The sequence below is a fragment of the Gymnodraco acuticeps genome, unplaced genomic scaffold (assembly GCF_902827175.1).
Source record: "Gymnodraco acuticeps unplaced genomic scaffold, fGymAcu1.1, whole genome shotgun sequence".
Taxonomy (NCBI): domain Eukaryota; kingdom Metazoa; phylum Chordata; class Actinopteri; order Perciformes; family Bathydraconidae; genus Gymnodraco; species Gymnodraco acuticeps.
The window spans coordinates 105,580-228,364 of NW_022992096.1; the positions used below are offsets into that span (position 1 = coordinate 105,580).

The 122,785-nt window shown below is 41.5% G+C and overlaps 6 protein-coding genes across 10 annotated transcripts; 5 read left to right on the forward strand and 1 right to left on the reverse strand.

The window, feature by feature from the left end:
- Window positions 1–1,234: 1,234 nt before the first annotated feature.
- Window positions 1,235–40,756, forward strand: sik3 (SIK family kinase 3). The gene is given in 28 exon segments (XM_034202794.1): window positions 1,235–1,525; window positions 13,231–13,347; window positions 13,889–13,952; window positions 14,500–14,661; window positions 14,861–14,985; window positions 16,953–17,076; window positions 17,290–17,408; window positions 17,995–18,105; window positions 18,384–18,518; window positions 18,997–19,074; window positions 19,642–19,751; window positions 20,089–20,245; window positions 21,175–21,324; window positions 21,407–21,480; window positions 22,574–22,708; window positions 24,871–25,012; window positions 27,749–27,868; window positions 28,694–28,752; window positions 28,970–29,079; window positions 29,846–30,015; window positions 30,133–30,257; window positions 31,055–31,280; window positions 31,282–31,740; window positions 31,742–31,805; window positions 32,562–32,716; window positions 36,568–36,697; window positions 36,782–36,908; window positions 37,557–40,756. Coding segments are annotated over 27 exon segments (3,834 nt in total). The 3' UTR covers window positions 36,904–36,908; window positions 37,557–40,756.
- Window positions 40,757–43,290: 2,534 nt separating this feature from the next.
- Window positions 43,291–54,210, forward strand: LOC117537561 (transmembrane protein 25). The gene is made up of 9 exons (XM_034202812.1): window positions 43,291–43,529; window positions 44,255–44,366; window positions 44,930–45,274; window positions 45,357–45,647; window positions 50,882–51,013; window positions 51,109–51,142; window positions 51,750–51,859; window positions 53,232–53,333; window positions 53,474–54,210. Exons 2-9 carry the CDS (start codon window positions 44,294–44,296, stop codon window positions 53,545–53,547), a joined length of 1,161 nt encoding a protein of 386 aa, XP_034058703.1. The 5' UTR covers window positions 43,291–43,529; window positions 44,255–44,293; the 3' UTR covers window positions 53,548–54,210.
- A 1,434-nt stretch (window positions 54,211–55,644) lies between these two features.
- Window positions 55,645–57,794, forward strand: LOC117537564 (T-cell surface glycoprotein CD3 gamma chain-like). Of its 2 annotated transcripts, none has more exons than XM_034202814.1 (6): window positions 55,645–55,754; window positions 56,089–56,161; window positions 56,365–56,532; window positions 56,679–56,822; window positions 57,227–57,291; window positions 57,401–57,794. In XM_034202814.1, exons 2-6 carry the CDS (start codon window positions 56,107–56,109, stop codon window positions 57,452–57,454), a joined length of 486 nt encoding a protein of 161 aa, XP_034058705.1. In that variant the 5' UTR covers window positions 55,645–55,754; window positions 56,089–56,106; the 3' UTR covers window positions 57,455–57,794. The 2 variants fall into 2 exon arrangements, with proteins under 2 accessions (XP_034058705.1, XP_034058704.1); XM_034202813.1 differs by having other exon boundaries at window positions 55,674–55,754; window positions 56,086–56,161; window positions 57,401–57,623.
- A 4,793-nt stretch (window positions 57,795–62,587) lies between these two features.
- LOC117537558 (T-cell surface glycoprotein CD3 epsilon chain-like) lies at window positions 62,588–66,272 on the reverse strand. Its single transcript, XM_034202805.1, has 5 exons — window positions 66,001–66,272; window positions 65,316–65,504; window positions 65,087–65,230; window positions 64,694–64,746; window positions 62,588–64,038 (listed from the first exon to the last, which is right to left on the reverse strand). Exons 1-5 carry the CDS (start codon window positions 66,062–66,064, stop codon window positions 63,979–63,981), a joined length of 510 nt encoding a protein of 169 aa, XP_034058696.1. The 5' UTR covers window positions 66,065–66,272; the 3' UTR covers window positions 62,588–63,978.
- Window positions 66,273–67,651: 1,379 nt separating this feature from the next.
- Window positions 67,652–90,930, forward strand: LOC117537553 (myelin protein zero-like protein 2). Of its 4 annotated transcripts, XR_004567738.1 has the most exons (6): window positions 67,652–68,005; window positions 79,397–79,566; window positions 79,814–80,024; window positions 84,799–84,925; window positions 87,905–87,990; window positions 89,511–90,930. XR_004567738.1 is itself a non-coding variant. In XM_034202801.1 (5 exons), exons 1-5 carry the CDS (start codon window positions 67,951–67,953, stop codon window positions 89,520–89,522), a joined length of 534 nt encoding a protein of 177 aa, XP_034058692.1. In that variant the 5' UTR covers window positions 67,652–67,950; the 3' UTR covers window positions 89,523–90,930. The 4 variants fall into 4 exon arrangements, 1 of the variants encoding a protein (XP_034058692.1); XR_004567737.1 differs by lacking the exon at window positions 89,511–90,930 and having other exon boundaries at window positions 87,813–87,949; XM_034202801.1 differs by lacking the exon at window positions 84,799–84,925.
- A 4,659-nt stretch (window positions 90,931–95,589) lies between these two features.
- mpzl3 (myelin protein zero-like 3) lies at window positions 95,590–109,748 on the forward strand. Its single transcript, XM_034202817.1, is given in 7 exon segments — window positions 95,590–95,786; window positions 95,789–95,834; window positions 98,729–98,895; window positions 104,717–104,930; window positions 106,821–106,977; window positions 108,797–108,863; window positions 109,087–109,748. Coding segments are annotated over 7 exon segments (783 nt in total). The 5' UTR covers window positions 95,590–95,735; the 3' UTR covers window positions 109,168–109,748.
- The last annotated feature ends 13,037 nt before the right edge of the window (window positions 109,749–122,785 follow it).

Consider the following 122,785-nt stretch of genomic DNA (forward strand, 5'->3'; position numbering starts at 1 on the left):
GCTCTTATATTGTCTTATCCAGTTTAGGGTAACATGATGCAGGAACTCTTTTCTACCATGCAGTGGTGCTGTCTACAACCATGTCAGGAGGCTGTAGAATGGAATAAAATACAAACAATCTCCCCTCATATTTAAACTGCAGAAATCCCAAAAGATGTTTGTTCAATGCGTCTCTTTAATTGTGTGTCACTGGTTGGCACATTGTATAGAAGCTATCAAAAACGATATGTATATACAAATATGTCTGTAGAATAAATTACACACAAACAAAAATAATGATGCTACATGAGACGACTTTAATAATAGGCTATAGTTTACACTCATATGGACAATTCAACCTGAAAGCATGGACAAAATAATGAATAGGCCTATACTAAAACAGTTAGGCCTATGTGATGGTCCCCAAGAAGTGTTTAAGCGAGAGTGTATGAATCAAAAAGAATATGTATTAAACTAAGAATTGTTGCCTTTAATTGTGAGCAAAGAAAAAGCCTTTCATATCTGCAGGTTCAACAGAGTCTGCTATATTGCACTGCCCAGGATAAATAAAAATACATTCTGGTCTATTCACGTTTTTAAGTGACCATAAATGCTCCTGACACACTTGGCTGTAGGCATACCCATATTCATATTAGTGATATCATTTATTTTTAACTATGAAATCGGCAAATATAGGCTACTAGTAAAATGTATGTTTGGTGTCAAAGGGTTAATAACACTATACTGATGTGAACTGTTCATACGAGTGTTAGATGTCAAAAGCATTTGATCAAATAGGAATACGTAGATTTGACTCATAATAGCAGGTTGTTCACGAACACCGAATGGCCATAATTTGTCTGTCAAACTGCTTGAACGTGTGAAGAACTATTAATTTCTAGAAATATTCATGATGTCTGTTTTCCTGAACCTTATTATGTGTATCTGTCATTTCAACGTTAGAGTGCTGTAGGCTACTCCTTTAAAGCCTTACTGATCATCATACACAGTGCAGCAGTTTGTAAAGAATCACTGAATCATGGGAACCAGAGTGATAATGCGCACTTCTTTGTCGCCAAGGCAACCACAATACGTTGCTGTGGATGAAGTCATTTGTTACGCTGATCGTTGCCACGGTTACAACCTAGAGAGGGCGCTGCGGAGGAGCGTTCCACGTAAAATGACGCAGGGCGGGGGCGTGCCCGTGGTGCGCGCTGCGCAAGGCTGCTTGTTGTTCCCGCAGAGAGGCGAGAAGATGGCGGCCGTGTCAAGCGGAGGTGCTGCTGGGTCCGCTGCGGCCGGGATTACGCACTCTGCCCGACCGACCCACGCAGGCATGGGCTCCCAGAACCGAGCCCAGCCACCCTCCGGTATCAGCCACTCCGGTCGCACCAGCACGGCCCCCGGGTGCATCACCAATCCCGGCCACACTTCGGCCACCAGGCCCCCCCCAGCCCGAGTGGGCCACTACGAAATCGAGCGGACCATCGGCAAGGGAAATTTCGCGGTTGTTAAACTAGCCACACACATAATTACCAAAGCAAAGGTAAGAACATTGATGTCCGAGCTTTATCTAGGAACATATACGCGTTGTCATTATTTCATTTTCGGTCTTTTCGACCATGTAGTCGGGATGACGCTGGGGCCTTCAGGCTCTGGAGACACAGCTTTGGTGACACCGCTGCTTGTTGGGGGGGTCCATCCGACACGGGGCATCACTTCTAACTACTGGATACAAGCGCAATTAGCATAGGATACATCTCGTTTTACATATATTAGGTAGTAGTGTGTTTTACGTAAAGCTCAAAAGGCCTGGGGTTAATGTATGTGTAGAGGACGGAGAGAAGGGTATTGACGAAGATGAGAAGAGGAGACAGAAATGTTCCGACTCTACGTTAGGAGCTAGCTTAGCTTACTAGCTAATTAGCTGTTTGGCTAGATGCAGATATATTTAAGGCTTGCCAACACACACGTTTAAAAGTTAGCTTGATCCTGCTAGATAACTAAAGTAAAGAGCTGCTAAAGTTGAAAGACGTAGTTTCTCAAGTATTATGACTTCACGAAATTCAACGTAAAAGTACCACTCAACTGTTTCAAGCATATAGCAGATGCAGACACTGTAGCTGTTTTAAGTTTTACAATTCGCTTTGATCATTTCGCTTTTCTTACAACTTAATAATACAACCGTTATTTCACGGTGTAATTAAACCAGTTTGTGCACCACTTTATGTGTTGTTAAGATATCCCAATAACTAACTGGATGCCATTTTATGAGGCCTTTCGGACAAGAAAACATTGACATGGCAAAATTAGTGGTTTGAAAACTGCCACCACACACTTTGAGTGTACGTAGATGCTTTTGCATAAAGTGGGCGACTGTTAGCAGTATACTGGATGATTGACGAATTCAATTGCAGACTCTATTATCAACAAGTTATATTCACGCAAAGCACTATCATTAATGAGTAGGTGGGTTACATTGAGGTTTTCCCCAAGTCGGTCTAGTGCTACAATTGTATAAGCCTGATCATTAAACTTACAATTGTACCCATGCTTTTAAAAGGGACTGTTAACATTATATTTGGACTTTTATTCTAGATAGGGGAAATGTGGGACCTTACAAGTGGAAGAAGTTGCTTAACTAAGTAGTGTTTATCTTTTCTGTTGACCTTTTGGATTAAGTCCCTCAATGTTTAAAGGCTCTATTTGCCTGTATGCCGTCTCTTAACACTTTAGATACCATCTATGTCTTCTTGGCCTGCATGATGGTGTAATAAAGTGCATTTGACAACCGCAGAATCAGACACATCTGTTCTACTTATGCCCATATGTTTAGTGTAGTGACATGAGAAGATGATATGAAGATTGTAATCAAAATGCAATTCCCCTGTAATGGATACTTGGTTAAACACAAAACAAACGAGGGGTAGCTGAGCCTAAGCTTACAAAGTACTCCTGCAACATTATTTGTACGTGTGTCACAAGCCCACAAGTGTGCAGCTTTACCTCTATGCCCTTGTTGACATACACACACACAGACAGGCAGACAGTCATTTGTGTGTTTTGCTCCACATCTCAGATAACCTTCCAGTTAGTTTCATGAAGCCAAAATACCCTTGGGTCAGGGTAGTGTTTTTTTTCAATGCTGCAGGATATGTATCTGAAGGACTGTAGCTGTGTTGATATGACTGTAATGTAATTTACAGACTTGTAGGTGTGAGCAGTGTTTTCTGTTTGTCATTAAAGCTATACAAAGACAGTAGCTGTGTTATAGGGTGAAAGATTGATGAGCTGTTTATGACGCTTTTCTTATGTGTAAGCCTGTTTATGCTTGCCTGGATGTGTGTGTGTGTCTGTCTGTGTCTGACTGAGTGTGAGAGATGGGCAGAGGACAAAATGACAGTGGAACATGTACAGAAAGAATGAAAGAGAGTCCTTGTTTGTAGACTATTAATGGGGATCACAGTCAGATTATGGTTTTTCACCAACCAGCACGCCAGTTGCTCATGAATATTGGAGGATTGTGTAATTTTAGATGCCTGTGGATACCATGAAGAATATCGATATGATGATCAGTCATCAGATATTTGTATGGCCTAGGTTTTATAATGATCCAATGAGAAATGCTGACAAGTCAAAGGTAGCCTAACAACTCTCTCCATCGTTAGATAGGGCTGATGATATCCTGCAGTGTCACACAGCAGTGGACATGATTATTTATATTATTTGCTAATTTATGTATATGTTTGTTAACACACAACACACACTTTCGATGGTGGTTGGCGAGTAAGCTGCATGTGGATGCTGTAATAGTGAAAGTTAATCTCTTCCAGACAAAGGCCAGAGAGTGAGATAGAAGTCAAAACATTTTGATTGATACACTCATACAAAGACAAACACTTGAAGTTTTCTTGGTTACACTATGAACTAAATAAACTGTAAAACATGTGTTTCAAATGTGGCTTGCATAGTACACATCAACACTATTTGTATTCAAGTCTGTGCCCATTCTTTGATGCAAATTGATCAAAGCCAGTGTTGTTCATGTCCACCACTCGAAGTCATGATAAAATGTCCTTGAAAGCATGTTTAAGAATGTTCATTGTGTACACATGTTGTGTATTAGGTATCACATAAAGCTTGTTGAAAGCATATGTTTAGAAGCATTATTTTCCAGTTGACTAAAGATATAGAACTGTTCGCCCTTCACCACAATTTGTTAGGCTATTTATCAGGTCTGTAGTGGCCTTTTGTTTCAATGCACTTTACTTGAAATGATATTTCACATCCTGGCCACATTCCATTACAGATGGCTCGTTTGCATCCATTCTATGCCACCATTGGCTATTGAATGGATTCTGTTTCTCTCTGCACACTTTATTGGTTTCTCAATTAAATGTTTGATCAATACTCTGGATGTGATATAACAGAAATGGTTATTAGTCATGTGTGATAAAACTTTGCTCAGTGCTAATATTCAGTGTGCGACACAAGCACAGGTCTATTGTTGCAGATTTTTGTAGCAATACTCGGCTGCAGGGCAGAAATAAACATATTTTACTACTGACTAATCATTTGAGATTCATTTGTTGAATGTCTAAGCATAACATTTGATATCGCCAGAACCTGAAGTTTTATTTAAAGATTCCTGAATTAATCTGATTGCGTGCTAAAACTGAGGATTTATTTCCACATAGTATGAAATAAAATACCCTGTGATCTTGTCTCGTCTAGTCTACATTAAGCAGTCACCAGTACATTTCGTAGCCTTATTCTGTCATAATAGGCTCCATCAATACGATGAATATTTGCATGTGATGTATTGTTCGTCACGTAGTTGACTCATTGTCACTCAGCCCTGCTTTCTGTCTTCAGTGCTGTACCTGTTTACCAACAATGTATCATACTTGCATTGTTATTTTATTAACAATCTTTTCCTGTGGGCAATAGTCACAGTTGAATTCCCCTCCGAAAGTGCAATGTTTGCGTATGTGCAAACTTGGGTGAAATAGATTGAGGTATTGAGGTTTGGTCAGTGCCCTTGTATGACCTGACTGAGGATCAAAGACACTTAGGAAAAGCCCTCTGTTTTGTTGTGCCCTCAGCAAGGCGAGTGGTATTGGCAAAAGATGGCACTATGCGACACCTGTCTGTCTGTGGGGAAGCCGCTTTTTCCCTTTCCTCTTTTTCCTGTCTTCTCCCCTTTGCTATCTAGTGTTTCAAATGCAAGGGAAGGATGAGCAGGAGGAAGAGGCCATGTAGGAAGGTAACGTTAGGTAACATGCCTAATGTACTGTGTAACTATTCCACTCACTCCCTTAGTCACTCGCGCACAGCTCTCTAAAATGAGGCATCCCCTCTCTGTTTCTCAAAGACACACATTCAAATGTGACAAAGCCTGTTTTTTTTTTTCTTCTTGACTTATCTCCTTGCCCTCTGGTCATATCCTGCTGCATTCTAAGTAGTGTTTATCTGCAGCCAGTCGGCTTCAAAAGAACACAGCTCAGACTGTGTGTGTGTCCTCCGGTACATGACATGAGGGAGGACAGTGTATGCTTCATCAGTACCATCCTATCCCGTTCCTGCCCCAGACTGATGCCAGCAGTGTGTGTGTGTGTGTGTGTTTCTGCATGCCACATACTAACAAGTACATGGCAGCACACACTGTGGCACTTTAAAATCACAACTTTGTGTCATCATCATCCACAGAGCTGCTTGTTGTCAGAGACGACTGTGAGTTGCCAAGGCTCCTAGTTGGAGAAAGGTCGCTCCATTGAAGTCCTACTGGTTTCCATAGAGATGATGGTGGTTCCAGCCCTCAACCACCACTTCTGAATGGAAATGGCTGGCAATTGGTTGAGCTCATTGTATGTCATGAAAAAAGCGTGTTTTAATTACATTATTATGCTGTGTTTTATGTCACTGTAAGCTGGATGGAACCAAATTAGTCAGGTGTGCTTTGGGTTTGACATTGAGTTGATTGATTAGTGAAGAAGGTTGTAGCTCTGCCGGTTCCTATTCCTCCAACTAGAAACCACAGCTGTGATGGACAAGAGCTAAGGTCTTCGCTCGATGCTGCTACTTCCACCATGGTGTTCATTACTGGCCTGTGTACTGAGAGTTGGTAATATCGATACAATCCTCTATTAAGGTATATGCAACATTATACATTGTGATATATGGTACATTTTCCGGAGAATCAATTGAAACTGCTAGGGGATTAAATACCCAGACTGGTTTGTTATTGACTCATGCAGCAAAAATAAATCACTAACATTTATGGATATTAAGAGGCATAGCTATGTTCTATTTATGTGTTATGTTTGTGAACCCTAAAATATCTGGCAGGAAGATTTTTTAACATTTCTATACTAAAAAAAACGAGATGTCCGTGCACTTCCCTAGTATCTTCGATTGAAACATACTGTACCACTGGGCAGCACAACAATGAAAAAGGATTAATATTTTACATTTGTTGTCTACTTATCTCAAATGACTTACAAGATAACAAAATAAAAAGCAGCACCCAGGATGTTACAGTAAAAACATCCTGGGTGCCATGGCATGCATCATTTACAGCAGTCCATCTCCTATCCCGTGATCCAATCTCGGTTGAACAGAGGGCAGCAGCTAGAGATGTCCCGATCCGATCATGTGATCCGGGATCGGAGCTGATCACGTGATTTTCAAAAGATCGGAATCGGGAGAAAAAAATCGGGGATCGGAATTCTTTTTTTTTTTTTATACATTTTTTTTTTTTTAATTTAATGTTACAAAACAAAAATGACCATGTTCACGTCTTAAAGTCATCCTGAGGACTTAGTTTTGGTTTAAAGTTACACAACATCATGTATGTGTTGCTTCTTTTGGGCTTGTTTTCAGACCTGGTTGCTTATTTCTCTCAAATCTGGCAACAGAGTGGGCGCAGTGTCTAATAGTAGCAGTAAGCTAACGAGAGGCTACGTTCAGCTGGTGACTCGGGAGTCGGGACAGAGAAAATGTCAGGAGTTTGGAAGTATTATAAAATTGAAAGCGAAGGCAGTGTAACAGCCAGATGCAATGTTTGCAAGAAGGAGGTTCCGCGTGATGGAAAGAACAGAGCTACGTTCAACACGACCAATCTAATACGCCACCTGAGAAACAAACACCAACAACAACACGACGAGTACACAGCGGCCACTCGGGTAACGGCACTGAAACAAGTGAACAACCGATACTTTCAGAGACTTTTAAAAGGAAAGAGAAACTGCCCCAGAACAGTGAAAAGGCCAACAAAATAACAGCCAAGATAGCTGAATTCATCGCGTTGGATGACCAGCCGTTATCTGTTACCTTTTTTCTCTCTAAATGCATTGCATAAAGATCGGATCGGGAAAAATCGGTATCGGCAGATTGTCAAAATCAAATGATCGGAATCGGATCGGGAGCAAAAAAAGGTGATCGGGACATCCCTAGCAGCAGCGTGTCGAGAGGTCCCACCCCCCCCGTCGTCCCGTTAGTCGTCCCACCAATAGTTATTTGAACATGGATGGTATGGTTTTATCAGACCAATAAGAAAAGTTTGTGTGGGAAACACTGACCCGTATACGGATATGTTTATACTGCAAAACTGGAGTTGGGCTGGGTTCCTCTTTGTAAACACCAATCAACCATCACTGTCAAGAGGGGAATGTGGACCGTGCAGTCAACCGGTAGTGTTTTCTTTTGAAGTGCTCTTGCGCTATAATACTTAATTGAATATGTCAGTTTCTTCAGGGAAATTAAGTATGTTGAAATAATTTATTTGCCGTACAGTGAATGATTTTGCATTGCTGTTAAAAATGAAGTATTCATTGATACCTAAATAAACAATATCAATTATGATGATTTGTTTGATTTCATGATGTATATTATATAATGTGTTTTTTATTATCAGCATTGACTTGACGTTATATTGGTTCAATAAAAAAAAAAAAATGCTTTGCAGTTACACTTCTTTTGTCATTTTGCTGTAGCTTAGCTCGCTACATTACTCTGGGGGAAGCTTCATTGTAGCTTAGCTTTAGCTCTGGTAGCTTAAGCAGCTTGCCCCAACACACATCTCCATGATGAGGCAGTTTAAGCCTGGGCATTACAGGTGTTGTAATCTGTGTCACTTGTTGATGAAGGTTAACCTCAGACGTAATAGGTGAGTGAACACACATGATCATGCAAAATGCACAGCTTCCCACTGTAGACGTTACAGCATAGACCCAGTTATTTGTTTTCCTTCATTATAGCTGAGTCATGGACCTCTAAATACTTTATTTGTCAAATGCTTTGTGAACATCATGTATAAAATCTTTAACTTTAATGCTGTATAGTTTTAGACATTATAGCTTTCATTTAAACTCTTTAAATAACCTTCTTTATCAGTGCAGGGTGCTCTAAATAAGATGTTAATTTGAAATAGACTTCATTATCCTCTACTAATTGCCAGTTCGACCGGAGTCAGTCAGAAATGTATCAAAGAATTCCAATCTTGTGAATTTGGCCACTAGAGTGATAGTTATTTTAGTAGATGTAAACATTTATTTTTCAGAGAGAAAGATTGCTAACAAGAATCATGGGAATGTTATGTGCTCGAGCAAATGGCTTAGGTTCAGTCGTAAATTGAAAAAGCCAGATGTTTGCTATGTAAACAGTTGGAAATTAGCATCATGTTTTTTTACACTATTTAACTCTTTGGTGACAATAAGATTTCCCGGTACCACTTTACAATAAGACTACTCTTATAAAGGGTTTACGAATAGTTTGTTTTTCATTTATTAATTATGTTGTGAACACTTTATAAATTAAGAATAATGAATCAGGGGGTAGCAAGTTCGAGTCCCACTGCAGTCAGCATGTCGTTGCGTCCCTGGGCAAGACACTTCACCCCAAAGTGTTCCTGTGGATAAAAGCGTCTAACAAATGACATGTAATGTAATAAGCTTTTAAGACATGAGATAAACAGGGCAACTGTGAGTGGTTGCTTGCCAAATCGTAAGCCCACATTTATCTGTACTGCTAAGCCTTATATTGGCTACTTGGCTTACTTCGTCTTCTTCATCAGCCAGCATCCTTGGCAGGGTCGGCGTCATGGGGGGTCATTCGCGGGCCATGCCCCCCCAAATGAGTCACTGTGCCCCCCCAACGCAGGGTGGGCAAGCCTTGCCACTTTGCCGTTTTTCTTTTTTTAATCATATCAGTGAAAACGTTTCCACTAAAGGTTTTTTGTGTGAAATACGTCAGAAATAAAGAATACAAATATAAAACACAGCCTGAGGTGTGCTCACTGCTGCTCTCTGATTGGTGTGTTGCTTGACCAATGACCCCCGACCTTTGTTTTGTTATCATTACGTGGCTGTGTGTTTAGATGAAAGCCCAGTGGCGATCTGTTACACTGATTATACAGTAAAGCCATCGAAAATAATATGATGTACAGTAGAGTACAAGTAGCCTACTTCTGGGTCTCTGTGTTTCATTCAAGCTCGGCTCTGTGTGTGTGTGGCACGATCGCATTTTGTGAGTGCGCGAGCGGTAACGTGGAATGTTGTTGTTAGCATCTGGTTAGCTAGCTATGCTAACGGATATAAAGAGCTGTTTCTACACCAAGGTGGAGGAGAGTCCTCTCCTGTCAGACTGAGAGGATCGTATAACCTCAGCTCAGTGAGGTAAGGACTCTCTCAGTGTTTAGATAGTTCACTTTAGTGTAGGTTATCTCAGTGGGTCTCAAACGGATTGGTCACCATTTATGTAAACAAGTATTTGCGAGGAATACCTTTATATGATCATTATAGTTATTAAAGAATAAGAGAATAAATGAAAAACGGGTATGAAATACTATAGGACAGTAACACAAGAATACAGTTTTAAAAGGGGAATGATTAGTAAAATATCCATAAAGAAAAAGTAAATCTGTGTACAGTTCTGTTTCATATGGATGCTGAGAGATGTATCCATAGATCTCTTCATTTTGCTCTCAAAGTGCACCAGATTGATGCATTTAACTTCAATATTTTAAAAATAATCTTCCCGGGGGAGCATGCCCCCAGACCCTCCTAGAGGAGGTTAGGTCCACCCCCCACCTAAAACATGTTCACATGGATAGGATACAAATACATTTGCACACTTTTCATATGGTGGCCTATGTCCATATATTTCTGTTTTGGTGGTCGTGCCACAACCGTGCATGTATGCACAAGTCATAGGTGCGCTATACAATAGCACTACACCCTGCAATGTGTGTGAAAGACACTTTACAGCATGTTTTTTTAAATTGAAGTTGCGTTGGTGTTGGTTGTTGACGGCAGTGTGTGCCCCCCCTTGGTAAATGATTGCCCCCCCCATTTGATTTGTTCTGGAGCCGACCCTGATCCTTGGTATCTGTTGTTCACTGAGTTGATTCTCGTAAGTAGCCAATATAAGGCTTAGTCATCTTGCCAAATAGTGAGCCTGTGTTGACGTATGTTAGAACTGGTTTATAAATGGTTCTTAAGGATTAATAGTGTTTACAACCTAATTCCTTTTATAAGGGTAGTCTTATTGTAAAGTGGTACCGACTTCCCTATCACACACGTCCTTATAGGGGGCACGTGTGTAGCGCAATTACATTTTCTCACAAATACATTGTTGCTCTGGTCAGTACATGTGTTGTGGCAGCACTGTGTATCTTGGCCAGCCAGTGCTTTCTTATATTTGGTTCAACAGGAGGACATGTTTGTATAAACTCCTAACAACAAGCTGTTGTTTTTCATGTGTTAAAGTTCTCAAAACAGGTGATCTGATCAGTACACATCAGGCGGGGCGTGAGAATTATTTTGCCACTTGACTACCTTAAGTGAGGTTTAAAGCTTTATAGGTTTCTTTGTAAAAATACAGTCAATTAAAATAAAAAAGCCCCTTCTCTGCCAGCTGCAACATTAATGTAATGGAACACATTATATTTATGTAATATATTTCTTTGATATATTTGTGTAATACAATACCAACATAAATTGTTTTAGTCTGAAATGGATCTGAAATTGAGCAGAATTAATACTTTTACGGCACTATAGTACTTGGTATCCTATGTTTGTTTTTTAAATATTTTGTAATCTTACAAAAGTAAATTTAGAATGAAGCACTACTAGTAAAAGAGTATTTCTATACTGAAATAGTGTGAATGTATATTGACTTTTTACTTTAAATATCGAGTAGTTCGTATGAAGTAGATATTTTATTGGAAATGATCCTTTTGTTGCCAACAGCGGCTGCGGGTTTTTCTCTGTGCTGTGAAGCAAGAACTGAGTGGGAGTTGTGTAAGGTACAGTAAAGTGTGCAGACTCCTCCGCTGCCCACCAGCTGCTCTGAGATGGTGCTGTGTTGAGGTCACTGTCTTGTGATCTTTGGGGCTATGTGACACTTCATCTGATTGCTGCCGGCCTCTCAGGAGTGTGTGTGTGTGTGTGTACCCAGATCTTTTTGATGGAAAATTCCAGAGTCATGGAAGCAGACTGAACACCCTGAGGCGCTAAAGTACAAGCTCTCAGTCACAACATATTTACTGTACCTTGGCTGGAGCTAAAGCTGGAAACCCAACCTTTGAGATGTACACTGGTCACATGGTTGTTTGTGGAAAACAGCTTACCACTTAGCATCTGCATTCCTCTAGCTTGGTGACAACATTTGTAGTTCTTTAGAGGGTTACACATCTCACGTTGCAAGTTTTCAGTGTACGACATGGCAGTGTACTAAGGAAAGTATTTGAATCAAGACATTGCATTAGCTTCTGTACAATTGTCCTTTCCAAGTTTCAGAAGGACTAATTGTCCTTAAAATGAGCAGTGTGTGCAGATGGCTACATTTGGGTGTCAAAGTGTGTGATCCAGATGTCCTGTTGTACCTTCCAGAAGATACAGAGGGGCGTGATTACATCAACAAAACTGGATGACTGCCAAAGCCAAGATTAGATTCCTAGAGCTTAAAATACCACATAAACACACATTCCAATCAGATACATGCTTAAACACACATGGCAAGAGTTGTTTAAAAAAACTGTATTTGTTGTGATGCTCAGGGACTTCATGTATGACTTGTTTGACCAATTCGTCAAATAATTTTTTTTAAAAGCGTTGGTGGGTTAATCACTTCATAAGGCTGGCCAATAGTCCATTAAAATGATATGGAAACCTGCATGATGGAGTACTATATTTTTTTAATGAATACTACCATGAAACTACCATAAGACATGTGTTCTCCAATTGTACAATGCCCTTGAAGGGAAGCTAGACACGTTCTGATCTGGATCAATGCCACTGTAAGATGTGGTGTTGTCCTATCCCAGGAGGCCCCTCTTTGCTCTCCTTCACATCCCTTTCCTGCCTGCAACAGGAAGTCACCCCTTGTCGGGCTTCAGTTGACCTTCTTCATGCCTGTTATCAGGAAAGGGAGAGCTCAGGATGGCACTCGACATAATTGGAAAGATGAGGTGCTTTTTGTGTCTGTGTGTGTGTGTCAACACAGGACGCATAGTTTTCATTTTTTCACACGGCCTCGCACTGTACCCGCTCGTCTATTTTTGGACAAAGATGTGTTTTGGGGCCGTCCCATTAGCTTTGCTTGATTGAGTCATTAAAGTAATCTACCCATTCCTAAGTGGCAGCGCAAAGCTCCTGTCACACAGCATCACTGTCCACCCTGCCGGAGCCATTGTGCAGGGATCGGCTGTTATGCAACAGACGTGCTCGCAGTTGAAGGTCAGGGTTCAGGTCGGGTTACCCAAACAAGCACATTGGTTAACAACACAGTTTCATCATCTTAAGAATTGCCATTATCTGCTCGTAACATCTTGCTCTTGTTTTTAACTCTGTTTCTATGTTTTTACATGTTAGTTACTGGCATAAGCGTTGTCATGTTAAATTGAGTCTGTCTGATTCCCCCTTCAGCTCTTTAGTGGTTATTTTCTTGGCACATTGCCCTTCTATGATTTTGTCATCATAGCAATATTGCAAGGGCACTGCGACCCATCCCCCATAATCGCTGTCTGACGTGAATGGATTAAGTTGTATTGCCTCTATTTTGAAAACACAAGAGCTGATCAACATCTTTCTTGTTTTGTCTCCCACCTCTCTTCCACTCTCTTTTTGCTTCCATACTACCTCTTCCCCTCACTGTTTCCTCCTGTATCTCACCATCTCTCTTCACCACTTCCCCCTCTGTCCTTCTCCCCTATCTCTCCCTGCATCCCTTTTCTTGTCTCTCTGTCTCCAGGTGGCTATAAAAATAGTGGATAAGACCCAGCTGGACGATGAGAACCTGAAAAAGATTTTCAGAGAGGTGCAAATCATGAAGTTGCTGAAGCACCCCCACATCATCCGCCTCTACCAGGTACACAGCCACACTCACCCACAGAGGCGATAATGCACTCAGCTCACATGTTCCACCTGAGAACCATGGTCCAATAGGAAAAGGACACAAATACATTGTGTTGATTTAGCACGATGTGAAGTAACCAACCATTTTGTATGGGTTAACTTTATCAAGTTGTTGGCAATTCCAGCGATTTATTTGTATATATATATATAATATAAACCTAGAAGAAAAAAATACTGTTTCTATGTTTAAGCTGTGAACATGATTTTTCACATTTACACCGAATAAACTTGTTACAAGCCTGTCCTTTATGGCATCTTGTCTGAAACGGCCCCTGGCAGTTAAAACATAATCGAGTCACTCAAAATGTAATGTTAAAATCCTCACAGATACACAGACTGAAAACTGCACTGAGTTAAAGGCAGCTTTTTTCTATTTAAATCTTCCCCAGTGTATGGCAAACTGTGCTTACTCATTGTGTTGTGTAATGGGTGAAACCGCCCATCCCTGTCAGGGTCTGTGGGTCCTGGTTGTTATCATTTGTTTATATCTCTAGGTGATGGAGACGGAGAGGATGATCTATCTGGTAACGGAGTACGCTAGCGGTGGAGAGATTTTCGGTAAGGGAGTTCCCCATAGTTACCTTGATCTATTGTCCTCATCCTCCCCTTTCCCTCTGCTTTGTTGGTTTCTTATATCATTTTTACCATGTCATAACACAGATTATGTATATTTTAAAAACGGACTTTTCAAAAATGTCTTACAGGACTTCAAGGTCTTTAAATTGTCTTGCAAGTTTACCCAGTGAAAATCTAAATCCAGTTAAACATTTTCGTTATAAGAGGGTTTACTTTTTACATTTGTACGTTAGCAATGCTTCTCCATTCTTGTATTGCTGTTTTGTTTGTTTCACTAAACGCTTGTTTTTATGTTTTGCCAATATTACCTTCCTTAATTTGTAGTCGTATGCCTTTCTGTAACACTTATGCTATGTCCTATTTCTCAGCTTTCTTAAGTAATACAAATGAAATCCCTTCTACATTTCTCCTTGATGATCCAATGTTGTAATTTATTTGGCCAAATCGGAACAGAATCACATTCTTTACTTCCTGTATATTCAAAGATAAGTACCAAAGTCTCTAAACTGTACACTGTTTGCGTGTACAGACCATCTTGTGGCTCATGGGCGTATGGCTGAAAAAGACGCCAGGAAAAAGTTCAAACAGATTGTGGCAGCTGTCCATTTCTGCCACTGCCGCAGCATCGTCCACAGAGACCTGAAGGCAGAGAATCTCCTGCTGGACCACAACCTCAACATCAAAATCGCAGGTGTGTGTGTGTGTGTGTGTTTGCACTTCAAAATGTATGAGTGAGAAAATTAATTCAGGTGTCTTAAGCTGTCTTGTTTGTTTGGGCATTGGCAAGTATCAACATGTGCTTCTGGAGACATTTCTCGACTTGATTACATTAACTCGGTCGGGCAAAGCGGTCTGATTGAATGAGCCTACCTCTCCTCTCCCCCTCTCAGATTTTGGCTTCAGTAACCTGTTTTCTCGAGGACAGCTGTTGAAGACGTGGTGCGGCAGCCCTCCCTACGCTGCACCAGAACTCTTTGAGGGCAAGGAGTATGACGGACCCAAAGTAGATATATGGGTGAGTAGGCTTTTAGGTATGTCGGAGGCCCTGTTGAGCTGCATGGTGTAGTTAATGGGCTTAAAGGTGGGGTAGGTAAGTTTGAGAAACCGGCTCGAGATACACTTTTTGTTATATTCCATGGAATGCTCTTAACATCCCGATAGCAATGAATATCTTAAGTGCTTTGACAAAACATCCATAAAAAAATGTCATCTGTGGAAGCCGTAGCTCTGTAAAAAGCACGACCAATAATTTTAGCCGGTCAGCCTTCCATCTGTGCACAAACTTATCTCGTGCCCTCATTGGTCATGTGCACGTGTGTGTTGGAGGAGGGGCTCTGTGAGGAAGTGGCAGATTTTTTCCGGCTGTGTATTTTCAAATTCTAGCGCACTCGAGCTGCTTTCTCCAAAATTACCTACCCCACCTTTAAAGACAACAACAAATAGTCTCAATGAATGTGACGTCTTGAAAGTATTCTGTCTTAAAGGTCCCATGTCATGCTTTTCTGGTTAGTACCCGTCCCCTTGTGTGTTATGAAGGTTTTTATGCATGTAAACGGTGTGCAGAGTCAAAACCCTCAAAGTACACCCTGTAGCGAGTAAAACTCTAACACAGAAAATACCTCCCCAAAACGCCTCGTTGGAGATACGTCACTGTCCATTTGATTCTTCCGGGTACGCATGATGTCATCCGTACCCGCAACGAAATGGACCAATCCGTGGAGCCGTTACGTTACGTCCGCGGAGCCGTTACGTTAAACCCCCGCTGATTGGTCCAAATTGACCAATCCACGGACTTCCTCACACACTCAGTGCAAGCAGCTCTGCTGATTTCTCCTCCCTGGCTGCAGGCTGATAACAGACAGTTGGGATCGCGGCGAAATTCTCTCTGCAGACCCGTTCTCTCTGCAGACCCGTTCTCTCTGCAGACCCATTCTCTCTGCAGACCCATTCTCTCTGCAGACCCATTCTCTCTGCAGACCCGTTCTCTCTGCAGACCCGTTCTCTCTGCAGACCCGTTCTCTCTGCAGACCCGTTCTCTCTGCAGACCCGTTCTCTCTGCAGACCCGTTCTCTCTGCAGACCCGTTCTCTCTGCAGACCGTTCTCTCTGCAGACCCGTTCTCTCTGCAGACCCGTCTCTCTGCAGACCCGTTCTCTCTGCAGACCCGTTCTCTCCGCAGACCCGTTCTCTCCGCAGACCCGTTCTCTCCGCAGACCCGTTCTCTCCGCAGACCCGTTCTCTCCGCAGACCAACGCCCCTTCTCTCCGCAGACCCGTTCTCTCCGCAGACCCGTTCTCTTCCGCAGACCCGTTCTCTCCGCAGACCCGTTCTCTCCGCAGACCCGTTCTCTCCGCAGACCCGTTCTCTCCGCAGACCCATTCTCTCCGCAGACCCATTCTCACTGCAGACCCATTCTCTCTGCAGACCCATTCTCTCTGCAGACCCATTCTCTCTGCAGACCCATTCTCACAGCGTTTATCAACCTTTTTCTTACTCAATATCAAGCCACACTTATTGTTTTTACTTCGGCTGTGACTTTGTGTGCTCAGGATGAGTTTGGCTGTGTTTCGCTGCGTATCGCTAAACAAGGAAATCACACCTCCACGGAGCTCAGCGCGATTCACAACGTCCCGACTGGTCCCGACCAATCGGAGCACACTGGGCTCACAGGGAGGGGGAGGGGGGGCAAGAGCTGCAACGAGCCGTTTAGTGGAGAAAGTGAATACTGCTGAATACACATACTTTAAAGAGATGCTGTATGCGACACCAATGTGAGTTTGGAAAATTGCACAGTATCTATTCTAGTAGACCTCAACAATGGAATTATGATCAGTGGAAATGGCCATGACATGGGACCTTTAAGATAAAGTATACAATTTCAGCTATCTTGTCTATTTATTTATTATAGCAGTAATTGTTTGTCTAAGTCTATTAAAAAATGATGAACTCATGGTTTGTTTCCCGCTGTCTTTTCTATCTATAGAGCTTAGGGGTGGTGTTATATGTGTTGGTGTGCGGCGCCCTGCCTTTTGACGGCAGCACTCTACAAAATTTGCGGGCACGTGTTCTCAGTGGCAAATTCCGCATCCCCTTCTTCATGTCTACAGGTAGGATTTCATTCCACATACATCAACTTCTTGAACATAAAACAAAAATACCAAAAACAAGAAAAGTTAGATTTTTCCCCCTCTTTTCTTTATAAACCACATAAATTACAAACTGGTAATCTTCGGTGTCATTTTGCATGTTTTCAAACAGTCAAGTTGCTTTAATTTATTTTAAGTTTCAAATGGTTCATGTATGGTTGTGTTTTATTGCAGACTGTGAGTACTTGATCAGACACATGTTAGTGCTGGAGCCCAGCAGGCGGTTGACCATGGAGCAGATCTGTAAGAACAAGTGGATGAGACTAGGAGACCCAGACCCAGACTTCGACAGGGTGAGCCCCCGCGACAAGTGTTCAGCAGTGGATATCTATAGGGACATTATATGATCATGTCTCATGAAGCAAATCAAATCGGACTCATTTTTCACCTTGCTCTGAGGTCGTGGGTTTCTCTTTGACTGCACATGGTATTTTTTGCAAATCGTGTAAAATTGGATTATTTAGTGTGTTTGTGTCATTCTTGCAAAGATGACTCATCTCCGATCTGCATTTTCTACTGAATGTGTTAAAAAAAAAAAAAATGTCTTGCCAAATAATTTGATATTAGAGATGGTAAGGTTGAATTAGTTACTGATACGTTTATATGTTGAAAATCAGATAATTTCAAATGTATAACTAACTCAATGCATACATTTGGGACCAGCTCCTTTTAATAAAACGGGTTAAGGTTAATTTCGATTATGCTTAATGAATTTGCTTGTATGCCAAAAAAACGCCATACTATTTCTTCCCGACTTTCTCATAGTTCTTCACAGTAACCACCTGAAATCTGTCGCAATCTCAAACTACTTCTTTAAGTACATTTTTATGGATTAGGTGCCTTGAACTGTGGAAAAAATGTGTCTTCTCTTTTTTCCAGTTGATAGCAGAGTGTGAGCAGGTGAAGACGGAGAGAGACACGGAGCTCATCAATGAGCAGGTGCTGATAGCCATGTGTGAGATGGGCCTGGACCGAGAGCGCACACTTCAGGTTGGGAACAAATACGAAGCTGATCCGCACAAATCAATTAAAACTACTTGCTGTGTAAAGGACGGCTGTAACGGTACACATAAGCCACAGTAAACGCTGCGTAGGAGTCACAGTTCTTTGTGAGCTCGCTACAAAGGGAAAGCAAACTAAGTGCATGAGGAAGTGTTTCTTATCATCTGGCTACATGCACCAGACCATCACAATTTAGCATAAAAGCATTAGAGCCCTATTTAAAAATCATCTTACCGCTTGTATTTATCCTGCCTCTTCCTCTCTAGTCCCTACAAACGGATGCATACGATCACTACAGTGCCATCTACAGTTTGCTGGCGGACCGCCTCAAGAAACACAAGACCCTGCGCGTGGCCCCGCCTACACCACGCTCCATTAGCTATCCTCTAAACGCCGTACAGGTAATTAATTGTTTACTTTGTTAGCATGACGTGATGATATATTTTCAACATTCCTAGGTCAGTAATTGGTTCGCTTTGATCATATTTGAGGGTTTTGGGGTTATTAAGGTGGCTAGTAAGTATACATTTGTAGAAAAAGGTTTTTAGAAGCAGTGGGACAGTTGATCTTAAGACACTGTTTAATTATCTGATTAATAGTATGCTTTTTCTGTCGTCACAATGAAATGTAATAATATGTATGAACTGATTTGCGGATATAATGCAATTTTATCAAGATCTCCTTCAGTGTCATACAATCAACAGTTGATTGTGACAGCTTGAAGAAGAGTAGTTTTGTTTAAGGGTTCTTCAGACTGTGCTCTGAGTGGAGGTGATTGCTTTAACCCACATCTGCCAATCCCTTTGCACAAGTGGGATCGCTTTGCCAGAAAATTAGTCTAATCGTAACCCTTCTTGCGTCTGTGTTCGTGGCTAACAGACGGATCCACAGGGTAATCCCGTTAGCATGACCGTTCCCCACGTCCAGCTCATCAACCCAGAGAACCAGATTGTTGAGGTGAGTGACGTTTACATGACCTTGGCAGCGACGGTCATCAAGACTGTTAAACAAGCTACGACCATGTTGTAAACTAACTCTGTTTATGTAATCACTGGCTGTCCGGTATTCTCGCTTTACTACTACAGTTTACTACTGTCAGTGTAGCTTTGGATCCATCTGCGATACACATAATTACACATGCACACACACTCAAACAGAACACACACCAAGCTGACTCACAAATGCTGTGAAACACGAGAATGTGTCAGATTACTGCATTGCAGCAGGGATTTGAATAGAAGAAATTAACTTTTAAGCACGTATTTTCTGAATGGCAGTGTTTCCCACATAATTACATTTGAGCAGATTCAAGCAGTTGAACAAATAACATTTCTTTGAAACGATCACTGTTAAAAAATGCTAAAATGTGCCACTAAATAATACACTTTGGTGTCTGATAATATCCAACATCCCGTGAATTTGAAAAACATACAAAATGTATATGATCCACAAATGTTCCCAAGCATGCAACACACAAATTAAAGGGCATTAATAATAATAAATATGTGTCTATTTATTGTTTAGCCGGATGGCAACATGGCACTGGACAGCGATGAAGGGGAGGAGCCGTCTCCTGAGGCCATGGCGCGCTACCTTTCGATGAGGCGGCACACTGTGGGAGTACCAGACCAAAGGTTAAACACAACTCTCTGATCTACCATCAGTGATGTATAACCTAGTGCTACAATATCACAAAATGTATTTTATATTCTACAGCTCTGCTATTTCCTTACATTTTTTTTCCATAACAACTTTTTGGTGAAAGTTAGTCTATATCTTTCAGGACTTCCATGTATGCACTGTATTGTCATATTATCTTAGTTTATTTATTTAACGCTCTTGTCAAAAGATGGTGTATGCTGGGTTTTTTAGTCAGGTTAGTCTAGTTTTTTTTTAGTTTATTCAATATTCTGTGGGCAGTTATAGTGGAGTGTGGGTTCCTTCCTGACATCCTCCCTTCTCCACCCACAGGACAGAGATGCAGGAGGACCTCCAGCAACTGCCACCAGGGTTCCCCCGTGGGGCAGTGCCTCAGCCCCCCTTCCCCCCACTGGCCCCTCAAATGAGCCAAATGCACACTCTCATGCCCACACAGAGCCTGCAGCCCACCCAGCAGCTGGAGTACAAGGTACAGTCGTAGTAGAATGTTGTACATTTGTGGCAGTAGTAACTTGTCGATGAGCCTAGTTACTTGATACAGTTTTTGTTTTTGTTTTGTTAAAGCAGATGTTAAACAAGGCTGTAGACTTCACATTGTTATCATTGTCCCGGAACCATCCTGACAAATAGTTTAAACTTCCCAAAGTCATTGTTAACCTTTTACTTTGTTTCGTTATCTGCAGTTATTGTTTTTAGGATAACACACTATTCAAAGGATCCTCATTTTTTTAATATTGTATTGTAATTGATTATTTTATATATTTAATAGTTGCTTTAAAAATATATTGGACTAGTATTGCAATTATGTTCAATAAACTTGTGTTAGGAAATACATATTACACAGGAACACATGTATACATTCCCACTCTAACTCATATTTTACATTGGTGTGAAAACATGTTTTCAAACTGTATTTATTGAATTGCCTTATCAAAAATAAAATGTTATATTATTTGAACACAACATGATATAATTAAATTTCGTCCACAGGTAATTTATCCTACTGTAATGCAATACAACCCAAAGGTTAACCGTTAGCTCCCTAAATTAGGAACATGCCACCAACCGACTGTTAGTAGTACGCCTTAGCAACCACATGTGTAGATCCTGCATGACAATGTGAACTGGGAGGCGGGACTACAAACATAAACATGTTTATTGCTCTCAGCTGCAGGTACGAGTGTTAACCTACAGGTGTGCAGTACTAGTTTGTCCCCATTCCTGCCTCAACTGGCAACTACAAAGCAATAACGCCAATCTCCTGATCGATTATTTTTTTGGTTTATCGAAGCATCCATTATTAGAAGACTTCTCAGAATAATAAATTACTTTTCAGAAATGCATGTGGATGGTCTAAATATTAGCCTATCTGACTCCCTGTTTCTGCCGATCCTCCAGGAGCAGTCTCTGCTGCAGCCCCCCACCCTGCAGCTGCTCAACGGCATGGGGCCTCTGGGTCGAAGAGCTTCCGACGGCGGGGCCAACATTCAACTTCATGCTCAGCTCCTCAAGAGGCCCCGGGGGCCCTCACCGCTTGTCGCCAGTCCGGTGAGGATCTGGATGTCTTTTATAATATCCCCTCATATAAAACTGTCGGAAGTTTTGACTGTAAACTCTTTGCCTCTTCCAGCACCCTATCCCTGCTGTAGCTCCGGTGGATGAGGAGGGTTCGGATGGAGAGCCAGACCAAGAGGCCGTGCAGAGGTAACCCGCGGCTTTTGGTGGTGGGGAATTCTGTACAGGGGTGCTGTCTAAACTGGATAATCTGAGGCTATTATTATTTAGGTGAACATTTATTCTTTTGAGACTTTATCTCACAACATTTATTATAATCTATTGATTTTAAATACAGGAATAAATCACTGCATTCTTAGTTTTTTGATCAGCCTTAAATATTGACTAGTCGCACGCAGGATGGTATTCCTTTTTTTGTACGACAATCACAGGAAATATTAGAAGTGGGATACATTTATTTGTTGATTTTGAGAATTACTTTTTGAACATGGAAATGCAAAAACACTGGGTTTATCCAAAACATAACAGAACCACACAGTGGGGGTTTATAGTTGTTTTATGTCAGAGGTCAGAAAAGTCATCCCAATTCAGAGCATTGACGTAGTTTGAGTTGAAATCAGGACAGGGTAAAACACAGGCTTGGTGTATGGAGTTGTGATCTTGATTAAGAAGTCCAGTTTCCAGCTGCTCCTCTTCAGACAGCACCTTCTGTAGACTGTGCTGGTGTCCTGGGTTGCTGGGAGTGAGTGCCTCCAGGCTGCTCTGCTTTTTCCCACGGGAGGTGGCCACTCTGCTGTGGTGCTTACCCCCCATCTCTCCTCCTTTCTCCATCGCGCAAGTGCCTTCTGCCACAGTTTCAAACTGACTCTGCCACCAAATCCAGCCCTACTATCTTTCAAACCTTTTGGCCAAAAGCTTCTTTATCTCTTTCATTTCAACAAGTGCCAAATTATTCTCCAACCTTTCTCACTCTTTCGCACACAGCTTTGCTAACCCTGAAGCTTGCAAAATGAATGATAACAAAAAGAAGACATCCAGTCCAATCCTAAATTGGAAGCTGGGGGGTGTGGGTGTGGGATACCCATAAGCTATAACATCCATCTATGATGTAATTTCATTAAATGTTTTTTTCTGATTGGCTAAGATGATATGAATGATGGCAGAGATGGGAAGGGGCAGGCCTATCCCCCCGTCTCCATTAGCCAATGAGGACAGAGAGCTGACCAGCACTGCTTCCTGTCTCCCACCCTCACCCCCGTCCTCCCCCCTCCCTGCGGCCCAGGTACCTGGCGAACCGCTCCAAGCGGCACACGACGCACGCGCTCATGAGCACATCGCATGGCGAGCCCTCGGCAGAGTCACAGCGGCCCCAGGGCCCCCGCCAGAGGGGGGGCTGGGCCCTCGACACACACACCCGGTGAGGGGACACACCCGCTCCGAGCCGTATATGCACAAAAACTCACACACAAACACACATTTAATGAGGGGCATAGTAAGCCTGACTCTATCTTTTTCTCTCTCTCTCTCTCACACTCACACACACACACACACACACACACACACACACACACACACACACACACACACACTCTTGCACTTACAGTTGATCTCACACACACACATTGGTGAGAATATTCTCTCACCATGTGAGAAGGTTTCACACCTTCTAAGGAGGAAAAATATGTTTTTGTCAAAAGTGGTGTATGAGATTGGAGGGTGTGGCACATGACAGACATATCTCTACATCACCAGTGCATTTAGAATAACCCTTATTTCCTCATAAACGTGGAAAAATCAGGTATGTGACCAGATCAGATTTAGCAGATTGTTCTTGTACGAACAACCTCCCAAAAGCTAAATCTTGACTTCTATTTATTCTCCCTCCTGTAGCAGCCACATTTAGTGTTCTCTGTGTTGTCCAATTCTAGCTGTTGACCCCCATAAGTATCATCCTTCTCCAACTCCGTTTAAAAAAAGTGTTTTGAGATAGGTGTCCTTTAGTATTTGGATGCAGTGAGAAGCAGAACCTGTTGGACAATGTGTGCTGAATTGTTGAAGGAAATCACACGCTCTGTAGAGCTACAATACCGGTGTAAAGCTAGAAGTGGTATCTTTTTTCATGGAAAACGTTTTAGCAAACAGATGCTGTGATCTGCTCAACATCTGCATGCCAACTCATTGTAGTTGTTTATGTGCTCTATGCTATGCAATGAAAAGTAGATTATGTCCTCATCTTGCCACTGGTGACAGATGTTCCTCTGTGTAGTGCTTAGTAAAGAGCTCTTAAGTAGAAACATAACTCTCAAGAAGCTTTCCTTTAACGTCCTAAATTCTCAGTGTTGTAGACAGAGTTTCCGTTAGAATATCTTTTTGCCGGTCAAAATGTCCGTTAAAGTTTAAATCTTCGCACAAAATGAGAAAAGTGCCGTTCAAAGGTCTTCTTTGTTATTTATTGAGCTTTCAAACAAATTGATATGATTCGATATTAAACAAACTAATTATAGTAGATTAACTATTCAAAAGTGTTCAGTAACTTACAATAACACGGGAATAATAAACTGAGCGCTCTCTCCCTCTCCTGACAGCCCGTGAGTATCATGCAGCTCACGGATCCAGTAATGAGTGACACGACAGTAAAACTAAACATATCTAACTAGTTACGGTAATTTGAGAGGTAATTAAAATAGCTACGTGTGATATTCTAACCTGAAGTGTGTGTTTTGTCCGCTCACCGCTGCAGGTGATCATGCAGAGCTGCGTGTCGACTCGTCAGCAGCAGCTGATCTCTCTCTCCCGTCAGATTAGACTTCACTCGCGTTTATGTCCATATCGATCAGATCCATCTAGTTCTAGCTAATGATAGGACTACCTGCTTATTAAAAGACACCTAAACAATAACCGTCGCTATGCAACCGGGTCAGGCCGCAAAGTGTAGCGCAGCATTATGCATTTGTTTACATGCCCACCGGAACCCCGAGGCATTACCAACAGATCAACGCACAATCAACCCATACAGGACATCTCTTTCTCCACATTAAGTGTTAGACATTAGAATTGACTATTCTTGTCTGTCACATAAGTGGCGCAACTGATGCGGTATTGCACTAAGGGGAAATTATTTTGAGCGGACATTTTGACTTGAGAGATTTAGATTTGCCGGTCTTCAACATATTTTACCGGTCATAGTCCGGTAATTACCGGCTAACGGGAACTCTGGTTGTAGATGAACTTCAGTAAACAACGTGTCAGCTCAAAGGTGTTAATATGAGACATTTTGAAGTTACAACTTTGCTCCATAACCTGGAGTCTTCTTCCCTGTCATGATCCTGGCAGGATGGATGAAATAATTGAAAGGATGTAGCTGGATTTGTTTGACATATCAATTTTTCTACACTCAATAAATCACAGGCTGACACATGAACTTGTAATATTTTGTGCTGACATGAAGAGCTCAAGTTTCTTATCTGTGTGTTTCTGTGTCTGTACGCTTGAATGTGTGTGTCAATGTGTCATCTGTCATGTGGGTGTTTGTTTTTGTGTGGACGTGTTTGTGTCTTCCCCATGTGGATTCCTCCTCAGATCGAGCTATAAGGACTGTAACACCCTTCATCTCCCCATGGAGCGCTTCTCCCCTGTCAGGCGCTTTTCTGACGGCGCAGCCACCATCCAAGCCTTCAAGGCTCATCTAGAGAACAGCAGCATCATTAAGCAACTCAAACAGGTACATCACCTTACTCCAAGAGAACATATTATGCTCATAATTGTATTTTATGCCTCTACGATATGTGATATGTTTACATGCTTTAATGTTCATAAAGGCATTTATTTTCTCATACCGCCTGTTCTGCAGCTAATAGAAGTGCGAGTGTTACATATGGATGTCACTATGTTACGGAAGTAAACAAAGGAAAGGGAATACCCCAAACCGCATAATAGGGACACTTTAATATCCAAGAGTATGTGTAGGGGAAAATAGGAAAACATTTCTGCGTAAAGGTCCATAGTTAATGATCAATACTGTAAAAAAATGATTTCACATGGTGCCGAAGTTTCAAAAGTTCCCCTCTGGTTTGTTGTCTGTTGTAACCCCCCTGCCATTTCAGAGACTCACAAAGGGAGGGGTAATACATGCTTGCAAACAATGGCGAAAACAAATGTGGCCTTAAAGACAAAAAAGTGCCGAAATAGTGATACCAGGCAACTATTCTGATGCAATGGGTTTCTTGGGGATACAAACCGAAGGTCCCTGGTATTGCAGATCTGCTTTTTGAGCCGAGTTCAGTGAATCAGCAGTTGGTGCAAGAACAGTAATAAACTAGATGCGGGCCCCCCCCCCCTATATGCTGACTGTTGCTACCTAATGATCCTTTTCTGGGCTCAGCTACCATTTCAGTGTAAAGAAGAAAGCTACAGTAAGGAGATCATGATTTTGAAATAGTCTTTTACGTTTGAACTTGTTTTCCTTTTTTAAGTTTTGAATACCTAATTTCTACTAAACAAAGGACATAAAGTATTATCCCAAGTAAGCTCAGTGCCATCAGTCATATCTGACTCAATGGAAGCTTTTCATTCTCTCTTGACTCACAAACTCCTCCTCGTGTCCTCGCTCCTCCCAGCCAGGATCTGAGAGAGATGCGAGGTCGGAGGCGGCTAAAGGAGAAATCCTTGGTTGTTGACGTCACTTACTTATTACTTGCCGCTTAGCTGATTGTGGTACGAATGCTCACATTAGCGGTTTTAATTAGGCCAAGGCAGCTTTTAAGTCTCCACTAATCTACCTAGGTCAGCAGGCCAGTTTACCATGACCTTGTTAAGAGCATCAACAGTACTTTTAAACACAATTTGATATCCCCTTATCATCATCTTTCAATTGACCAAAAAAACTTTATTGTAAATTAAAACAAACAGATACCAAACTGCTGTTTTGTGGGATGCCATAACACATCGCAATTCATGTATCTGACCTATTCTTCATTATAGTTGAGTGGGAATGAGTTCCAGGTCAAAGGAGGAAAGAGGACGCAGGGAAGCTTCTGTTAGCTTAATGAGAAGGATCCAATGTGATTTTCCTGGAGGGCAGATCAAGTCTTTAGGATTTTCTAATGTTTAAGCAAGAGGGATAAAGTATTTCTTATCCTTTTGAGTGGCATGATAAGGGTACATTAAGATTAGACCAGGGGTTAACAAAAGTGCAAGGTGAATAGGATAACTGTCCAGGCGACAAATGAGTCGCTCAGTGAAACTGGCAGAGCATGGAGCTAGCTCTGGGTAGTTTTGACAAGCTAACAGGGTAGGGTAGCAACTAAAGATTATTCACATCATAAATAAACTAATTTCAGAAAAACAATAAACAAAATGTCCAAGCCAGTTCCTCAAAGATCAATAATGTTTTTAAATGTTCAGTTTCTTCATTCCCAAACCCAAAAATATTCAGTTTAATGGGATTGTTAGGAACCACTGAAATAAACTGGTGGTTCATCTCATGGGTTTTATCCTGATGGATAAACAAGAAATAATATATAAAACAGTACAAACTCAGACAACAACCTACATTTGAGAGACTAACATTTCGTTCGGCCATTTTTATATGGAAATGTATATTTATTTATTTTAATTGATCAGTTGACTAATCAGTTCTACAACAAGGTCACAAATGGCATATTTCTACTCTTTCACTTGGCAAATGTCACACATTTCAATACACTAACTGTACAGTAACGGGTGCCATTCAATAAATAAATAAAAATACATTTAATCAGCACTTTAAATGCTTTGTAAAAAGATGGTGTTGAAACACTACCACTTAAATGTTACTTTCACAAGGGTCAAATGTCTGGAGTTCCAGAAAAGGCAAAAGTGTTGACAGATGATAATGACAGGGATACAACTTTGACACAATTAGACTTGCTGTAATCCAGTACATACAGCATTACCTAGGTAATGCTAACCTCAAGCTACCTCTCGAGACATCACATCATCCGCAGTACACTTCAATGGGATTACCTCACCCGGTAAGAGGTTGGGGCGGGAGGATAATCATCATGGGCGCTTAATTGTAGGCGTGCTCTCGCATGTTGGGATTATGTGATTTCTTTTACGTGTTAAAAGGGTTAATACGGAGAGGTTAACTCACACATGACCTACTATAGACCCGGTTAAAGGGATTTGTTGACTGGACATCAACAAGTGCAGGGCCAGGGTTAAGAATTTGTGAACGAAGGTTACATAGATATTACACATTTTGTATTTCTGCCAGACAAGTTAAATATGAATACAATTGTTTTTGTCAAACAACTATCTCTGGTGATCTGACAAATAGTTAATTGCAGCCATTGATGGATCATTTTCTTAAAGTGTCGGCGTCTGTTCTACATCCAACACTTTACCCTCTGTTAGAGCTACTTCCCCTTTGGCACATGAATGTACTATTTGGGAATCCTGTCTTTGTTTCCAATAGGAGTGTGAACAGCTGCAGAAAATGTATGCTGCTCAGCAGGATGAGCGACTCCTGGAGCACACCCAGCAACAGCATATCCTCTACCAGCACGAGCAACAAATCCTCCACCAGCAAATCCAGGTGTGAGACGCTGACGAGTCATAAAGACGTCACTACAGGCCGAAACCAAACTCTGTGCATGGTGCTTTTCAGAAGCATTCTGATGTTTGCAATCGGTTATAATCTGTCACGCAGGAGTATTGGACTCTTCGGAGGGTACCTTAAGAGGGGCATAACGTGAGGAAAGGATACTCGTTATTTTCAAGCAATGCTACAATAGACAACAGGTTGGATTTAAATCGGCAAAATTGGTCGTGATCTGCTCTTGTGACGGAACATTTAGATATTAGTTGTTTGTGTACTGACAGTGCAGAACTTGCTTGGGTTAAAATGAACAGGCCAACAGGGCTGCAACTTAAAACCATTTTTATTAGAACTAAATCTGCAATTTATTTTCTTGATTAATTGTTTATAAAATGTCAAAACATCTCATATTGAAGATTTCAGTCAAACTTAATAGGACGGTACTGAGTTTAAAAGCCTTTAAGCTTGGTTCATAATGTTGACGTTCAAATTCAGTAGCAGGTAATAGATGAGGCTACACTAACATTGTTAATATAAAACTACCTGTAGAAGAAGTGTGTTCAGACTTACAAACATTCACAATAACAAACAACAGTTTCACTGCAGCTAAAAAACAGTTTGCTCTCCCGCTTGCTGCCTTACGAAGGGAGGTACAACCGCAATCTAACGGCACCAAAGCATTTATATAACCGCCATAACAAAACAAAACTCTCTTTGGGGTAATGAGTTCATCTCATATTTTGATGAAACTTTAATAGGTTCTTGAAATGTCAAATAATTACATTTATTTCAGCGCCAAATTAACATTTTTCTCTACTGCAGGGTCTGTCTTTAGGCCATGGAGAGAGCCAGCCCAGTCATTTAACCCACCAGCTCCAGAGGTACACACACACACACACACACACACACACACACACACACACACACACACACACACACACACACACACACACACACACACACACACACATTACTCATCAGCTATTGAGTGGTGAACAATGAACTTGATGCCGTGGTGCAGTGCTATCGACTGAAGTGTTACATCATTGTGGTATCTCTCTCTCTCCTCTCCTCCTGCTCTGTGCTCTCCTCCCTCAGGTTGCGTATCCAGCCCTCCAGCCCTCCGCCAACACATCCCAGCAACCACCTCTTCAGACAGCCCGACCAGAGCCCTCCGCCCGGCTCTGCAGGCATGATGCAAGGGCATGGTTAGTAATACCATTGCAGGAGTGTGATGGAAATGCTTCTAAACAACTGATGTTGTGAGAGATGTATAGATCCATCTTCCTTTGGTCTCAATCTTCTGAAAGATTATAGAAATAGAAGACTGGTTATCAAACTCCCCTTTTGACTGTTTGTTCAGTACTATTTTAGTCTTACAGATTATCTGATTTAATACATTATTTTTTTTATTTTGAAATGGATACACTGGGGGTGTAATTCAGACTCTTCATTTCTCACTGGCCTTGTCATCTGTTAACAAACACTGACAAATGACATGCGTTCATTCCCGACACTGTGTAAAGAATAATGTACTGGAAGTCCTAGTTTATGCTGACGCAATGAATATGTTGTGACCAAGGGCACCAGGTGAGTAAACACATCAATCAACAAGTGCACAATAAACTGTGATTAATATGTTGATATAACAACTGATTTGATTAACGTAGTCTATCGGAACAATTACTGAGATAGCCTATCGGTATCAAGCCTAAAAACTAATTAAAAAGCGGTAATATAAATGCAGGTAGCACTCTTCCAAGCAGCGTTTCTTGCTGGAAAAATACCAAATGATGGGATCTAAATGAAGAAAAATAGGCAAAGGTTCATGAATGAATGTATGTTAGACTTTGAACTTCCTCAGGGTCCATTTTCTGAACTTAATTTTAAACGTTTTATTTAATTTCAAGAAATCAAAGAGTATTTGTATGATGATGCAGATCATGACCCCTCTCCCCTCTCCTCCTCTCCTAGTATGTCCGTCACAAGTGCAGTACCAGCACGGTTCCCCAGCGATGTACCAGGCCCAGAGTGGCAGCCCGCCCCCCACAGGCATGTCTCGAGTCTCTATACCAACCAATCAACAAGCAGCCTCTGCCCGCCCCACCGTCCCATTGGCACAGGGTGTACCTCTACAACAGCAGGTGACTGCAAAAAGCCCATCGCATTTCCTCTTTGCTCATATTAAAAAAAAATGTAAAGCAAAAAGTGAGGGTCTACATGTATCTTTGCTCAATAATGAATATTGACTGTTTCTACAGGTGACCATTCAGGTTCAGGAGGTGGAGCTGGGTGGTGTAGCACAGAGACAGGGCGGCTTTCTGACCACGCCTGGGCACAGAGTCCTCGGGAAGCAGCTTAGCGCAGACAACGCCGAGATGCACAGGTGACCCCGCCCATCCTGTCAGCACGTCCCCCGATGGCGGGCCAAAGCCTCTCAACATTACCAATGGACTGTTTCTGTGTCGTCTTCTTCCGTTTTTGGTTTTGTTTTATCTTTTGTTTCATTTCTCTCTATGACTTCACCACTCTTAGGACACCTCCATGCTATTTGTTGTCTTTTATGTTCATCATTATGTGTTTCTCACTGTTTCTGTTTTATATTTTTCCTTTATCCTCTCTCTTTCTACAAATTGTATTTGGACATTTCAGCCAATAATACTGTTGCCCATACCAGATGTTCTATGTGAGAGATTTCAGACTTTATTTGTTACCAGTATTCAAATCATGTATGTAAATCCCCCAATCCTCTTTGCTGAGATGACATCCTCAACAAATTCTCCACCTAAGTGTAGCTAGGTGAGTTTTCAGGTGTCAGTCTTTTTTAAGTATATGTAGCAGTCTCAACAGTAGGTATGAGATTAGTCATCCTGTAACCCCTGGCTTTTCAAAAGTCCCCTTAAACCAGGACTGTCTTCACTGAGAGAAAGTGACACAAACTTTAATACCTTGATGAATCTAAATGTGCCCTTTTCGTGAAAAAGTTTTTAGAACTTTCAGCGAATACTTTCACCTGAAATTGAGCTCAAGTGTTTGCTAGGCTGTCAGTGTGCCATGCTTTAATGAAGGCTTCCTGTTGATTAGTGAAAGCTAAAAGTCAATAAATAAATTCCTACTTGCACTTTATAAAGAGGGTTGTTGATGTTTCAGCTAGCTAATTGTCCTCTGCCTTTTCCTCTACAGTCGCAGCCTTGGCCGCTTCACATCGGCCTATGACCAGGCGCAGTTTAACCCTCACCTCTTCTCTGGCGACGCCATGTCCCGGGGGGCCGCCTACGGCCACTACCTGCAGGGCACCTCCCTCACAGTCCCCGGCCTGGAGGATTATGGGGGAGTTGGGGCCGGCGGTTACGGCCCCCCCTCGACACTCCAGCAGGCCCTGCTCTCCCCGACTCCTTTGGACTACCGCCCCCCCCCAACAGCACATCACTCCCACCCTGCAGGGCCTTCTGTCCCCCCGCCACTCTCTAACAGGCCACTGCGATCCCAGGCTGCCCCCCCAGGACCTGGCTGCCCTGCTGAAGAGGCACAGCCCCCGGCCGTGCCAAGCGGCCCCCAGCCCACCCAGCGGGTCACCTCAAGAGTACGGCGAGATGCTGCTTCTCCGCCAGCTAAGCCAGGGTGAGACCTTGGAGCCGCAGGCACCGCAGGGGGCCCCCGGGGGCCAACACTACCACCACCTGCTCCAGATTCGACCCCCAGAGGTGCAGCCGCAGCAGCACCCGGCCCAGGCACCCTGCCCCAGCTTACCCCACTCCGAGAGCATGGAGGAGGACGAGGTGCCGGCGAGCTACCACCACCCACACGAGGGCCTGCTGGTCAAGGCAGGAGACGGTCATGAGCTCCTGGGGCCGCCCCAAGGAGGCACCCCCCCCCTACACCTCCCCTACACACAGCCAGGGTGGATACATAAGGAACGCTCCAGCAACTAGAGGTAAGACATTTTTTTTGGTATTTTGAATTTGTCAAATGTGGAAAAATAACCATTCAAGTGTCTTTATCATATTTAATTTTTTGCAAGAAAGTTCAGTCAGTAATACAGAGAGCATACTGTCTGCCGAGTAGAAGACAGAATAGAGTTCACGTTGGATATTTAAACACAGGGAGGAGAAAAGGGGGAGTCAAGCTTGGCGATAAGGAACGGAGCATTCTGGAACTTAGGGAGACAGTATCAGGAAGTTCTCAGTTCAACAGAAGATGAAGGTCCGACTGGTGGTGCACATAGATTGTAACTAACAACATTGCATAAAATCTTCTTAATAAGGACTTTTAACGAGTCTAGCAAAGACGTGAAAGCCAGTTAATAGATATAAACATTAGAAAGTAAGAATCACACAATGGTATTATCAGAGCAAGTAGGTGAGCAAAAATACTTTTCTGTTATAAACACAATAGTCCAGTGTTTGTCCTTTAAAGCGGCAGCAATGACTTTTCATTCGTTACGTGGACCAACAGAAAAAACTGATAATTAATGAATCCTCAGTTGTTTTTCATGCCAAAATGGTCAGCCTCTCAAATATAGAGATGTTCTATTTTATATTATATAAAACTAAATATATTTGGGCTCTGCAGTGATAAATCAAGAAACTAGGTGTCAAAACAACCACTTGGAGTCTACACTGAATAACCTTTTTTTCGCCTAAATGAAAAATCATTACATCGTATAATCAGTGTCTTTCTCTTTTCTCAGAATCTGAACATGTGGAGTGCAGGCCCCAGGGGCAGGCCATGGAGGTGCCTGACCATAATGGTGTTGGTTATTCGCGGGCTCCCCAGCCTGACACCTACAGGTCCCGTGGACAGCTGCAGCGCCACCACACCATCCAGACCTGTGACGATGCCTATGTGAGTGAAACAGCTGCAATAAAATGTCTAAAATTGTCTAGACCTACGTTATATTTGTTATATGTTATACTTTTAATATTTTTAGTAGTAGTAATAGTTGTGTTCTTACATTATCACAAAGGTTTCATACAGTTTTACATCAAACAGAAATGTTTATTTTTCATCAAGGTAGCTTTCTGTGTGTGGTCGCCTGTAATGTTGTGGAATCACCTTCCAGAAACATCATACGTCATAAATCGCTTTTTTATCTCGTCTCAAGCCACAATTTTATAATATACTTTTTGAATCTTCTTTATTTTTAACCATAGAAGAAAAGGATGATGGCAACAGTGGTGAGGAAAGCAAATTCTACGATCCCGTGCTACTTCAAAATTGTCTTTTGTACTTGTTTTGATTGACAGATTACTTGTGGTCGGAAAATGACATATTGTGCATGTAAGCCCAGTTGACAAAAGAAACTGGTTATGTCAATGTCTACATGTGATAATATGCTAGATTTTTTTTTTAAACGTTGAAGTTAAAAACATCAATCTGGTGCACTTTGAGAGCAACATTAGGAGATCTATGGATACATCTCTCAACACCCAGAAACAGAACTGTAAGCAGATTTTATTTTTCTTTATGGATATTTTACAAATCACTCTCCTTTTAAACTGTATTCTTGTTTATTAATAACAACTTTTTTTTACTGTCATATAGTATTTTATACCTGTTTACTTTATTCTCTTATTTTTTTACAACTATAATGATGATATAAAGATGTGCCTCTACCTCACTGGTTGTAGAAAAAGCTTCTTATATTCGTTAGCATAGCTAGCTAACCAGATGCTAATAACAACAAAGTTATTGACTGTATGATTACATTACATTACATTGCATTTAGCTGACGCTTTTGTCCAAAGCGACTTACAATAAGTACATTCGACCAGGAAGACACAACCTTGAAGAAAACAGAATCATATAAGTACTAGGGCTGGGCGATTTGGCCTAAAAATAAAACCTCGATTTTTTTCTAACTAATGGACGATTTTCGATTTAAACCTCGATTTTTTTCTGAAATGATATGGATCCTCCTGGATGTGGTGAGTTAAGTATGGCGAGTAAAAAGAAGAATAAAACAGATGGTTGGAGTAAAGATGCGAGGACTTGACATTTTATTTTGGGATCATCCACATTTCCAACAAAGGTTCACGGATGAAAAAAATGCCAATACTGAATCTGATGTTAGAAATGTTGACTGCATCTGGTTTCATTTCAATTTCAACATTTCTATTATTTCCAAATGCACCTGCATGGAAAGAAAACCTATTAAATATCACTGTCCAGAATAATTTGGGTTGCATATTTAGTTATGTGAGAAAAATATACATTATACACTTTTGTCAATCATTTCAACAAATCATATCTCAAAGAAAATTAAAATAAAGTATAAAGCCTCATATATCTTTGAAAATGTAAAACTGTTTTATGAAATATGTTTTTGTTATGTTCCAATACAAAATATAAAGGCTATAGGTCATCAGTTAAACATTTTAAAAAATAAAATATATATTGTTATATGTTTTTAATATAATAGTGAAATAGAAAAACATGTCCAAAATAAATCAGGTTACAGGATGTTGATTTCAGGAAAGGTAATATTGGGGTTTGTTATAGCTTGCAGGAAGTTAACCATTAGAATAATTGCAACGCATGAATTCCAGGTTAGTCTTGCTGTTGGCATTAAACAAAAAAATCACTTCAGACTGGTTTCATCATTTAAAAATATCATCATGTTGAATGATACAAATACAACAAATAATGATAATAAAAAAATACCCTCAAACAAAATAACATCCCTTTAACTTTCTAGGAAGTTTTCTACAGGTTTTTCGCGAGGAAGACAAGCCTGTCTACTGCCTCTGGCTTGAGGCATGCTCTTTGGCATGTTACAATATTACCCCCCGTACTGAAAACCCTCTCCGAAGGGGCACTTGTGGCAGGAATGGAGAGATATTTCTTGGCCAGATAACTCAGTCTTGGGAAGTTAGCTTCATGTAGCTTCCACCACTGCATGTCTCTGTCGCAGGTGCTGGAATAAGTTGGTTGTGTTTCATGTTTTGCAGCGATCGTCTTTCTACAGACCTTACACAGAACAGTTGTTTGTTCTATGTCTGACTGCTTGTACCCGAACCACTTCCATACAACTGAACTTACTGAAGTGGTACCTTTTTTAGGAATGAGTTCTTCTTCATCTGTGTTCGTGGACATTTGTATGCTACGTCTGTCGTAGTGATGTGTCGGTCGCGAACTATTTAAGTGAACGACGGGAGCCGGCTCTCGCCCGCGAACGAGCCGTTTTTTTTGCGGAGGGATCGGCATGAAGGCACATTATGCAATGTGCAATGTGCACATTATCCCGCTTATTACATGGCCAAATTCTCAGCAAAGTAACGACATGACTCCCAATATTAATTGAAATGCTTTTATGGATTTAGAAAATGATTTTATTGATTTAAAAAATAGTTTTGTATTGATTTAAATTGACATGCATCCGCTAAGAAAAATAGTGCGTTGTTACTGTTTGAACTAACTAGCAACGGCAGGAACTGCTTCGATAGTGTTTTTGAGGAGCTTTTTGATTACAGATCCAAAAAAAAATCGCGGTTTTTCGGTTTAGCCATTTCACAAACCGTAGGAAAGTAAAAATGCGATTAATCGTGAAAACCGAAAAAATCGCCCAGCCCTAATAAGTACATCAGGTTTCATAGAGCCAAACATTTCAAGTGCTACTCAACTGGCTTTAGGTAAGCCAGTCCTTTATTAGTATATAAGTGCTTTGTTAATAATTCTATCGCTCGAAGTGGAGTCGAAAGAGATGAGTTTTCAGTTTGCGCCGGAAGATGTGCAGGCTTTCTGCCGTCCTGATGTCAATGGGGAGCTCATTCCACCATCCTGGAGCCAGGACAGCAAACCCACGTGTTTTTGCCGATGGGAACTTGGGTCCCCCTCGCAGCGAGGGCGCAGCGAGTCGTTTGGCTGATGCAGAGCGTAGTGCACGCGCTGGGGTGTACGGTTTAACCATGTCCTGGATGTAGGAAGGGCCAGATCCATTCGCAGCATGGTAAGCAAGTACCAGTGTCTTGAAGTGGATTCTAGGAGTTACCGGAAGCCAGTGAAGGGAGCGGAGGAGCGGAGTGGTGTGGGAAAATGTAGGAAGGTTGAAGACCAGACGAGCCGCTGCATTCTGGATGAGCTGCAGAGGTCGGATGGCACATGCAGGTAGACCAGCCAGGAGGGAGTTGCAGTAGTCTAGGCGTGAGATGACGAGAGCCTGGACCAGAACCTGCGTCGCTTTCTGTGTCAGCTGGGGACGTATCTTCCTGATGTTGTATGATCAGTATGACAGATGAACAGATCGCCACTGGGCTTTCAACTAAAGACACAGCCACGCAGAAACTGCTGTATGTGTACGGCTCCTTATGGATACTGCAATTTCTGAAGTGCCGGAGCCTCGTTCCGGTGCTCTCCGTCAGAACTACACCCGTCAGACGAGACATATACCACGTGATGACACGTTAGGCTCGTGTTGTGTTCAAAGACCCTGACCTTGGCCAGGAAAAACAGGCACTCGCTTGTTTAATTATTTTGCGGTCTAGATTTCTTTAATTTTTGCGTGTGTTTATAAATTACCTCGAGGGCCGTAACAAATGGTCTCGCGGTCCGTATACGGCCCGGGGGCCGGAGGTTCCCCACCCCTGCTATAAACATACCTAATCCTTCAACAAAGGTTCCATGTCATCCTAGCTGCCAGAAGCTGCTTGTTAAGTATTGGTAACATTTAATTTACTTGTTTTTCACTTTCTGTCCAGGATCAGGTGGAGCCTATGTCAGGGATGAGCCTGTTGGCCGGTAAGGCGCTAAGCTCCGCTCGCATGTCGGACATCCTTAGCCAGACGTCTCTGACAGGAAGCCAGCAACTGCGCCAGCGGGAAGAGTCGGGTCAGTAGGAGACATGCTTTCCTCCACCTCAAAATACAGCCTGTACACTCCTTATTTGTAAAATATGTGTTTCTTCTCATGCAGAGTGTAATGTGGAAGAGGAGCTCCTTGCGGCAGCCTGCTACCCCTCCTCCTGCACCAGTGACATGCTCCTCAGCTACAAGCCCCCCGACCTGCAGTACAGCATGGAGCAGGCTGGGGTCTAGCACAGGTACACACACGCATACACACACACACACATACACATGCACACACACACACACACACCCCCACGCGCGCACACACACACGCACACGCACACGCACACGCACACACACACATACAGGCTACAAGCAGTCCCATATAAATAGCTTTTTCTTTGTGGCTGTTTCACTGCATTCATACTTAGTGAGCAGAATAACAGCCAAAGTGTTTCGTACAAGTTCCTTTCCTTTACTACTTGACACTATCAATTATTTGTAACCACACAGTTAATGGTTTTGACGTTTCCTTTTTTTTTATCTGTGAAAAGTATTAATTATAGTAGTTTTAATGTTATATTTTAAAACACTGAATCCCAGCAAAAACAGAAACTCGTCATTTTCATTTGTGAAGACATTTACTAGCCAGTTTTGGAAATGCAGATACAGGTCATAATACTAAGTTCAAAGTCCTTAGTGGCCTTTAGTGTTTCACCCTGCTCTCACGTATCAAACCTTTTAAATTCATACCACTACTGATACAATGTGAAAATCAGATATGATGTGGTCATTAGTAAACTGTGAGTAGATATATTATTTGCCACACAGGGGCTGAAAATGACCTTCATTTGACTTTGGAAAAGCTGATGATCTGTTCTTATGTCCCTCTCTTTCTCTAGGAAGGGGTGCATCCTGTTTGCAGCGGTCCATATCAGCCATCCTGAGTTGTGTTGACTTGAGTTGAGCAGCATCACGCCAAACCACCGTTCTCTGCCCAAACAGGGGCGCTCTACGTCCATCTGTCTGTCTCCATCAGTCCTCGGGAGGGCAGTCCGCGCAAGACAGGGGGAGTGTGGGTGGGTGTAGACATTAGTGGGGGTGAGGGTCACAGGTGGGGCCAGGGATTAGTCGGTCAAAGTGCCAGCATTTTCTGCACAGACATCCAGCATCCATTGTCGCAGGTTGTCTCCTCTTTTCACATCCCATCATGGGCAGATCGGGGTTCCACTCCTCCCTATTTCAACTCATCCCCCTCCCCTCACCTCCTCCCCCTTACAGACCTTCACCACCACCACCACCCTCATCCACCTGCCGCCAGGACCTAATCCTCCCCTTTCACCCTTTATCTTCTATTTACTGTTGGCATACTTCATTATGTGCCTCATTGGCCAACGCATTGATACAGTTATAGTTTAAAGAGTCAAACAACACAAAGAACCATACACACTGCTGCCACAAACCCAAAGTATTCACATAGTGTGAGTGTATGTATGTATGTGTGTGTGTGAGTGTGTGCATGACTGAGAAGAAGATGTAAGTGGAGGGGAAAGGTCAGGTTCAGTCTGCTCCTCCCCCCCCCCCCCCCACCTCCTGCTGTCCCGCAGCAGATCATTCCTGAGCAGGCTGAAGTCTCAGCGCCGGTGGCGGGGATGACGACCCCCCCCCCTTTTCGGCTTTAGGTCGGGCTCTCTCCAAAGACTGAGCTCGGTGACATCGCACAGGACAAACCAGCGCTCTCATTGTTTTTTTCCTTTATTGTTCTGGCATTCATTTTTTTCTTATTTTCCTTTAAACTTCATTTCTATGGCTAATGTCCACGTAGGCATAATGGTCACTATTGTTACTCTTATTGTTATTACTGTTTTCTGTAAAAGAGGTTTTTATCATAATGAATATTATTATTATTAAAGGAAAACAGTTCTGTGTTGCAAGGAAGACAGCATTGTTCTTTGATTACTTAAGTAATTCTGCACTTTCGGTTCAAGCTATCCTCTCTCTGTCTGCCCCCCCCCCCCCTCTTCACTCTGTCATGCTGTTTCCCCGCTTTTCAAATCCTCCTGCCTTCCCCCACCTTTGGTTGCCCTTTGCTCCATCCTCCTTTCCCATGTCAGTGACAGTGTATTGCATTGTGGGTAGTTTTACCAGACATTTGCTCCTTTCCTTGTACAGTGACGCCATGTATAGAAAGCTATTGCAACTTCTGTATCAAATAATTTTCTTTTTGTTTTTAGATGTCGGGGAGGCTTTTTTTATATTGGTATTGTTTATCATTTGTATTTTTGGATGTCTTCAAAATGTTTTCTTTTTTGTTTTAATGAATTTTGAGATTTTTAGCCAAAAGAGGACAGAGAGAAGAGACCTTGTGATCTTTCTGTGTCGTAAAAAAGATTGTTCTTATTTGTTTTAATATTATTATATCGAGACACTTGAATAAGAGGAGAGTAATTATTTTGTGTTGCTTTTAAAGTATCATTTCAATCGATGTTGTTGTGACTGTCATTCTTGTTGATGTTGGGCCTGTTTTCTGTTAACGGGGTAGTTGTGACAGGCTATACAGGGTCAGGCTTTGGTTTTGGTCTGGGTTGGTTCGGGTGCTACAGAGACTTGACACTCAAAAAAACGAAAAGACACAAAAACATCAAGGGAATAACTTGTAATATAGCTGACATATCATCCTAAACATCCCGAGAGGAGATGGACAACCCCACTTCTCTTTCTCGCTGCCCTACCCATCTGCTGTGATCCTCCGGCCATCTTTTACTACATTGGCTTCTGATTGGACGACGCCTTACGGACACGGCTCACCTCGTTACTTCGGCGGAGGAAACTACAACTACTATCACTCGACCTTCGCTCCCTCCTTTTTTTTTGGTTATTTGTCGGCCCTGGAGATGGGAGGAATTGATGACTGCGTTTCATGAACAGTTTATGGATCTCGCCGTAGATGGATACATCTTGACACACCTTTCAAACATTACACGGGAAACATTTCCGGAGATGACCATAGGAAGGAATAGCTTGACTTGGACACAGCAGAGGAACACAGATAGAGGCTACAGCACACTGGGGACCACAGCAGAAGATTGAACCTCTCCCTTTTTTTAAATTTATTTTTATTGTTTGACTTCTATTTATCCTCCTATATACTGAGTCTATATTGGGCCAGCAAGAGACTGTGGGGCAAAGAATAAAGCTCCACTTGTACGTATTCATACTGGCCAGGTTTCACAATAGCTGGCTGCACGGTTGACTTTTCATAATGCTATACATCTGAGAGCTGTAGATGGAGTCATGCAGCGCCTGTGCTCTTCATTTGCACTTCCTGTTTACCAACAAGCGCTCCCCTTCAGAGCAGACTGAATTAGCTATAGCGGTAAACCAGAACCTCTATTAAGTGAGTGCATACAGAAGTTAACAGTGACATAAACTCTTTTTCTAACGTGGCTCATTGGACAGAAGAAGGCCGTTTCCTTTCCATCTGGGTTTTCCCTAGTTTCTCTTTAAGATCCATCCTCCTGTTTTCATTGTTTGAGCCAGAAGTGAGATCTGGAAGAGAGGGCTGGAGAGGAAATATCTGAAATGGAAGACTTCGCGTCTCTTGTCCCACGGCAGGATAGAAACTCTACATGTAAGACCAGAGGCTCTGCGATGTCTATTGTGAGCAGAGCTGTTGTTTCAGATCTGAGTAGGGAAGGGAAAGAGCAGAGGCACACAGGAAGGGACGGCGTGAATGGAAAGTACTGCAGACGACAGAGGGGTAATAATGCTCCACACACATCTATCTTCTGCCTGATGACTCTGACCCAACTCCCCCACTTTTCTTCTGTCTTAACTCTTCCTCCCCTTCCCCTGCGTCTTTTCTCTCCACCCCAGCCTCAGCAAGCCAGCTCTGCTCTACTCCTGTTTCTTAGGTTCATTTTTTTTCTTTTCTATCGGTTCATTTTGTCCCTTTTTCTTTTTGTCGTTTTATTTTTTTATGTTAATTTCTGTTGAGTACAAAAATACTAAAGTGCAACAACAATGATTAAAAAGAATATCAACCAAACTGAGATGGATGGATAAATAAATATATATAAATAAAGAAATAATTTAAAAATGTCATGACTTGTGTGTCTTTGTGTAACCGGCGACAGGCAAGGAGTCGGCACAGATTGTAATTTGTAAAAACGCTTATAGGGCGGTTTCAAAACTTAATACGACTGTATTAGGCCTGCCATGTTTTTTTATCGATTTTAACGCTTTGCTTCTGTTTATACACCTTTGAAACAGCCATTGATTTGTGTGCTAGACTCGCAACTAACATAATCTGATATTTTCTTTTCAGGTTTATCGATTTATTGTTCGCTCTTTTAAATGTTGTAAAACTTTTGGCAACTCCTAGTGTTGTCCTACTATTTTCCATCACCGCAACATTTGTATTATATACCGAACCAAATGGAAATTGCTAAAATATCGGTTCCCCTCAAGGATGAGTTTTTCCCCCTCTGCTCTTCTCCCTGTACACCAACAGCTGCACCTCCAGTCACCAGTCTGTCAAGCTCCTGAAGTTCGCAGACGCCACCACCCTCATCGAACTCATCTCTGGTGGGGACGAGTCTGCCTACAGGTGGGAGATGGACCATCTGGTGACCTTGTGTGGGGACAACCACCTGGAGCTCAACGCTCTCAAGGCAGTGGAGATGGTTGTGGACTTCAGGAAGAACGCAGCCCCACCCGCTCCCATCACTCGGTGTGACTCCCCAGTAACTGCTGTGGAGTCTTTCCGCTTCCTGGGCACCATCATCGCCCAGGACCTCAAACGGGAGCAGAACATCTGCGGGTCATCCGCTCTGCAGAGAAGGTGATTGGCTGCAATCTGCCATCCCTCCAGGACCCTGAGGCGGGCAGGGAAGATAGTGGCCGCCCCCTCCCACCCTGGACACAAACTGTTCACCCCACTCCCCTCTGGCCGGAGGCTGTGCTCCATCAGGACCAAAACCTCTCGCCACCGCCAACAGTTTCTTCCGCTACCGGAACAAGGCCCGGCCCCCCCCACTGACACTTTACCTCCGCCACAACGTAGTCTCTATATGCATTACATTAATGCACACAATGTTCGTACTGCTTGCTGCACATATTTCTTGTTTCATATTTCATATCCTATAATTCATTCATAGCATTCTATTTCCATGTAAATTACTACTTTATGTTCTTGCTATTTATGTTTTATTACGGTCCTTAAAGATTTTTTGTTTTATATTTGATGTCTGCACCATGACATCAAGTCAAATTCCTCATATGTGTGAACCTACCTGGCAATAATCCTGATTCTGATAATAATGTAAAAATAACCCTTTAAACATAAATGTAGATCATGTGTTTCTTTTTGCTGTGACTGCTCCTCTGAAGTGCGAGTACATTCTTCGTAGCAAATGTTTTGAGTTGTATCCTAGTTATCACTAAAAGGTGAAGCGAACATGATACATGCAGCAGGAGTTACCTGTTTGTCAGGCACCAACCAGTCCTGTCAGCAGTGTATCTGTTTACAATGTGCATTAACTCTCAAATATGTTGCTGCTTCATCAATTAATGATTGAAATCATAACAATTACACATACTACTTGCTAGATGCAAAACCTTCTTGTCGAAACCTGATTTCAAACCACTTAAAGCAATGATTTACTCATCAAATCAATGTAAATCAATGACCCTGTGTGTTGTTGAATTCTTGAGGAAAATCCTGTTTTTTGTTGCATGCCTCCAAGGTAGAACACCTGGCTGCAGCACAAGTGTGAGTCTCTTTATGCAAATCATGCAAAAGTTGTATTGAAAATGCCTGCGTTTGAAAGTAATGAATATACGACTGGAAACAAGACTTTAATGAATCTGCAGAGTATTGTGAGAGTTTACAAACTGATCTTTTCATATCGTTTTGCTGTTCATCAAGACTTTTTAGGCTTCTCTAGAATTCAAGGTCACAAGGGGTGAGTAATTTAAAACAAATGGTTATATTGTGGTAAGTGCTTCTTTAAGAACAGAGTTTCTTCAGGGGAGTCTAGCAGTTTTTTGTTGACGGCATTGGATAAAACTAAAATGAGTATTTTCTGAAGAGAAACGTATACCTGAATTTTGCTGTGGCACAGGACAAGCTACAGTAAATAAGCTTGTTTCTTTTGTCTGGCTTTTGGCTGCAGTGCTCTGCATGCTGCTGCTCATGTCTGTGCAGCTGCACTGCAGAGGGCTTTCAGTCTGAAGTAATGGATCTCAGACACTGTGAGCTGTAAGTGTCTGCGTTTGGATATCAGGGGTTACTTTACCATGCCTGATGACAGGGACTAATGTTTATCCCTTTAAACTGACACTTAACTGTCCTCAATCCACCATAATGTTGTGTTGTAAATCATTACAGATTGATGTTTTGGACAGAGCTTCTCCTCTTGTCTTCTAGCTTGTACATCCTCTCCTCTCCCACATCGTCTCTTTTTCCCTCCCAACTCAGTGCCCACTCTCCTCTGTCCCTTTCTCTCTTCATCCTCTGCTTCTTTCCCTTTCTCCCTGCCTTCATTCCCTCCCTCCTTCTTTCCATCTCCTAAGTTCCTTGCTCCTTCTCTCTCCTCCCCTCCTCCCTTCCCACTTTCTCTTCCTGACTGCCTACGTCAGACAGCCTCTGCCAGCTAGTGAACGCTGCAACTGGAGCTGTTGTGCCCTGCATAGAGCTGTGTGTGTGTGTGTGTGTGTAAGAGTGTACGCAAATGGGAAAGCTACTGAGTCAGGAAAGACTGCCTCTCATCTCTTCGCTGTTATCACCATCCGTCTCTCTCCCTCCTCTCCTCCTCCGCTGACATGGAGCTCCAGCAGGCTGAATCACAACAGCGTCTGCACAAAGGGCTGAGGTAATACTGTGTTTGTTTTGTAAAGGGCATTCTTTCTGCATTGAAGTGTGCACATCTGCATGAAATGCCTGCATGCAGCCTTACAAGTGCAGTATGTAGAGATCTACTATAATGTTTAGCCCCATGCATTGATTATCATTGCAATCTCAGCTCCCTTAACCTGAGGTTAAAGACCTCTAACACCTTTAATAATGAAAAAGGGTATTCTTGGTTGTCTCCATACATGAAGGATTATTTATGTTTTTATTAATGGCTCAGTTCCTGCTATCGTCTGAGGTGCACATATCACATGACCCAGATTGCAAGCAAGCACATTACTCATTCCCTGCACTCACTGCAATCAATGTCGATCCAAGCAGGGCTGTGGATGTTTTGTTTTGTAGTGATGATGAGGCCAGCGTGCAAAACAGAGCTAACCAGGCAGTGAATTATTGAAAAGTGAGAGGAATATCACAGGTCTTTTTGTGAAAGGTCTTGTGTAATGTTTTTGTGTCTTTATTGCATTGCATTAAAAGACATATAACCAACTTACTTGTCTTTAGGTATACACACAAATCACAAACCAGCACCTTTGTCCTCATGCACCCTCAGTGGAACTACGGGACAGGGAACTACGCCTAGTTTTTATGTTTTGAGATATTCGTCTCTGAGTGGTCATTCAGGATAATCGATGGAGCCCCATTATGGACAAGTAATGGCCCTCATGTTCTTTCTCCTCCTTGCAGGTAGTTGTGTGTGTGTGTGTGCTGCTCCGTTGGGCCAGAATGAAGTGTGTGAGAAGGTGGGCATCAGGCTCTGCTGTTGTGTTCCTTCACACACTGGCCTTATCATGGACAGGTAAGGCTTTTACTGACATGATGGCATGTTTACTTTATTGGAGTTCAACCAAAAATTACTCAAGGATACTTATTTGAGTGGTGATTGTGTTTGGTCATTGAGATAAAAACAGTTTGGCTCTGTTCTGGATAACCCCCCTGTAAACGTGTTTCTCTTTCACTTTTTGTGTAGATGAAAAGTGAAATGGTATGTAATCTAGATGCAATATTCCATGCAGGCAAACCCATGTCAGCTGTTTACCCATACTTCAAGACTTTGAGCTAAGCCAAGCTAACACTGGTTGTAGCTTAATATTTAACCTTCAGATCTGGGTGTGGTATCAATATGTCCATGTAACACTTTTCCAGTAATAACTATATTTTACCAACATTTCAACCTATTCCTTTAACTTGTCCTATTTGTCAGAGCAATCTTTTGCTATAAGTACAGTATGAAGTCATACATGCCTTTTTACACCCTTTTCAGTCAGGCCAGATAAAAGTTAAAATGTGTCATGTTTTTCCAACACCTTTCTATTTTATCCACATAATCCAAAATATCCAACACTTATCTGGTTCTCGCAGGTAAAATTGAGCCTGCCCTCAAAATTGACGGGCAGCACCAGGCGGCTGTTACCCTGCATGAAAACATGACTCACTGGTTCAACTGCCAATCAGACGGCTGGGATCCCCGAGCCCCTCCTCTGCTCACCTGGTACCTGAACGGGGAGCAGCAGAAGGAGCGACCCCCCACCCGTAGGCGCCTGGTGATGAAGCTGCAGGAGGATTCTGAAGTCATGAGACGGAGGACCCATCTCAACAGCACCTTCTCTCTGCGGGCCAAGAAGTGGGACCGAGAGCTGGTGTGTGTCGCATCGAACCCCAGGACAGGAGAGAGCTACAACGCCACGGTCACACTCAATGTCCAGTGTGAGTCTGTGGGAAATATTGTTGTAAGATCTTTTCTGATGATGCACTGAATAAAGTTGTTACTGTTACCTTCATCTCCCAGTTCAGCCAGAGATCCTCAGACTGAACGCCCACTACAGTGAGAACTCAGACCCCGGGCTCTCCCTGGTCCTCTTCGCCTTGGTACGGTCTAACCCGCCTGCCACCATCACCTTCATGGACCAGTCAGGCCAGCTGGTGGCTAACACCTCCGACTTCCTCATCCTGGACTCCAGAAGCTACCCCTGGCTGACCAATCACACGCTGAAGGTCACACTCGGGAGCCTATCAGGGAATATCTCGCTGAACGTCAGCAACAGTGTGGGAACCGTGCAGAGCAACCTCACTCTGGCAGGTCAGTGATGGTATGAAAGGAAAGGGAAAGGAAACCAAGGTCTTATGCTATGCTATGGTTAAAGTCCCCTATGTGTATTGGGGTTACAGATGGGGTCCCAAACTAGCAAGCCACATGAATGTCTGGGAGCAAATTCATTTTATATACTACACAAATATGGCCAGGATCCATAGCATTTTTGGAATATTGGGTTGCAGATTAACATTTTCAAAAGGGGGGTTCGTTTTAGCATGAAATACTTGAAATAACTGAAGGATAAGTTAAAAAAGAAAGTAGAAAGAAAGTGAGGTCAAATAAAACTATTTCTGCTAAACGGTTAGCAACGATTGAGTCAGACCTAAACATTTCAGATGTGTGTATCTCACACTGCACTGTAACTTTAATTCATGTACCTTTTGTTATTCATGTTTTATTATCTTTGCTTTTAAATTAGTGTTTTTAAATGTCATTTTATAATATGTTTCTTAATGCTCTTAATGTATTTCATTATGTAAAGCACTTTGAATTGCCTTGTGTTGAAAGGTGCTATATAATGGCGCGTTTCCACTGCAGGCCTCGCTCGGTTTGGTTAGGCCTTATTAGGCCCGGCTCACTTTAATGATGCGCTTCCATTACAGTTTAGGAACTGGGGTAGTTACTATAGTAACGCAGTGTAGGCGGAGCCGTGACGTCATCTTCAATGAGCGCCCCAAAAAACAACACAGCCGTTAGCTCTTAGCACTCAGAGCTCACAGCTCTTCATATCTGTATACATAAACTTGCCTTGCCTAAGCTAACTGTTTCCTTAGCTGCAGCTTCATCATATATATTATTTATTGTGGTGACACGTTATTGGACATAATTCACCTTGCTTATTGTGTTGCCACACGGACCCTTTAGTGGGGAACACCTGTAGCTTTAGCTGCCATTCCTGCTAGCTCATCATGGCAGAGCAGTGCATGTGTTAACCTCTCTGAAGTAATGGATAATAAAGATTGGAACTCCATTCTTAATACACCGCCTCCGACTCTCTTTTCACGGCACTACACTGGTGACCCTGACTTTTCCGAGAAAGTTTCCGGAAAATTAACGAACATGGCTGAGCGCGATGTTTTCATAAAGCTGCCGGAATTCTGGGAGCACACCGCGGAGGCATGGTTCGCACACGTGGAGGCACATTTCGCCTGCCGACAGGTCCGTGACGGGGACCTAAAATACTACCATGTGGTAGCAGCGCTGGGGAGCTCCACGTCATCCAGGTTGGTGGGATTCATCGCAGCCCCCCCACATCATGGCAAATATGAGGCGATTAAGGCCCTTCTCCTTAAGACATTTAGCTTATCTGCTAAGGAGAGGGCCCGCCAGATACTTGACATTCAAGGCCTAGGAGACAGCAAGCCATCCCAGCTAATGGAGAAAATGCTAAATCTGCTAGGGGGGGGAAGATCCCCGTATTTTATTCACGGAGATTTTCCTGCGTCACTTGCCTCCCCGGGTACAGACGGCGCTGGCCAACACGCCTGTCACGGAGCCCCGTGCTTTGGCTGAGGAAGCGGATCGTTTTTTCCTGGCTACGCAACAGCCCGGGGCAGAGACGTTAGCCGCGACGCTCAGCGGCCCACCGGCAGTCAAGAAAGCGTGGCGGAGGCCGGACACGGCTGTGGCTAGCCGGCGTGGAGACGCCGGAGAGTGCGTTTACCACGCACGTTTCGGGACAAGGGCGAAGAGATGCATCGCTCCGTGCAGCTACAACCCCCCGGGAAACGGAGGGGCCGGCGCTCAGTAGTGGCTCTGAGCGTCGGCGGCACGTGCAGGCTCCTCTTCGTCAGCGACAGCGTTTCGGGGAGCCTGTTTCTGTGTGACACGGGCGCTCAACGGAGCGTAGTTCCAGCGTCGAGTGAAGACGTCGCCCGTGGGGGGCACGGACCGCGATTGACGACGGCTAACGGCAGTCCCATTCGCACGTACGGCGTGAGGCCTATGTGTTTGTGCATCGGAGGACAGCGTTTCAGCTGGGATTTTGTGACAGCGGACATTTATTTTCCCCTCCTCGGAGCGGATTTTTTGTGTGCTCATGGACTCTTAGTGGACGTTAAGAATAGGCGTTTGGTTGATGCCTTAACGTTTTCTTCCCTCGTGTGCACACTTGGCAGCGCAGCGTACGACGGGCTGTCAGGCTCGCTGTCAGGTGCAGACACGTTTCTCAGACTGTTGGCCGAGTTTCCAGACCTGTCGCTACCCACCTTCTCTGCGCTTACCACTAAGCATGGCGTGGAACACCACGTCACTACCGGGGGGCCTCCTGTCTACGCCAGGGCCCGGCGGTTGAACCCTTCTAAGCTGGCTGTAGCGAGGGCGGAGTTCGCAACCATGGAGCGCCTGGGCATTGTCCGCCGCTCCGACAGTCCTTGGGCTTCCCCCCTGCACGTCGTTCCCAAATCGAACGGCGGGTTCCGCCCGTGCGGGGATTACCGCCGACTCAACGACGCCACTATGCCTGACCGCTATCCGGTGCCGCACATTCAGGACTTTTCGGCGCATCTGGCCGGTACGGGGGTGTTTTCCAAGGTGGACCTGGTGCGTGGATACCACCAGGTGCCCATGCACCCCCTGGACGTTCCCAAGACAGCAGTGATAACGCCTTTTGGACTTTTTGAGTTCCTGCGGATGCCTTTTGGACTCAAGAATGCCGCTCAGACGTTCCAGCGCCTGATGGATTCGGTGCTGCGGGACCTGCCGTTTGTGTTTGTTTACCTCGACGACATACTTGTCGCCAGCGCTTCAGTGCAGGAGCACCTGTCCCACCTCCGAGCCCTTTTCACACGGCTCAACGAACACGGATTAATCATCAATCCTGCAAAGTGCCAGTTCGGGGTGTCGGACATCGATTTCCTGGGGCACCGCGTCACCAAGGGCGGTGCGACACCTCTGCCAGCGAAGGTGGAGGCTGTTGCGGCGTTTCCTCTCCCGCTCACAGCCCGGTCGCTCCGTGAGTTTCTGGGGATGGTGACTTTCTACCACCGTTTCATCGCCCGGGCCGCACACATCATGCGGCCGCTGTATGAAGCGTTGAAAGGCAAGACCCCCGTCCAGGAGATCGACTGGACAGCAGAGGCGGACGGCGCTTTTGCTGAGGTCAAGACCACGTTGGCTCAGGCGGCTTTGCTGGCACACCCATCATCTACGGCTCCCATCTCCATCACCACGGACGCGTCAGACTACGCGGTCGGCGCAGTGCACGAGCAGTGGGTGGAGGGCGCTTGGCAGCCGCTCGCCTTTTTCAGCCGCCAGCTGACGCCTAGAGAACGCAAATACAGCGCCTTTGACCGGGAGCTCCTCGGACTTTATTTGGCCGTGCGGCACTTCCGTTTCATGCTGGAAGGCCGTGAATTTACGGCGTTTGTCGACCACAAGCCGCTCACCTTCGCCATGTCAAAAGTGGCGGAGCCTTGGTCGGCACGTCAGCAGCGGCAGCTGTCCTACATATCGGAGTTCACTACGGACATTAAGCACGTGGCTGGCAAGTCGAACCTGGTTGCTGATTGCCTCTCCAGGGTCGTCATCGGTGCCGTCCAGTTGGGCCTGGACTATACTCGCATGGCGGCAGACCAGGTCACAGATCCCGGCGTCCAGGCCCTGAAGGTGGAGAGCGCGGGGCTGCGCTTGGAGGACGTGGTGTTCGGCGACGCGGGCATTACTCTCCTGTGTGACGTCTCTACGGGCCTGGCGCGGCCTGTCGTCCCTGCCAGCTGGAGGCGTCCTGTGTTCGAGGCTGTGCACGGCCTGTCACACCCCGGCGTTAAACCTTCGGTCCGTTTGGTAGCGGCGAAGTTTGTTTGGCAAGGACTGAAAAGGGACGTGAGGACTTGGGCCAGGGAGTGCGTGGCTTGTCAACGCGCTAAGGTGCACCGCCACACGAAGGCCCCGTTGGAGCGTTTCCTGGTGCCTGAGAGGAGGTTTGATCACGTCAACATTGACCTGGTTGGTCCGTTGCCTTCCTCTCAGGGGTTTTCCTACCTCCTCACCATGGTGGACAGGACGACCCGTTGGCCGGAGGCGGTTCCGCTCGTTTCGACATCAGCCGCAGACGTTGCCCGGGCCTTCATTGCAACGTGGGTGTGTCGTTTTGGCACCCCGTCAGACATTTCCTCAGACAGGGGCTCTCAGTTCACGTCCGAGCTCTGGAACGCTGTGGCAGGCGGTTTGGGGGTTAAGCTGCACAGGACTACCGCTTACCACCCTCAGGCTAACGGTCTCTGCGAGCGCTTTCATCGCTCCATGAAGGCGGCCCTCAAGGCCGGCCTTACGGACGGTAACTGGGTCGACAAGCTGCCCTGGGTGATGCTGGGCCTGAGGACCGCACCTAAGGAAGATCTGCAGTGTTCTACAGCGGAGATGGTCTACGGTCAGCCGCTGAGAGTTCCGGGGGATTTCCTCCCAAATGCATCGGCTCCCTGGTCGGCGTCGGCCCAGTGGGTTTTCCTGCGTGACGCCGCTGAGGCCTTTGTTCCGATCCCTACTACTCAGCACGGTACTCAGGTGTCCCAGGTTCCCGCAGAGCTCCGCTCGGCGGAGCACGTGTTCATCCGGCACGATGCGCACAGAGGCCCCCTGCAGCCCCCTTATGATGGGCCTTTCCGGGTCTTGGAGCACGGGGACAAGCACCTGGTGGTCGACCTGGGTGGCAAGGCCGAGCACGTCTCGGTGGACCGGGTGAAGGCTGCTCACCTGGACTTGGACCAGCCTGTGGTGCTGGCTCGACCTCCGCGACGGGGCCGCCCCCCGGCCTCGTCCCCTGTCACGGATTTAAGACCTGTTGTCCCGGTCCCTCCCCTTCCGGGGGCCGCACAGGCGGGAGTCACTTTTCCGACTCCCGTGCTCAGGAGTCGTGGGGGTCGGCGTGTCGTTCCTCCCCGCCATGCTGATTTTGTTTATGTGTGAATTCTGGGGGGGCTTGTGTGGTGACATGTTATTGGACATAATTCACCTTGCTTATTGTGTTGCCACACGGACCCTTTAGTGGGGAACACCTGTAGCTTTAGCTGCCATTCCTGCTAGCTCATCATGGCAGAGCAGTGCATGTGTTAACCTCTCTGAAGTAATGGATAATAAAGATTGGAACTCCATTCTTAATACACCGCCTCCGACTCTCTTTTCACGGCACTACATTATATTCTTTGTAAGAGAACAAATAACCCCCCATAGTCCCCAAAATGTCAAACTATTCCAGTCACGCTCTTTCCTTTTTTCTCCAGAGTTCCTGCAGTCTCGTGTGGAGGTGCCCATGCTGGGAATAGTGACGGGGGGAGCCATGGCCTTCATGGCGCTCCTCATCCTCAGTCTGATTGTTCTCTGCCTTATGCAAAAAAACAAGAGCAAATCCTTTGGTAAGATTGTTTTTGTTTTTTTAGAGGTTGACAAATGTGTGACTGGAGCATTGTCCGTTGCTCTTGATGATGCGTTTCCTTGTATTGTGTTACAGATGAGCCAGTGGAGATTTTGATGACAAAGAAAAGGTAAATAAAGTAATCTGTCAGTGGATATGTGTGTGAACCAACATCAAATTATAAGAATGGAGAGCAAAGCAAGCCAACTAGATGGATGGAAAACCACTAAATAGATATGTAATTGTAGACACTGTCTCTTTTTGACCCCCATTTAAATCCAACTTAATTGTAATTAAAACAAAAATATTGGGTCTGACATTTGGCTTTTCTTCCATAAAGAAAAAGATGAAATAAGTGGCTGAATGTTCCTCTAACATTTTTTATTTAGGGGGGTAGTTCCTTGACTTTTGATTTGACTTGCCTCAACTAATGACCTGCAAAAGAAGAAAATGACTTGTGACTTGCTTAAGATCAACGGCTTGAGTCCCATGTCTAGTCTATGGTCTGTACACTAAATATGAAACTACAGCCAGTGAGGGGTTAGCATAGTTTACAATAAGTTACACACTTATCCTCCCATCTCATCTCATGATTACTTTGTCAGCATTATCAGTGTATTTGGAAGGGAAACACATGAAAGCACATTTGTGCTCTAATAAATATTTGATGTCCATCCTGTAGACCAATATCACGTCTAATCCAAGTTGTATATCTCTCCTTCATATTTCCGCCACAGTGACTCTGCCAATCTGAAGGTAGAGAAAGAAGTTAAGACCAACATCCCCAGAGAGAACATGTCTCTGCCTTCCAACATGCAGCTCAACGACCTCAACACTTTGAGAAAAGGTACATATTTCAAATCAAATCAAGTTTTATTTATATAGCACATTTATAAACGATTTTTGGTCGAGCCAAAGTGCTGTACATATAATAAAAATAGCCTAGAGTAGAGACACTTTACAGCAAATACAACAGCACAGATTGTTCAGAATATCAGTATGAGAAAAACGACACCCTCTATCCTTAGACCCTCACATCGTACAAGGAAAAACTTCCAGAGAAAACCCACAGTTTAAAGGGAAAAAATGGGAGAAACCTCAGGGAGAGCAACAGAGGAGGGATCCCTCTCCCAGGACGGACATACGTGCAATAGATGCCGTGTGTAAATCGAAGAGATAATACATTTTATAGCATATAGACCGAATGTTAGGAAATGCATGTGTCTGTAATAAGAAGATGAATCCACGAGGATGTCAGCTACAATCCTGTGGATTTACAGCTTTGTAAGTTAAAACTTCATCTCAGGCAGGAACAACTAATATATTTAAGTATCTGTATATCTAGAATACAACATATATAGATATGGATTATGTGGCAATACCTTTTTAGAAACATTAAAATTGTTTTACTGTTCAAATAATAACAATCAGTGAACTCCTGAGATGGTATGCTACAGTATGTTTTTTGTCAATTTCTCACAAGTCTGAAAGTTAGGGTCAAAAGTCTGAAAGCTAGCTCAATTAAAACGTCAGTCAATCAATTGCTACTACTTAATACACATAATCCAGGTGTCTTTACAATCATTGCTTAGTTCTTCATCCTCTTACAATGCATGCAAAAAAAAAAGTAGACAACAACACAAACATTTCTGACAAACCGATGTGAATTGCGATCAATGGCGGACACAATTCTTGGTATGAGGTATGTGGCAAAATGGAGCTTTCTTCTAGGGAACATGTTTGTTATAGCTCATAGAGTTTCTTAGTACTTGTATAGGATTTCAGCTAAACATGAACAATGTTTTTTTTGACAGACAAGCATTCAATTCAACATGTATTCAACAATTCTTATGTTGCCTGCTATGCATCTGATTGTGACCTGGAACAACAAATGAGATTAATGTTCAAAGGATGCAATAAATCCAAACAACATTGTCTTGTTTTTAAAATGACCGCATAAGGATTATATAGGTGTGAGGAAGAATACATTTGGTTCCACTAGTGGCTGGATAAAAGCTGTCACTGCTAAATGGTTTGACATTTTGTAAATTATACTTACTTGCCCAGAGTTAGATTAAGATATCGATACTAATCCCAAGAAAAGTAGTAGCAAACCTCTTATTTATTTTGCAGTAAGTACGTGTTTCCCTAAAACTATCCTTCCAAACTCAGCGATGTATCTCTCTTGCATTTTGATGTGTCCTCCATCCTACTTGCAGCACTTATGGAAGCCCGAGAGGCCGCCCAGCAGAACGGTGTGGGAGGGAAGAAGAAAGAGGAAGAGGAAGAGGAAGATCTGTCTTTAGCCTACGCCGCCAGAGGTCAGGGAAATACAGCGCAACACTACTGTTGCATTTTTCATCATTAATACTCCACATTCTGCATGGAGACACAGCGGTGAGTGTTTTTATTTTGTTGTGTTCACTCTGAATGCTTTCCCCCTTCTCTCCATGATTTCCAGGTTTTGCAAGATATCCGATGGTGGGCTACATCTATAAGGTGAACAGCACAAGCAGTGAGGAGATCTGGCTCTGACTGACCTCACATACACGCACATTTACAAATACACACACACACACACACGCACATTTACAAATACACACACACACGCACATTTACAAATACACACACACACACACACACACGCACAAATACTTTACATGCATGCATAACTAAGTCAAACGATGCAGCTGTCCAAGAGGAAACCCATAGCAACTGCCAGTCATTCAACCAATCATCAGAAACTATCTTTGTGTATCACATACCGTACCAACACTGTTACTCAAGTTTATCCAATAACTTGAATTTAAGGTTCACAAAACTAAACTGGATGTTGTTGTAATCTCTCTGAACCGAGAGCTCTGGTCCATACACTTCTGATGTGTTGTCTTAACATTGCAAAGTTTAAAATCTACATAAAATTATACATGCCCTGTCTGTTTCAACATGTTTCGTCCTGTAACCACATGCCTATGATGTCCTCCTCTGAATGCATTAATTGTTCTATGCTAACACCAGAATGTCCTGAGATAATATAATTACAAACTGACCAATAATCTCTAAATAAGATGGAACATATTTATAGAGAATGTATTTGTATATGGACATGTAACATGTCATGTACTGTACTGTATATTTGTATGCATATGTATATGTGTATAAAAGAGAACGTCTAATAAAGATATTGTATGAAGTAAATGCTAGGCTTGGGGTTTTGCTGAGACTCACCAGGGGGCGCTCTAAGTTGCTTTACAAGCGGGAAAACATGGAGGACTTGTGATGAGGGTGATGTGTGTTTTTGATATGGAGCTAGAAATGAGTGTGTGTTGTGTGATAATGAAAGCATGGTTGCATTCGGTTAAGAACGAAAATTACACATTGCTTTCTTTTTTCTTTACAATAGCAGGTGCAAGAGAAAGAATATGCATGTCTTTTTCTGTGTGTGTTTGTGTGTGTGTGTGTGTGTGTGTGCGCGCGCCAGGTGTTAGCTCTAGGTCAGGTTGTTGTGGCTTTGCTTCTGACAGGAAGCAACGTTGTGTTGTGGGAGCATCTCTTTGCTCTCTCTGCTGCTGCTTCTGTGCTGAACAGGGAACGAAGTCTGTCTCACGCAGCGGGACAAACAGGGATTTCAAATATTTATCTCAACACACATGTTTGTGTTTGTATCTTGGTTTTACCAGATGCAGCTGCTCCACAAACCTTCAAAAGCCAGTAGCAAGCAGAGTTTACTGATCTGTCATTTCAGTTTATACATGGCTGGCAGTGACTTTATTCTCCTCACTCAGGATGTCTTGTCGAAGCCGCTTTGAGAAGATGCTTAAATGTTTTAATTAATCACAAGTTTCCATAATTGTGATAACTTTAAATTCCCCAAACATAGAAAATGGTTTAAATGAATGAATTGAAATGATTTCAATATTCAGATAATTATTTTGACTGAAAGTTGCTGTAAAGGGTTAGGCTGTAAAGTAAAAGTCGTGCACTACTTGAGTGACACAAGTACAAGGTCGTAAGTGTAAGCAAATAACAAAAAATGACTAATAAATGTCTCATGTCCGATCATTTTATATGATATTATACGATTATTGAGACTGGTGCAATAATATATAGGTAGCAGTTTTTTGTTGTAGTTAGTCAATTCTGAGCTTTTTTTAAGCTTGCCATATATTGTTTTTTGAGTAGTTTATTCTTTTATATTATGCATTTTATGATAAAAGCTCATCACATTTTTTATTGTAAAAATTGTCGTTTGTAAATTGACTAGAAACTGCAGATGTCAAACATTTTTAATTGTATAAACACAACAATGTTCCCTCTGAATTCTGGTGGAGTAGAAGAAATACTAACTTTTTGTTTTTCTCCTGCTAAACAAAATAGATTATGTATATTTCTTAATTTCTTAAACTGGTGGGTTAAGCATTACTTGTTTATTTCCAACCCTGGTAGAAGTACTTGAGTAAATGTATGCTGTGGCATATGCTGGAACACATAGAGACATGGAGTCCTACAGATGTAGAAGTCAACAAAGACTGAGACGGAAAATAAACCAATCAAACTCACTTCCTACACACACACACACACACACACACACACACACACACACACACACACACACACACACACACACACACACACACACACACACACACACACACACACACACACACACACACACACACACACTTCGACAGACAGAAACTGGATGCTTCGGCAGCAGGGACACGGCACAACTTTATTTCAAGGTCTGTACCTTTTCTTTTCAAATGTCCTGTATTTGCTTTCTAATATTTCTAATAATGTATGTTTCAACTCATTTCAGGCTATGTCTATGTTATAGGGAACACATTTTAGAATGTAGTTAGGTAATATTAATTTAAGCCAAGTCAACATTTTTATTATAGATTAACAAAAATAATCTCTTGCGGTAGCACCCTATATGTTGTTTTTTATCATCAGTTATTTGTTACAATAATTCGAATAAAATGGATGACGGAGATCAGAAAATGGCGCTGTTCCTGTTTTCTGTTGCATGCTTTCTCTCACTCACATCTAACTATTTCCTTTTGTCATCAGCAGAACTCAGAGGAACACACAATGAAAAGTCATTTAGTTGTACCTGCATGTTTGGTGCTGCTTTGGACGCTGACAGGTAGGCAACTTTTCAGATTTAGATTTTAGATTAAAAAAGTACAATTTTATTATTTAGAGTTTTTCATTAAAGTTAATTACCTCATGTGTTTTTCCAAATGTCTCCCACAGCCCCTGTCAGTTGTAATGAAGATAAGAAAACTACTTAAATAAGGTTGCATCATAATGTGTGAAATTATATTAAAATCAGTTTTTCCTAAACAGCCGCTGCGATACAAGTCGAAAGTCTCTCTGATGGGATTAAGGTTTCCTGTGGTGCCGCCGTTAATCTAACAAAAAATGGCCACCAAGTAGGAAATACTTTGAAATACAAGGATGAGCACACCGGAGAGTATGCCTGTGACAAAGAAAATATCTATGTGAAATTTCGGAGTAAGTACTTCATCACATTTTGTACGTTTTCTGTCCCCTTTTCTACTTGTAAGGCTGCTTCAGCTGTGTTTTTGCAGTATTTCTTGACAGTAATCACTCTTCAATTTATCTTCTTTTTTTTCTTTTCTGTTTGTGTGTTTGTCCAGCCTGTGACAACTGCGTGGAGTTTGACATGGGCACAATAATGGGATTAGCTATTGGAGACGTGGTGGCTACGATCGTGATAGGAGTGGCAGTCTATATCATTGCATCTAAGACTCAGATTGGTCCAACTACCTCTGTCAAGAAAAGTAAACTATGTGTGTGTGTGTGTGTGTGTGTGTGTGTGTGTGTGTGTGTGTCTGTCTGTCTGTCTGTCTGTCTGTCTGTCTGTCTGTCTGTCTGTCTGTCTGTCTGTCTGTCTGTCTGTCTGTCTGTCTGTCTGTCTGTCTGTCTGTCTGTCTGTCTGTCTGTCTGTCTGTCTGTCTGTCTGTCTGTCTGTCTGTCAGTCAAAGTAAATCTCCTGAATTTACAAATGAATAACTTCAATAACGGTACAAACAGATAGCAGTATATTGACTTTATATGAGAAAGATATCAATGTGTTAAATGACACAAATACACCTTATAACAAAACTTAGATATGATTTAGATGAACATCTGTTTGTCACTTGTTAATTGTTTATATTAATAGTATCAATACATTCATCCCCAGGCTCTGACAGACAGCATCTTGTTCCAAATGCTGCCAGAGGGGGGGCATCCCATGATCTTTACCAGGTAATCTGAAATGTACAAGGATGTCAATTAACATGTTATTGAATGAAATGATGAAAGACACCTTTGTCTTTGTCCCTTCTCATTCTTTACTCTGCCGTTCCTTCCTCAGGATCTGAAACCTCGCCAGAGAGACACGTATGATGAGCTGAACCGCAAAAGATAGAAGGGGCTGTGGTCAACCCCCCCCCCCCCCCATTAAAAGCTTACATCTGCAGAAGGGAAAAGTATTACCCTCATGTAATTTGCTCTGAATGATGCTGTTATAGCTTTCCACTCAACATTTATATTAACTACGCCTGTAAGATATTGCTCTTTATAGACCTGAATGGCACTGTATATCTTAGTCAGGTGTTTATCAGACTCTCTTCTTATTTTGATAAGATTTTAATTGAAATAGTTTGTCATTTTTTTACGTTTTCCTCTCTCCATACTGTAAGTGCGGCTTGAAAATGTTCATTGAAACAAAAGTGACATTGCAAAATAAATAAAAATTAAGAACAAAAGTGTGGTCTTGTCATGTTGGCAGTCAAAAGTGTTAGAAAGTAACAAAGTAAAGAGGCCTTATTATACTTTTTGGGGTATTCCCTTTCTTGTACTGTGTTATATATGTTTTTGTGCATGTAAATGGTCTACAAAGGCTAAAATCTCAAAGTTCCCTCCTGAGGGGGTTTCTCTCCCACATACTGCCCCCCTGCTTGTAACACCTCGATTGGACGCCTATGTTTACTTCTGTAAAAAAGTGACATCCCTAATCAATGTTAACCAATCAGAGCAGACTGGGCTCTGGTTTCAGACATAGGTTGAAAAGAGGTGCTGTAGTACTGGCACTATTAGAAAAATAAAGACCTTTTTGAACATAAAGCATGGAGACATGACACAGTAGAGGCGCTAAGTACAAAAATGAACCTGTACATGAGCACAATAAGGCCCCTTTAACCCTTGTATGGTATTCAGGTCTGTGGGACCCGTTTTCATTAACTAGCTAAAGAACAATGATATGATAAATTGTTTTTTCAAACCCACACTCATGGCCTTGGCTCATTTTCTATGAATAACATATCTCAGAACACATTTTCAATGACCCCCCCCCTACACATTTACATTACATACAGAGTGTTCGGGTCACTCCAACAGTGTGGACATTTTAGGTCCTGTGCACCTGTCTGGGCCTTGTTTGTGTTTGTGTGTTTGTGTGAGACTTTTGTGTTTCTGCCCCTGCCATTCCCGCACAAGGTTGCAACATTGTTGATAAAGTCAAGCACCGACACCTGTCTGCTCTCACATTCGCGCATTATATCTTGCGGGAACCAATCTTTATTTTTTTCACACTCTACCCCAGCTGCAAATTTGGGGCAAGACACAATAAATAAAGCTTCGCCCGTTTGGGTCCTTATCACAGCTGATCAAGATGGCCAACATATTCTCTGCTCAGAGGGCCTTGCAAATGATTCTGGAAGAGAGAGAACCATTTGATGATGATGAAGAGGTTTCAGAATGTGAAGATCACATTTCTGAGACTTCTGAGTCTGACAGTGACTTTGAAGAAGAGGATGAGCTAGTTAAAAAAAGACGAGCCACAGGGGGCAAAAAAACAAGTAGCACTTTAATTCATTAATATGATCTAACAAATGTAAAAGGCAAATATTAAGTAAACATCTGTTGAGTATTTTAACCAGACCCACGAACACTGGCTGAGTAACAAAAATATGAACACCACACAAGGGTTAACTCAGGTGAGCTCTTGTACCATGATACAGGTTCAGTTAGATACAATATTTATTTCGCCAAAAATGTACAGACGCTAACACCATGCTTTTGAATGCCCTATATTTATTTGTCAAGTGTGACTTGTTGCTTTTGAGATTTACATTTTACCACACATGTTTAAGTTTAACACCATTGCTCCCACCATATTTGGTTTGTGGGCCTCTTATAAAAAAGTCTACTTACAAGTAACACCGTGTCACGTTTCTGGTGTCAAGAAAGCTGTTCACACCTCCACAAAAAAACATTTCCCCTCTAAAACCCGTCAGATGGTTTTTTAAAATATTTTACACAGATCAAATATGTTTAATCATCCAATGTTTCACCAATTAAAAGATTTGGAGAAAGGTTTTTGAAAAATATTATACTGCAACACTGCCTATGACAGTATAGTTCAAACTCAGCCTTGATCAGCTACAGTAAAATGCACCAGTATTCATCTAATATTGTGATACATATTTCCTCCAAATTATTTTCATTTTTGATACTTTAAAGTTAACATCCTCAAGATTTCTAAGAAGTCCAACCCAGTTTTACACATTTTTCATTGCTGCTTTTTCAGTGGTGGAGTCCGCCATTTTCCTGCAGTCTCACTGTTGCCAGCTGTAAGCACAGGTGTCCGCAAATCAAAAAGCTTATGGATGATAACTTTAAGTACATTTTGACGATAATTTGTACTTGTAAATAAGAAGGAGCTTTAATTTGTGTCTTTCTTATTTTTAATGTCTGTATTTTTTGTTGGTTTATTTGGTACTTTTCCTTAAAGATTGGAATACTTCATGCACCACTTGCTACTGATGTTTTGTTTCATAGTGTTGTAGTCAAAACCACCTGAACTGAGACCAAGTCATGACCAAGACCAGAGTTCACCAAGACCAAGACAAGGCCAAGACTTTAAGAGGTCAAGACCAAGTCAAGACCAAGACTTTGAGAGGTCAAGACCAAGTCAAGACCAAGTCAAGACCAAGTCAAGACCAAGTCATGACCAAGACCGGAGTTTACCAAGACCAAGACAAGACCAAGACTTTAAGAGGTCAAGACCAAGTCAAGACCAAGTCAAGACCAAGTCAAGACCAAGACCGTCATTTAGCAAGACCAAGACAAGACCAAGACTTTAAGAGGTCAAGACCAATACTTTGAGAGGTCAAGACCAAGTCAAGACCAATACTTTGAGAGGTCAAGACCAAGTCAAGACCAAGTCAAGACCAAGTCAAGACCAAGTCAAGACCAAGACCGTCGTTTAGCAAGACCAAGACAAGACCAAGACTTTAAGAGGTCAAGACCAAGTCAAGACCATGGCTGGGCGAGACCGAATCAAGACTGGAACCAGACTAGTGTGAATCCAACACTACACAATACACTTACAATAAAATGTGGAAAATACCATAGTCAATTTTATCTCAAATATCCCGACATCATCATAAAAGAAAGCGACGCAGGTTCTGGTCCAGGCTCTCGTCATCTCACGCCTAGACTACTGCAACTCCCTCCTGGCTGGTCTACCTGCATGTGCCATCCGACCTCTGCAGCTCATCCAGAATGCAGCGGCTCGTCTGGTCTTCAACCTTCCTAAATTTTCCCACACCACTCCGCTCCTCCGCTCCCTTCACTGGCTTCCGGTAACTGCTAGAATCCACTTCAAGACACTGGTACTTGCGTACCATGCTGCGAATGGATCTGGCCCTTCCTACATCCAGGACATGGTTAAACCGTACACCCCAGCGCGTGCACTACGCTCTGCATCAGCCAAACGACTCGCTGCACCCTCGCTGCGAGGGGGACCCAAGTTCCCATCGGCGAAAACACGTGGGTTTGCTATCCTGGCTCCAAAATGGTGGAATGAGCTCCCCATTGACATCAGGACAGCAGAAAGCCTGCACATCTTCCGGCGCAGACTGAAAACTCATCTCTTTCGACTCCACTTCGAGCAATAGAATTACTAACAAAGAACTGCTAACAAAGCACTTATATACTAATAAAGGACTGGCTTATCTATAGCCAGTTGAGTAGCACTTGAAATGTTTGGCTCTATGAAACCTGATGTACTTATATGATTCTGTTTTCTTCAAGGTTGTGTCTTCCTGGTCGAATGTACTTATTGTAAGTCGCTTTGGATAAAAGCGTCAGCTAAATGCAATGTAATGTAATGTAATAAAAAGACTGTTTGAGTGTGTGTGAACAGGGTGGGGAGAGGTGAGGGGGTAACAGCCGTTATAGACCAGTCCCATGTTTACAAACATTGCGGCACATGAGCGCAAAGATTTGGTGTCTCTTGAGTGCTTTAAAGTAAGTCAGTTTAGTCACGTTATTGGTGGCATTTGAAACAGGGCGTTTTACACCCAATCACATCCCCAGCCACAGCCGTGCTCTTGACCTGTCTTGACATAAAATCTCCAGTCCTATAGGTCCGAGAACGAGACAAGACCGACTGCAAATGCAGTCGATTCTGAGACCAAGACCTTTAAAAAGTGCTACAACACTAGTGTTTCATAACTATCCTGTAAGGTCGAGAGTCTTCAGAGGTCTATTTCTGTCTGTAGCAGAAACTATATGAAAAGGAGAGTATATGTTGTGACATTGAGAGATGGAAAAAATTACATAACAAGAGTAAAGAGAAGAGCGGGTATGGTGAAAGAGACGAAAAGGTTATAGAGGAAGAGGAGCAGAGATATCTGATCAAGAGGAAGCTCCCCTCCATGTCAGATAATCTTATAGCTTAAATTCTTTGATCGCTGCTCAGAGTTTTCTGCCTTGTTCTTGACACTGCTGTAACAAAGCTACATACTGCAGCTTCTTTCTATCTGAGGAAGAGACGAGAGATCAAACAACAAAGCTTAGACAGCTCTGCTCAGAAACGCAATCCCCCCCCCCACACACACAACTTCAGACTCAATGCATGTGCACACACTTTCAAACACACGTGCACACTTGTGTATGTTCATACGTGGCTGTGGAGCAGATGTAGGTCTGTGTGTGGGAGCGGTTTGACTGAACTAAAGCAGCAACATAGAGGTACACCAACAACCCCCATTTCTTTGTTTCTCTCTCAGACAAACACACAGCTGATGTTAGATTGAAGATAACTGAGCAGTGAGTGTGGGAGTGTTTCCACTAAACACCATACCTCAGAGCTGCATGGTGTATAATAAGCGTACCAAATCATTAGTCGTCTGCATTAATAAGAAATCATACATCATATTTCCGACTTTCATTTGCTCAGTCACTGCCGGGAAAAAGGCCAAATCATGACACAACATTTCCATTATGTGCACTATTGGTATGAAAATCCTGTTTATGCATTGAGACAAGTTTCAGACATATTTAAGATGTTTCCGAAGACATTCAGGTATGTCACTCACATGAGAGAGACTCTAACCATGAAAACATATCGATAGTGATGGTGTGCATGTGGGTGGGCTACGGATATGAGCTGCGGTTTTTAGACCGTTTCGTGAATCGGATGTAGTTATTTCTGAAGAAGCATCCGAGAAATAGTTTTTAAACATTTGCACAGAAGGAAATGAGAACATAGTTGGGTGTGAATTATTTATTAGTGACACAGTACAGTGTAATTACAGTAGCAGGGACATTAAAAAAAGCAAAATGAGTTTGTGCACCAAAGTTTTACATGTGTGACCAACATTATTTGCTAGTCAGAACATTTAATTGCATAAACATAGATTATATACAAGAACAACGTATATTACTATCTCTATATTTGAAATGACAATTTTGTTGTTGTTGTATTTTACAGTATTGTAAATAATATGTTTATATTAAAAGATAAGTAGGCCTACAATATAAAGACATATATTTACACTCAGGGGCTTCTTTATGAGGTACACAGGTATCTAAATAATGCAACCCAGTACACACTTCTATGTTTATTTTTTTGTTTGATTTTGTTTGTATTCTTTGTCCTTCCTGTTAAAAATCAAGAGGGGTCGGAATATTTGAAACACATCTGAATACAAGGCAGTCCAGTGCAGCATTACCAACTACCTCAATGCTGTAACATATCATTTAATTAACATAAGCATACAAAAACTAGGTATATAATGTATATTTAAAAGTCAAACCTGTTTACACGCTAACCTCTGAAGCTGCCTAACCAAGCAAATAGTTTTGGTTTTATTTTTTCTTTAGATTTCTGCTTCCGCACATTAGACATGATTGGAATTGTTGTTGCTCGCTTTCTTAAAAGATTACGTTTATAACCAAAATCCAAAACATTTACTCAAGTGACCCTTCATTCAATTGCTTTAGACGTAGGGGATAGACATGAAGACTTTTCAGTAGTATTACGTTTGATTGATTTAGTAGTATTTACAAAGTGTACAAGGTTGATGCTTATGTTTTATGCCTTTTTTTGTTTAGTAGTCAGTCAAGTCTGCATTTAAACTCACATTTTACTCATGCACTCTCAATAGTCACACTTGGTGACAACAAGACAGTTAGAAGAGTTCATGGATTATTATGACAATAAATACATGGAAGAGTAGCATCAAAAAACATTTGTTAAACTCTTTTTGTGTTTACATTTCGGTAATATCCTATTATTATTTCATAAATTCATTTTTATTTTACATTTTTGGTTGGTAATTGATCATATAAGGTAACATATATAAAGAAAGACGTACCAGGACGTATTTTTCTGCCTACCTTTTTACAAACTGTGAATACAACAAGTTAAATTATTTTCACCTGTATCATGATGGGGCAGAACACCTGGACATATTACAGTGACTGGCTATGCAATACTGGGAGTAAGTGGGAATATATCTGGCTATGATTTGGGTTCAGCGACCCCTTGAATCCAGGAGAGCGATAACCAGCGTTTGCCGGCTTCCGTAGCATGACAGATGTTCATGCATGTCTTTTGTGAATGTCTGCCTCAACCTGCCGCAGTCAGGTGACCTGTCTCTATCCCATCCGGTTCACCATAGAGTAATGGTCGTCGGAGCGAGTTTGAGGGTTCAGAGGCTGCAAAACACAACATAACCAGCGTTAGCTCGATCACAGGGTCATGATATTCCTAATAATGTGTAAAACACTTTTGATTTAGGATGGTAGGATCACAATGCAGAAGAAAACTGATAACCAGTAACACATGGCTTCCAGGGACAATAGTAAACTAAAAATAAATACATTTTCAATTTTGTTCAGTATATTCACTTACGATGTTCCGAAGGGTTACCTGCCGGACAATTTCTTGGCCTGAATTGTGACTTCCTGGACTATTATAAAAGCCACATTGTTGCGTTTTTAGACTTCATTTTTGTACAGATTAAACAAAGGAAATATTCTGTTAGCTTTACAGGTGCTGGTAGGCTAGTTGATTCCCTGCTCTGACTCTTTATGCTAAGCTACGCTAACCACCCATAGCACCCTATTATCTATTCTTTAATATTTTTCAAAATGAAAGGATTAAAAATAATGCTCTGTAAAATAAACTCTAATTTATTTTTCAATGTTTCTTTTGCAATGACACTGGACACTGTCTGACGTCATATTTGTATGTATTATTAAAACATTGAAGACTTTGGCTGTGATAATTTGTTGTCCCTCTAGAGAAGACGCAAATGTTAAATGCACAAGTAAAATGCATCTCAAAATCGAGTGCAAATACAAAACGTACCTCATAGTCAGGAGATGGGACAGCTGGAGCCCGGCCTCCTGTACGAGCAGGTGCTATACGAGGAGGACAGAAATAAATACATTTAAAATCACTTGTGCTATCAGACCCAGTACACACCTCAAATGAATTCTCTATAGTCGATTGTGCATGCTTACAGACAAAGTATGCTTTATGAGGAAGTGAGGGAAACCGACACCAGATTTTACACTATGCTTATAATAACTGAAATAAGATTTGCATTGTAGCTACATGTATAGTCTTTAATCCTATTTCTCAGTGCAGATAGGTCTTACTGAAAAATCAACACTCAGATGCATGATTAAAGCTTAAGTCCGAGGGACATCAGCTAACCATTAACTGAAGTAATGAATGCATGCTTGGATGGATTTTTACCTTTGGACGTTTGAGGGGGTCCAGCTGAGCTTTTCTTCTTGGTGCACCTGTAGATAATGATCATCACAATTAACGTCCCCACCACGTCCGCAGCAATGGCCAGCCCAAACAGAGTTGCGTCCACCTCAAAGCAGTTTGTACAAGCTAGAGGACAAAGAGCAGCATTAAAGACAACTAACACGGATGGCACATCATGAGACATTTTTATTTTTAATTTTGTTTCACTCACTCTTTCCCCTCACGTAGAAATAATATTTTCCACCTTTGCAGTGGTATAAGCCTTTGGATGTATCACTATACTTGAGTGTCTTAAGCTGTATATCTCCTTCCTTTGGTGGATCCTTTACGTTTCCTTTGTAAATACTCTCTCCTTCCGGACAGGTCATTGTGAATTCTTCTCTCCAGAATGTTACTCCTCCTTAAAACACAGACACAGATATTAAGTTGACTTCAGTGCACTTGCTTTAGTTTTTTTCTCATTTCATCTGGACCCTTCTTCCTCATTTGTTTTCAGGGTGAAATGATTATTATCAGAGAGCTGAGGTTGGCTTCTACTCAACTCACATTATATAAATATGAAGAATTTGGTCTTTTAGTGTGCATTAAATCCTGCTAATGTTTTATAAAAAGCTTGAAATGTCCTAAATAACAGCCCACACAAAAAGGACACAAATAAGCAAAACAGGCAACGAAGGAGCATAATACATAACAACAAAAGTCAATCAAATCATCAGAAAGAAAGAAGTAGGATGTAAAACAAAGAAAAGTAGCAGCAGTTAAGGAAATACAGGAAATTGCAGAAGTTGCTCTTAACCGTCATATTTATTGTCAGAATGTCTGTTGTTCCGAAATGCAGACCAATATATTTAAACTTTATAACTTTGAAATATTAAATAAAATAAACTGATATTTACCTTCATCAGCCTCAACGGTAGCTATGAACAGGAGGAGGACTGCAAGTGCGGCCCGAACATACATGCTGCTCGTCTTCTTCACACAACCTCTGTTTTTTTTGGATTGTTTCTAGAGTTTCTACTCTATTGGTCAGATTTGTTGACGTATCCGCTACAATATATACGAAGCATCTAGATTCTCATGCAATAAGACCAAAAAGATTATACAAAAGTAGACTTGGTTGTTCACCCTCCGTCTTCTACTTGTTCTGTCGCTGTCTCTCTATCTCTCCCTCTCGCTCTCGCTCTCACACACACACACACACACACACACACACACACACACACACACACACACACACACACACACACACACACACACACACACACACACACACACACACACACACACACACACACACACACACACACACACACACACACACACACACACACACACACACACACAGGAAGTGTTTTTTCAAGATGAATTCATGTTGGGACTTCAAAATGAAGTCAAACTTAATGAGCATGTTGTATGGAAATAAACTATATATTTTATTTCTGATTGTCTCTTAATCATGAGCTTTACTGAGTAATGTATACAGTCAGACTTTTATTTTTTTAATGCCAATTACTAACTGTTAAATAATATACAATACTCTTGGTTTTATCTCAGATCTTAATTTGTATTTTATATCAAACTTCATGACCCTATTTGCAAATTATAAAGTTGATATGTAGCAGTTAAAAAATGTCAAATATTTGCAGGTCACAATTGTGGCATTAAACATTTGAGACTTTTTTTGTTTGACTATCAAAAACGTGTGGAGTTAACTTAACAATAAATGTACTTTATTGCAATTGTATGCACTGTTAATCTACAGTCACTTGCCGTTAAGAACTGAGTGGGTTCTGATCTTCTTGACAGGCTTCAGGGTAAAATCACAGACATCAAAGTGCAGCTCTGCCCCCATGTGGTTCAAAAAAATAACAAGCCAGTTGGTATTAAAACTTCTGTCCAACTTTCTGCTAGTTTCCAGGAGGGAGAATAACTTCTGAAATGAAGTTATCACTGTTTGTTTCACAGTGAAGGCAGTCCAACCAGTCTTCTTTCTTTTGTTTTACACGTGGACAAAACCCTCCACTGTGTTATTTCATCAATTTTTTTACAACTGCTTAAGTGGAATTTCCCTATAACCTATTGGATCTCTGACAAATTCAATAGATTTAATTAACTGACTTTGTAATTGAATTTGACGATTAGATAATAATTGTAATGAGTTCAATGTGATCCCAATCATCCTATACACATTTAAGTTATAATATGTAATTATATTATATGACATTATTATTATCAAGAGGAATTCAATGCCTCATTCAATGCCTCAAATGTCTTACTTACAGAATATGAGATGATACATTGGATGTTTTAGATTCTCTATAATACGAATGTGTTAACGCAATAGATGTGGTATGGAACGTTACGGCTTTTACGCAGCAGCAGAACAGGTTTGGTGACAGTCAAGAATGTGCGGGTCTTAAGTATAACGTGTGTGTGTGTGTGTGTGTGTGTGTGGTGTGTGTGTGTGTGTGTGTGTGTGTGTGTGTGTGTGTGTGTGTGTGTGTGTGTGTGTGTGTGTGTGTGTGTGTGTGTGTGTGTGTCAGAGTCAGAGAGAGAGAGAGAGAGATAATATGGTAGAGAGGAAAGTGAATGACTTTGTTACTCCGCCCGAAAATGTGGTGGGAGGGTCCTGAAATGAGATGTATGAGCGCAGCGGCGAGTTGGGACGCGTCTTTGGAGATAATAGGTGGAGGAGAGGACACTGTGTAACTACACGTTGTTATCCCTCTCTTAAGGAGATCCACAGACTTATCCACCGGGTTTCCAGGCATTAAGTCGGCGGAGGAGTCTCAGTGGGTTTGTTGACTTGCGGTCTCGTTGTCATCGGACAGCCTGCCGTCCATCCAATGTGCGTAAAAGGGCTCTGTTTGCTCACCGTCCTGTCTGGACTCGCAGCTTCAGGTGAGACCCCGGTTAAGTGTGAGTGTGTTAACCGAGGAGTTGTTGTTCCACACTATATTCCTAATGATAATACAATCTAGTGTGATGTATTCAGGTGTATGTACATATAGTTTATTGGCAGTTTTGTACCAATAACACATTGTTTCGATGCCTTGTCTTGCGTCCACATAAATATACCAACAGATTAGAAGAACTACATATTTTCTATGAAACGAACTTATCTGTTGGGCTTGTTTTTTTTGGCATCAGGGTTTTCCAAAAGTTTGCTTGTGTTTTTTTCACATTCCAACAGTGATCTTTAGACGTAACAAGATGGCCGTTTAGAGACTCACTGAACAATCAAGTTTCAAAGTAAAAGAGAAAACCCTGATTGTCTGTCCGCGGGGACCCTTTACCTCCATCTCCGCGCGCCCGTCGTGCGTCATTGGGAAGTGGACAGCTTGGCACGGTGGAACTGTGTGGGTCTTTGAAGAATTCCTTAAAGCTATAAAGCAGCAATTAGCGGGGGTCGTTTCTGGCGACATAATGACTTTACAGTATTTACCGGCATCAAATCCTGGCTGCATTGTGTTTTGGTTTTCTGCTACCTCAATCCTTTCCTGCCTATTAATGTGCATCCGCTTACGTTCAGAGATACTGTAAAGTGGCCCGCTGGACGCAGATAAGTCCACCTGCTTCCCGCACAAGGGGGTACAGGAAACGCCATTTAAATAATAATTTACAAGACACACACCCATGGAAAATACACACTAAATGCCCGATTGGTTTAGCTGCTCACATCTTAATGCTCTAAGTCTAATGGCACGGCTAATGGAAACAGTTTTAATATCACCAACTGGCTTATCAGTGGCAATTCATTCAGCAGATCCGGTTGTTTAACCTTGAAGTCATCTGCGTCCATCGAGGTTAAGTGGATTATATTGATTGATCATGTCCATCCACTGCCAAAGCACCATGTAGGGATTTACTATAGTAGCCAGCTGCTCATGTTTACAAGGAGCATGTGCCTGCAGATCAGTCAAAACAGTCCCAGGCTGACAGACAGAGCAGGAGGATGTCTGAATATACTGTGTGGATGTAGAGGAATAGCTAATCAAATACAGCATGTGGGGAAAGCATGTTGGAACTGATTACAGCTCGGCAGAATCTCACTTCTCATATCTGTTATGCTGCAATCACATCTGCCTTTGGCTATTGTGTTGGTAAAACAGTACGGCATGATAAAAAAAAGCCAGCAGTTTTACTCATCTTGTTTTCCTGAGAAATCTAAGGTGTACAATTGCAATCTCATCCTGCTGTGGTTAAAATCCTACATTGCTCTAAAAGATAAACACACAACTCCTTTGTGTATTTTGTATTTTGGCAGGAGTTTAGAAAAATCCTGTCTATAATTTGTTTCAAGTTGCTTTTGCGAACAATGTTTTTGATTTTCACAACACCGGAATTAAATTTCTTTCTAGAGCAGACATGATAATTACCAGACTTTTTATACTGTATTTATAAGATTTGCAGGATTAGGTGTCAAATCTGAATTGTGTGTGTCTTTTGAGTGTCTTTTGAGTCTCATGGAGGCGGAGGGACATCACAGTCGACCACCACAATAGTTGTGCACTGGTTTGTGCTTTGTGTGGTGTTGACTGACAGTTTAGCAGTGTGGTATGTGCCCTTTTTTAAACTTCACCTTGTTCTCTTGTTTGCCTTTAAAATGTTTATAATGAAAAAGTGGTGTTTGACCTGTAAGCATAAGCCTTCCATACTTCCTTGGCAAAATCCCAGGAAAATGCCACTAGCAATAAACAGAATCTGCATGTTGTTATTTTTCAGCTCTATGTAAAAGACAAGGTCAGTACCTATGTTTAGCTGGCTAATTAGAAAACGTGGCAAAAAATCATCCCCATTGTTGAGGATAAATCTGTCCTTTTTGTTTCAGTGCTTTTCTTTAATTCCTTTTATTCTCCTCCAAGATTTCCTCCTTCAATAAGAAGTCTGAAAAGCTCACTGGCTTGCGTGTGCAAACCTGTCCTGATTTACAGGTTCAGCAAACACACATGCACATACACACCAGGTGCTAACACTGGTTATTTAGGCTTTGCTTCAGCTCTGTCAGGTTTACAGTAGATGAGCAGCCTCTTGTGTCTGTTTACCGGGATATAACAGTTAGATCTCTGCCACAGTGTCTTTAATCTCGCCACCATTAAAGATCAGTACAAAGCATGTCTGAGGTTTTTGACGCGCTTTGCTGTATTGACACACCTTGGAGGACGTCTGGCCTTTGTGTCGGTTTGATGGGATTGCCTTGGGGTGTGTAGAGTTGACAATGACACATTCGTAAGCAAAAATGTGCAATCCCTGACACAGCAGGCTTAGGGTGCATCTGTGAAGTGTTTGACACAAAGCTCTCCCTGTGTAATGTTTAAACCATACAACTGTGCTCAGCTTCGAGTGCAAACAGGGATTGAAACACATTTCTCACTGAATGGCAAGTGTTTGCAGGTTCACTCAAGGGTTTAGTGGACACATCTTCATCTGAATTTGTGCAAATGGAAAAACTGCCCATTGGTGAACATGGTGTTCTGTTTAGTCACATTCTTACACACTCTGTTGGCTTGGCAATCGTTCTCAATATTGTTTAAAGCTACCGTAAACAAGAAGATCTTCCAGCTGAAGGAACACCTCCATTAAGTTTATGCAATACGTAATAAATCAACAGTTTCCACGGAATATCAGCAGTTTTTCTGAGTAATCTGAACTGCAGAAAGGCAAGGGCTTCTTGAAACCTTTGCCATCAGTCAATTAACATTTGATTGAATACAGAGATAGCATGACAACCTTTTTTCACTCCCAGGGCGTAATCAATCAACCTCATCTTATCAAGTCATCTTGATAAAGTCGCTCAAGCACTCTTTAGTATCTGTATGAGATGAACCAGGGTTTTCAAGTAACTCCTATCTAAACACATCAGTGTCATTATTAGATCAAATCAATAGACATTATATTTTTTAAGTTTGTTACAGGCAAGGGGTGAAGGTGGATGGATCAAACAAAACACAGGCCGTAAATGTCTAATTTAAAATCAAAAGCGAAATAATTATTACTAATGTCACTCTATCCATAGCTCATTTGAGCATTTTTTTCTTCTTCTCCTAACCAGTTGACTTAACAACTGTAAAGTGTTCTGCTTCAGGATAAATTGTAAAAGACTGATTTTGCGGAACCCATCAGCTTCATAATAATAATAATGGCTGGGGCTTCTGCCAAAGCAGCACAATGTAACAAGAGGAGATCATGTTGCATAATGATAGCATTTCCTTGAGTGGGAAGTTACTTTGTTATTAAATATCTTGTTTAGGATCTGACTTTCGTACTGACTTCAGGGTATCCAGCAATTGTTATTTTATAACCCTGACTTATACACAATGGTTCTGTATTGAAAGGATAGCAGAGGAAGCTACTTATCCGGTTTGCTCACTAATTATCTGACTTAAGGAGAGTGTACGTAAAGAAGAGAAGAGGTAGGGCAGATGGAAAATAGGATGGAAGGGCTTGGTCACATTCGTACTCATATATTTCTATAAAAAGAATGTGAGACTAACACATACAAGAGTGCTTTATTGGTTTCGGTGGGAGTTAAGGCTAGCTTTTGTATATTTATAAAAATAGCATGGATTGTCCAGTCAGTTTCTGTCTTTGCTTATTTACAGTAGCTATATGGGAAATAAGCACAAAGTTTACTACAGGCTACTACAGTTATATGAGAAGTAGACTGATCCTTTTTGTAAAGTTAATGGTTTGCCCCTTTAAAGCCGAAAGCAAAGAGTACTCCTCCACGGTGTAGTTTCTGATGTACATATACTGTATATTGTCTTTTGCTAATTTATTCAGGTGCTCAGGAGCAGAGATGGAAGTCACACTGGGACTGGATTTAGTCTGACTCATTCCACTGCAGGATACTAAACACACGGCTAGACAAGCTTGGTAGTAAATATGTGAAATTAAAGTTGTCTTTTGAGGGTTGGACTTGTCTTTCCAACAGAAGCCTGTGGGTGTGTTGAATCGAGAAGCGTACGCGTTGGACCCCCCCCAGGAGTTTGTAATCTCAGGGAGAAGTTGTCTAGTCAGCTGTGAGGTGGGAGTGGAAGGGGTTTGATGGATTCAACTCTTATCCTCACTCATCCGTTACACATTTCCTCTGGACGCCACCGCCTGATGAATTACAATTGGCCTGGAGGCAGCAGGAGGGGGGGAAAGGGAAAGGAAGAAACAGTTGGAAAAAGCGATTGATGTTCGGTCTACGTTTGGACTGACCTTTAGAGTGTATTCAGACACATTTATGTAGTTTTTTAAAGTTTGGTTCATTTTACAAGTCCATGCATGAACCGTGCACATTTTTGTAATTTTCATACAAAGAGATGCCGGTATTTTTGAATTTATGAGCAAAGAGTTATACCCCTTGAATTAATGAAAGCTTTTAGATGTGTTGGGTGTCATCTTTCTGGAAGTGATACTTTTAATACTTCAGCTTCATTTGGATTTTGCAAGAATGGTCTCCATCTGTGAAATAACGTATAGCGCCATATGCAGAATTTCAAACTCCTTCATTAAAGGAGACATATCATGCTATATTTGAATAATATATTGTAGGGCCATACCTATATAAGGTATATTTATATGTTTTTTTTCCAAAATACCAAACAGATCATGCATTTTAGCCATGCCTCATTTTGCTCTATTTTCCTCTCCTCCACCCGGGGGGGGCGAGTTACGAGCCTCATGTTACCATGCTGTTACCATGCTGTTACCATGCTGTTACCATGCTGTTACCATGCTGTTACCATGCTGTTACCATGCTGTTACCATGCTGTTACCATGCTGTTACCATGCTGTTACCATGCCACGGCAACCTCTCATTCCCCTGATTGGTGGAGAGTTGCCCATATAGGCGGAGCTCCTCGTCACTGACGTCACACTATTTTCAAATCTGTATCAGATCCGTTGCAGCCCCGTTTTTAGAGATTGGGTATGGAGGAAAAGAGAGAGGGTTGTGTTTTCTGACACTTGGTGAGTTCCCTGACACACCGGGGACACATATTCATGTATAAAAGACGTACAAAGGTGCATTTTGCATGATAGGTCCCCTTTAAGGAAAGTCTGTTCGGAGTGAACAAAAGAATATCATATATTGAAAAACTTGACCTTACAGATTAGGACTGAAACTAGTTTTAAAGGAAGAGAAAGAAAGGTCGTACACATGCTCTGGAATGTGCAGGTGTTTGCTCTCATCATACGCAACAAGATCTGGAATGTAGATGCCTGAATATTACACCTGTATGTGATAGTTGCCAGTTTCAGTGTCATTCTGAAAAAAACATGTTCAGGCAGGTGTAGCATGTGGTTGAGGTCCAGTCCAGGCCAGTCAAGTTCGTGGGGGAAACCATTACTGTATGAACCTGTCATTGTGCACTTATGCATCGTCATTTTGAAACAGGAAAAGACCCCGCCCTAAACTGTTGACTATGCTGTTGCAAAGATATTTCCTTTAAAACCATGAAAACAACCCCGGAGCAAAAGCAACAAAGTATACGATAACATACCGTGCCATACACTGTATTTGCTTTTGTTGGCATGACTGCACGTTTATGACTCAAATAAATGGAAAACTGCATGGAGAAAATGTACAGTATGTTACACAGTGTTTATATCAGGGGTTCCCTCTTATTACACCACTCAACACTTGCACTCTACCTCAACTTTGTATCACTCTCCTCTGCGGACACACGGTTACCTGAACCCGCTATTCCCAGCCCTCAGACCAGCCCTGCATGAAAGACAGGCCTTGTGAATAAAAAAGGAACTAACCTGGGCTTGTGAAACCTCTCACAAAGGAGAGAAGAGGTTCTTTGTAATCCACTGAGATCTTTGTGTGTTTGCTCCTGTCCTAAGTGTTTCCTCCAAAACCGGCGTAACAGGGAATCAGGTTTCCTCCGGTGGTCCCTTTCTTTCTGAGCCATAATGAGGAGAGGAAAGGCACAAACACACACCGTCTAGGATATAATGTAATGAAACCAATTTCCTGATTCAGAGAGTCGTGCCAACTGCTTAATGTTTCCAGTCATTCCTACCCTCTCTTAGAGTCCAATAAGACTCAACATCCTCTATGCCAATGGAAATACCTGGTCTACAGTGCAAAAAGAAAGAAAACAACTCTTAAAAGTAATGGTTACTGTGTGTTATCTCCAAGGTATCTGGAAATCATTATGTAAGCCGCTGTTTAATCCGGGATATGAATAAACCGTTGACTAAAAACTGCTTTGTTCCCTTTGTTTATACATCTGCATATGATTGAGAAACAAAATCAAGAAGATTTGGATTGTGCAATAAGGCAAGCATGTTTTTTCATGCAGATATTCAACGAACATATTTAGAATACCAGAGAATGTTTGCTGAACAGTTAGAAGAAGAGTTCAATACACCGAGCATGCCTCTGTGAAACACATCCAGACCACACTGAAAAGGCTACGTTTTTTGAAAAGCCCTTTATGGCAACAGTTAACTCAGTAGAATAATTCATCCAATGAGAAAGTTAAAGCAAAAGAAAAACCAAGGCAAAACTGTTAAGATTGCATTAGTGCATTTATCTGGTCTAACATGCCATGCTAACTGGCTAACTAGCTTCTTACTTTTAAGGTCAAAAACACAGTTTAAAAATCATGAGAAAATTGAGATATGGTAGTCAAAGTATTTTCTTTTAAAGTTAGAAGGTAAACTATTTCCTTTGGTTTGCATTATATGATACACAATTGTTCCAACTAGCTTTATACCTCAAAATAAGAACATTGATGTATTACTTCTTCAACAATCGGTCATTAATTGGGTAGGTTGCATTGTTTACCTGGGACCAGTTAGCTTAGCCGTTTTGCATGTTATAATTGATCTGATTAAGACCTTTGTTCAGGGTTTTGGCTTGAATAAAACAGGAAATTAGCCGACAGTGTTCTACTTATCTTTGGGAGCTATCACTAGCTTAATTAGGTAGCTGCCTAGCAACAGTTAATAACATTTGCTAGTGACAGTTTTTATTAGAAGTGTGCTTTTGTCTACCTTTGTTTTGAATCAAGGAACCACTATTCAAACAAGATTCAAAGCCACCATTATCATAAGCATAGGCATAGTGACAGAAAAGGGTGGGGCTTTTTTCTCAGTTCATTCTGATTAACATTACATTCACTACTCATGCATTCAGTAGAGTCTATAACCCACTGAAAGAGTCAGTCTAAAGACACCATAAAGCATGGTAGAGGTTATGCAGTTGTAAACCTGCCTTCACTGTTTGACATTGGATGAAATATTATATGGGCAGGTCAAACACTACTTGATATTTCTTTCTTTTGAAAGCTTTTTTACAATCTTGGGCTGATTGCCAAGCCAAGCAGACCTAATCTCACTCAAGTGGGTCCTGCTGATTATTATACAGTAGATGAAAGTATGTGCCCTCTTTGGCTTCAGACATCCACTGGACCCGTGCAGATTGTACCAAGTAGTGTTGACAGGCAGAATCACCTGCATTACAGGTTCGGCAAGTTCATTTTACTGTGATATATTGGACATATTGACAGATATTATGGACTAATGCCAACACCGGTAAATCTAATGGAACATTTGTGTGTGGACTTGTGCCAACAACAGAGAGATCCATGAGAAAAGCCAAACACCACACATACAAACAAACACCTACACACACGATGATACACACACGCATTACAATGCGAGGTAATACTTTACGACATTTTCCAGTTATACTGATGCCATATCTGTTCATAAATAACAACATCTGGAATTTATATCTAAACAAGCGCACAAACACACACACGTTTGTGCCAAGGTGAAATCCCATGTGCAAAACTCTTTAATGCAGTATTACGTAAGGAAGGAGAGGGTCAGCACAAAGACTATAATCTAGTCTTTTTAATTACAAATGAAGAGGGTAATTTATATCCTTCACATGTTTCATTCATTGACATAACTCACGTCTCTTAAACATTTGAATGTCGTAGTTGAACATTGTTTGGAAGTATTCTTCACAAAATAACATGCCAGACAATGTCAGCATAGAAATTGAAACATAATTGGGATAAATGTATATATTTGTCTGCACTTTGGCCCTTCCGTCCTACATAGCTCCATCTTAGGGACGCTTAAACGGGGCTACCCCGCTGCAGTGGAAATGTGCCATTAGTAAGCCGTGAAGGCCCTCTCTCTGTGTCCCTGGATGCTGGGTGTGGTCAGCGTTGGCTGGGCAGGATGTTCAGATATAAACAAGTGAGCTACTTTGACTTTGTAGAGAGACATGTTGGATTAGAGGAATGGACAGACAAACAATAAACCACAACTGTTATCTTATCTCCTTCGGACAGACTGCAATTATGTAGAAAAATACATTTTCCATCATCTTGTTATCCTCTAACTCCGTCCATAAAGCACTTACTCCTTCATCTACTAAATCACTCTGCTCTTGTTCATCACTTAGGCTCACTCTTTAATTTCTGCGTGTTTATCCCTCTTCTATACTTCCCTAACTGAGTAAAAGTGTGCACTTCACTCATGTAAAATGCATGCATCCTCCTCTGCAATTAGAGCTTGTTAATGAACAATGAAACAGTGATCATGTACTTTTAGCCTTAAGGACACATTAGTACTGTAATTGAGGCACTGTACAACTAAGTGTTCTGTCATTCTGTTAATACCCATCCTGCCTTTAAAAAAACCTAATTAATCTTAATTCTTAATCAGCTCAGCTCGCATCAAAGGACGTCGTAGTCGAGAGCGTTTTACTCCTTTGTTGTTGAAAGGAGATTAGCGACGCTTATTTAAATTCATGTACTGTAAATAGATTGGTTAAGAGAAGAAATTGGAAAATGAGGTGTTATGGCCTGGAGGACCTGCTTCCTCTCTGTGAAGAATGATGAATAATTTCAGCATCAGTTTTTGTATTGCTCAGCTAATCTTCTGTGCACTATACCCTCTGAAATAAGGTGGTAGAAATAGATGGATTTGATCTTTTTGTACCTATTTGAAGACGAATAATGTTTTTTAAAGAGGTTTCCCACCCTCTAATCTAACCCAGCTTCAGCTATAGCTTGTGGCTCTATGAGCGGTGCTATCGCCAAAATGCTAATGTCAACATACAGTTGTTTTTGCAAGTATATTAAAAGTGCCCTGTCTTAATTCAGCATTTAAGATGCTATATATATCTAATAAGAGATAAAGATGATGGGAATTTCATTGGTTTTTGGTCATTAAGTTCAGTATGTCAACCTCGTGGTACTAAATAAAAAGTCAGAAGATTACCAAAGTCAGGACGTTATCTGAGGTTATTACTGGCTGTATTAATGCAGACAGCATTGGTGTTATCTGCCTAATGATTATTCTAAACACAGGCAGTTTAATCCTCTGGCTGCAGAATTTCCATACACTATGCCATGTACAGTAGCTCAGGAAGAAAGAGAAAGGTTCAGAGAAAGCGTGTTCCCTTTAAAGCCTGTACGTCAAAGCATTATTATACATTTAGAACTGTTATTAATGTATGTGTGTGCTTTCTTTTATAAATCCTTTCTACATTTGTATTTTTCTTTATATTTCAATAAAAACACAATTACATGTCTGGTGAACAAACACACCAGACCGTTTGCAATGACAGACATCACTTATGTGTGTACGCTGAGTGTATTGTTCACTCCTCCCAGGTTTCATCGAGCTCATTTAAAACACATTAGGCTGTTGGAGTGCTGGCCTGGCGATGAGAGAGAAGCCTGTCGACTTGTAATGCTGTGCGGGGGCCGCCTGGTCGCCACACTCTCTCATCCCAGCCATCAGGAAACCCTCTCCAGCCTGATAAGGAACAGAACATGCTGTTCCATGTGCAAAGCTCCTGCTGACATTTTCCCAGCTAGCTACTGGATAAATGGTCCCTATGATTCTAATGCAAGCTACATGTCTCAATTTACCGTCCTTCTTATTTCTATGCCTATAGACTTACAGTATTCTACCATTCATCAGGCAAACCTACCTAAAATCACATTTTAAGCCTGATCCACCCTTAAGTTTTAAAAATATAAAAAAATCCTTAAATGTAACTTAATCATATTCATCACTGTGAAACTGCTGCAAGTATGCTAGACAGCTGGAGGTCACATCTCCCCTATTGTACATCAGACTACAGCGTAACCCTTTATGATGTTGCTAATTGCATCTGCGAAAAAATGAATGATCTTGTATATTAAACTGAGATCTGGGATGATGTTTGCGCTCAGGTGATCCATCGGGCCACGTGCAGCTTTTCTATCAGATTGAAGTGTCTCTGATGGTGTTTGGCTCGTTCTGCGGGGTCCTTGAATGAGCTAATGACGTTAGGACAGGTCTCGGCTACACTGTGCTGTGCAGACGGATATTCTGCTGTGTGTGTGGGCATAGACTTTAATATGGCTAGACATGGCTCCTCATATTATTAAAGGTAGCCTATATGGAGCTCTCTCTATAAATAGACCAGGTGATTTTGGAACCAGACAGCCTGCACAGACGCTTCTACAGGGACTCGTATATAAACTCACTGGATTGATTTAGAAAAAGGTTAGACTTACCTCAAAATACAAGACCCTGCAATCTCCTGGAGATAGACGCACGAGAGGCTGGTTCCTGATGAGACTAGTTCCCAGACAGGAACTACAGTAAGCATTAAGCATGTCTCTTTCCTAGACAGTACATGTGTATGCTGGTGCAGTGTATGTGTGTGTCAGCACTAACTCCATCCTGGGGAGCTCCATCCATCATTATGTGGAAGAGCCAAATCGTTGCCAATAGGCCTCTCCACTCTTCCAGTCCATTCATTTTCCATCTAATAGGTCCACTGTAAAGATTGATATAGTCCACATCCATATAACATACAGCAGACCTTCAATTTCAGCCCTGGCTCAGCTGCTGTAGTGTAGGTGAAGTGGCCATTATTCATTAAATGTCACAGATTTGGTCTACTGATATGAAATCATTTAGGATTTTTCAGGATGTAATGAAGCAGGTGTTTGAAAGGAGATCACTTACTGAATCACCCCAGGATCTAATTTTGCACTTTCAACATTCGGACCAATCTGTGAGATATCAGTGTCTGATTAAGTTGTAGTGACAACTTAGAGTCAGTGATGTTCTTGCAGCAGCACTGCGTCGGCAGAGGTAGGGTCGCTGGGTTCATTGTATGCAGGAATTTTCTGATGAGAGTGAATTTATTCTGTTGAGTTTTTTTGTTCCACAAACCATTTATCTATGTATTGATTTTCTCTGTGCGCGCTGCATTCTGCTTCTGAAGTAAACTTTGCTGCTGTGCCATATGTTTGTGTGTTGCAGGCATGCTGCAGGTCAGCGGGATGTATGTATACACATCTGGGGATGTGGAGGCAGTTAACGGGACGGATGTCCGTTTAAAATGCACATTTCAGAGTAGCGCCTCCATCAACCCCGATTCCATTGTCATCTCCTGGAGCTTCAGACCCCTGAAACCAGGCAGAGAACAGTCGGTGAGTGTATGTATGTTTGTGTTTGTGTGAAAAAGTCAGATTGAACTTTCGTCGTTGTGTCAGGGAACATCCACCCCCTCAGCTAACTGAAAGAGGAATCTGTGAGTCATCCGAGTCTCTAGAGCGTCCAAGCCAGCCTGTGTGTGCTATGTGTGTATGAATATTGAGAAAAGATAAAAAAGATGCAGCAGGTCTGGGATTACATCCATCTCTCTCTGTCTCTCTACTAATCAATTTTCATTTGTAGGTGTTCCACTACCAGCAGAAACCATATCCTCCGTTAGAAGGCATTTTCAGGAAGCGTGTCAGCTGGGCCGGTGATGTCATGGGCCGAGACGCCTCCATCATTCTTCAACAGGTCAAGTTCACCTACAATGGTACTTACATCTGCCAGGTTAAGAATCCGCCGGATGTCCACGGCACGGTTGGAGAGATTCGATTTCGTGTCGTCACCACAGGTCAGCACTTTTGTCAGAAAATTATTTTTTTACATGAAAAACATAAATATAATGGTGTGTCTGAAAACATAATTTCAGCTCTCACGGATTTAAGCCAAAAAAGAGACGACAGCACAATACCCAGAGATGTATAACTATTGACTACATAATTATACATTGTCCTTTCTTATGTATCAATATTGATGCAGACAACAATATGTGAACAAGACAAAGTCTACGGTCTAACAACTGTGTGAAGCTAGTGTGTAGGCCAAGTGATGCTGTGAGCTAAATGAAAATGCTAAAATTTACATTGTAATATGCTCAACATGTCAATGATATCATGCTGATGTTTAGCAGTTATATCATGTTCACCATTGTTCAGAGTTTTAGAATGCTATGTTTCCAAATTAGGGCTAAGCCCAACGTGCAGCTGAGGCTAAAGGGAATGTAATTATCTCGCTAGTCATGAACCAAATAATTCAAATAACTTTTGTTATTTTGACCTGATGATGGCACTATAGGAAAAGACAGGAGAGTTGTTGCAAATAATCCTCTGGGGGGGACATGACTCTTTTTACCGTTTGGTTACAAGTCATCCAATAGTCGATGAGTCATTTTGTTCACAACCCCTGTCCTCATACGGTAGGATAGATACTTGGAGAAACAAGTATATTTAGTACCAAAAATCAACTTTGACCTGTTGCCGGCCCTGAAAGGATATTAACTCAAATCAAGTTTTATTTATATAGCACATTTTTAAAACGATTTTTGGTCGAGCCAACGTGCTGTACATATAATAAAAATACTTTACAATAAAGACACTTTACAACAAATACAACAGCACAGATTGCACAGAATATCAGTATGAGAAAATTACACCCTCTGTCCTTAGACCCTCGTACAAGGAAAAACTTCCAGAGAAAAACCCACAGTTTAAAGGGGAAAATGGCAGAAACCTCAGGGAGAGCAACATGGCTAAGCAACACACTCTCACTCCCTAAGCGTCCAGGAGCGACGTTTGGTCAGTGTCCGTGGCGTCCAGTTGTGACGCTCCTAGGCTCCTTCAGCGTCATAAAGGGACGCAAATAGCTTTCAACTGATTGCAATGTATTCCCATCTGCGGCGGGATTTGACGCTCATGGAAGCACGGCATTCGTTTGTGTCGGCTGCCCTTAAAGGCAATGTGAGCGTCCATTCCCATTGGATAACGGAGAATTGTACACCCGGAAGTAAGTATTCCCCTTACTGTCGATTGATTTTACAGTGATATCTGCACTACTCATCGACTAAAAAACACCAGATTATCCTTGTTAATTACACAACATTGATTGGCTTAAATTGTGTGCAATGCTTTTGTATTTTTCCCCTTCGATTCGGAGAAACAAATATTTTTTCGGAGTAAAGGATGGCAGAAGACACTACACTACCCAGAATCCCCAGCTATCGTTTGGACTACACCATGTGCTCTGTTTGACAAACCCGTTTTTTTTCACCATTCATTCCAATGGCTGGCGTCTATGTCACGTGATGTTCAAATTTCTCCCTGCAGAAAAAGAAAACATGGCCGAACTTCGTTTTATTCTCGGTGGAAAATGCCTATTTTAAAGTTAGTTTGGCCATTAAAATGCGTTTTGATGTCATTTGATGCGAGAAATATGAGTTGTTATTTCAGATTATGTGTGCAGTGGATGTACATGATCTTTAGTTTGCTAATTATTACGAAGATTACTTCAGGAAATCGCGACGTTTTCATTGTTACCAAGGTGGTTGCTAGGGACGCTGCTATCGATATTATTTCTGTTATGTTGTGTAACTGTTTAATGGTGTTATCTTTATTGCTACCCCCTTCCCCGTCAATGTATAGTATTGGTCCACAGCGCAAACATATTAGTTTAACAAAATCCGCATCTAAAGATACGTTATTTTCCCCTGTGCAATTCCAGTCTCACATCTCACAGCACATCGTCATTAACAAATACCGGAAACAGACCGAAAACATTTAAAAATAAATAAATAATACTTTATTCCGAGTGTGCTTGATTTTCTCTTTGAAAGTCATCACATAACGGCATTGTAATACACGGTTCGGCTGCATTAAATATTACATATCTGCCGTAGTTCTCTATTTATAGAGCCCTGATGAGAAGACTTCTAGACAAACATGAGGAACTGAAAACGTGAGGTGGGTCATAAATATTTCAGCAATTAAACAACATCTTACATTTCTTTTCACACAATACGTCTCCTTGCAGTATCAACACTAATTCGGCTGACTTTTATATTTGATCCAATTGGTAGATAGGCTGTATTTACACCATAAAGGTGCACAGCTGATATAAAGGGACACCTAGTGGTTAAAGCATGTTATTGAATTTCATTATTTTTATTATTAGATATTAATAGGATCCCTATAAAGTATATTCATTACTCGTTATTCTCTACTAATAGTTCACTAAAGACTGTATATAATTACTATTTTGCACATCCCTTTCAAGATTTCAAGATTTTCTAAGGTTTATTGACATATCATATAGGCCTACACAACTATGGTGTAGTTCTGCATTGAATGAAAAACTTGGGTCGCAGGTTCCTCAATAGCGCATTACAAGACATCTATCAATATTTGTGCATACCTCCAGCAATGTCAACTATGTTGAAGCACTTATTTTAACTGATATTATACATCATGTATTATACTCTTATAAGATGTATGTAGATATTTGATCTCCGGCCTTGTCAGGTATTGAACAATCAATACATAAAGAACACAGAATTGTTAAATATAAAACACAGAATTTGTGTCATTATACTAAATGATTTACAAATAAACACCACTGCATATGTACAACTGTAACACATGCTGATGTAACGCAAATGTTTCCAACCTGGGATCAATAAAGTATATCTTATCTTAAGCTGATCGATGGCTACTGCCATATTTGCAAAATGTGCCTCTGAACCTTGACAAGTGCATGTTTCAGGCTTATCAATTAATGTAATGTAATGTTATCAATTAACAACAGGAGGGGTCAAAAACATAAGACCAGCTGTTAAATAAAGCTCTTCTGACCTTAGCTGGCATGTGTGTATATATATATATTAATGCTGCCCATTATGGGCACAAGCAATTTTCACCCATTTATTAATTATATGTTTTACATTTGAGTGTTTCCTATCCCCTAAACCTCCAGGGATGTACACAGTTTAATACTGGCAACTTCTTATTATGGGAAATACGAAAACGTCTTTTAAAACTACAACTCCCAGTAGAGACGTGCCATAGATAGAGAGCATGTTGCGAAACAGAATAGCCAGCATGTGTAGTTGTGGGGACGCGGTGGACCCGTTCAAATCCAGTTTTGGACAGTCTGACGTGGTTCCATCCCATTTCAAGTGCTGTTCGAGAATCGGCGTAACCCTCGGAGCACACTCTCCAATCACAGGAGCTTGAGGACTATCACGGGGTTTGTCAAACAGAGCACATGGTGTAGTCCAAACGATAGCTGGGGATTCTGGGTAGTGTAGTGTTTTCTGCCATCCTTTACTCAGAAAAAACATTTGTTTCTCCGAATCGAAGGGGAAAAATACAAAAGCATTGTACACAATTTAAACCAATCAATGTTGTGTAATTAACAAGGATAATCTGGTGTTTTTTAGTCGATGAGTAGTGCCAGATATCACTGTAAAATCAATCGACAGTAAGAGGAATACTTACTTCCGGGTGTACAATTCTCCGTTATCCAATGGGAATGGACGCTCACATTGCCTTTAAGGGCAGCCGACACAAACGAATGCTGTGCTTCCATGAGCGTCAAATCCCGCCGCAGATGGGAATACATTGCAATCAGTTGAAAGCTATTTGCGTCCCTTTATGACGCTGAAGGAGCCTAGGAGCGTCACAACTGGACGCCACGGACACTGACTAAACGTCGCTCCTGGACGCTTAGGGAGTGAGAGTGTGTTGGGCTAAGGGTGCTCAACTCATGGCTAGGATTCATCCTCTGGGGACAGACCCGGCGGCAGACATACGTCTCTGGGCGGGCATTTGATTTACCTGGGCGGGCCCACCCCCCGACCACCAGGCCCCACCCCATTTGAACGTAACATATGTGCATATATAGTTGCAGACAGATTTAGGCGTTATGTTTGTGCACGCAATGAAACCTTTTGAGCATAGGAAATGTACACATGTGCTCAGGATAGAGGCACAAAAATAACGCTACTTCAGCACCATGGATGGATTACCTATGAGTAATTTAAAACATTGAATTACATTACAGAAAAAAGCTGTGAGAATGTTGCATAATGTACTAAGAAAAAACAATGTATTGAGTCAAGGCTGTTAACATTTAAAGATTTAATAGAATATCAGACGGCTTTAGTTATGCAGCAAAAAACAGAATACTGCCAGAAAATATACAAATATAATATGCAAATGTATTTTAATTTCAGAGGATGAGCATCAGGAGGAAATTACATGTTAAACATCAGTTTGCACGAACTACTTTAAAGCAGAGGTGTGTCTCTTGGCGTAAAGAAGTGGAATTAAACAAATAACAAATAACAAATATATTGGCAAACATACAGTGAAAAGAACACACTGAAAAATACCCAATATTTTGTTCACATTAAAGCTTGAAAACAACGGCTTAGTCTACATCGTGATATGATTGTTTGCTACTTACACGATGTACTCAGGGTGGGCCTAATAAAGCTGTAGCCGACGTTTCCCAGATGAATGGAACCTCCTCAGCAACATCTCTTTCCACTCATTCTTGCATTTTTTTGTCAGGTCCTTCTCGAAACCAAGTTGGATTACATTTGCTTTCCGAGTGTGAGACATGCTCCTTCGGTGCTCACTGAAAACGTTTTTCAGTGTGGAAAAAGAGTTCTCACATAAAGCTGTCGAAGCTCCAAAGGTAAGTGAAACCTTAAATGCGGTGAGAACACTTGGCATTGCCTCAAGCGTCGTGTGGAGATGACCAAGTATGTTTTTCAATGTCCATTTCCCATCCTCTGGTGGTGTGATGCTGTCCACGTATTTCAGAATCAGCTTTTTGGCCACAATGAACTCAGCATCAACGAGCGTGGTTCCAGTCAGTTTTAAGCAAAGGTTCCACTTTTTCGGGCTCCAGGAAGAAGCTGCTTTCCGGGTTGAGTGAAGCAATAGCCTCCATGAATGCGCTGTTTCGCTCTCCAAAGCGGCGCGCAATTTCTCCCGTAACTGCATCAATGCAGCTGTAAAACAGCCGCCGTTTCTCTGTCATCTGGTGGTTTTCTTGTGTTCCCACTCCCACTGTCTCTTCAACAACATAATCCTCCAAAGTTGTGTTAAGAGTTCGCCTTCTCTTGGTGGGACCGGGATGGATAGTATCATCCGCTCTCTCCTGTGCGCACTCACTCCACATCTCCGTGAACACCTTTTCGGTGCGCAGGGCCTCAACACACTCTTTGGCAGTGTTTGACAAGCTGTACTGCCGTTTGAAGGTCCATTTCCTCTGACTGCATCATCCTGTTAGCTGGCTCAAGCAGGGACAATATCTTGCATATTATCTGGGTGTGGAATTTAAAGCTTTAAAATTCTGCTCAGCAAGCCTGCTGCCTCCATCCTCAAGTCAGCTGGAAATGATGCAGAGTTTTCAACGTGTCGTAGTAGTTCCACTATATCCTGAAAAGATTTCAGAATAATCTGAACAGTGGCCAGGTGCCCTGTCCAGCGCTGTTCGAGTAAACGCTTCAGCGTGTTTCCCTGGTAATGTGCAGCAATGGTGGGCTTTCGTGTGAACTTGTAGAGGACATTACAGATGTTGAATAGATCCTCAATGGCTCTCTCACCGGACATGGCGTGAACAACGACCAAGTGCAGCTGGTGGTTGAAGCAGTGCACATATGGGATTTCTCTGCCCAGTTCATCTTGAAGGAGTCTTTGAACCCCACCGTGTCTCCCCGACATAAGACTTGCTCCATCGTATACCTGGCTGAGAATTTTGTCTGTGCTCAGGCCAGCTTTGCGTATTTCATCAATGAGTGTCTGTGTGAGGGTTTTGCATCACCTGCAACTGCTGTGGCGATTGTCAAGAGCCTCTCTTTTATGACATAGTTCTCATCAACAAACGCAGTACAATTGAAATGTTTTCACAGCCTGTTGGGTCTCGGGTTCCATCCATTTTGACAGTGTAAAAGGAGTCGCCTATTTCCTCAACAATATGCTCCGTTACAACTTTGCTCATCAGGTCAATTATTTCGTTTTGTATATCATGGCTTATGTAGGTAGCATTTTTGGGAATGGTGGGGGCAATTTTCGCGAGTTCTGGGTCCTTTTCGATGGTATACTCAAACAATGACAAAAATAACCCACTGCCAGACTTGGACATATACTCTAAAGAGTCGTGGTCCACCTCGGAAAGGAAGATTGCTGGTAGAGAGAAAAGTCACAATGTCAATAATGGAGCCCACGTAATATTGTTACGAGCCAGCTGATCTTTGTTGACAAGAGTTGTGATTTCCTGACCAGTCTCGATGCACATTTGTTTTTCTCTCCACAATTCTCACAGACTAAATGTTCCTTGGAAGAGCTGTGTTTGCTAAGACCCGTGCCCTTTTGTAAGGCATGCTTCCAGTCTTTGAAGCCTTTTATGGTGAACGATGCGTCATGATGATGAGCCTTAAACTTTCTGCATGGGAAACAGTACGCAGCATCGCCTTTTACGGAGTATTCAAGCCAGGGTCGGTTTTGGTACATGAGCTGGCAAAACTACGTTTTTTCCCGGAGAAGAGCCGAGAGGGGGAAACTATCCAGGAATACCTGTTTTGGTGTATCCACGCCAAGGTCCTCTGGAACTAGAAAACTAAAATCTCCAAGATCACGAGCGTTAGAATGGGAGCTGGGCCTGGGCTGCTAAAGGTTGAACTGCTGCTCCTGCCCGGCCCCGAAGAGGCTTCGTCTGACACGTTGACTCGGGACCTGGTGGAGGAGAAGGAATAGGTGGCGGGAGACACGTCAAGTTGCCAGCATCTGGTGCTGAGTTTGTCAGTGCCACAATCCTTTGTGAGCTCTTATTGTTCGTGAACCAATTCCTAATATCCATTGTTGCCGATACATATAAAAAAGGATAATAGCCTAGCCAAACTAACCGCCACAGTAAACTGACAGGCTGCTGTGACGCGTCTCATTTAAAAAAAAAAAAACACACAACTCAACCCCGCGAAAAACCAGTCTCGCGCACAGAGATTCATTCAGAATTTCATAGCAAAATAAAACAATTATATTATACTAATGTTTCAACATAGTTTAATACAAAAATAAATAGTATGACAAAGCCCTACAAATAACAACAATAAACATAATAATACAAACAATTAAAAAATATTTTTATATAATTTTTTTTAATCAGCCCTGATTTCTCATGGGCGGGCCCAAATCCTGGATGGGCGGGCCCGGCCCCATGGGGCCCGCCCATGACGCCGGCCCTGTCTGGGGACCCTCAATGTTTGTACAAAATTGATTGGCAATCCCTTCAATTATGTTTTTATATTTTACCATAATGTATCCCATGGTGGAACTAAAGTTAAGGTCAGGTGGTCACCAAAGTCACAATTCTTGAATGTCTGCCCACTGAAAGACAGAGTGACTCACCATCCTAAGAGCCACAACATTAAGTCTGAAATTAAAATACACTTTTGGGTTAGCAACAGCTTACACACCGTTACAAATGCACAATACCTCTATGCAGTGTTGTTTCTTTCTGCCTTATCAAACAAGAATGACTCCGTTTTTACCTCCTGTTATTCCTTCTCAACCCCCAGCTTCTTTTTCCGAGCTTCTCCTTCTGGCGTTAGCCATCGGGGGGCGGTATCGCGGCTGTGGTCATCCTCCTCATCATCTTTGTGTCCTGCAGGCGGTGCAAGACGAAACCACCTGAGACAGCTGGAAGGGAACGAGGGAGGCTCCTCGCAAAGAGAGAGAAAAGACCCCCACTGTGTGGTAAGACCATGAGAAAGACAGAGGGAGAGGATGAGGGGATAGAGAGAGGAACAGAAGAATCATCCACTTCCTCTCTCACTCTCCATCTAAATCTGGGGATCAGGTTGTGTGGTGCTCCTTCTTAGGGCCTGGGGCTCTTTTCCCACTGGACGTTTCACTTCCTTCTTCCTCTGCAACCCCAGTCTTTGGATCCTAAACCTGGACTAGGTTATGAACAGTTTTAAAAAACCAGAGATACATTGAGAATGTGCCTTTGTGTAGGAAGCACTAGCTTTAGCCAGACCTGTGTAGCTTTTATGATATCACCATGTGCCTTTCATTTCTGAAAAGAAACACATTCTTTATCATGTTTTTCTGCTCAGCTAAATGGGCTTCCTAACACATTTCCTGTTTAGAGTAAATGTTTTGATGATGTAGAGGTCGAACAATGGTCTATTCCTGCTGTTAACTTCCCTACTAATACATTTCAAACCCCAACATATTATGCCTTACAAGCTGCATGTTTGATATATTGTTTCAAGAAACAATAGAAACTGTGGAACAATGAATGAGCAGCTTTCTTACCTCAAGTGACATTTTGTTTTTATTACAAGATTTTGAGAAACCTTTTGAAACGTCATACATTTCTAAGATTTGTATCAGTTAATCCGATCCACTTGACTGCGGTTTTCTGAATCAACAGAAGGATGCAGGTCTATATTGTGTTCTGTTTCACTGTAGTTACATTGCTCTGTTTTCTGTGATCTGTTGTGTTTCTGCCCTGATAAATGATCATGGTGCAAATAACCAAAACCTAATGAAAAGCCCTTGTTGGAAACAGACATTTCACAAAGTGCCTTTATAACAAATTGTACCAGAACATAGTCAAATCCAATATCAATTTTTTATTTTGTCAAGTGGCAAATGTTTTTTATTGGGCAGAAACCTTGTGGCCAATTGTCTGTTTTAAACATGAGCTGATATGAGTCTTTTTGTCAAACCTTTTTTTGTTCTGGGCATGTGGCACTTCTTTGTTTCTCTTGGGTTTTCAGATCTCTCTGTAATAGGCATCCCAACTATCACTATCAAAACTGTGTTACTGTTTTGAAACTCACTGGATTCAACCAGACTTTAAATGCCAAGCTCCTCAAAGAACATTTTTCAACTTTGCTCTCATCTTGGTCGATCAGATTTATTCAGACTTCAAACCGAGTCCTCGATTGAAAAACTTGGCAAAGGAAGGAAATAGTTTTACCCCAATCAGATGCAGATGGGTAAACAAAGATTTCGATCTAGACTTTTCTCCCAAATGAGAACAACCTAACCCTGTGTGACCCCTAACCCATTGTCCCTGGTGCTGTGTTTGTGTTGTCTTTGTCCTGTCCCCGTTCTGTGACTTATGCACATGCATTTCCATAAATAATTCATGGATGTGTCATGCATGAATTAATATCTTGCTCTGTGTATGTGTGTGTGTCTGCTCTGTTGCTCCCCCTGGTGCATGTCTCCCTCTTTCCGCTGTATCTGCGTTTATGCACCAGCCATCCAGGTAGGGCCCTCCACCTCTACCTATCAGAGACGTCCATGGAGATTGACAGTTCAGATGGCATGATTTCAGAAGCCAGCACCAAAGACCCCAGCTCCTCAGAGAGTGAGGGCCCAAGCTCAGACGAAGAGGAAGATGATGACGACTCCGACTGAGGATGTGGGGAAAAACAGTGCGACAGAAACACTTCAACTATCCAGGAGGCTCGCTGGTTGGATGCCCAGATGGCACCCGTGGATTACGTACCATGGTTCTGCTGATTGGAGAATAGATGGAGAGAGCGCTTCTGCTGAGTCAAAAATGAGCCAGTTGTTCAAGAATGGAAGGAAAACGGAAAGAAAGTTATGTTTGAAAGTTTCTGAATAAAAATAAAGAAATTAGAGCGATAAAGATCAAAGCTTTGAAAGAGGATCAAAAGTAGAGTAGCTTCACTTTTAAGAGAGCCCAGAAATCATGAAGCTGGCTTGGCAACTGTCCTGAAGGGAAAACAGGCCAACGACTCCCTGTTGTTTCAGACATGGCTGGTGCTAAGTTTAGGTAGTCACTAGCAAAATAAGCTGCAGCATGCAACTGGAGGAAGTAAGAATGACGTTTTTCTGCCACGATGAGTCACATAAAGACCTTGACATTTTTGAAGGTGCCATTTTGCGCACTATTTTTGGATATGACTTTTAAGTCTTTGGAGACCAGTATGAAGAATTTAGTGCCATCTAGTGGTGAGGTTGTCGATTGCATCCAATTGATAACCCTCTGCTCACAAATCCGTTTCCAAGCGTTTCAGAAAAACTACGTTCTTGTAAGGGAAAGTAAAAATGCAAAAGGCCCTCTCTAGAGTCAGTGTTTAGTTTGTTGAAAACTGGCAGTGTAACATATGAAGCACTCATTCTCATTCTTCACCATCAAAATCATGGTTATAAATACTTAATAAATCCCCCCATATCCTACACAACACATTAGGTCTTGCATTAAAGTCTGTTAACCACACCCATCCTCGTACCTGCCAGTTCCAGATAACTTGTTAAAAGTAGTTTTATCTGCCAACAGTAGGCCTATTAGACTACTTGGATAAAAGAGCATAACTGTGATGTTGCTTTCAGGTCTGAAGGCCAAATACTTGATCAGATAACATAGCACCTGTTTTTGGTGTTTATGCGAGTGCACAGTCAGATCTGAAAACCCTTTGATTGCAAAGTATCCTTGAGACCCTGTTTTTTCTCCTTACATCTGTGAATGCATCACATCTACTAACAAATTAAAGTAACACTTGTATTTCTTTCTTTTTATGACAAAATGTTATGTTGTTATACTGAGCAATGTTTTTATTTTTTTTAGATAATGCCATAAGTATTTTATAACGTTTAAATGTCACTGTATGTGTGTTATAGAGCTATATAAAAACGATTTTCTAATTAAAATGCCTTTACATTTTTTAATGGGTCAAGTAAAATGTTACCACTCAAAGGTGATCCTGGCTGACTCTAGCTGGCTCATGGGACAAATAATCGCACATAACGTGGATAGATTTGATATAACTCATCCATTATGTAAGAGAGGAATCTTATGATCCATCATTTATTATGCAGCATTATCTTTGATGCACTGCATTCAGTTGTGAGTGTTTTATAGTTGGTCTTTCTGCAGAGCCCTTCCTTTGTTTACCTGTAAGCACTAATGCAGTGAATCATTTAATTAGTTTCAGGTCCAAAATGCTTCTGTGACTGCAGTCTGGGTTTGCTTGTTTGTTGGTTGGGATTGTTCATGACTATGAATATGTTAGCCTATGTCTTTGTGTGAGTGTGAGTGTGGGCCTATTTGTGTGCATTGATCAAAGTCTATTCCTGTGGGTGCAGCTTTAGTTACTGAGTGACAGACCTAAAGTGTGTGTGTGTGTGTGTGTGTGTGTGTGTGTGTGTGTGTGTGTGTGTGTGTGTGTGTGTGTGTGTGTGTGTGTGTGTGTGTGTCAGTGTGAGAGAGAGGAAGGGCAGAGCATGGTTGACTAACGTTTGAAAAAAGAGAGACAGGGTGGGCGGAAAACCAAGTCTGTTTACCCAAGCTAAATAATTACATTTTGTTGTAGAGAAAGGCCACTAATATTGAACAGATAAAACAACAGTAGGGTCTCGAGATAATCTTGTTTGTTTCAACAAAGTGGCTGTTAATTACTCTGGCAGAGCCTAGACATTGGCCTCGAATTAATGTGGCACCCTAGTAATCAATTGTGGTGTGAGGACATAAATATGTGAAGGGTTTATTTTGTGAGGGATTATTCAAGTCTCTTAAATTTAAAAACATTATGACACAGTAACATACAGTATATGGAAAACTGATACTTATGTGACAAATACATGTGAAGCACTGCCTAGAAATAGAATAATCTAATCATCAGATCTTTGCATGATGAATGCAGTACAACACACAGAACACTGGGGGTTTCCAAAATGAAAAGGTGGCAAAGTAGAAAATAAAGAGAAAATAAACATTTGACACAGCTTAGCGATCATCTGGAACACCAGGCAGATATTACCTCTTGTTCCCAACACATCACATTCCTTCTGCTTACACAATGGCCTGAAAACTTTTAATTTGGACATACTTTTTAGCATCAATATCCATCTATCTTGCTGTTAAATCTAATGATAATACCAGGCTTTGCGAACCATGCTCTGGGCAAGGTGTTCTCAACCATTCCTTGTGCATGACTCACTTAATAAGCCATTCTCTACCACAAACAAGTTTATTACTGCAATTCACATTAATCATTTTTTTGAAGAATAGACTATGCTGGGTTTGTTTTATAAAGGAAGTAAAGCTTGTGAGCAGTCTTCACTAATGAGGAAATTAAGTCTGTCTTACTCCCTCTCGGACTCAGTTTCTGTCTTGCTTCATCTCTCTCTCTTTTCAGTCTGCATTCCACACCTTAGGATGGGTTGTACCTGGCACAGTGTTGTGGAGAGACACTAAATACCTTTACACATACTAACACACCCTCACTTGTTTGCTCATACACAAACGCACAGGCTTGCCATGACAGGTTGCTACAAAACTAATTACTTTACACACATGTAAGTAAAGGATGGAATGTCACACTGTGACTTGTCAGATGTCCTCCCATCCCCACACACACACCTATACGCATGATCCATAACATCTAAAGGTATTTGCCCTAGTGTATTGAATAGATTAGGGCCTCCTATAGATAGTGGCTCAAGTTTTAGGCTGTCATACTTGTCTGTGACAGCCATGAGAAAAGTGTATTTGTATGTGAAACCTTTAAAATACCCCCTGTGTATTGGAGAGTTGAAGATACAACTGTTCATCAACTATTCAGTGCAAAGTGTGCATTTAAATGAATAAAAAGACTCTCATACTCTATTTTTTGGCTGAAGGATAATGGTTACATTCACCTTCTGGCCCCAACAATTTAAATCACCTGTATTAGTCCCCTCCAGTGTTGACAACAGAAGAACAGGGCTGTTGTTGACCAGATCAAGTCGGGTGAGCCTTCATTGTGACTGAGATGATTTCAGCTGAAACTGAGACCTCTCTACTGTAACCAGACAGAGAGCCCCTGTATTCACACACACAATACATAACACAATGTGTGTGGGTGTTTGAAAGTACCCAGGTAAGAGGCATTAGATGTTGTCTTCCAATATGGGATGGATAGTCTCTATCAAACTCCAGCAGATTATATAGTTACACACAATACAACACTGCTAAATATAGAATTTGTGAACACTCCCGTGTAAGGTAAGTCCTTTGACTCAGCATGTTTTCAAAAAAGGAAGTGGTATCCCTTCCTGAGTGTGGGAAATGTTGAATAATATTGTTAACAGATACATTACACACACTGTGCTGTGTGAATGGATGCAGGGAGGAGCAAGCCTGTGCCAACTCCCTTTAAATTCCCAGCATCCAAAGAGATTTGCAATAAATGTTGCCGAACATAAACACAAAGTACAGCCAGGTAAGAGCATGAAGCAACAAAGCTTTGCACATTGCTTCACCCTTCTATTAAGAAATTGCTGAATGTCTGTAAGAGGTAATAAAACATGGATTTGACCATCATTTCCTCTTTATTATGCCTGTTTCCATCTGTTCGTGCCCTTTCTCACAGTAATGATGTACATGGTCTGCAGTAAATTAGAAGTTAGTCAGGCAGTTATTCACATTTTGTGAGAACCCATTTTTCTTTCACATTCCCTTGTTGCAGAGCCTTTGGAAATGTGTTGGTAATCAAGTTAGGGTGCAATGTTTACCATGAACATTATGCATTTTTCTAATACTCATGAACTATACGTGAAACTATTTTGCTATCCAATTAGATTTTTTTCAGAGAATACAGTATTATTTGCTGAGGAAAAGTGTTTTCTTATGGTGCCATGCTTTTGTGAATAAAACTCGCTATATGGTTTTTCATTCTGGTGGACACTGAATCAGATTGTCACACATATCTGATACATAGCCTACACCAGGACTATTGGAATGGGGGCCGGTTGATGAAAATTATCCAAAGCAAGGGGCCGGGAAAAAGATGGCTTGAAATGATGAGCAATCATATTAAGAGCTTCAGATACAGTAAATACTACAAGTGCATATATTGTGTTTAATTCAATCAAACAACATAGCCCCAAGGCCTTTATAGATCTAAATGGCAAGTTAAGAACTCAGTAGGCCTACATGTGAAGCTAATTTAACCATCAACATCATTGAATTTGATTTAATTTAGGTGAAATTATCTAATAATTCACGCAGACATGCAATAAATGACAGGAGTTGTCACTACAGTATACTGGGTTCGAAACCCGAGCCCACCGAAGTTTTCAGGCAATGTCTTCCCCTCTATCTCTCAATTTAACACCCTCTCTGGAATAAAGGCACTCTGGCCCAAAAATAAATAAATCTTGAAAAAAATAAAATCAAAATGTGATTACTTTTTAACATTATACTCAAAGGGCCAGTAACTATCACCCCGGGGCCGGATTTGGCCCGCGGACCGCCAATTGAATAGCCCTGGCCTACACAGTGCATTTGAGGGCGCAGAGTAGCTGATGATTCTCAGCCTATATTACAGCTTCTCTGTTGTCAGGATGGAGGAAACACTCCTGGCAGACCATATGGAAGTAAAGATGTAAGTACAAATCCAGACCAAAAAAAGGCAAATTCAACTTCAAAAGGACTGTATAAACATGAAGTGGAGAGATAAAGCACACCAGAGTAAAACTGAAATGGCAAAGGCTAGAAAAACAAATAACTTCTCCCATTAGAGATAATCACAACAGTAAAGACAGGAGATTGGACTGGGATAGAGGAGTAATATGCCTAACAATAGCAGGAGGGTCCCACAAGAGCATCAGTGGTTTTATGGAATAGCTGGCCTGGGAGATAAGACTGAAGACTGGGCCTCAACTCAAAGGGTTATAAGAGAGAATTGACATGTGAGCAGAGAATATGGTTCAGGTTTCACTATGATTACATTTTTGGATTGACAGCATATGCATTTCAAAGATTGTGTTTAATCTACAGTCCCATGCTATGCTCTCATTCTCATGATCATCATCATTTTGTTAGGCTAACTATAACCAACTCACAAATATTATTTTCAGAATTAGTTTAATTTCTTCATTCAAAAATCAAACACAACTTTAATCAACCCCACCCCCAATACCCAATTTAAATCAAACATACACTTCCTCGAAAATCCAATTACATGTAAGGACTTTACATTTCCTGAAGGGCTTAGTTAGTACTTTTTTGTTGTTATTTTTTATTATTACCCCCCCCCCACTGTCTCCTTTGGGACTTATCATATTCACTATATATTTGTCAGGTGACATAGGTTAAGATACGAACTTTTTTTTCAAAAAGGAAGCGTGTTTCTACACACATTGATTTGACACATTTATGGCTGTTCCCTTTAAGTGTATTTTATTTCAATGGGGTATTAAAGTAGCCAAGTCGAAAGATTATTCACCAACACATTGGTCAGTCACTTCGAAAATTGTATTACGACATGTCAACTTTTATCCTCCCTCAGAGTAAGCATACAAATAGGCTTGGTGTTATTTCACTCCCGATTATTCACTTCCTGATACACCTGTTTGTCAGGTACGTGAGCTCGTAGTGTGCAGCCGCGACGGAGACACTGACTCATGCTAAGATAGATAATGGACGGAATTTGTCCGAGGGTTTGACGAAACTTGGACTTTTTTTCATCGTCATGCAAGTGAACCCGTTTTCACATATTAAAATGCGTCGTCCTCGCCAAGGAATGCCGCTCTGAACCTTATTTTGTTGCTGTATTTGGTCGTTTTTTACGGTGAGTAAACAGGCCAGGGCTCCGCTTTCATGTCGCTGTGTTTCAACACTAGTTACAACACAGAGAAGCTCTTGTCTTTTTGTCTACGTTTGGCTTAGTGTTTGTTCTGCTAGTGGCTGTTTTATTTGTCGAAATAAGGCATTTGTACTGTTTGACTACCCTAACCGTAACCTTAACACACTTAATAGTTGCTTACACGTTTAATTTTAAGGCCTAAGTTAACACAACTTGTCAGCTCCGTAAACACTATCAAACAACACACAGCCTGCCAACGCTTTATTTGTAGGTGGTTATGGCAATTCCGCTGCTTGAGTCATGAATACATCAGACTCACCCAAAAGCTAAATAATGTTAATTTTAAATGGACACAGAGCAGATTGATTCAAAAAAACTTGCCTTGATTTACCAGGAACTTGTCATTTATATTAGCTTATCATGAAGTTGCAGTAGTGATCTCTTCCTCAAATTTCAAGTCATAAACGTTTGTCTGTTTTTTAAATCTTAATTCTAAATGTTAGGATAGCTGCCACTATAAATACAGAAACAGGCCATTGTAAAAACCAGGCTCAGAGGGATCCTGACAACTGGTATGCAGTAAATTAAGAGCATTGTCTTTGTGCCAATTATATTACAAACATGGTTCTAAACTTTGGGTATAGTTGTTAGGTCACTCCTAATTTATCATGTTTTTCAGGGAATACAAATACTGCTAAAGCTGCTGTGTAACTTTATCAGAATATAGGCTACATACACATGTCGCAGCAGTTTGGTGTCATTATGGTTTGTCTTCTGATATCTGATTATGCTTGTACGTTTGGCTACATTTGTGCCCAGAGCCCTGCCAGCTCAGGATATACTCATGTTGCCAGTTCCTCCTGCCAAGGCCACAACTACTGTAGGGATGTATCACAACATTATCTCTTCCTTTTGACTTTTTACATTTTTTCTCTATTAAATGTCCAGGCGTCTTGCAGAAACTAGGTGCCACCATCATCACTAATACTGATGAGCTACCACCTTTCCATCCCATCACTGATTTTGAGATGAATTCTATCTCCTCTTTGATTCCAGAGTGGTTCAGCTTTCAAGGATAATCTGCTGGATTTTCACTTTTATGAAGAGATGGCTATGTTCCTGTCGCCAACCCTTTGTAGATCAATCAAGCTGAAAACCTGATATCTTGCAGATTATTTAGTATAAGATGAATTTTGTCCCTATCAAGGCGTTTGCAGTATCAGATGGTGTCAGTCTAAGATCAGACACATCAGCTGATAGATGCTCCTTGGAGAAAAGGCAAAATTATTTAAAATATAGCCCTGTTTTATTTATTATGCCCCCAAAACAACTGTGTATTAATGTCACAAATGGAGTGTTGCCATGCAAATATAAAGCCAGGTTTTCCATGATGTATTCTTGATAAAGGCCAAAGGAACAGTGATGGTTTTTTAATGGTTATTTGTTTTCATTCAGCTAGCAGTGTGGCTATAGAGATGGCATTATGAGTTGGCCCAGACTGAAATGTCTCAACAAATGTTGGATGGATTGCTGTAGAAATTGCTACATCATATTAGAAGAGAGAATACATTTTAATTACTTTGTTGATTCACCAAATGTTTCTCCAGCTACAACGGCAGGTCAGTTTTCATTGATTCAGTGAAAAGCGTAATACCTACTATGGAAGATTGGCATTCTATTTAGTACACACACATTCATTGATTTCAGAGGGGAACCAAATGATGTATACGTGCTCCACTGGCTTTGCCTTTAATGCCGCTATATGGGTGACCAGTTCTGGGTTTGAGTGTGGTTTTGGATGAATTGCAATTACCTTTGCAACACATTGTGAAGTTCCCATGATCATACATTTAAGTGATGATCTCCTGATTATTTATAGTGCTGCCATTGGTGTGACACACATTATCTGCTAAAAATCAGCATGTCAGCATTGTCAATGTCAATATGCTGACATTTAGCTCTAAGCACAGCAGATACGAACATATCCGCTTGCATGGCTGTTAACCACGGTGTTTCCAAATGTTAAACTGGACTAATGGATCATGGCATAAATAACTGATATATATTCATCAACATGTGCACTTCGGCCATCAATTCTGCCATTTATGAGGTAGAGGGGGATGATTTAATTACTTCATACATTTTCGGGGAATTTGTACTAGAAAAGCTATCCTGGCATGTTCAGATTCAACATTAGAGTTGTTATGCAATATACAAATGAACCCAACACGTAACCATGAAAACAACTGATTTAATGACTCAACATTGCAAAACATTTCAAGGTTTCCCTGAAAAGAAGCTGTCGGTATTTAGCTTTGTGTTCATGGAGAAAGTTGAGAGTATAATTTGTTGCAGACATTGCTTTGGCTGCAGGTAATTGCAACTGCTTTTTGTTATATTTCTTTAATGTTGGCATTTAAACTTTGGAACTGTTGCATGGTTATTTTCAACCTTTGCATGATGTGATGACAATGAAACGCATACAGCCACAGGGTATAGCTTTATTTAAACAATGTAGACAGATGTGTAGCAAATCTGACAGATGCAACAAGAGAGGCTGGTGAGAATCTGTTTCAGTTCACTGTCTATCACGAGGAATTTGCTGTGCTGACACTTTTATGCCACCACAATTTCTGTATAGTTGTAGATGCTGTCAGGATTTGTATTTGCTATTTAGACTATGGTAAGTGAGTAAATGTCACACACAATGTTTCCTCCTTTCTTTGTCTTTTGCGCTTCCAATCCCCTTCTTCTCATTTTTTTTGGAATCCTCGGAATCGGCCATTTTAAAGTATATTCTCTTTTAATGTTGTCATGTTTGTCCACTGTGTCACTCTAACATCATGTGTCTTCTGCTTTTTCTGACATTCTACCTCCAGCCCCTTCTCTAGTATCCTCCATCTCAGTAAGTACACCAGCAGAGCTCCATGCATCTAAAGGGGATACCGTCACGTTGTCCTGCACTTTCACCTCCACCAGTAGGCCCACCAGTAAGATGACTGTGGACTGGTCTTATAGGCCCCAGAGTGGAGGGCCGCCACTGACAGTGAGTATATTTTAATTTATAAATCTATATATTTTTCTTTCTTTCTGTGGCTATACTGGATACAATACTGTCTAAAAAAAGAGCTGAAACGATTAGTCAATTTTTTTTTAGGAATTCGATAATATGATTATAGTCAATCTATTGTTTTGTTCATTTTAAGCAAACCAATTAAAACTGGTTCCATTCTGTTAAATTGTATAACAGCAAAGAAAATGCAGCAAATTACACTAGATGAATTAAACACATAAAGAGAAACTGATCGTGTACAGTTTTTAAAAACCTTAACTTGAGGCACAAAGGGAAATTGTATTAAAAAGAAAACCAATTATACCACTTCCTTCCAAAAAACCTTGATACATGGAATTTCCGTTTTAAATACTTTCATCATGTCCCATTTTTTAATCTCTACATGTAATGCAACAGACTGTCATGCAACTTAAAAGCTTCATGAAGTAATGCACAGTAAGATTAACCATATTGTTGGTATTGATTGTTTAAACTTGTCACAGTGAACAAAAATGTTCTGACAATTTATTTTACTATATAATGAAACAATTCATCAAGATAAGAGACACATTGGAGACTGTTCAACAATGAAAACAATTGTTAGTTTCAGCCCTTATCAGTTTTACCTGATATGTATACTGTATACTATTTGATCACAGACAGTGTTCATTGTACTTGTATGTGTCTTCAAAATGCGCTTTCTGTACAAACATGACTTGTTTGTTTGAATATCTGACTGCCTAATTTGCATTCTTGACCAGCTGTATTTGAGTGAACATTGATTTGCGACCTACATGTACACCTGCATCCTGCAGAAAACTCTGGTTAGTCTCGGTTTCTATGTAAATACCGTGTGTACCAATTTGTTTGATTTATCAAGATCACTGTCGAGGTCCAAGTCTTATCTTTCCACACATATTTTGTCTCTTTTAACTGCCTCTCAGCTGGTCAGCTATCATAATACCTCCAACTTCCTATGTGTTGGTCTCGTGGTCTTGTTCGAAATGCTTTCAGATGTATCCATCACAACCCATAATTGCACTCAGTCCTCTAACCCTGCACCCTGTGACCAATCCACTACAAATCCACCACATCATTTAAGGAGTTCCATTGTAACTTGAAGATTGCCATCCAGTGTGGTTCTATGTAATTGCATTTGGACCATGGGAATCCATAGTGTGGTAGCTGCAACCCTATATGCCATCATTTCCTATAGGAGCACTCAGAGTTAAGTGGAGGCTAATGTTTTGTGGCTCCGCTGATATGGAGTGCTGTTGGTTTAGTCATTAAGATGCTGTTGTCTGGCCTAAAAGTGTGTAGGAGGGGGAGAAGAAGAAAAAAGTACATAGTACACATTGAGAGGTGTTTGTGTTTGGCAGTCAGCACGATGCACAGGTAGTGGTTAAAAGCTGTGCCAACTGCTACGTAATACAAACCCATATTTTCTTGGATCAAGCCCAACAAGTTTGTTCACTTTATCACAGATAAATATTGTGTGGCATTATTTCTGACATGGCCCATCGAAGGAACCAAGTCTGGAAGTTTTTCATTTCTATTCCTTGGCCTTCATTTACGTTCCATCCAATTTCATTAGGCTTTTTGGCTGCTTGATTGGCCTGTGTGTCCCCAGTCGTATATCACACTGGGAAAGACCATGAATAAGCATGTAAAAGGCGCCATCAGAAAATATAATTTTGCTGCCAAAGCTTTAGTGTCAATCTGAACTGCAGTGCTTCAGTGACTTGCATAATTACCTCAGACCTGATGAGAATTAATTTAGTAGATTGGAGAAGAGAGGTTGAATGTTCAGTCAAATAATTGTGAAAGCTTATGGTAATTAGAGGAGTTGAATTCTGCTGAATAATGCTACAAATATATCAGTTAAGATGATCTGTAAGTTCACTTAGGAACTGTTTCTAAATCTGTCAAGTAAGTGGAGGCTTCTGTCCAAATCATCATATTATAGATTTGTAGAATAATTGGGCTCAGTTTAATAGTCCAATATCCTTGGCTGTGTTGTGTCATGAAAGTCTGTCATGGGCTTAAAATGACCTTTGTTTCCAGACTGCGCTCACTGTTGAGAAATAGGTGAATCTGCTTTTGTGTAGGCTGAGCTCTGCCAAGTCATCAAATGATCAGCCAGGCCAGTCAGTCAGAGAAATGCAGCTCACAGACACACTGTCGTAAAACAATAAAGTGATTCAGTGTTTGCTTTTTTGCCTTAGTTTATTAAAAGGCCATACACACTTATCCATGTTGACATTGTTCCTAGATAGTAGGCTGTAAAATACCCTCTTCAAACTAGGCATGCATTTGTTGGATGATCTTGATTTAGGGCTGCACCGTTACATGGTAAACAGTTGTAAAGGATTTTAACACTAAGATCCTTTACACTGTATTCCTATGTGGAGACCTGATAATACAAACACAGATTCTACAGGATTAAATAATTATTATTTCCATCCTCCTTCCATATTTTAATGTACAGATAGTTTACTAATAATAATACATTTCATTTATATAGCACACTTTAAAAACAACTTCATCTCAAGGTGCTTAGCAAGGCTAATACCCAGTATATAACATACAAACCTAGATGTCTATATTTACATTATCTTTAATTGTCTATTTGTTTGTCTCAGTATGCTCCGCTTAGGTTTAAGGTACACTATGTATAATACATAATTATATATAGACTTACAGTATTCCAGCAACCTATACAAAAGGGAACTTTCTTGTACATTGGGGACTTTATGGAAGTTTGTTACGTTTGTATCGTTGATCTCATTCTTGATATTTATAACTACTTGCCAATATTGAGCAGATTTTGGCATTTGATATTGGCTACAGTTAATTGCACGAGACTTGGAACGCTTTTTTATAGGGAGTAGAAAAATGTGATTAACTTGGCAGTTGTTGAGGAGGAGTCGATCACTCGGAATGGTGTTGATATAGATATTCATCCTGAGTGCCATGTAATATTAATTACGAAAATACTAAATAACATGATGTTCATTGCAACATGTCAGACATTTTTTTTTTTTAAAGTTTGGCTGAGAAAAATGTTTCAAATTTAGAATAAAAGGCTCAGCGCACAAAGTACTTTATATTATTGTTTATTTAGATCAGGGTTTCTCAAAGTTTTGATGAGTGAGGGCCAATTTAGGTACCCAATATTGGATTGAGGGCCGCCCAAGAAAAAACGGAACACAAAATAATTCCAAAACAAATCCTTTCTTTATTGTACTAACCGATTATACATACAGTATACATTAAGAACTTGCAGAGGACACAAAGTTGGGTTATCTACAGACAGTGACTAACTAAAATCGCTAGCTAACTCCCGTTTCTGATTCTGATAACTTACAACAGATTTTCCGCTTAACCGCAACTCACGATATGCCTAGTTGCCATGCAACCAGTAGTCTAGCAAACTTTCCACAAGCTGTCATTCATAATTTAGGAATGACAACCCAGGGGGCGCAGTTTTACCATTCTTAAATTCCATTCTAATTCTTACTAGATACGAACCATGGAGGATTAAAATATAACGCATGCATTTCAGCGTGTCACATTAACTATCGCGGGCCGCCAGAATATTTCCGAGGGCCGCCATTGGCCGCACTTTGAGAACCCCTGATTTAGATATAACATAAATATCCTGTGGCATGTCTTGAAATGTTGAAACATAGCAAGTTTAGCAAAAACCTGTTGATTCTGTTGGTAGAACGTGAAGATAGTCACAGTGTGGCGTACTTAATGGCATTGGCTTTCTCACTGCTGCCCACAATTCAATATCCAGGAACTACCATGTATAGATGTAGACATTGAAGCAGTTGGGAAGAGGGTAAAGGCAAATCATGTGACCTTCATTGTGCATTTAAAGAAGAATTTGGGTCCTTTTTATTTACCAGAAAGATGCCCAACCGAATGCTTTTTTTGGTGTCTGCATCCCCTAATTTGAAAGGAGCTGCATGAAATGGCTGGATGCAAAAACATCTGCAGTGTTCGTAGAGGAAATCAATAACTCACCCTCTGCTGGGCTTTGAGAACACAGATGAAGGCCATGTAGCTCTGATCTTATCCTGCACATAATCTGAAAGCCTCTTAAAGTCTTCATGTTCCTTATCGGAGTCAACAGCTCACTACAAGGCAAGGCAAGGCAATGTGATCCACTTTCTTAGTGTTAGTGAGGACTCGAGCAGCAGCGTTCTGAATCAGCTGCAGCTTTCTAATATATTTTTTAGTGAGACCTGTAAAGACACCATTGCAGTAGTCCAGTCTCCATCCATCCATCCATCTTCTTCCGCTTATCCGTGGTCGGGTCGCGGGGGTAGCAGTTCCAGCAGAGAGCCCCAAACTTTCTTTTCCCTGGCGACATCAACCAGCTCTGACTGGGGGATCCCAAGGCGCTCCCAGGCCAGCGAAGAGATATAATCCTTCCACCTGGTCCTAGGTCTACCCCTTGGTCTCTTCCCAGCTGGACGTGCCTGGAACACCTCCCTAGGGAGGCGCCCAGGTGGCATCCTAACTAGGTGCCCGAACCACCTCAACTGGCTCCTTTCGACGCGAAGGAGGAGCGGCTCAACTCCGAGTCCCTCCCTGATGACCGAACTTCTCACCTTATCCCTAAGGGAGACACCAGCCACCCTGCGGAGAAAACCCATCTCGGCCGCTTGTATCCAAGCAAGTAGTCCAGTCTACTGAAGATAAAAGCATGGACAAGACAAAGTGGGTAGAGTAATGACTGGCCACTCACATTACATTACTTTCCTTCAACTTAATGTGAGAGTCTATTTTATTGTCCATATGGTACATTGACTGCATTTTAGACTGCATTTTTTCTGTCTTTAGACCCCTCAAGGCACTTTTTAAATAAACAAATTACCATCCATAAAGGTGGGACCTGCTTGAGGTAACTAACTTATCTTTCTAAAGGATCAACATAACATGTTCACTGCAACGGCATGGTTCGAAATGCAAATGATGAATGTATTCCCCATCAACCCCTCTGTCTCTTGCACCTACCCCAAATCACTTGTCAATTTCCTGTTTGAGCCAATAGTTTTCACTTTGAGATTTGTTCTGTCCAAGTTTCTGGTTACTGGTGACTAACGTTGTATATTAACATATTGCACACAAGCTCTTCTCTCTTAGTTTACTTTGTGACAAACACAAACTGTAGCATTTCCACATGTTCATCATCCCCCCTTCTCCACCCACACACTCACTCACCGGATAACATGTCGTGGAGAGGTCTGGGTCAGCTTCATGTGGGCGTAACCACAAGATGGAGTTTCTGTTGTAAACAGAATATGTTGTTAATGTTAAGCTAAAACAGTTTTGGAGACACCACACACAAGTTCAGATTTTTATCTCTCAACAAGACACATACATTATTTTCCCGGCCTTATGCTTGATGGGATTATTATTCTCGTTTCTAAGACTGAACAGGCAGCCCTCTTCACTCTGCTATCAACAATATTGCGGGAAGAAAATGTCCCCCCACCATCTGTCCAACCACCTGCTGCTGCAGATAATTTCCCTTAGGAGGGAAAATGAAGTTAGATTGATGAGTGATGATCCTTATTATGTGCTGGAGAAAACAAGAGATCTTTGAGTAACGGTTTATGAGCCAGTCAGGTGAGGCTGCTATGAGAGGAGACTGTGGATACGATATGAATAATTAATGGTACTTATCCAAACAACTCTCCTCTTTCTTTTTCCTCCTGTCAAATTATAGACTTAGATTACATTTTTAATACACTCTATTTGACCTCACAATAAAACGTTTTTTCTTTGACCCCCCCCCTAGTTTTTCCACTTCTCCTCACGGGCGTTTCTTCCGCCTGATGGTCAGTTTGCCGGTCGCATCCGGTGGGAGGGAACCCCAGCGCGTGGGGAAGCCTCCATCTCTCTGGTCAATGCTACGTTAAATGATAATGGGACCTACACGTGCTCCGTTAGAAACCCTCCTGATGTCCACGGGTCTCCTACTTCATACACTGTACTCACTGTAACACCAAAAGGTAAGAGTGTGCATTTATACAAACAAATAACAGGCCCATTTCTTCACACAATGTCAGAATTCTTTAACTGCATATTTAGCTTTGTACTGTTAGACTTCCTCCAATAGAGTTTGCGTTGCATATTTAAACACAGAGAGGAGATAGGGGGAGTTAAGCTTAGCGATAATGAAGCGAGCATTCTGGAAGTTAGGGAGGCAGTATCAGGAAGTTCTCAGTTCATCATCAAAGTTCAAAGATGAAGGTCCTACTGGTGGTGCACATAGATTGTAACTAACAACATCGCTACACATCTTCTTAATAAGGACTTTTCCCAAGATTAGCAAAGACATGAAAGCCAGTTAATAGAGATAAACATTAGAAAGTAAGAATCAAACAAGGATAATATTAAAATAAGTAAAATACTTTTTGTGGGAGAAACTTCTGTGTAGCAATGCAATGGGAGTCACCGACTCAGGAAGGAGACAGGGGGAGACCTGGAGCTTTGATGTCAAACACTGATGGTTTATTTTGGAGCTTCGGCCGGAGGATTCACAAAACAAGTCCAAGAGTCAGAGGTTCTGACTTCACGGTAGAGTTGCCACGTCAATTCAGAAGAGCCTCTCTCTCGCTATACCTTTTTTAACTGGTTCACAGAGAGTAATCAACATATTTGAGGAGATAGACTAAACAGCTGGGAACACTGAATTACTTGCGTCTGACACTTATGGTCTCCAAGATTTCACACCTTGTAGTCCACAAGCACCAAGAAGGAAGTGTTCCAGCGTACCCACAACAATAAACCATTTGTGACCGAGAGTTGCCCGATCATAAACTGGTAACAACAACAACATATGGCTGAAGCAGCCCCTTCCTTAAGGGAGATAACAGACGTCAGGGTTGGTCATAAACGTCAAAGGGCAGGTGGATATCTAGGAGAATTATTCCCTTAACACTTTTCTATTACACTGATTAAATCCATGTAACATATCATTAAGAAAATATGGACTCTTATGACTCCATCTAGATTTTTCCATGTGTATTCAACTTTTACTCTTCTCAGATATGTTTAATTTTAAATCCTTTTTACTGCTTATCCTTACTTCACCTCAGGCATCTGGATTTGACTTTTCTCACATAAATCATATAGTGTGTATATGCAGAGATGTGGCTGAGGAGATGATGTTTAATTTTCCACTGCCCAGCACATATTTTTTAGATAGCAGCCTCATCCAAACATCTCGTTGGTGTTTGTATTAGCTGTCATGATGTTAGCTATATTGGCTCACACATGTTGCTGTCAACAGACTGGAGATTGTTAGAGTCAGGGATGTTATAGTGGAGGGACTGAATTCAACAGATCTAAGTTCCTGACTATTAAAGACTGATCTTGATGTTGCTGATCTTGCTGTCCTAAAATTGTAGCTATAATTACACTCGGAACCATTAAACTATTCAAAGATACATGACCACATGGATTGTTTGAAGCAATCGTTTGTTTTTGTACAACTTAACATTCAGGATAAAGCCCAATATCTAATGGGCTTTAGAGGTGCCCTCTGGTTTCACTGTTTACGCTAAGCTATGCTAATCAGATGCTGGCTTCAGCTACAATTCACCGACGTGAGAGTGGTATCAACATTCTCATCAAACTCCCTCCAAAAAAGGGAAAACTCATTTTTCCCCAAATGCTAACCTATTCATATCAGGAGAATTTTAAACTGATGATAGTCTTAGTTTTGTACTACTTATAAGTGCTAGGGACATATGTAGAACTACTTCATTCTATGTGCTATATATGGTGTGCATGTCTTTACTATACTGCTTTTCTAAGTGGGTTTTGCATGACGTCACGTGTGGTCATGCAAACAACTTGTTAATGCGTTTCTGAAGACCTCCCCTCTTCCTCCACAGCGGCCAGCATTCGCTTCTCTGATGTTGCGGTCCTCCTCGCTTTTGTCCTCCTCCCCTCCACCATCGTCACCCTCATTCTGATTGCTCGGATACTGTGTCCCAAGAAAAAGCACAACCAATCGAAGGCCTACAGATCGCCCATAGAGGTCACAGAGGGGTGAGTGGATTTCTTTAACCAATCACTGCTGTGGGTCCCCTGGGGGTAATGATGGTTATTGCAGGCTTTGATGGTTATAAATATGCTGCTGAATTGCTAATTTAATGAAGGTTAAACAATAATTTCCTTTAAAGTTAACAGGTTGGATTTTGGTTGTAGAAAACAGGGTTAGGGTTAGGTTTAGGTTGGGGTTCTACAGTTTTTGTTTTGTAGAAGTGTTGCTCCCCCAACGGTTTTGCAGTCAGTTTAAATAGCATATAGCGGCTTTAATCAGAGGGAATACAGGAAGATAAATGCCTGTGCTACTCTGTACATACATGTTTAACAGATTGCATAAAATGACATGGACATTATGTAAACACTCAGGGACAACTCCAGTTTCTTTGTTTTTGATAATAAAAAAAAAGGCTATCATTTTGCTCTGTACATTAATTATTAATTGTGTATTGATTATGGAGCAGAGAGAAAAAAATGCCAGAAACCAATTTGTGCGGAGGATATGTAATTTCTTTCCTCAACTGAATTAAATAATTTCCATGTTTTTTATTAATATGTGCATCCAAGATAGTGATTTGAGGCATCGCAATAATTAACATGTTCCAATGTTTTAGTTAATTTGTGCGCACACAATTCGTGTTAATAAAGAAAGATGGCACGGCACACTCTGCTGCAGTCTGATGTTGTGCGCTGTCGGGTCCCAATTACAGATATTAGCTATAGAGAAACCAGCGTCAGAGTATTGTAAAAACAATACAGAACCCCATATGCTTATAAAAGTGCCGTGTTGATTAATTATTTGAAATACATCAACAGGTGTATACTTACTTTAAACCCCTCACTCTTGTTATGACTGTCTATTCCTGCCAGGCTGTCTCCATCCTAAATAACGGTTCGTCAGGACACACTCGCACCTTTGGAAACCTGTATACACTTTTCCTGAGAGGAATACGATCATTTCTACCCGGTCCACCGGCTCGCTACAGCCACACATCTACCTGTATTAAAATGCGAAATGTGGAGCTCCAGAGTACATTTTTGCCAGCATTGTTTAAAAAAAGATGAGTCATGCACATCTGTTACCTCGTGTTTAAGGTGGAGACAACCAGTAAAAGAATGGCAGGCATATATGGTCCCGAGAGAGTAGTAGATAGACCGAGACGTGTTACTGATGTCACGCCTGTTGATGTGCAGAAGGCATAAAGACATGACATGTTTGTGCAAGCCCAGGGTGATTCTGTAGTTATTTTACACTGTGGTGGTTACACAATATTTAACCAGCAGATCTGCCATGGGTAATTGCCTTGACAGCGCACTCCTGGATCACTCCACTTAGAGACTGCAGCAGGGTGAGCTCTCTGCATACACGCACCTTGAGAAAACAAATTAACTAAACCGTGGGAAGTTATTTTATTAAATAAGGATAGTAGTTCAATCTAGTGTGTACAAATTAGTAAATTGTGGTCTTGCTTTATGTCTTGTCTGCAGAACCACCAAAATTATTTTTCCTTACCATTGTTGTCTTTATTTGGGAGTTCCCAAATGTACAATAAGAAGACCCTCTTTACAGTGAAATGTCCTTAATTGAAGCAGTATCATTGTACTGTCTGTCCTGTCAAGAGTTAGATGACACTATTCCGAAAATATCTAACATTTCGGAGTAAAAAAACATTTAAATCCTTGTTTTTCTCCTTTTTGGGTTAATCTGTAATAAACGACGAGCTATAATCTGATACGTTTGATCATATGTAGAGTACAACCTTAAAAAGGTGTTATAATTGTAATGACTAACCATCTTTGCTGTCCATTCTGCATTCATCAGAGAGGAGTATGGCGTCGACCCTCCACCCAAAGAAAAGAAGGCCTCATGCTGTGACCTATATATGATGGTACAGTAGAGAACATTTCACTATACGACACTGTCTTGCAACCCATAAATAACTAAATGAGACATGTCTGCCAGATCCATTTCACGTTTAATTTTACATGCCCTCCATGTTCTGTCTACGGGACTTGAGGGTTTATGAAATATTGATCTTTCCAATGGAGTTGTTTTCTGTCTGGGTCTGTGTGAAGCTTCATCTGACTGTCTGTTTTTTCTGGTCTGTCCAGGACTCGGAGGATGAAGAAGGCTATTACGAGCTAAAAAAGAGGCCTCCTACGGATGAAGGCTATGCTGAGTCTCGGTGCTAGAGAACCCTGCAGGCTGGGCGATGTTACTGTAACATCTAAACCTTCTGGTGCCTTACATATGGGAAACACTGAAGAGAAATAAATGCTGGATTTCCTTTGCCACAGTTAAATCCTTATCCAGTCGTTTGGGGACTTTTTGTGGTGACCCCTTTGGAATAATACTTGTATTTTTGTCTTAATGATACATCTCCAGCATCACATTAAGACTAGACATGATGCCATTCATTTCATTGACCTGTTGCCTACAAGTTTCTACATTTTCAAGGCTATGCAAGAGGTCTTACTTTCTAATGTTAGGGCTTGTAGTCTTGATGACATATTATTTGTTTCTTATGGTATTAGCCATACCAACCGACCCTGTCTATGCAAACACAAACACACAGGGGAGCACTATATGTATTTTGATATCTTAATATGAGTCACTTTCTTATTATGAAGGAGCTAGATGCATTTATTTTGTAATTTATTGTCTGTCAGAGCAGTTGTATGACATCTGTCAATGTCTTTGTTGAGCTGCAGTGGAACATTTCTGTTATATCTTTAATATTTGGACAGAAAATAAATGGTTTGATTTGTGTAAACTGCGACCACCTAATCATATTTATGCAGTATATTGTATACAGTATATTTCCTATATTATCTGTGGCTGTACATTACTGTCCAACATTCTTATTTCAACACCAGCAGTTAATGTTTGTCACTGTACTCAGGGGCTGACTTGGGGGTAAAAGTGGCCCGGGGATTAATTGACAGACAGGCCCATGTATCGGCCGGCCGGCCGGCGACGAATAGAATGTTACTTAACAAAAAACCCTATGCATTTAATGTTATTTTGGACCATTATTCATATAGTAATCACATTACCTGAGCCCTTGAGTTGCCTAGAGCAAAAATAGTTACAGCATATATTTAGTGATTTTAATGTTAACAGATCATTGATGCAATAACATTTGGACCCAATTTGCCTGACTTGACACATCCTCAATGTGGGTGGGACAATTTGACTGGGGGTGTGGGCAGGTGATGGACCTCACCACCTGAAGATTTTTTTTTTAAATGTTGAAGTTAAATGCATCAATCTGGTGCACTTTGAGAGCAAAATTAGGGACTAAATCTATGGATACATCTCTCAACATCCATATGAAACGGAACTGTAAACAGATTTACTTTTTCTTTCAACATTTATTTGAACCGCAAGTGGAAGCAAAAGTGACTGCACCCAAAACAATAAACCTGCTAGCTAACTAGCCTAAACTCAGTAACAGAATGTGGGCAACACGTTCTTCTCATGGATGTATAATAATAACTGGATACAGCGTGGGAGGCGGGGCCTCATTCATTCCTATGAGAGTTGCTCAATGGCGCATGATGACAAAATGGCCCAACTTTTGAGAGAGCGAAACGTCACAGATTACCCGGCATGCCTGAGAAGTACCCGTATGTGCACTCATAGAGCATGCGCAACTTTAACCACGCCGCCCAAAAGGCTCGTTCACATTAAGCACGTGAATTTGCGTACACGTAACAGCACCGTGCGTTCATGACAGCGTGGTACTGGATTTATATTAACGAGGCGGCAGTTAGCGGCTAGCTAGTAAATTATGCTAAATTACACCTCAATCGTTATGTACTTTTATATTACGCTGACATCAGGATCGAGTGATATCCAAGCAACAGAGCTTCATTTAGCATGATACTTGTGTGGGTTGTAGCCTACATGAAACCACTTGGTAATATATAAAAATGTATATGTTGAAGCCTGTTATGAGTTAAAACTTTATCTAAAAAGTCAAGCTGATGATGGATTACTGTGGTGGAGTTAAAATAACAATAGCCTATTTCTTTTTTAAATGTGATGGAGTAAAAGGATAGTAACTGTGACTATTCATGTTAAGTAGCCCACAAGTAACTAAAACAATTGCAAGTGCAATAAGAATCTACAGGAATGTTAATCTACGTCGGTAATATTAACTTTATTTAATACAACATTTACGGTACAAGATTTACATCATACAGCCCATGTAGTATAATATTTTACAAATGATGAATTACAGCAAACATGTGCAATATATCCATTATTACAGCTCCGTGGGATGGCAGTAAGGCGATATGGTCCGTTGTTATTGTGCATCCATGGGTAAAGAGAAACTCATGTAGTACTGAACACGTAACATGAACGTGCCGGGCGGCGCGGTCCCGTGGGTTAGATACACGTTCATAATGCAGAGGGAAATAACTCTCAGAATAACGTTATTAGCACATTTTTACAACTTGAACGAATGTTTTTAATAAGGGCTATACAAACGTTCATACTGGGTAGTTTATTTAGTTTAAAAAAAATTATCCAACGAGTTACAGACCACTCTTTCCCAATGTAAGTCAATGGGAAAAAGTGTTTCCGGGCCCAGCAACCTAAAGGAAGTGTAGTACCGCCGTTTGACCAGCACGAATATTCTCATCAGATTCCGGCGCACTTCCTGGGGGCTTGGTTCTTCTCCACAGCCGCGCGACCTCTGAGTCAGACGCCACTTCCCCCTTTTCTATCCTACGGGTGCAGCCACTCCCCCTGAACCCTGTTTCCCTGCCAACCCCCCCCCCCCTCCCCTATGCAAGCCCCTCCCTCTGAACCCAGGGCTCGCTACAATACTGTATACCAGGGCTATTCAATTAGTTTGGAATGGGGGCCGGTTGATGTTCCAAAGCAAGGGGCCGGGAAAAATATGGCTTGAAATATGAGCAATCATATTAAGAGCTTCAGATACAGTAAATACTACAACAGCATAGTGGAGTGCATATATTGTTTAATTCAATCAAACAACATAGCCCCAAGGCCTTTATAGATCTAAATGGCAAGTTCAGAACTCAGTAGGCCTACATGTGAAGCTAATTTAACCATCAACATCATTTAATTTGATTTATTTTGTCACTACAGTAGCTAGGTGGGTTCGAAACCCGAGCCCGCCAAAGTTTTCAGGCAATGTCTTCCCCTCTATCTCTCAATGTAACTCTCTCTCTGGAATAAAGGCACTCTGGCCCAAAAAAAAATGTTGATTACTTTTTAACATTATACTCAAAGGGCCAGTAAATATCACCCCGGGGCCGGATTTGGCCCGCGGGCCGCCAATTGAATAGCCATGCTGTATACTGTTAGGATTTAGGTAAGCAAAACAACAACAACAAAGTTAGTGGCTGCCGGAACACTTACAAATGTGGGCTGGTAGAATTTTTTTGTTTTTGTTTTCTTTTGTTGGCCCTCCGGCCCACGCACAGCACCGGCCCACCGGGAAAACTCCCGGTATTCACAATGGCCAGTCCGCCCCTGTATTGCTCAGTCTATTTTACCGGACGTCTGAGTTTGGATGTGGTCATTATGATGTAACAGTCTTTGTTTTAGATGCACCGCTTTGCTTTGTCAATTTTTTTTTTTTAAACAATATTCGCCTAAATAAATATTTTAGGAACTGGCTTTGTGAGGGGATGACTTAAAATGTTTCTAGCAAATTAATAATCTGTTTATTGGAGTATATGCAGTGTTGTGCTAGTTACTGAAAACCAGTAACTAGTTACCATTACTAGTTACTTCATGTCAAAAGTAACTCAGTTACTTTACTAGTTACTTACACCCAAAAGTAATGCGTTACTGTGAAAAGTTTTCGTTACTTGAATTTTTTTTATCCCATTAATGCCCTTATAGCCTTCATTTCAGTACTGTCAGTGGTGTAGTGGGCGTTGGACGCGGGGGTACGCCGTACCCCCACTTATTTGGAGCATGATCTTTTTTTTAAGTCTAATAAATATAAAATCATTGCCAGTGTTATCAGTTGCAAGTGTGTATTTGTTGTAATAATGACGAAAACATAATACATTTCACAGTAATTATAATAAAAAATAAAAATGATTTCCTTAAAAAAGTATGATTCATCATCATCACGCTCGTGACCCCGCGGTCACTGACACACCCACGGCGAGCCAGCAGGCCGCGCCCGCCGATTTTGCGGCAGCTCCTTCCCTCAAGAACACTAACGAAAAAGCTCTATAATGGCAGGCTAACATGTTTTACTTGACTTCTTTTCTAAAAAGAATATAATTCACAAGAAGAAAGAGGCTAGCACCGAAGCTACAAGTGAAGCTGCTAGTAATACATCATCAGAAGAGCCGCCTAAAGACGGATAATGCTAGCTAACGTGCACGTTAGCTGCGCTAGCAACGTTCCTCTAGCTAGCTCAAGCTCACCTTTCCCAGAGGTATGGACGGAGGAGATGTGGCGGAGGAAACAAGAGGCTTACCCGTGGATAGACTGCAAAGCTTGGAAACTGGGCTGCAAAGTTTGTTCTTCCATTTAGGATTTATCAGTCTTCAAAACCCAAGGTGTGTGTGTGTGTGGCAGCGCGGCAGCGCTGTCTGCTTATTTGCAATTATAATCAGAATAATGTCAAGTCCAGATTCAATGTTGTTTGCATAAGTATGGCTATATTTTTCGTTTTGTTTATTTAATAAGTTAATTTCAGGACAACTTTGGACATTTTGTTTGTTTGTTTGTTATGAGTTTTAAATAGATTTAAAGTTGAAAGTGGAGAGATAGAGAGAGAAGCAGCACTGTCTGCTTAGTTGCAATACTGTAGCTTATGCAATTTAGGCCTATAAATTGTTTATGTAACTTATGTGCCAGTGTGTCCATGGTTTTGAGTCTGTGTGTGTGTTGAGCGCAGCGCCGTCTGCTTTTTGCAGTACAGTAACTAAAGTAGGACTACATACTGGTAGTTTCTGTGGACCTGTCTGCCCGTTTTGTGAGTGCACTGCGCGCATGCGCACTTGTGTGGCATTGTTTGGGATGACCTAATTAAAATAGCGTCCCCCCAGTAAAAAAATCCCCACTACACCACTGAGTACTGTTATTGCATTGGAGAATAATACAATCTGTTGATCAACTTCACATGCATTATATGCAATCTGGATTGCATCGATATTAGCTGGCTTTCCATTTTTGTATATTCTTTCTCCAGGTAGTTGGAAAAGGTTTTCAGTCCCATATGCCGTGTGCCGCCCTGACATGCTATCATGCTAACTAGCTCCCTGAAAGCGGGTGACTCCACTGTAGCAATAGCCTGCATGTGTTCTACAACATACCGTGCAATGGCTTTATCGACTTTTCCCTGGCCAGCAGTCCCTTGGTTAAAATCCAGCCGCTGTTGCTTAGGTGGAGGTGGAGTGGCGTCGGCTGAGTCTCTGTGGTCTTAGCTACTAGCTTCGTCCCAGCATGTTGTTTTTGCAGATGTTTTAAAAGATTTTAATTACTGGTTTGGGCAGTAGATCGGATCTTTGACCCGCCAAGACACAACTTACATTGAACTAAAACGTTCTTTTCTTTGTGCTCGACAAAAGTGAAATAGTGAGAATATCTCCAGGTGGAGAAACTAGACTTGAGCTCCGCCGCCGCCATGATAGTCTTGTTAGTAAACAACACAAACACGCCCACAGCACGTCTCCGCATGTGACACAGGAAGTATCTAAGTACATTTACTCAAGTACTTAAAGAGCCTGTGACAGCATCCCAACAACTGTTGTGCAATGAAATATTGGGCTACTAGTAATCTCGATACCGTTCCGTTAAATATAAATAATTTCGAACATCGCGGGGAAATTCCTTCGACTCATTTTGAAGTTTTGGGGGAAGCCGGAAGTGACGTCAATGCGGGAACGCTTCACTGTGCGGAGAGAGAGCCAAACACGGACAAAGTGTGTTGTCATGCGTAGAAATTGTGAATTACTGAGTTTAGGCACGTTAATAACGTTTTAATGAAGTTGACTACAGTATATTCATATTTGTCAGTGCTTTCATGTCAATTCGGCGAACATAAACATAAATGATCGTGGTGAAGATGATGATTACATTAGGATTACAAATCGGTAGTGAGAGCTACTGAATTTCCTCCCGTAGGATGTGATATAAAAACAAATCGATTACTTTTGTAGTTGTAAACTCAAGTGGATGAAACTACATGAATTAGTGCTTTCATGTCAATTCGGCGAACATATGATAGATTAAATGATCGTGAGGATGATGATTAAAAATCGTTTGTTTGTGCCGGTCTGCATTTCCTGATGAGAAAACAAACCGATGCTTTTTGTAGTTGTAGTACACCAACATGGATTAAACGTGTGGTTTTTTTCACCACAATGTTGGGGAAATTAATGGATAAAATGCACGGATTATTATTATTATTATTCCCACTCCGATCGGGACACTAGGTCCACCGTTTCCCCGCAGCGAGGCTCCCCCCGTTGACAGTTTACGTGGGCTGGGTGCAGTGGCGGACTGGCCATCGGGACGAATCCCGATGGGCCGGTACCGAAGTGGGCCGGTCGGATAAGTCACTAGCACATCCCCCATAGGCGGCGCGTGAGGCTCAGGTTTGGGAAGGCTAAATAACTTTTTTTACGACTCCGGCGTCTATAGAAAAGAGATCAACTCAGTGTGCCGAGTTTAAATCTCTCAAGTCATATTACAGGATAAAGGAAATACAGTTTAAACTGCCGTATGCAGAGAAGACGCCGACGTGTCGCACTTATCATTCATATTACATCATCAATCAGATCATCGATCATATAATATCATAATATATCATATATTTCCTTATCTGCCGTATCTGGCCGTGCAACACTTACAGTGTCACATACTGTATGCAGAAGTATTATTTTAAGCAACACATTATGTTGACGAAACACTCGAGTCAAATGTAATTAAAGTCAGATCCACTCGTGTCTTAGACGTGAACGCGCTCTCAGCTGGTGAGAGAAACCCTGGCTTGATTTACCGAGTTGATAACCAGCGTCGTAGGACCGCTTAGCGAGATCTCGTTTGTTAGTTTGTTGTTATTAGTTAGTTTGTTACTCAAACATATCCAGGGTCTGTTGAACTGGCTTCGTAGTACAGGGCACAGGTGGCTGGCAGCGCTAATGTCAAAGACACAGACATTGCATTATATTTGTATTTTACCAGGATGCAGTGACACAAATATTTACATTTACTACCTACAGCACCCGCCGCCCCTGACATCCCCCCGTTGACAACTTACTAGCGGTACCGAAGTGGGCTGGTCGAGAGTCCCGGGATGATTTTTAGTCCCATTCCACCACTGGCTACATGACCGTATGATCGCCCATATTGACGCACCTAATTCCTAAACTTCAAACAGATACAACATAAATCGATCCTTCAGCCTCATATGAGCTCTCAGACACGTTCAAAATGAAACTGTCTGAGTTGTCATCGCTTGCTGCTGTGTGCGCCATCGTGCGTTTACATGCAGATGCTGGGATCCTGAACGGTGCAGCTGGAGCGCTGTGCCCGCAATGACGTCACACGTAATTTGGCGGGACTTGAAGAATCCCAGAGAAGATCCAGGAAATTGTCAACATTGAAGGGCAGATTAATGGTTATCAAAGTACAAATATCCAAAATCAGTTCAGTAACGGGTTTCAATGGGACAATATTTACTCAAATTGATGGGTTTGGATGATGGGGGAAACTCGTGTCACAGGCTCTTTAAGTACAGTTCTCATCTCTGTTCGCCTGGCTGTTGACTATATAAAAAAACTAACGGAGTAACGCACCATGTAGTAACGGTAACTGAGTTACTGAATATTATTGGAGACTGGAACACGGATATGCAACGTAAAGACACGTCCGTCTTCAAGTCCTTCAGTAGGATTTGTGATCTGCACGGCTTCAGCCAGCTAATCACCCAACCCACCCGGGTATGTGAAACAACACAAACTACCATTGATCTCATTCTGACCTCTGACAAGTCCAGGATCTCCAGTAAAGGGGTTATAGTATGCGGTTTAAGTGATCATTATATGATATTCTGTACCCGCAAAAAGCTAAAACAAAGGGCCGGCTGTCACAAAACAGTCATATCTAGAGACCTCAAAAACAACTCTAGCGAGGCCTTTAACCTAGAACTGGAGAGCCTGGACTGGTCAGATGAGCTCAGTGGTACACAAGTTGAAGAAACATGGCTTGGTTTCAAAAACAAATTCTCTGCAATACTCAATGATTTGGCCCCCCTAAGAACAACCAGGGTAACAAATCGCGCTGAGCCGTGGATGCACTCCGGCATACTGACCGCCATGAAAACCAGAGACAAAAAATGCTCTGAGTTTCATAAAAGTCAGTCAATGCTTTCCAAAAGCACGAGCAGTGAACTCCAGGCCCACGTGACTGAACTGAAAATGGAAAGAAACAGACTAAGAAATGACGTAAGCTCCATGATCAAAACTGCCAAAAAGAATTTCATCAATGTCAAAACTGAGGAAAACAAAAATAAACCCCGTGAACTTTGGAAATTACTCAATAACCAGCTTGGCTGCAGTAAAAAACTCAAAACGAGATTTTCTAACTTAAACATAAAGACAGATAACAGGCTCATCACAGACAAACTGGATGTGGCCAAGTACTTGAAATTTTTTTTCACAAACATAGCCACAACTCTTTTAAATAAATTACCCTCCCACTCAGGGCTTTTTGGAGTAGATCACATCATGACCTACTACAAAAACCTAGGGGTACGCAAAGATGATTTCAGTCTAGCAAGGGTAACAACAGCAGAGGTACTCATTAAACTGAGCGCCCTCCAACCTAACAAGGCCACTGGCCACGACAATATCCCCTCCAAATTCCTCAGAGACACAGCAACCGCCATCTCACCAGTCATAGCTCACATAATTAACCTCTCCATAAAACAGGGAAAAGTACCCAAAGACTTCAAAATTGCAAGAGTAACCCCCCTGCACAAAAAGGGCAGCAAATTGGACCCAGGCAACTACCGCCCTGTTTCTATACTTACCTCCATCTCGAAAGTCATGGAAAAAATAGTATATGAACAGGTCGAAAAGCACCTCGCGGAAAATAAACTAATCTATGAATTTCAATCTGGCTTTAGAACATCCCACTCCACTGACACATGCCTTCTTTATTTGAGCGACCACATCAAACAAGAGGTGGACGAGGGCAAGTACTGCGGCATGGTGATGCTGGACCTACAAAAGGCTTTCGACACTGTCAATCACCCCATTCTGATTGACAAGCTAAAAGCAATTGGTTTTGATAAACTATCGGTGAGCTGGATGCAATCCTACCTGGAGGGGAGAGAACAGATGGTGGAGGTAAACGGTACTCTGTCCCCCCCCTCCCAGTGAGCTGTGGTGTTCCACAAGGAAGCATATTAGGTCCGTTACTGTTCCTAATTTATGTAAATGACATGTCATCAGCATGTGACTGCAACTTGTTCCTGTTCGCGGACGACTCAGCCCTGCTGGTCTCTGACAGGAGCAGATTGCAGGTTGAAAAAACCCTCAGCTCCGAGCTCGGCAGAATCTGCACCTGTCTCGCCGATAATAAATTATCATTACACCTGGGTAAAACAGAGTCCATTCTCTTCGGTTCGAAACATAATCTCAGCAAATCCGACGACTTCTCAGTTGCAGTGGGCGACATTATTGTCACAAGTAAGAAGGAAATTACATACCTAGGATCTATTCTTGAGGCAAACCTCTCCTGTGACAAAATGGCATCCAATGTAATAAAAAAAGTCAATCAAAGAACTAGATTCCTATACCGGATCTCCTCTCTGGTAAACAAAAACACCCTGAAAACTCTGGCAGGAGCACTCATTCAAGGGTACTATGACTATGCTTGCACATCATGGTACCATAGCACCTCCAAGGCGCTAAAAATAAAAATTCAAACATCGCAAAATAAACTGGTCAGACTACTGCTTGACCTTTCATCTAGAACCCACCTCACCTCTGCCCACTTTGACAACCTAGGATGGCTTAGAGTAGACGACAGAGTACAGCTACTTGCAATGGGCCTGGTCTACAAGATACACCACACCTCTATGGTACCCATGTACATGTCAAAATTCTTCCCAAAGGTCAAGGAATACCATGATCATAACACCAGAGGGAGCTCCACAAATCATGTGAAACCCAGATTTGGCACAAAAAAGGGGGAATACACGTTTCGCAATTATGCCACATCAAGGTGGAACGCTCTTCCCACAACTGTAAAGGAAAGTAAAACTATACTTACCTTCAAAACCTCTCTTAAAGAGCACCTTCGGGGGAGAGCATTGCAAAACTGGCCCCGGTAATGGTACAAATCTCAACCTGTTGTTCAATGGACAGCTTCCCCCCCATCTATGTATATACTCGCATTTTAGACTCTGTTACTAACTGTATATCTGTAGACTTGGTATGTCTTAAATGTCCGGTTAGGATGTATTAGAACAAAATCTAAAATGAAAATTGTAAATAAGCAATCTGTATGTAAAAATACACCTGTATGTAAATTGTAAATAAGCCATCTGTATGTCAAATATGTCTTATATGTCTTAAATGACATGATGAATTGGAAATGGGGGACCCTGATGTAAGCAAGACGAAAGTCTTTCTCTGGTCTGCATCCCCTTAACAATTGTATGTTTTGAGCTGTACTGTACTGTACCCAATATACAAGCTGTTAATAAACTTTTCAATCAATCAATCAATCAATATAAAAAGTAATGCGTTAGCATAATAGTTACTGCCAAAAGTAAACGCGTTACTTGTAACGCGTTACTCCTAACACTGAGTATATGTATCACCGTTTGCTAACATACTTTGTTAGTAAAGCTTAGAGCATAAGGCCATCGTGTTTCCCTCTTCTGTCTTTGTTTTGTCTGTTGCAGTATTCATGAATGTTTCTTGAATATTCCTTCAAAAACTCTAAGGACAGGATTGAGTGTCAGAGCTTCACTCACAAATTGCGGCAGCATCTGTTTCATCCACAAAGTCGTGGGATTCGAGGGTTATAAAAATACCTAATAAAAACAAGCCAATGAAAAATACAGAAAACGATAAGTCCTCATTCGGTCTCTTATTTTCTCTATTTCTCATTCAGCTCCATTCATGCCCTCTAGGTTTCAATCATTCACACACTGCTATGGCAAAAACAATTATCATTCCTGCTTCATCTGAACTACCATGGCAACAGCTTACTCATGTCAGCCAAGGAAAAATGAGGATAGCCTAATATCCTCACTGCCAATTAGCATGAGTCACATTTATAGATTTACTATTCCACTGAAATCTACTTCATTTATTTTAGCCTTTTATTAAGCCATCATTTTGTGAAACATTTTTCTTTATCAACCTAGTATACAGTATCTCTCTGTTAAGCAGAGAGGATGATCAAATGCTACTGTTGGTGAATTGCTGTAGAGTTGCCATATTTATCCACATTTATTTCAGTTGTCTGGATTTGTTTTGGCGGAAGTCTTAGTTTACAGGAAATATTGGTGCACTCTCGTCTCAAACTCTATTACACAGCAGCAGGAGGAGGCCAGACCCAGCAATAATGACCTCCTCTGCCATTAAAGGTCTGCTCATAAAGGATGTCAACGTGTGCATAATACCTAGGTAAGTATATATTTCGATTAAAGGACATCAAGTTTCATATGTAGATTTTTCTGGTCCTTGAGTTTGCTTGTTTTTAAGGCAACACGTTAATTTCTTACATAGCCCACTAGTTCCCAATTGTTCTTACTTACTCCACAGTGAAATGGATCATCTGTTACAGGAATACTATTTATTTTTAAGGGATTTGAGCCAAAAACGCAGCGGGACACTGCCCTAACCAAACAAAATCCCTCGTTCTAAAAACATACTGGAGAAAATTGCAATTTAAATCACACGTTTGAGATTATTTATTTATGTATTACTGTAGTTGATTATAAATAGACAACACAATCTATTATGAAATCAACTTACCTTACACTGTTTGTGATTCTAATTATTTTCTGTTTGTGCCATAATGTTCTTTCAAAAAAGAAAGAGAAAACAAGATATAAGAAGAAAGTTCTTAGTCAGCATACTTTACTCCGAGTCAGTGTATTGTGTCTTCAAGAACACCTGTGTGACATTTTGTGAGTGCTGCTGTGTCAGATTCAGGAGTCACGTCCCAGCGAAGGATTGGACACCTGGTGCACTTTTGTTTCATGACAGCAGATGGGGAAAACCTTTGATTTTCATCCCCTGGGTCATTGTCCTCTGCTGTATCAGATCATACGGAGGGGCGAGAGGAAGGAAAGGTGGAGTAACTAAAGTGATTTTAAAAGTTGTTTATGGCTATACAAAAAGCAGTGAGCATTAGGGAGCTGACCGTTCTTATTAAACAAATAACAACTTGCTGTTGTTTTCAACATTATTTTAGGCAGGAGTACATTTATGAATATTTTATACAATTTTGTAGGGAAGTCTTTTTAAGGGGGAGATATTATTGAAAGATGCATGCAACGCCACTATGTTTGATTTTGAATGTAGATTTAAGCTATTCAATATTTTCCAGATCTAAAGCATGTTGTTTTTTCTATCATATAATGGTGATAGATAGCACACTTTGTATTTAGCTTTTCCCATCATTTTTCAAGTTAATTTGCTGTTTGTAGATTGCATGTTAATCTCATTGTTTTTCAAACAGTGACCTTTCACGCTGCAAATGAGGAGCTTAATCACTGTCATCTGAAAGGACACACTGCATTGTTGATGTTCAATGCAGCTAACAACAGCATGATGCAAAGGAGAGACTTGCTACAAGATAGAATTGTCTTATATACTTTAGCACTTCAACTAATGGAGAACAAAATGAGCAATGTGAGCGTTAGTGTATTAATCCTACAGGCTGTTCTTTTGCCAACTGTGAGGAGGCACAGTTGTGTTGCTGGTGCAGCTACTCTATGCAACACCAACACTATGCTTTATGCTTTTTAAATAGTTTACACAAAGTAGGACAACAGATTCTCAGAAACAAAAAACCTGGCCTGACCCGATGATGTGCCAATGACTTGTGGGTATAATTGAAATGGAAAATACACAACACCTTGTAAACTGGGTGTCCCATTCTTCAGAATTAATGTTTATTAATAAACTACACTTTAATCACATACATGAATTTGTAACCACAGTATTGCGTTGCTAGAACATACCTCTTGACTTCTTCTCGATAATGACAAGACAGTGTGACATTATTGATCCCTGTGGTCTGTGCAGCAGCAGATTCAGCTGCACAGCAATCAAATAACTGAACTAGATTAGCATATTAAGACGGCGAGATGAGGAGCCTGGGTCAGGTTGCTGGCCAACCTGCTGCATTTGCAGATGGATTGTTTTCAAAGACCATCCCACGCACTCTCGCTCTGTTTCTTTAGCTACCACCGCCCAGGCATCAGCTTGATTTTGCTCTGGGGGATTTAAGTGTTTGCTTTATTTTTCCTTTGGACAACCCCAATCATTTGTTATACACACGTTGTTGTATTTCTCTCTTAAAGGACTTTTTGTTTCCAGTGTGGGGATTTGAAGTGATTCCCCCTTGATGTTTAAATGTTAATGACAAGAACCTTTTTTTATCAGAAACATCATTTGTTGAAACAAAATAAATAATCAAATGAAGATGGGTCACAAACAGTAAAGGAACGTTTTGGGGGAAAACATGACTCAGAAGAACAGCTAGTATGGATTCTACACCAATGGACCAGAATACAGTGACTCACTATCTACGTCACTTATTTGCTTGTTT

Coding starts and splice junctions, on each gene's coding strand:
- LOC117537561 (XM_034202812.1), top strand. CDS start 44,294: ATGAAGTGTGTGAGAAGGTGGGCATCAGGCTCTGCTGTTGTGTTCCTT. Junction 51,143..51,749: donor ATTTTGATGACAAAGAAAAG/GTAAATAAAGTA, acceptor TTTCCGCCACAG/TGACTCTGCCAATCTGAAGG. Junction 51,860..53,231: donor CCTCAACACTTTGAGAAAAG/GTACATATTTCA, acceptor TCCTACTTGCAG/CACTTATGGAAGCCCGAGAG.
- LOC117537564 (XM_034202814.1), top strand. CDS start 56,107: ATGAAAAGTCATTTAGTTGTACCTGCATGTTTGGTGCTGCTTTGGACG. Junction 56,823..57,226: donor AACTACCTCTGTCAAGAAAA/GTAAACTATGTG, acceptor ATTCATCCCCAG/GCTCTGACAGACAGCATCTT. Junction 57,292..57,400: donor CATCCCATGATCTTTACCAG/GTAATCTGAAAT, acceptor TTCCTTCCTCAG/GATCTGAAACCTCGCCAGAG.
- LOC117537558 (XM_034202805.1), bottom strand. CDS start 66,064: ATGTATGTTCGGGCCGCACTTGCAGTCCTCCTCCTGTTCATAGCTACC. Junction 65,231..65,315: donor TTTCTACGTGAGGGGAAAGA/GTGAGTGAAACA, acceptor TTTGTCCTCTAG/CTTGTACAAACTGCTTTGAG. Junction 64,747..65,086: donor ACCCCCTCAAACGTCCAAAG/GTAAAAATCCAT, acceptor CTCCTCGTATAG/CACCTGCTCGTACAGGAGGC.
- LOC117537553 (XM_034202801.1), top strand. CDS start 67,951: ATGTGCGTAAAAGGGCTCTGTTTGCTCACCGTCCTGTCTGGACTCGCA. Junction 68,006..79,396: donor GTCTGGACTCGCAGCTTCAG/GTGAGACCCCGG, acceptor TGTGTGTTGCAG/GCATGCTGCAGGTCAGCGGG. Junction 79,567..79,813: donor AACCAGGCAGAGAACAGTCG/GTGAGTGTATGT, acceptor TTTCATTTGTAG/GTGTTCCACTACCAGCAGAA.